This window comes from Bos grunniens, chromosome 14 (assembly GCF_055505025.1).
Source record: "Bos grunniens cultivar Pamir isolate PY7600 chromosome 14, Bosgru_T2T1.0, whole genome shotgun sequence".
Taxonomy (NCBI): domain Eukaryota; kingdom Metazoa; phylum Chordata; class Mammalia; order Artiodactyla; family Bovidae; genus Bos; species Bos grunniens.
In genome coordinates, this window is record NC_141178.1 from 58,985,214 (window position 1) to 59,129,392 (window position 144,179).

At 42.5% G+C, this 144,179-nt stretch overlaps 4 protein-coding genes and 2 non-coding genes across 20 annotated transcripts; 4 read left to right on the top strand and 2 right to left on the bottom strand.

The window, feature by feature from the left end:
- Window positions 1-23,073: 23,073 nt before the first annotated feature.
- CHCHD7 (coiled-coil-helix-coiled-coil-helix domain containing 7) lies at window positions 23,074-28,968 on the bottom strand. 9 transcript variants are annotated; one of them, XM_086336916.1, is made up of 6 exons: window positions 28,920-28,968; window positions 27,598-27,779; window positions 25,775-25,844; window positions 24,117-24,215; window positions 23,908-23,973; window positions 23,074-23,209 (listed from the first exon to the last, which is right to left on the bottom strand). In XM_086336916.1, exons 2-6 carry the CDS (start codon window positions 27,744-27,746, stop codon window positions 23,105-23,107), a joined length of 489 nt encoding a protein of 162 aa, XP_086193042.1. In that variant the 5' UTR covers window positions 27,747-27,779; window positions 28,920-28,968; the 3' UTR covers window positions 23,074-23,104. The 9 variants fall into 9 exon arrangements, with proteins under 9 accessions (XP_086193042.1, XP_086193047.1, XP_086193043.1 ...); XM_086336921.1 differs by lacking the exon at window positions 27,598-27,779 and adding an exon at window positions 27,831-27,925; XM_086336917.1 differs by having other exon boundaries at window positions 27,598-27,925.
- Window positions 28,969-29,394: 426 nt separating this feature from the next.
- PLAG1 (PLAG1 zinc finger) lies at window positions 29,395-79,643 on the top strand. 7 transcript variants are annotated; one of them, XM_086336928.1, is made up of 5 exons: window positions 29,412-29,644; window positions 69,365-69,463; window positions 72,396-72,754; window positions 73,261-74,548; window positions 77,647-79,643. In XM_086336928.1, exons 3-4 carry the CDS (start codon window positions 72,513-72,515, stop codon window positions 74,516-74,518), a joined length of 1,500 nt encoding a protein of 499 aa, XP_086193054.1. In that variant the 5' UTR covers window positions 29,412-29,644; window positions 69,365-69,463; window positions 72,396-72,512; the 3' UTR covers window positions 74,519-74,548; window positions 77,647-79,643. The 7 variants fall into 7 exon arrangements, with proteins under 7 accessions (XP_086193053.1, XP_086193054.1, XP_086193058.1 ...); XM_086336930.1 differs by lacking the exon at window positions 29,412-29,644 and adding an exon at window positions 61,382-61,486; XM_086336927.1 differs by having other exon boundaries at window positions 29,395-29,644; window positions 73,261-79,643.
- Window positions 79,644-104,669: 25,026 nt separating this feature from the next.
- Window positions 104,670-105,821, top strand: MOS (MOS proto-oncogene, serine/threonine kinase). The gene has a single exon (XM_086335462.1). The coding sequence runs from the start codon at window positions 104,798-104,800 to the stop codon at window positions 105,818-105,820; it is 1,023 nt and encodes a 340-aa protein (XP_086191588.1). The 5' UTR covers window positions 104,670-104,797; the 3' UTR covers window position 105,821.
- Window positions 105,822-111,027: 5,206 nt separating this feature from the next.
- Window positions 111,028-111,191, bottom strand: LOC147359487 (U1 spliceosomal RNA). Its single transcript, XR_015141401.1, has one exon. It is a non-coding gene; the product is annotated as a U1 spliceosomal RNA (small nuclear RNA).
- A 14,068-nt stretch (window positions 111,192-125,259) lies between these two features.
- Window positions 125,260-126,549, top strand: RPS20 (ribosomal protein S20). The gene is made up of 4 exons (XM_086336935.1): window positions 125,260-125,382; window positions 125,567-125,666; window positions 125,927-126,000; window positions 126,330-126,549. The coding sequence occupies exons 1-4, from the start codon at window positions 125,380-125,382 to the stop codon at window positions 126,510-126,512; spliced, it is 360 nt and encodes a 119-aa protein (XP_086193061.1). The 5' UTR covers window positions 125,260-125,379; the 3' UTR covers window positions 126,513-126,549.
- LOC147359489 (small nucleolar RNA U54) lies at window positions 125,790-125,856 on the top strand. Its single transcript, XR_015141374.1, has one exon. It is a non-coding gene; the product is annotated as a small nucleolar RNA U54 (small nucleolar RNA).
- Window positions 126,550-144,179: the final 17,630 nt, after the last annotated feature.

Consider the following 144,179-nt stretch of genomic DNA (forward strand, 5'->3'; position numbering starts at 1 on the left):
CATTGGTTTCAGCAAAAATCCCCCTAGTCAAAATTTAAGAGCTCTAGGAGGTAAAGAACTCTGTTTAAACTGGCTTATCCAAGGCTTCCTGATGAATTTTTCTTGCACCTCTTCGAACATCCCAGTGAAAACCAGTTAGAAAGCACCAGTGAGGAATGGCCTGGTTGTAAGCAGGGCATGATGTGTGACATTTATGTTTTTAAATAGGATCTGGCAGTGGGGTTGGAAGAGGCTGATTAGGAAATGCAGCCAAAACCTGAAATAGGATATTTGGTAGGGGAATTAGGATGGAGAGAGAAAGACAAAAATGGAGAAATATTTAGGAAGTAAAATGAATAGGACTTGAAGATGTATTAGACACCAAAGGGAAATAAATGATAATAATACATTATATATTCTAATATTAAATAATTATTACATGATGTTTTCGAACTGTGGTGCTGGAGAAGATTCTTAAGAGTCCCTTGGACAGCAAGGAGATCAAACCAGTCAATCCTAAAGGAAATCAACCCTAAATATTCATTGGAAGGACTGATGCTGAAGCTGAAGCTCCAGTCCTTTGGCCACCTGATGCAAAGAGCTGACTCTCTGGAAAAGACCCTGATGCTGGGAAAGATTAAAGGCAGAAGGAGAAGAGGGTGACAGAGGATGAGGTAATTGGATAGCATCACCAATTCAATGGACATGAAGTTGGGCAAACTTCGGGAGATGGTGAAGGACAGGGAGGGCTGGTGTGCTGCAGTCCATCGGGTCTCAAGGAGTCAGACACGACAACTGCAGATTATCAATCTGCAGATTTCTAGTTGTTTGGGTAACTGGATAAAGAGACAGAGAAACTGGCTTAACTTTTTAAATTCAGTGCGTTCTAAATGTATTTACCCCTACGCTGCTTTTCTTTTTTCCCCCTTGGAGATTTCCAAAAGAACTGGTGGCCTGCAGGACTTGCTTTCAGAAATGTTGCCATGTGGAGTGCCATGTGTTAGAAAAGAACTGGCCCGGAGAATCTGCTCAACATCAGCCAACTTCTGCGTGGAAAATCCTGAGAAAATTGTTATGGAGACAAATGCATTTTACTGTTGAAATGAATAGCAGGGCCACCATTCCTGTGAAATAACCTGGAAAGAGGAGTAGGTGAGCCACAGCCTGTGTAGAGGAAGGGAAAGAATCTGGGAATGGCATTAAGTAAGTGAAGTCATTTTTGTCGTGTCCGACTCTTTGCGACCCCATGGACTGTAGCCCACCAGGCTCCTCTGTCCATGGGATTCTCCAGGCAAGAATACTGGAGTGGGTAGCCATTTCCTTCTCCAGGGAATCTTCCTGACCCAGGGACTGAACCCACATCTTTTAAGTCTCCTGCACCGGCAGGCAGGTTCTCCACCACTAACGCCACCTGGGAGTGGTATTGGGAGCAGTCGAACTGCAGTATCCGACCCAGAGGTTGTGCCCCACTCACTCCCCAAAGCGCTCTCTCCATGATCTGTCTGGGTGAAAACAATGCCACCATCTTGCTGGTGCCCCACCTGGAAGTGTCTCCACAGGCCCCTTTGGCCTTGCTTGGTGTGTGTGTCACAACTTCCTTGCTCAAAATGTAACGGAGCAGGACCCCATGGATTCTTCCCGGGACAAGCCTTCCCCCATATCCTCTGTTGCAGCTCTTCCCTGAAGAATGAAGAGAACAGTACTGGACACACATTTCCCGAGTTGCTTTGCAGATGTGGAAACCCTCCATCAAATGGAAGATGTTAACTATTTGAGGACCATGAACACACAACCCCAGGCCTCCTGGAGCCTAAGGACCAATAGAGTGAACTCACCATCAGCCAAGCAGAGAATTGTGCTCAAGCTGATCACAAACTCTGCAACCACACCCTCGCCCCACCTGGCTTTTAAAAATGCTTTGCTGAAACCCTCCAGGGACCTCAGAGCTTTTTAGGGCACGAATCACCTGTGTCCTTGAAGGGCCCTGCAACAAACCTGTCTCTGCTCCACACTCCAGTGTTTCAGCGTGTTTGGATTCACGGTGCATCAGGCACATGAACCTGCACTCACAGTAACCCTGGAGACGATACACTGTGGAACAGCCAGCGACACCACCTCTCTCCACTGAGCTTCCCATGGTCCCTTTCATTCTTACTCTGAAGCTTGAAAAGAAGCAGGCTTCTTCCAGAAACTCTATCCAATGTCCTCTCCAGCATCTCAGGAGAGCTGCTCTCTGGGGGTCCTTCCAGAAACCTCCAGACGTGCCTGAACCTCCACGTGGGTACAGCTCAGGATCCAATTCTGGGATCCTCGTAAATCAAAAGGGCAGAGCCAGACGGTGGATGGAAACAGGGTTTCAGGAACATAGTGCTACAGACAGAGGATTTATTGAATACCTAACACTTGCCACAGGGTTCCCCTTGTAGCTCAGTCAGTAAAGAATCTGCCTGCAATGCAGGAGATCTGGGTTCAATTCCTGGATCAGGAAGGTCGCCTGGAGAAGGAATGGCAACCCATTCCAGTACTCTTGCCTAGAGAATCCCATGGACAGAGGAGCCTGGCAGGCTACAGTCCAAGGCGTTGCAACAGTCAGACATGACTTAGTGACTAAACCACCACCACTTGCCACAAACAAAGTCCATATTTTAATTATATGATATTAAATACATTCAATAAAATATTAAAGTCTATATTTTAATTTTAAACATTTGTCTATTAAAAAACCAGACCAGAAAGAAATTCTTGAAAATATGGTAACTAGTACAGCATCAGGGTCATTAAGTTTAATAAGAATCTTTATTTGGATGGTTGGATGAACAGTTGGTTGGTTGGTTATTATTTTTGGTTAAAGTTTATGATAAAAAAAAATCAAATATAATATTTATTAAATACTGCATTAAAATCAGAGTTTTTATTCTCCAAGTTAAAAAATTGTAATTGATGCAAATGAATCACAAAATGAGTATTCACCCCTTCGGTCATGTGTGAACATGACCATTATTACAGTGTTGTTGTTTATCCACTAAGTCGTGACCAACTCTCTTGAGACCCCATGACTGCAGCCCACCAGGCTTCCCTGTCCTTCAGTATCTCCTAGAGTTTGCTCAAATGCATGTTCATGGAGTTGGTGATGCCATTCAACCATCTCATCCTCGGCCACCCTCTCCTTTTGCCTTCAATCTTAACCAGCCTCAGGGTCTTTTCCAGTATACTGATGGAAAAGAGGAGACAGTAAGAAGGGCACCAAGTTATCTGAGGAGAGGCGAGACGTTGTCCACAGAGAATAAAAGAAAACTAAAAGAACTAAGGAGTTCCTATGGTGCAGAGTTATCTGGTTATCTAGTGAGCCCGCTGAGGGTGGGTGAGTCACTCACTGGGGAGGCAGTGCAGCGGTTCACCACCAGATGGCAGCATAGAGCTACTGCCATTTTCACCCTTGGCCCGCATTGCTGCTTCATGATATTGAACTTTATTTTTTGTTTTTTAGTTGTTCAGTCGAGTCCAACTCTTTGAGACCCCATGGACTGTAGCCCGCAAGGCTCCTCTGTCCATGGGATTTCCCAGTCAAGAATACTGGAGTGCCGTCCCCCCACACACCCTCTCCCCTCTCTCCTGCACTGCAGGTGGATTCTTTACCACTGAGCCACCAGGGAAGACCCACTGAACTATATACAACGTTTCAAAGAAGGACTGGACTCACAGCTATGGAAACATGAATTATTCTAGCCAGACTCCTTTTATTTCACTACCCAAGACCTGAGCACTGATGCTCCTGAATCCCACTTCTGTTCACTTTCCCTCGTTCCCCCTCTTTCTTCTTGCTGTCACTGGCAATGTAGAATAACTAGTAAATCTGATTTATCCCAAAAAAAGAATCATTCTACTTCCAAATTAAAGAATTGCTGAGTCCATTCTGCGTAAAGCATTTTTGCTGTTCTTTCTAAACCCACAGTGGTTCAGCTATGGCTAAAACTTTTATTAAAACAAAACACCATTTGCCATGTTTAACAGTATCAACAGTAAGAGGCAAACCACATTTTAACAAGAGTAGTTCAAAAATAAAGGCGCCACAGAAATCCAATTGCTTTTCTGCAGAAAAGTAAAGCTTTCTGCCATCAACATCCTCTAAGATTAATTTCCCCACACTTAATAGCTTCTAAATGTGTTCAGTCATGTCCGACTCTTTGTCACCCCATGGACTGCAGCCCACCAGGCTCCTCTGTCCATGAAATTTTCCAGGTAAGAATATTGAATGGGTTGCCATTTCCTACTCCAGGGCATCTTTCCCACCCAGGGATTGAACACGAGTCTCTTACTTCTGCTTCTAAATGGATTCATACAAATAAAGTATATTGCATCCTCAAACCCAAGGTATTTATGAATTTTCATTGTTGAACTATGCAAACAAATCATTTTCCTTTATAGCCACCAATAGGAATAGCATTGCAGTGATCTATCCAAGATTAAAATACTGTTAGGACCATCAGTCAACCCATTCATTTTAAATTCGGGCCAAGTCATTCAAGGAGAATTTCACACATAAACATGATGTCCCCCAAATGCTATAATTTACATTTGGTGCTTAGATTTTGTCAGCAGATGTGACATAAATAGGTATCCAAATGGTTCTCTAGGAACTACACATTATACAGAAGTTGAAGACACATTATTCTTGCTTATGTCAATGTTTACTTTTACTCGAAAGTTTCCTCTCATTTGCCTTTCTGTTGTGATAGAACCTGGCCTGGTATCATAGTCATGCTCTCATCCCTTGTTTCTGTGCTGTTGTTCTTGTCCAGTAAGTCATGTCCCACTCTTTGCGACCCCATGGACTGTAGCCCACCAGACTCCTCTGTCGATGGAATATCCCAGACCAGAACACGAGAGTAGGTTGCTGTTTCCTTCTCCACTGGATCTGCCCATCCCAGGGATCGAACCTGTGTCTGCTGCATTGGCAGGCAGATTCTTTACCACTGAGCCACCGGGGAAGCTTTGAGCCTAAACCTAATGTGGATTAATTGTAAGTCTACATTAATTTTTAGCATATTTCCAAAACTATCTATTAATAATGACACTACATTGAGCTGAAGGTAACTAAAACATCGACTCTTTGAAATATGTAGGCTTAACCTAGAGTTAATATTACCAGTAATTAACCTTATCGGTGACAGTAACAAATCATATCATGTGTCTCCTAGTATCAGGCACTGGAAAAGCCACAATAGCTCTTAGATAGGACTCTGTCCAAAAAAACCTACAACTTGAACCTAATCATGAGGAAATCGAACATCAGCCAAACTGGGGAACATTCTACAAACAAATGGCTTGTACTCTTTGAAAATGTCAGTCATGAAAGACAAAAGGAGAAACTGATCCCAATTAAAGAAACTGGAAGAGATGTGAAAACCCAATGCAATGTGTAATCCAGGAATCCAGCTTGAACTGGGGGGCGGGGGGGGAATTGCTAATTAAGACATTACTGGGAAAATTGGTGAAATTTGCATAAGGTCTATAGATTAGATGGAGAAGGCAATGGCACCCCACTCCAGTACTCTTGCCTGGAAAATCACATGGACGGAGGAGCCTGGTGGGCTGCAATCCATGGGGTCGCTAAGAGTCGGACATGACTGAGTGACTTCACTTTCACTTTTCACTTTCATGCATTGGAGAAGGAAATGGCAACCCACTCCAGTGTTCTTGCCTGGAGAATCCCAGGGACGGCGGAGCCTGGTGGGCTGCTGTCTATGGGGTCGCACAGAGTCGGACACGACTGAAGTGACTAAGCAGCAGCATAGATTAGATGGGCTTCTCAGGTGACTCAGTAGTAAAGAATCTGCTACCAATGCAAGGGATGAGGGTTCAATCCCTGGGTCGGGAAGATCCTCTGAAGAAGGAAGTGGCTACCCACTCCGGTATTCTTGCCTGGAAAATCCCATGGACAGAGGAACCTGGTGGGCAACAGCCCATGAGATGGCAAAAGAGTCAGACAGGACTGAGCGACTGAGCACAGCACAGCACATAGATTAGATAATGATACAACGATGTGAAGTTTCCTGATTTTAATCATTGTGCACGTTTGAGTCAGTGGATGTCCTTGTTCTTAGGAATATGCACTTAACGTGTTAGGGATAAAGGGCAATGTACTCTCAAGAGACTCAGAGAGAACACATAATTCTCACGTGTAGGGGAAAGAGTGTGCAAACACAGAAAATGTTAACAACCGGTGGGTCTGAGTGAAGAATAGGTCAGAATCGTTTGGACCATTCTTGAAATTTTTCTATTAGTTTGAAATTTTTCAAAATTAAAAGTAACTCGTTTAGAAAAACATGACAGCTGGAAAGTCGTTCCAGACTAAGATCCAGCAAGGCAATTTTTGTTGCTGCTATTTAGTTGCTAAGTTGTGTCTGACTCTTTGCAGACCCCATGGACTGTAGCCCGCCAGCTTCCTCTGTCCATGGGATTTCCCAGGCAAGAATACTGAAGTGGGTAGCTATTTCCTTCTCCAGGGGATCTTCCCATCCCAGGGATGGAACCCACATCTCCTGTGTCTCTTGCATTGCAGGTGGATACTTTACCACTAAGTCACCAGGGAAGCCCAAGACAATTTTTACTTTATTATTTTTTAATGAATAACATATACCAAGGTGAGAAAATAGAATATTTACAAAGAAAGTAAAATCACCCTAAATCCACCTCCCTAACCTGAAGGTGTCCCCACGACTACAGATTTCCTCCTGTCCTTACCACCTACACCTCTTGTCCCCTCTCTGTTCCCATCACCTGTTTACAACTTCCCCTTGGAGGTTGGACCCCCGCCTCTACCTGGCCCCTCCCCACCTAATCTTACCGGAGCAGCTAAGGTGTGTCCTTTTGTGTTTGGTACTTTCCACAAAGTTGTGCACATTCACCAAAAGCCAAAATACATTATGTATTAGGGCACATAATGAGGCGAGTGGCTAAATATGTTTGCATTTGAAGACATTTGAGCGTTGTTTAATCCTAGTAAAATCCCTTCTCCTCTCACTCATCCCGAGTTCATCTTCTACCCAGTTGAAAAGGAGACCAAACACCCCCAACTCCACTTTTGTTCTTCCTCCCCGCTGTCTTTATCTCACACTATATGCATGCAAGCATGAGCTTTCCAGGTGCTTGATGGTAAAGAATCTGCCTGCCAATGCAAGAGGTGTGGGTTTGATCCCTGGGTCAGGAAGATCCCCTGGAGAAGCAATGGCAACCCACTCCAGTATTCTTGCCTGGGAAATCCCATGGAAAGAGGAGCCTGGGGTGAAGGGGGCGGGGGGCGGGGCAGGGTATGGCAAGGAGTGAGATACGTATGGCTTAGTGACTGAGCACACACACTTACATGCATGACTCTCCACCAGGGCATTGCTCAGGCCAGGCAGCGATGTTCACACCTCTCAGTTGAGATCAGACTGGGCTCTGCCCTCCAAGTGAGCCAGAGCCTCCCCAGTCTCACCAAAATCAGCAGGTCAAATGTTAGGCATCTGCCACTAGCCAGCTGTAAGGCCTTTGGCAAACTATAATCTTTCCTGTTTTCAATTTTCAACTAAGTCAACCGAAGGCAGGATTAAATAATTTCTAAAAATCACTTCTAGTTCTGAAAGACTATGATCCATGATTCGATAGCCTGGAAATGTAGAAATAATCAGAAAACCAGAAGTGGAAAAATTTTGAAACAGCATAATAAAAGATGATTATGAACAATGTGGGTTTGTTCTAGGACTTAGATGCAGAGGATAGAAGAATCAGACTCTCCTCACACATACTGGTGGAACAGAATTAGCTAATTAGAGACTGGGGGTTTCACAGTGAGACAGTTAATGACTTAATAAAACAATTGACCATGACTTACCACTATGGATGAATGACACATCTCCAATGCCGTAATTAAATAGATTGGAAACTGAATTCTAGCTATGAGTAAGCTTTTCTTCCTTTATACTTTCAGCAGCTTGGGAAGAAAAGTAGAGTCAGTTTTTTAGGTTATTAAATCCATGGTTCTACAAGTTTAGACCAGAGATAAGAGCATTTCAGACGAGAAGGGAAGGATCGATGACAACAAGCCCAACGTTCAGTCAGTGCACAGGGCAAGTAAAGACCAGGCTGGTTGAGGGACTTGTCGAAGGTCACACAGCATAGAGGTTCACCCCCAAAATGTCTGCTGGGCAGGTACCCCACCGCTAGGCATCCTCGTCCATCAGACACTTCTCACCAGCTAGTATTGTACTGGTCTCTGGGCTCTTACTGAAACCGTCACCTTTGACACTGATTTACAAGCTTCACCCCCTGTACACACTTCACCCCTAAGGCTGTCAGCTTAGGTAGGCTGTGTACAAGGAGACCTTTTGTAGTGTTGGGAGTCATTCCAGCCCTCTGGGATGGAGTCCAAGATGCACACCTTCTACCTCCCTGCTGTGGGTCCCTCTGGCAACCATCCAGGTGTTTCCAACTCTTGCAACAGCAGTAGGTAAAGGGCTCCACTTGGCTCCAAGGGTGTATATATCCATCAGCGTGCCGTCTAGAAATCTGCAAAACTTGAAAGCCCAGTACATGAGCTTCCCTGGTGGCTCAGACGGTAAAGAATTCGTCTGCAAGGGACTTCCCTGGTGGTCCAGTGGTTAAGACTTTGCCTTCCATTGCAGGCGTTGCAGGTTCAACCCTGGGTCAGGGAGCTAAGATCTCACATGCCTTCTGGCCAAAATATATATATATATATATATATATATATATATATATATATAAAACAGAAGCAGTATTCTAACAAAGCCAATAAAGACTTTTAAAAAAGGTCCCATCAAAAAAAAAAAGAAAAATCTGCCTGCAATGCGGGAGACCCAGGTTCAATCCCTGGGTCAGGAAGATATCCTGGAGAATGGAATGGAAACCCAATCCAATATTCTTGCCTGGAGAATCTCATAGACCAAGGAGCCTGGTGGGCAATGGTCCACAGGATTGCAAAGAGTCAGACACGACTAAAATGACTTAGCATGCTTGCACATTATTTAACCACTCAAGTCAAAGGTTTTCTTCTCTGTGGATGAAGGCTGCTATGAAGAATGAATGAGTAAAGAACATGGGGAGGACCATGCTGCTTCCTGCTCACCAGGCAGTTATACGATGACTATATTGAAGAGTTTGACTGTCCCGTTTTAGATGAAGAGAGAACAGTTGATAAGTTAGAAAATCAAACGAGTGAAGGTGGAGGTCTTGTTGACTACTATGGTTGTGATTTCTTCTCTGAACTCTGGTTACATATAGTATTTGTCCTGAAAACAGGCAAGTGTTTTGTACAAGAGACTTGAAACTAGGGGTTATAATGAGAAGAAGCTAAGAGACAATATTCAGTGAGAAAGTTTTCTAGTCCTTGATAAAGAAGCCTTAGCATCCTACAAGGAAGAAATAATGCATTAGCTGCCAAGAAATAAACCAGAAGATCTAGAGGGTAATACCAATCATATACTGAAATGGATTGAGCAGTGAGTCAAAGTTTCTAGTTCTTGACTTAACAAGAATGCTATTTTACAATCACTCTTGATATCTCTCTGCCATCATCATACATATTGTTCAATTATCAGCAAGACTTTCTTACTGAAATTGTGCTGTTGGACTAGGAGGTAGATAGTATAAAGGTTTATGCTTGAGGTTTTTTTTTCCTCCATGAGAAAGCCAAACTCAAATGTAATGAATAATACTATTATTAAAAGTTGAGAGTTAAAACTGTAATTGCTTAATGGTTCAGTTGCTAAAGAAAAAATGTGTTAGTCGCTCAGTCATGTCCAACTCTTTGCGACCCTATGGACTGTAGCCCACCAGGCTCCTCTGTCCATGGGATTCTCCAGGCAAGAATACTGGAGTGGGTTGCCATTCTCTTCTCCAGGGGATCTTCCCGACCCAGGGATTGAACCTGCCTCCCGCATTGCAGGCAGATTCTTTACCATATGAGCCACCAGGGAAGCAAGTAAATAAATAAATCTGACCAACGGTGTAGAAAAGAAAAGAATAAATGAGGAGAAAATGCAAGATATTCACAAAAGTACCCGGCACAGCACTTGGTGCATAGTAAACATTTTAAAAATATTAGTTATTGCTATTAGTGGAAATGCAGTGGCAGCAACATGGCAGGAGTAGCAGCAATATCGCTTTATTTGGGAGACCACTTGTAATTAATAACAGTGGAATATCTCTGAAAAATGTTCTTGGCAGAATTCATGTTTCCATCTTTGGAGCTCATTACAAATTACCATCTTCTCTGAACAGAGCAAGAACCTTTGAAAGAATGTCCTGGATGAATTAGGAAGGCACACCATCCAGTAATGTGTAGACAGAGAAATATTTTTTTCCCTCCTGAACTGTTCCACTGGACTTATTAAAAAACCTTTCTTCAGCTGCTTTAATCGTTGGGATACTAATAAAAACAATAAAAATTCCTGCCAATATTTATAATATAAAAATATTTACTGGCCTCATATTTGGGGCATCTTAAGCATTTACCTGAAGTCAATTTATTCTCTTGAGGTACCATTATATAAGAGATGTACACTGGATTTTATGTGCTTGTGCTTGGTTGCTCAGTGGTATCCGACTCTTTGCAACCCCAACGACTGTAACCTGCCAGGCCCCTCTGTCCATGGAATTCTCCAGGCAGGAATACTGGCGTGGGTTGCTGTTTTGTTCTCCAGGGGATCTTCCAGACCCAGGAATCGAACCTGGGTCCCCTGCATTGGCAGGCAGATTCTTAATTGTCTGAGCCACCACAGAAGCCCAAGTTGAAACAAAACCAAACATGTTATATGCAAAATACTCCTCCATCTACTGGCTTGGATAGAATATCATGACCCTGGGCCATCCCTTATTATTTCTTCATTTCTTCATCCGTCTCCTCATCCATGAAAATAGGAGCCTTAGTGGCTGCCCTGCTGGTCTTCCAAGGTTGTTATTGGAGATGAGATGAGGAAAAACTTGGATCCAATAATTGCAATTGAAGTGGTACAAATTTAAAAGTTGTTCGTATTTCAAAATGTGAGCTCACTGCCCTACACAAACACTGGTTCTCAGATTCTATTTGTGCTAACTGAAAAACAAATTCCGTGGTTGGTACATCTGCCCCACCATTGGGGCCTGAAGTTGACTCTCGGGAAGGGAGACGGGCCGACTCAGAACTTGCTGGAAAGTGTTTGGATGCTCACCTATCTGTGCTGCAGACAGGGAGGCCACGACAGCAGGAGCCTTTCCCAGACTGCTTGAAGGAATGTAACCAGGCTGTCTCAGAGCTGTGTGCAAGCCAGAATATATATTGACATGATAGACCACAATGGATTTAAGTGTTTAAAGTCAAAAATACACTTTTAAAAATAAGTGCTTGAGTTGGCTGCTTGAGCAATACCTGGGTGCCGGAGCAAATTTGTTTAGAATAAACCACGGAGTATACAGTGGCTCAGATGAAGAATCTTCCTGCAATGCAGGAGACCCAGGTTCGATCCCTGGGTCGAGAAGATTTCCTGGAGAAGGAAATGGCAACCCACTCCCGTATTTTTGCCTGGAGAATCCCATGGACAGAGGAGCCTGACAGGCTACAGTCCATGGGGTCACAGAGTCGAACATGACTGAGTGACTAACACACACACATTCTTTTTGTTAACTTTTTTTGCACGGGGCCAAGGACAATCAAAGGGGAGAAGCACAGTTCCGTGGACCACTTTCACATTTCTGCATTATGGGATAACTGCTGCTGGTGGCAGATTGTATCACAAGGCCAGCAAATCCTGCTGCCCTCTGTAAAACAAGGTTTAGCTTCAGATAAGCGTGCTTCTATTACCCTGCTCCGTGTCCTTCTTTCGAACACTTCACACACGTCCCTTACGCTTCCTGTAGCCCTCTTTTTGATGGGCAGAAACTCTGCTGCAAAAGAATCTCCCGATTTGGGAAAAAACTGCAAAAATGTCGGCCGCCTCTTTTGCCCTGATGTGCCTGGGGGCTGTGTCCCAGGTGGCTCAGCAGTAAAGACCTCACCTGCCCATGCAGGAAACGCAGGAGAAGAGGGTTCCATCCGAGTCAGGAAGATCCCCTGGAGGAGGGAATGGCAACCCACTCCAGTATTCTTGCCTGGGGAATCCCAGGGACAGAGGAGCCTGGAGGGCTACAGTCATGGGGTCGCAAAATCAGGCACGACTGAGCACGCACGCGCATTCTGAGGGCACACAAACTGCTCTCTCTTCCTCTGGTAATGCACAGCTCCTGTGACCCTTCCAGGTTGTCTCCACTGCTTCAATTCAGGTGTTACACTGTGAAATATTTTCTCTTGAGTGACATCTTGTGTGGGTGGGATAGCCAAGGGTTCTGAAGCACGGAGATGAGTTTATCTCATTCACTTGGCTCATTTAGGGAGACACCACTGCCTCTAGCATATTCTAAGAAGTGATAGGTTATTTCATTATTTGGTGAGATTCCAAGCGCCAGCTTGAAGCATAAGGGGAAAAACCCTGTTGAACCAGGCAGGTGGTCAGAGCACTCTTGGTCCTGTCATGTCCTCAGATATGCAGACACTCGGCCATCACGTAGTGACAGGAGAGGTAAGGGGGTGGCCCTGGAAAGGTCTCGGAATTTGCCACAGGGGCCTCGCTCCTCCACTTCTGACCTGGTTCTGCATCCCAGGGGTGGGAATTGGGGAGCAGGACCCCACTCTCCAACACAAATGTAGAGCAGTAGGTCAGAGGCGGTTGATTCTCCCTTTGGCCTAGAGGGGCCCTCCGTAATTAAGAGAGACTTATCAGGTTTGCCTGCCTGTGTCAGAGGTGAAGTTCCAATAAATAGTTAGCTCACTCCCAGCAGCAGGTAAACAATCTACCTGCGATGCAGGAGACATAGGAGACACAGGTTCTATCTCCGGGCCTGGAAGATCCTCTGGAGGAGGAAATGACAACCCACTCCAGTATTCTTGTCTGAAGAATCCCATGGACAGAGGAGCCTGGCAGGCTACAATTCATGAAGTCACAGAGTCAGACATGACTGAGCGACTGAGTATGCACATCAGTGGCCAAGACAGCCTGTTTCCTCCAAAGGAAGGAAGGCTTTCTTCCCTCTACCTTCCATCTATGGGTGACATTCCTCCGACCTCAAGTGAGTGTCCTGCTCATCCTTCACCAGCTCTTGGCCACACCTCCGAGCTTGACCACAGGTGTACAGGGCCACGTCCTGGAGGAAAGAGAGAAACTAAGGCAGTCATGCAGGTGCTGGGGGCGGGGGGGGGGGGGGGGCCTCACGTCAGCGGGCAGTTAACTGCATTCCTCACTTCGGTCTTAGAATCCCCGCTGTGGGGAGAGATCTCTTCAAAGGCGTTAGCCCAGTCAGAAGTGTTTCTGAATCCTAAACCTTCCTGCAGAGCCTCTGTGTATTCCACAAGGGCACTCACTCCTCACTGCCCATGGTTTACAAGTTCATGGTGCCCTGTGGGCTTTGGCTGCCTGGGCCCTGGGGAGCTTCGACACTGCTTTTCCCTGTGTGTTTCCATCACCTCCATTACCTATGATTTCCAGGTTCTTAAATGCTTATTCCTGCTCTCCCTGGGACATTCATATGACCTATTTTACTCCCACATCCTAAACCAGGAGATGATCACTAGAAAAACGAGGTCAGAACAGCAAGAAGGAAAGTCATCCATTTGGGTGGTGGCCCCAACTGCTGTCAGAGAAATGAGCTGTTTCCCCTGAATCAGTACATCCATACCCCTTTCCCATCCCACATCCACTACTCCTCGCCCCTCTTCTCTTGCCTTTATGGTCCTTTTATTCACAACACTTACAACTTTCTAACAAGCTATCTAATAATAGTTTATTTATTGTGTTTATTGCTTACTCATTCTCTTTCCAATCATATAAGTCCCATGAGGGCACAGGTGTTTGCCTATCTTGTTCAGTAATCAATCTTAAGTTCCAAGGACAGTATAAGGCATAGTAAATACTAAATAGTTACTGGAAAATAAAAAAGAAATATTTGCTGTACAAATGAATGAATGCCAAAAGATAGATACCTCTCTGATGCTCAGATCATAAAGCATACCCTTCAGAGTGCTAAATCTTTTCCTTGCTTAATTTCCTCATCTCTACATACAAAGCTTCAGCAAAATTTTAAAACTTGGCCATTCTTTCTTCTACTCTCTTTACCTCCTCTCACAACTGTAAACTAGAAATTTTATTTAATCTAAACACAACCAATTCCTTGGTCAAGTCTGACTCTATTCTCCAAAGAACCCCATGCTTCAGTAAGAAATGCATTCTCAGTTGCTCATCCTCTTCTAATTAAATCCATCCCATTATTTGTTTTATTGTTCAGAGAAGTACTCAAAATTTCAGAATCATAAACATTTCTGGAAAAAAGAACTCTTCAAGTTAATATAATTGTCTATCTTTGCAAATATGCTACTGTCTTCTGGAGGATTACTAGTGCCAAATCATACAATCTTGCGCAGCTGGCCCTCTCCCTTAGAGATACCCAGATAGTAGAATTACTGTAATTAGTTTTGCAATCACTCAGCACCAAGCAACTCTTACTCAAGATCGGGATACTGTTTTTGTGATGGTAAGTTCAACAACATGGAAGGAAGTGGTACTGATCTAAAGCCTAGTCTAGTGAAGAAAAAACAAAGTCTAAGATCTCTGATTTTCAAAATGTCATCTCCTGGAATGGAGAGTTCATGGGTATGTTTTGCTTTTCCTTCTCCTCAAAAGGGAGGGACACAGAATAAAAACAAGTGAGATTTATCAGTGCTTCTTATGGTCCAGTTACCGCGCTAAGCTTTTGGTAGCCATCATCTGATTCCTGGCCCACGTTAACTGTAAAATGTTGGCATTTCAAAGTTGCAGAACTGAGACTTCTACATTGAAGCAATTATCCAGAGCCCACTGCTGGGACAGCTAGGAAGTAGGGCTGCCCCTACCCTCCATCACCAGCCACACCTCTCCCGTTCTGTCCCTCATTTCCTCCGTTTTCCACATCTTCTCCCCACACCCATCCCGAAAGGATAAAGGGGCTTCTGAAGAGATACAGGTAAGTGACCCAGACACTGCTCTGAGCCCTCGTGTCATGAGGGGCTGGAGTCATGCCCCCACCAGGAACAAAACTCAGGAGCGGTGACCATGTAGGGTGTGCTGCTGTTTGCATTGTTGTTTGGTCTTGTTTTCCCAAGAAATGTAGTCCACAGAGCTTGTGAAAGACATTCTTCAAAAGTGGGAATTACATACAGAAGCTATCAAGGGTCTGGAATGCGGTTCTACAGGATATCATCCATGTTTCAAGGGCGACAAGATGACAGCTCCAGCTGCCAAGCCCATGAACCGCAAAGTGGAAACACCCCCATCCTGGCCATGAGTTCCCAAGTCTCCAAGAAGCCTGGGTGTGTGTCAGGAAGCACTTCAGCACACCAGATTGATAAAGTCCACCTTTTTATCCAGGAGAGCCTCTTCTCCCTGCAGATGACCCAGACCTCGGCCTTCCTCTTCCTTGCTCTTCACGGCAAAGAGCATGGTCATCACATCAATGTCATGTTCCTCTGGCATCTCTGGAGCAGAAGACACAGGCATGGTGACGGGGCACCCAGGACCGAGCATTTGGGGGAGATTTCTTAGAGGTTTAGTGAAGAGTCAGTCACACGGTCACACACACTAATTAACTTGTAAATTTACTCATATAAATCCATATTCATGTTTACATCCCATATGGAAGCCTTTTATTTGTGTAAACTCAGTATTAAATGATGAAATAACTAGTAACTGGGAACACTAGGCAGAGTCAGGAGCTGCGAAGAAAATGGAAAATGCTGTGAGGCCATGTCGATGCGGGGTGAGGAATGTGAGGGTCAGAGGCCCACAGCATCTGTGTGGATCACAGCTTATAGGGCCCAAGTTTTGCTTCTGTATCTGTGACCCAGGAAGACGCCTGGCTTCCCACGGGGTGGGCTGTGAGATTAATAGGACGTTTCTGGCACTGCCTTAAAAACTGCAAGGTGCCACACAAACAGAAGTGTCAGAACAGCCTCTGCTTCTGCAGTTTTGCACAAGATGTAATGGGGACAACCTAGGTCTACAGCTGGGCACAACATGACAGAACACGCATCTAGTTAGAGTGGGCCAGTGCTGCATGGGGAGCTCAGGCACTGGGAGGGTACAGATGGCACACGGTTACTTCTGGAACAGGGCAAGGACTGGTGTGACATAGAGCTGAGCCACCACGAGTCTGCTCCTCAACGGAGCAGAGGATGGCTTTGTAAAAGGAGCAGGAGAATGCTCCCAGCCGTGGGCAGGACCAGTCAGCTCGGTTTATGCAGCTCAGGCCCTAAGCACCGAGGCACAGTAAACTTCTGACTGATGTGGTAAATAGCTTGTTCTTATAATCTGCCCCCACCCCAAAATGAAGTTTACTTGTTCTTGCTTATCAGAGGTTTCGGGTATACATGAAGCAACTAGGATGGGGGCGTAGAGTGCAGAGTTGAAGCTCCAGTACTCCGACCACTCTGACTCACTGGAGAAGACCCTCATGCTGGGAAAGATGGAGGGCAGGAGGAGAAGGGGACAGCAGAGGCTGAGATGGTTGGATGGCATCACTAACTCGAAGGACGTGAATCTGAGCAAACACCAGGAAATGCTGAAGGACAGGGAAGACTGGCGTGCTGCAGTCCATGGTGTCAGAGTTGGACACGACTGAGTGACTGAACAGAGTGTGAGAAGAAATCTATAAGGACAACATTCTGGGCCAAATTATATAATAAAACTATAAAAGTAAAGGAGTAAATGAAACAAACAGTTTGACTTTTTGTAATCTTCTCCAGCAGAGATGTTTTTAGGGGGTCAAGTAAGAAGATTGTCGTAGTTTATATCATAGTTTTCAGAGTAGACCAAGAATTAGCCAGGCTTTCACGGATTACCTATAAATCCACTATCTTTTTATCAATGCATTTGAAATATTAATAATACCTATTTGCATGCCACACATGAAACCTGCTGTGGGACAACCTACAGGAAGTTATGGCATTTTTTAAAGACGTATTCCCAGGGGCGAAAGGCTTTGAGTCAGTGGTTTGCTCAGGTTGTAATGGCAGCAAGTGGCAGAGCCTGAACTCAATCCTGGGAACCGACTCCAAATGCAGTGCCGTTTCACACCAAGTTTGGGTCTGGCTTCTGGGTATTACGTGGATTTCTGCTGTTGGAAGCTTTATTTTCACTGTGAACGACCTTTTTCCTCAGTGTTCACCACACTGGGCAGGTCACCCTCTCCTCCCCCACGATCCCCACCCCCCCACTCCCGTCTCAACACCCTGTACTTGCCCCTCCTTCACCCCACCCACCCTGAAGACAGGTAGAGCCCACCAATTCTCTTCTTTCTCCAGGGCGACAATCAGGACTGGTAGAGAAGTCTGAGTTGGTATCAAGCTAATCTGTGGTCTCTAAACACAGTAATAAGGGGACTTCCCTGGTGATCCAGTGGTTAAGAATCTACCTCCTAATGTAGGGGGACCCAGGTTCAATCTCTGGTTGGGGAACTAGATCTCACATGCCACAACTTAAGATCCCACATGCTGCATGGTGTGGCCAAAATAAATTTTGAGAAGAGAAAAAATAAACAGTGAGGAAACACAGTGAATCTGAGCACACAGCCCAAGGGAATGTTTGTGAGTGGGGCTGGTCCTATAGGCCAGCAGGTTTGCAGAATGTAAGCCAGGAGGCCTCCTAGAAGCAAGCAGGTGTTCTGACGTGGATTTACATTTGGTTGTGCAACAGCTCCATCCAGGGCAGAGGCAGAGCCTGGTGGCCCTGAGAGAGTCACCTGCCTGGGGCCAGGGGGCAGCACCGGCCACCCTGCCATCTCAGGCATCAGGCACACTCGCTTCTGATGCAGGTGCCTGTCCATGAAAGCTGTTTCTGGGGTTATAACTGCAGACCAGAACCAGTTCACCTCATTCAATCTCCTTTTCAGAATAGAGCATTTCACACTTCTACAAAATACAAAACCAAAAAGGTGAAGTTAAAAAGTTGGTTCAGGTGGCACTGGTGGTTAAGAATCTCCCTGCCAATGCAGGAGATGCAAGGGACTTGGGTTTGATCCCTAGATCAGGAAGATCCCCTGGAGAAGGAAATGGCAACCCACTCCAGTATTCTTGTCTGAAAATTTCCATGGGCAGAGGAGCCTGGTAGGCTTCAGTCCATGGGGCTGCAAAGGGTCAGACACAACTGAGCATGCACAGGTGACTTTATTTTCCAGGTTCTACCACATCTGACTATGTGAACTCACAAAGCGAGAGCCACCATGGAGTTGGGGGGTGGGGAGGGAGATGGGCTCTGATGAGGTGGTATGGAGACTGCACAGCCAGCCAGGGGCTGAAGGTCAGGGGAGATCTGACTGCAGCCCAGGAGGCCGGGGCGCTCAGCTTGAAGGACTAGGTCGCTCAGGGAGCTGCGTGGGTGCAGGAGACCCCACGTCCGGAAGGAGGCAGCCGTGTACCTGTCTGTCTCCCTCCCTGAAGACTAGGGCCCTTGAGGACAGAGCCTGGGTCTTGTGTGTCCAAAAACACACCCTCCCCACTCTGCTCTAGCCTGCACCCTTTACATGGCGCTGGATGGCCAGGACCGTGTAAACAAGAGGAGGGAATGTGGATGTTTATCCTAAGGTGATGGCAGGTCTCGGGAAGTTCAAGGAGGTGGGTCGCTGGGTTTCTGTTTGGGGAAGGTTCTCTGGGCTACAGTACCAAGGAGGGCCTGAAGCGGACCAGGATTCCAGCGGGAGACAGTGTAGATGGTAGAAGGGATCCCGGACCATCTCCATAACCTCTGACTCAGCATCTCCACAATTACCCTTCTCAACACACAAGTCAAGTGTGTTGACTTGACCTTCTTTATCTCAGAACCCTGCAGAGCTTCCCTTTCTGTACAGAGTCAAGTTTAAGTCCTTGTAACAGCCTTCAAGGCCACACACAATGTGATCCTAAGCCACGTGTCCACAGCCCCTGCCACTGCCTTCATCTACTCTTTCAGCCAATAAGAGGATGTGTCTGTCAAGGCCACTTACCCTCTGGGAAGCTTGCTTCTGCCCCTCCCAGGAGCCCATCCTCCAGGGAGCATCTCAAAGTCTCCTGAGGCCAGTGGTGCCTTGCTCCTCCTGATGGTTACCCCAGCACTCTGCACACTGTCGGCACTTTGCTAAGGCTTGTGAAGTAGAACCAAACTGCAGTGCTTGCAGCCGGATTCATTTAATACTTACTGAGCAGCAGAAACCATAAGCAAAAAGACTGATTCATTTAATTACCTTAAAATATAAAATACTGCTCCGAAATGAAAATACAAAGTTAAAAGACAAACTGGGAAAAATACATAGAATACATATGATGAAGAGGTATTAAACTTACCAAACCAAGCATTCCCCAACTGGTTCACAGCAACAATCTAAGAAGAAAAAAAAAAGGGGGCGGGGGGCAAGGGAAATAAATACACCCATTCCATTTTTCACTCATCAATGATAAGGATGGAAGTTTTAAAGTGCCCAGCGGGAATGAGGGCCTGAGGAACAAGGAAGGACTCGCAGGCTTTTCATCCAGGACTGTGAAGGTGTGCTTCCTGGGGGAAGGAGTAACAACAAAATTCACACTACTGAAAACTTCAGCCTAGAAATTACATTCTTAGAAATGCAGCATATAGATAAAGATAGAATAAGCAAAGCACCACAGCTGACATTATTTCTAAGAGGGAAGGAATCCATCTGTGGGAAATGGGTCCATGACCTAGTATCTCACAGGGAAAGACCTACAGTGGACCTGTAACTGGCCATGCAGAACTATTCCAAACTACACTTCTCAGCGGAAAAGGCCAAGCGCCTCCACTCACGCACTACCACGCTCCTTTTTTGCAAACCAAATATACAGCTACATCTGCTGTTTAGTCGCTAAGTTGTGTTCAACTCTTTTGCGACCCCACAGACTGTAGGCCTGCCAGGTTCCTCTGTCCATGGGACTTCCCAGGCAAGAATACTGGAGTGGGTTGCCATTTCCTTCTCCAGGGGATCTTCCTGACGCAGGGATCGAACCTGTTCCACTGAGTCACCTGGGAAGCACCGGATGTGCCTGTACTTGCATGCAAGACCTTGAAAACCCCTAACATTGGCTGCTTCTGGGCAGATTAATCTACACTGTATACCTGTTCGCATCCTTTGAATCAGCCGTGTTTTCCAATGTGTTCAATTTTAAAAGCCTGCTCTCCTGCTCTCTCCAATCACATACACAGCTGTTGATCATTTATTATATACTAGAAGCTTCCTAAGGAAGTGTTATGGACAGAGCTGCTTCTTGGAGTAGTTGACATTGCTATGTCCATTACAGTGGATGACACTGCTTCCATCCTTCAAGAGCTTCTGGATAACTACAAATATGCAGCTCTTAGAAGAAACACACAAAGGCAATGGCACCCCACTCCAGTACTCTTGCCTGGAAAATCCCATGGATGGAGGAGCCTGGTGGGCTGCAGTCCATGGAGTTGCTAAGAGTCGGACACGACTGAGCAACTTCACTTTCACTTTCATGCATGGAGAAGGAAATGGCAACCCACTCCAGTGTTCTTGCCTGGAGAATCTCAGGGATGGCGAAGCCTGGTGGGCTGCCATCTATGGGGTCGCACAGAGTCCGACACGACTGAAGCGACTTAGCAGCAGCAGAAGAAACACAGATGTTAACCTTTGGACTTTTTTGTAGACATGACACCAAAAGCTACAACCACCACCACAAAATGGACTACATCAAAATGAAAAGCTTCTGTGTTTCACAAGACACCATGAAGTGCAAACACAACATACTCAGAATGGAAGATAAAATTCAGAAACCATGTATTTTATCAGGGACATGTATCTAGTGTATGTAAAGGACTCTGGCAGTGATAAAAATATACAACCCAATTTAAAAATGGGCAAAGGATCTGAGCAAACATTTCTCCAAAGAAGATCTCTAAGTGGCCAATATGCATGTGAAAAGATGCTCAGCATCATCAGCCATCAGGGAAATTCAAATCAAAATCACAATGAGATACCAACTAGGATACCTCTAGGACGGCTGTCATCAAAGGCAGGTATTACAATAAATGTTAATGAGCATGTGAACAAATTGGAACTCATACACTGTAAAGTGGTGCTGCCACTCTGGAAAACATGTTGGCTCCTCAAAAGACTAAATGTACTCACCATATGACCCAGTATGGTCACACCAGTTCAACTGCTGGGCATATATCCAAAAAGATGCTGTCTATGCAAAAGCTTGTACACACAAGTTTCAAGAAGCAACACACCTCATAAAATAGCCAACACCACAAACAACCAAATACCTGTCAACTGATGAATGTATAAATAAAATGTGGTGTATTCACACAATGGAAGCTTTGTCAGCAACAAAAGCAACGAAGCACTGATCCAAGCAATGGGACTGAACCTTGAGAACATGATGGTGAGTGAAGGAAACCAGTCACCAAAGATCACAAGGTACATGATTCCATTTATGGAAATGTCCAGAGGAGGCAATTCTAGAGACAGAAAGTAGGTGAGTAGCTGCTGAGTGTTGGGGGTGTGAAGTGGAGACGAAGGGTGGTGTGTGTTAGGAGCAGGCCAAGAGTGCTACCGGCACAGGCTTGCTTTCTGGGGTGACGGCTCCTAAAGTCAGTGGTGGGGATGGATGACAACTTTGTCAGTATACTATTAATAACAACCACTGCATTGTACACTTTGAACAAATGGTTTACATGGTATACAGACTGCATGTTGATAAACCTGCTATTTAAAAATAAAAAGAGCTAGGCCAGGACAAATAAATGTGGATATTGGTATGTACATTTAAAAAGGTGACATTAAAATTCCACTTTTAAATAAGCCTAGAAGTACTGAAATGTTTCTTACACAATATTCATTGCTTGTCAGCTCCTATCTAAATCCATCATTTTTACAGCAATCAATACAAATCAAAGAATTTCTGAAACAGTTCTACCTTTTATTCAAAGAGAATCACATTTGAAAATAAAGGTTGCATAGTTTAAAAACCTCTGACCTGGATTTTGGACTAGGACCAACGAGCTGGACAGTTTGTGTCAGCAGCCGTCGTAATACTCCTGCACCAGGACCAGATGAAGAGAAGGGACACAAACTATCTGTTTTCACTTTCTATACACATGAAATTTGATCAAATAATGTGTCTTTTACAAAGCAATCCTGTAAATGAAAGACCCTGGATTTTAAAAGGCATGGGTTTGAGAGCTGCTTTACAACCCCACCCCAGTCATGATACTGAATATTCTCTTTTATATCATAAAATGAAGCTCAGCTCCAGCCTCATCCTGTGTTGCCATCACCTGATGAACCCCAGCCCCCCCTGTCCATCTCCTCCTGCAGGTGAAACCCCACCTCTGAAAGCACCACCTTTTCTTTAGAAGGCTGTCCAGTAACCACAGACTTCAGTCTCAGAATCCTTTGACTAAGCCCATCATTAAGGAAACATAAAGAAAACCAGTTCTCTGTATTTCATTTAAAGACACCCGTGCCTCCCCAAGGCTTTTTAAACCAAGGTAAAGGAGTGAGATAAGGGCAGAGACCTTAGTAACATGCCTGAGACTGAGGCCCATCGGGTATCCACCCTGGACTTGCTGTCCAGTCTTCTCCCCACCACTCAGTCCCCACCTCCCCTCCAGGACAGTCCACACACTGCTCTCCACGTGGCTCCAGCCTGCCCTCGTCGTGCTGTCACGCACATCACTTCTTCCTTGGAGACACTGCCTCCCTTTCACCCCCTTAATCCCTCCCTTGTTCGCATCTTTCTTCTTTCTCTCGAGACCCGGCAGAAAAGCTCAACTCTCCACTGAGCTGTTCCTAAGGCCCCCTTGCATTCAGCAAGTCTTCTGAAGTCGGGGACGTGGCAGAGCCGGGGTGGCCCGCTCTCATTGCGGCACTGACAGCAGAAGTGGAGGACACGGGGCTTTCCCTGAGGAATCCGAGATCTGTCTGGGTAAGGCCTGAAAAGTCTTATGAAGACGCAGTAACCACTTATTAAAAATATTTATCTGTTCCTAAGTTAAATAAATAATTTTAATGCAAACACTCAATAGGGCATCTTCCCCAATCCTCCCAAGATCTCGTCTCTCTCTGCTGCCGTAGGCATGGGCGGCTTCACTCCGTTTTGTCTTCTCTGGATCATGACAGAGTTCTGTGTGTATGTACAAAAGAGAAGAAACCAGAATCAGTCATATACTAAATGCCAATCAACTGCCAGTAATCGGGTATTGCGTCTTCTAAAAGGAAACATAAAAGAGCAGGTTAAAAAAAAAACAGAAAATAAATTCTAGGACTCCAGATAATGTTTTGAGATTATCATCCATTAAAAAGAAGTGATTATTCCCATGGTGGTGGTGGTAGTTTAGATGCCAAGTCCTGTCTGACTGCTTTGCAACCCCATGGATTGTAGCCCTCCAAGCTCCTCTGTCCATGGGATTTCCTAGGCAAGAATACTGGAGTGGGTTGTCATTTCCTTCTCTAGGGTATGTTCCTGACCCAGGGAAGCCCCATTATTCCCACAGGAATAATATGACCCCTGTTACTAGGATGGGTATACAGTGTTGAACTACCAGCCCAGGAGCACAGCCCACCAATTCAGAACAACTGCCCAAAGGAGCCAACAGGTGACCACAACAAGTGAGTGAGCAGAGGGAAAGGAAGCCATTGGAGCCGGTGCTCAGAGAAGCAGAAATTACAATATATATGAGAAAATGGGGACCATGGGCAGCAGTGGGGGAGGAGGCAGAAAAAGAAGTTGGATACGCGTGGTGACAGGGCAAGCCCGCCATTCCATCCACCTCTAGAAAACTAACATGATGGTGAGATACTGATCCACGTAGGAAGACCCACCTCAGTTGGAGCTGAATCCTCACACGTGGGAAGGGTTGAGGCACCCAACGAGAGTGCCCAAGGGTCCTGAGGGCACACGGGGGATGTGGTCAGAAAGATGGGCTTCCCACAGCCATCACTAAGGAAGGGTGGTGGGTTCTGACAAACCTCAGGCTTCAGACTCATGCATAACAGATGAGTTCTGACAGAGGTGACCAAGCCAAGCTTACCCAGAACTTCCGGCAGTTCTTGTACTTCAAGAAGTGAGAAGAACAGCTCTCCTTGTCATAGTTGTTTTCAGCCATGCATCTGGTAGACGCGTCCGATTCCTTAAACATGTAAGACAGGCAGCATTTAGGAGGCAGAGTGGCATCTAAAAAACAAGGTACACACACTTCTGAAGCTGCGTCCCCCGAGCAGATAACTGGAGATAGTTTCAAAACGGACTTAGCTTTCCAACTATCCCAGCATCCGTTATGCTCAAGGCCAACACCTGCCTCTTCATAGTTGGGGTCAGTTTTTTCTGTATCTGATTCACAGGAATTTGAGTCAAAGCACTGAATGAGATCAGTCAGTAACCATTTATCGAGGCGGCTAAGGCAACTTCGATGTGCTCAGTCATGACTGCAGGGAGCTTTCTGCGGGTCCAGGGTTAGGGCTCAGCACTTTCACTCCCAGGGGCCTGGATTTAATCCCTGGTTGGGGAACTAAGACTGCACAGCAGGGCCAAAAGAAAAAAGAAATTCACTGCTGCACAGCAGAAGCCAAACGCCATCTCCTGACTCAGAGGGCAGCTCTCCACTCCTCCAAGTTCTCACCTGGACTTGAACGTTTGATGTTAAGGTGGTTTCCAGACCCTAAGTAAATAGCTAATGACTGGTCTACAACAAGTAAATTAATGACATTCATCTCAACGTATGTTTGGCTATCATTCACTCCATTACGCAAGTAAATACACTATTATGTCAGTAATTTTAATAGGTATCATTAATATCACTTCAAAACTGAAGTAAGCTACACAGGGCTACAAGTTCAAAGGAGGGTAGCTGCCATTTGGGAATTAAAGTTTAGCTGTCTGAACTGGAAGCAGACTGGACAACAAACTTCAGAGTAAAAGGCATGATTCTGAGAAGTCATCTGAAGGAAAACTTTAAATTAAGGGCAAGTAATTTGCTTCACAGATCTGAGAAACTTGGTTCATCTAAAGCAACTTAGGAAAGCTGCTGAAAACAGATTTCAAGTAGAGAACAAAGCCAATACTCCACGCCAAATATTTAACAAGTGTGTATATTTGGAAAATGCATATGAGTCAGGAAATACAATTTTCATAGCACCAGTCCGATGGCTGCCTTATTGAAGGATGACAATGCCACAAGAACTGCTAATTGTACCAAATAAATGCCACAAAAGCTTATTATAACAACAAAACATTTTGTTTACATGATACCCTTGTGAAAACCTTCAGGCTTTAAATACTCTAATTCAGTTATCAGCCCTTCACTCTCAGCGAGGTGGTCTCAGGGACATGATGAAATCATCGTTATCAAAACAAATTTCAGTAACCATTTAAAAATACCTACTTTTTCCAACTTTGCAAGTTCGGACTCAAGAATTTCCTCAGTGTTGCACATGCTTGTCTAGGGTTAAGAGTGACAACTAAAATCTTGTATGCTCTACCAATTAGGGAAACTTAAAAGAGATGAGTCTTTGTCAGCTAAATGATGAATATCTAAAAATGCTCTGGTGAAATAAGGATACACAGGCCATGAATGTTTCTTGTACAGGAATAACTTTATTCAAGAATTGAAGAAAACTGATGCCCACAAAATCAGAAGATGCTTCTTTTTCCAACGTAATACTTGTGACAATTCAAAGCCAACCAGCTTACCGACAAGCAAGGGTTTACGTCAGGATCCCTCAGCCTCCGTGTCACCATGGGCATCCTAAGTGTCTTCTCCCTGCAGGCAGAGGTTGGGAAGGGGAACACGGGGGACGGGGGATGATGCAGGAGTCAGTTAAGCCTCATCAACTCCACAAGTACAGTACCTGAAAAGTTAACTCTGGCCTAAAGATTTTCTAGTGAGGAACTCAAGTGCTCTCTGTATTTTCAGAATGAAGACTTGGATGTGATTCTCCTCTGCACTGACTCATGCCTCAGCACAAACACCTTGTTTAAACTGTTTAAGTGCCTCTACTGAAATCTAACTACAATGTTCAGAGAAAAATACAGTTCTGCTAAAATTCAGTTTTAGTTTACTCCTATTTCTAAAGTGGTGAAGAATCCGCCTGCCAATGCAGCAGACGAGAGTTCTATCCCTGGGCTGGGAAGATCCCCTGGAGGTGGTACTGACAACCCACTCCAGTATTCTTGCCTGGAGAATTCCATGGACAGAGGAGCCTGGCAGATTATAGTCTATGAGGTCGCAGAGTCAGACTGACTTTCAGGGACTAAAAGACAACAATATCTATAGACTAAGCAATTAAATGTATTAACAAGACAAAAATACAGCATGCACTCTAATGATTACTTCCTTATTATACACTGATTAGCACACAAAATAAGGGTGGAATAATTTAGTACAACCCAACTTTAGCAAGTCAACTAAAGTATCTGAATGTCTACTCTGTGGCCTGTCCTGTGTTGACCAATGTACCAAAAAAAAAAAAAAAAAAAAACCACACACCAAAGTTATTGCTCAGTGGACATTTTGAAAAGTTTAAAAAAAAAGAAATCTGAAATTTAACTTCCCCAAAGCATCTTCTATTTAACTGATACTTCCAGGGATAAAGGAAGTGAGGGAACACCACTGCGGCACATTCATCTTCTGGCTAAAGCCCTATAGGCATACAGCTTGGAGGAGCCTTTATCAATTAAAGATGATCACAGTTCTTAAGAGCCAATTAGGGATTCCAAGTCAAATCATATACTCTTATAACAAGTACGTCACCCATACTCCCAGGACAAATGCCCTCTCTAATGAATCTAACTGAAATTGGTATGCCTGTTATCTTCAAAGACACCATCATAGAAATGAACTAAAAGAGAATTTTTTTAAAAAAACTCAATTACTTGTTAATTAAACGCAATTCTTTATTTCAACACGTTGGCATATTATCAACGAGCCACCCACAAATATTTTTAAATGCTCTGCGCTAACTTTATGGAACTTACTCCTGAATCCTGCTCTAGCTTAACTGTCTTTTACCTAAAGATCAAAGAAGACAGCAAATAATGTAGGATTACCTACCTGAAACACCAATGAATAAAAAACTGAGTCAGTTATAACTAGACAGAGCTCTGAACTTTTGCGCAAAGTGGTTTCTACTTTCCCTCCCCAAGATGGGACCATCAAAAAATATGAGCCATGTTAAAAGAAATAAAAGTACATTCAGGAAAAACAATCAGACTCCCATAAGCTCCTGAAAAGTGGAGGTATTCTAGGATCATGAGTCAACTAGTTCCCTTTCTCTTTTACAAGCTCAGTATGTCCAAGCTAAAGGGGATAACCTTTGCAAAGAAGGATAGAAAAAAGTCTAATCATTCCGGGTCCTTTCAGTAAGCAATCCTTCTATTTTATGATCTTCATTGACCAATACATGAGTACACCTAGCTAACAGAAATCTCTTGACAGGAAGAAAATTTCAAGATGCTGTTCAACTGTACCTAGAAGCTTCTTCCTCTCCCGCACAGAGGCCACAAAATGAACTCACGGTTTTCTTGTCTGCATGTGTCCTGTGTTCTGAGCACAGAGCTCTGCTCCACTGTTCACACTCCTTGGATGTAATCTCAACAATGATCTGACGCAGACTGAACTCAGGTTGCCCCCCTTCCGTGAAAGTGTTCTACTTTTTATCACCATCGTCGGTTAGAAATTCTTTAAAAACCACACCACCTAGGTAACATCACATATACTGAATCAAGTTTGCTGTAGGAGTATATTCACCTTTCCTTTCCTTTCCCTTCCGGGTTCTAAATACCAGTCAATCTAAGTTTGGATTTCCGACTGTCACCTGCTCTGCACGAATCCACATGTAATAACTGGAAATGAAGAGGAAATGTCAGTTTACAGTGAGGACCCGAGCTGAAAGCGGGTGTTCCGCTAGGGAGGCCTTATCTACTTGCTCTCCAAAGGTAACAAACAAACGTGCCTAAGCTCTGTCCGCAGAGGATAGTGGGAGAGAAACCAACGATTTGAGGGAGGGGGCGCAAAAAAGCACAGCACGTTTGAGGAAGAGCGCTCAACTCTTTTTGCAAAGGGCAAAATGCTTTAAAAAGTATTTCTCGACTTTCCATCCAGTGGTTCCACGTCCCCACTTGGAGCAGCTTTGCAAGGGAGCTTTGCAAGCTCCTGACCCGTCCAAGGCCCCCTGCCGCCGCCACCGCCCGCGCTCCAGGCTATCCGAGCCCAGGCAGGGCTGCGGGCCTCCCCACCGCAGGAGCAGCCGTCGGGAATCCGCAACGCGTCCCGCGAGGCATTCGAGCCTTCAACATATGTCTAGGAGCAAGCGGCGGATCAGGAAGTCGGGGTGGCCTTGCGGAGGGGGCGGGGAAGGCGAGAGGAGATCCCGGAGCGAGGCGAGCCCTAGGCCCGCGGCCTCCCGACAGCTGCCCGTCCAACCTCGTGAGCGGTGGGCGCAGGTGAACACACCTTGCTCTCACTTTCGACGGCACCCAAGAAGGCAGGGGGCGAAGAAAACGCAGGGAACTGGGGGCGCGGGCAGGGGGTTGGGAGGGCGATTACGCTCCAAAGGCTGAGAAGTAAGGGTGAAGGAAGGGCTGGGGGTGCCCAGGCAGGGGGCACCTCCCTCGCCCCCGGCCCGAGGAGACCCGCGTTGCCACGAGGAAGCGCAACGGCAAGAGGCCCGCGCTTAGGCGAGGCCTGGTGGAGGCGGCTTCACGCCGGAGACGCGACTGCGGGTCCCGCGGCGGCCGAGACGCGCCAGTCTCTTCCCGCAGCTCTGCAGCCGCGGCTGAGGGCAAGGCGGAGGGGCGGGGGGGGAGAGTGGGGGGGGGGGGCGGGGAAACCACTCACCTCGGGCGGCCGCTCCGCCAGCGTCCAGGCCGTCTCCAGCTCCAAACACGTCAATGGCTCACGCAGCTGGGCCTTAAGTAGCGCGCATCCCAACGTGCTGCCCCCGCTCCTCGGCGGCCGCCGACCCAATGAGCGCGCCCCGCCGCCTGACTGACAGCCGAACGGGGCCCGGCTCGGTGGGGGCGGGCGGGCCTCGCCCCGCCCCCAGCCGGCGGGAGGAGGGCCGAGACGAGAGGAGTGGGCGGGTCGGTGCTCGCGACCCCGCCTCCGCCCCCGCCCCGCCGCGCCCCCCGCGCCGCGGCCCGCCTCTTAACACTTCGGCTTGACGGGCGGCGCGGCGGGCCAATCGGAGCGCGAGGCTGCGGCGGCGGTGGCACCCAGTGGCCGGCCCCGGGGAGGAGCGCGCGGGGAAGGGCGGGGAGGGCGGGCGCAGCGGCGGGCGGGGGCAGGGGGCGGGCCGGCGGGAGGCGGGGGCGGTGGCCGAGCGGGCCGGGGGAGGCGGCGGTGGGCGCGACGTCGGCGGCGGCGGCGGCGGCGGCGGCGGCAGCTGCAAGTTGGGCTGCAGGGGCAGCGCATACACTACAATGGCTGCTGGAAAGAGGCGTAAGGAAACAATTTCCAGGCCCGCCGCGTCCAGCCCGAAATATGAGAAAAAAATTATTAGAAATTCCGCGGGCGGTGTAAAGGCGGCGGACGGGCCGGAGGGAGGATGTTAAAGCCCCGCGGTGAGTTCTCCCGGGGTCCGGGGCGGCGGAGAGGCGTTTAGCGGGAGAAATATCAGGGTTATTTAAATTATGGGACTCGCTGAGGGGGCAGAGGAGCCGCGGCGGCGAAAGGAGGAGGAAAAAGTTTGTGCTGCTCTCAGCCCCTGCTCAGGACCCCAGAGAGAAAAATAATAATAAAAAATAAAATAAAAATAATCGGGCGGGGGTGCGGGGACTCCCGAAGTCGCTTCTGACAGGGCAGGGGGCGATGCGGCTGGAGACCCGAAGGTGAGGTCGGTGGGAAAAAAAAAAACCCCTTTATTCAGGGTCTGGAAAGTTTGAAAAGTTTTCCTCCTCCTCCGCCTCCTCTCTGGTGCTGCGAATATTGTGACAGCGGCAGCGGCAGCAGCGAGAGCGGAAGACATTAGAGACCCGAAAAATAAGGGAAAAATTAATATAAATTCGGTTTTGAGAGTAAACTCTCCGCATTTTCTACCAAAACATCCCGGGGGAAGGTGGGTCCCCAAAGGGCCTGGCGGAAACCCGCAGTCGGCAATATTTGGGGGGCACTTGGAGTGACTTGGGGGGAACTTTGCCCCTTTTTTCAAAAGAGGTTTTTCTTTTTTGGAGAAATGCATTTGTTTTCGCCCTTTCCTCAGGTGGGCGAGTCGGGGTCGGGGTGCGGGGTCTGCGAGGAGGTGTGAGCCCCGGGTGTGTGGCTGCGGGGGGGGAGGGGGGTGCTAAATGAAAGCAGGAGATCTGCACAGACCAGGGACAGCTTGTTGTCAGTATCATAAACAACCAAAATGGAGGGAGAACTCAGGCATATAACCAAATAAAAATTTTTTAAAAATCGCAAAAAAATCCCAAAAAATCCGGGATGCTCCCCCTTTTCTCGCTCAAGGTAAAAGGATGAACCGCCTTTCCCCTGAAGTCCATTTTGACTTTGCAGGGACCAAGGAGTTAATATTTATTTATTTTTTCAAAACTTTCGAAGGGCAAAAGCCTTTTATAACTCAACCGACAATGAGAAAACGTGAAAATCCGATGCTCGAGAAGGAGGGGGAGGGGGGGGGAGGTGGTAGTGCAGAAACTGCTAAACTTATTGGTAATGTGGGCTGATCTGACATAAGATAAACACTATATTTGCTATTTTATAACTCTGTTTTAATGATCGTTGCGGGTTTTTTTTTCTCCCCCCCCGGTGGAAAAAAAAAAGTGATGCCATTTTCTTAATAGAGTTAATATGTGTGATTGGAAGAATAAACCCTTTCGGCTTTGATTTGCATTTTCGTCGCATTTATGCTTCAGGTTTTGTTGGTGGCTCCCTCCTTTCTTTAAACTAGGCTCTACAGAGGAGGGGTAGAGAGGTGGTGGTGCACACAGAGGCTGGTGTGCAAGACTGGAGCACCTTTTGGGGTGGGGTGCGGAGTTACTGAGCTACTCGCCTCCTGACACGTTTGCTTCACCTGCTCATCCTCAGGATAGAATGTCCAGCCGAGGTTTTCTGGTTTTATGTATAGAAAAGGATGGTGCCTCTTGCATCACAGTGAAGTTAATGGGAAAGTGCTGCTGATGTTGGTTTCCACGTGGGATGTGGGACAGAGCAGGGCATTTTAAAGGGACAGCTTCTCTTTTCTTATGATTTTTCATCACCTACACAGAAGCCCTGCGTGAGGACCAGCAGCAGAGGTGCTGGGAGGGTGTGGTGATGGAAGAGCCTCCTCTTTCCATGACTCAAACGCACCCACCTTTAGCAGTGATGGAGGGAAAGGAGGGCTAAAGCAGGCTCAACAGAAGATGGATATTGTGTAGATCAGTTTGTTTCCAAGCTGTTCTTTTGTGTAACAAGCCCTCCCAGGAACTTTGCATGTTACATTGCTGTGCTCTGGAAGCTGATTTTGGAAGGAATTGTGGAAAAATGAAAATAGTTTAAGGTGTGTGGTGTAATGGTATAGCATTATTGAACAGTTATGAATTCTGTGCAGTGAGATCAAAGAGCTGTGTATGCCCATAACATGATTTTACAGCCATTTTGTAAAAGCTGTAAAATACCTAATATTCAATTTGGCTTAAGGTACACTGAGAACTTCTGGTTGAAAACTGCAGACAGAGTGGTGGAGATTCTTTTACTCTGTAAGCAGTAGGCATTTCTTTAAGGGAAAAAAAAAAGCACATACACCAACACCATGGAAAAGTTTACACATACCCATTTTAAAGCCCCATCCTATACATGTGCAGTAACTCTGTGCCTCTGAAATGAAAAGGTTTTAAAGTCCTGTGACCTACCGGTTTGCATCTTTTAAGTTGAATTTATTTGTGTTATTTAACAGGAAATGTTTACTGATCATAAACTACTGTTGACTCTGATGGCTTAGATTTTCACAATATTTTCAAAATTGAAAATATGTAAGTTATGTGCTGTACTCTGTTGGACATTAAGGTTCACCTTGAATAGAATTTACTTATGTTCCGTTTTCCACAGGTATATGAAGTTTCTGGAATAGATGCCTATTTTCCTTTGTTTTTATGATTTATAGAAATGGATTAATATAAGGACTGGATTTTTAGACTTCTTATATAGAATATTTTTTCTGGCCATACTGTACAAATTATTATTTTGAAGTCTGGTGTACGTTAACCTGTGTTCACATCTGAACTCTTACCTGCACCTTTCTGTAAAGACCTCCATAGTAGCAGTTACATCAGTGTAGTGTGGTTTCTGATTTTGGAAGCAATTGCAACTTTCTAAGAACTCATTAAAAAAATTAATCCCATGAACCACTGTTAAATCAAAATTGGTTGGAAAGTGATTAAACTGTCAGTGGAGAAGGGAAACTCCCCCCCCCCAAATAATCTTCGCAGAGATTTCATGGTGCCATTAATACTTATAAAACCTTTGAAATTTATCTTACATGTTGATTGTAGTTTGGCTGGAGGAAGTTACATTGACTATAAGTAGTCAAATTCAGTATGGATTTAAAATAAGTGAGACTTTTAGATCTTGAATAGTTGCCACTTTGACAAACCCGTTACTAACATCAATAAATTCAGTTTCTGTAAATGTGAAGGAGAAGTATTTCTTCCAGTTACATGTGACCATGGAGTTATTCAGTTTGCTTGGACACTTCACATTATGATTAATTTATTGTCATCCTAAATAAAAGTGCTGGTATTGTGATTTTTTTTTTTTCTATATCACAAAAGGTGGTATGAAACCTTCTTCATGTTTGGGTTTTACACACCTGGCTACTTGTCTGAATCAGAAAATACACTCAGAGCACACAAGTATAAAACCTGTAATTCCTTGGAGAGTCTTACTTAGCTGGGACATAGCATAATTACTCATTTGAATTTGATTGTACTGAGCTTTTGTAATGCCTAAGAAATACTACCTGTTGAACATCCTTTTCCTGAAGCTTCTGTTAAATTGTACCAATTAACAGAAATAAGTTAAGGCTGTTGTATACTCATAATCTTTATTTCAGGTAGAATTAGAGAAGCCTCATAGCTGGAGATGCTTATTTGAAATTTATATGTCTAATTTTGCTATTGGACATTCTATAAGGAATTTAGCTGCTGTGGAAGATGATTTATAAATATGGGCTAATTCTGATAAAATTCAACATCTGCATATTTATTACAATCTAAATATTTTAATAAACAGACATCTTATAGCTAAATAAATTAGTGAATATGTTTTTATCAGTATATTTTCAAAGTTGTAAGTGTACTCTTGGTGTTTTAAAATCATCCAAAGGTGTTCTTTTTTTTCCTTTGTTTTTAATATAATACTGGTTGTCACTATATACATTTTGGTTTGGTATTCTGGAAATTTTCCTTTCTAAGGATTAAATTGTTATTTGCTGAATGAAATATAATGCTGCTGTCTTTGAGATTTGAAAAGCTTGAGAACTAAAACGTGTATCTATAGCTGTCTTTGAAGATTTGTTTTGATAATCATTTGCCCCTTGAGCTGTGTAATCAAAATATTGGTTCCTTCCAGGAATGTTTTAATGTTTTTTATGTAGAATCTTGTTCTTTGGAAAATTAATGTCTGAAAAGTTACCTGTTACACATATATGCACACAGACACACACCCAAGAAAAAAGTTTTACTGAGTAACTTTACTTACACAATCTGGAATACTTGTTCTTTTTGATGTGTTTCCAAATGTATAGGAAATAAATAGAAATTTTCTTCTTTATATTGATAACATCTTAGATTCTTTAGATAAGTTATTTGAGTAAAGGAAGAGTTTCAGAAGAAGGCAAGAACAACTGAATGTGTTCAACAAAGTCCAGGATAGTGAATGTGTTCAAGGTAAAAAGGCTAACAGTTGTCCCTTGAGCCATTTTTTAACTGTTTTAAAAACCTGATGAACACCTTATCTGAAACATCAAATACTTTGAAAATATATCAGACACTGCAGAGGAGCAAAAATTGACCCTTAATTTCTTTAATTGTAACAGGAATTAATGTAGGCAGCATATTTAACCAATTAGTAAGTGTTTAGGTAGCCTTGGAAAAGTATTTACAAATAAGTTAAATGTGAGGGCAGGGTACAGTGAATTGATGAACTGAAAGTTAACTATGATTTTAGAATTCATGCAGGGGAAGTCTTTTCCATTTTATAATAAGACCACTTGGAGGTAACTAATTTTTACTTTTGTGTGTATTTCAGTACCTAATTTTTGTCTTTTTTTGAAAAAGCCTGAACCTGACATCTACTGTGTTACATTTCTTTTATAACAGGGCAACTTTTATATCTCATTAGCAAATTTAATTTGAGAAATTAAATGCACAATTTTACATTGTAACATTTTCTGGAAGTATTGATGTGTAGTTATTAACATTTGGAGTTGTGAGAAATACTCATGTATGAAAGCCTAGTAGCCGTTATTGCAGGGGCATAATTTGATTTTTAGTTTTGAGTCGCTTGGCCTAGTGCCCAGTAGCTTACATTCTACCCTGGGTGTCCACCTGTCTCTGCCTCCTCCCTCCAGGGTGGTATTGACAAGGATATGGTGATGAGGAACTACCAAGGGTGCTTTGGTATTTTTGCTTTCTGATTTTGTGTGTGCACTGGTGTGTGTTGTTCAAGTGTTAAGGTTTTTGTTCTTTTTTTTTTAAATGCTTATCAGAGAACAAAATCCCAGTTTTAGAAAACAATATCTCATTTTTAAAAAGTGAAGTGGCGTGATACTGCATTAAAATTGTTGGTATTGAAAAGTCCCTGGATGTCTTGTAAACAGAGTTACTGCAGGGACATGGCATTAAAACTAACCACAGTGTGTGGGGGGAATTTGAGATGGCAACCCAAGAAATGGGTATGCCTATGTAGAAGGAATGAATTTAGGCAGTTGTATCCTAGGTTAATAGGAGGAGCAATTTGCTTGAAGTGTTTCCCTGTGTTTTTTTTAAGTGAAAACTTTTTCCTAATCTAAATACATAGAAAACCTAGAAATATGAATGTGTTAGAAAGCAAAAATGTTCTTTTAGATGTTTTTTTTTTCTTAAAAAAAATTGTAAGGAAAAGTGTATTATAAGAACCTAAGTGTCCAAATTTAATGGGGAAATGTCCAAAATTAATGGGGAAAGAACCAGGTATATGAGAATATCAGATGTAATTGTGGTAAATTTAAAATTTTGACTTCTGTGAATACAGAATAACTAACTATAAAGCAAATAATAGTAAATTTACTCCCCCAAAATGAGAGTGATAACTGGGGAAGTCTGTAAGAGAGTATTTTTAATACAAATTGCTGGTTTATGGTAACCTTTTAAAAATAGATGCCTCCCCAATTTTTCCTCCATATCTTTAGACTTGTAGTAAACTAAATTAAACTCTAAGAATAATGTGTAGAGATTATTTGGAATACTCTATTTTTAAATAAGGAAAAATGATTTTTTGTTATTTTTTTAAAAGAGTAAAGATTATTTCAAATGTGTACCTAAGTGAAGTGTTCTGAAAAATTTTAGAAACTGTTGAAAATTATTTTCTTAATTCTTCATCAGAAACTTTAAAACTTCCCATTAAGTTAATGAAATAAAATTTAAAACCTTGGTTTAAGAACAGTGTACTTTGTGGACTTTTTTTTAGGACAATTTAAGTCATTTCTTCCAGACTCAGTAACATTTTAAAAGCTTTTCACAAGGTAAAGATAAGAACACTCACAAACTTTTTGACTTCTGAAGTGTTTTTAGGGGTAAGCTGACAGTTAAAGAAATTTTCTTCCCCATTTATTAATTAGCAATTGATTTTCTGAAGGAGAATCTAGATCTATTACAGTATTGTGTTCAAGAGTGGAATTTTCTTTTAATATTAGAAAATATTTTGAGGGTAAAGGAGGCATCGTTTCTTCAAGGGTCTCAGCAGACTGTGGTTATCTGTTATTGCAGAGCCTTGAGCCCTACCTTTTTTTGAGAATCAGAGACTCATTTTAGGCTTTCAGATATTAAATATTTGAGTTATTGTGTCAAACCAATGTTGGAATTGCACATTGTTTATTGATTATTTATGGTATCCTATCTTTTATTTCTGAATATGGAAATGTTAATTGTCAGATGAAATGCTACAACTACAAGGCTGCCATCTGATTTTTTGAAAAATTTTATCTTTTAAATCAATAGTTTGACATTAGAGCCTTGAGTTTTGAGATATATTTTTGGAGACTGTTCAGCTAGAAGTCGGAGAATGAGGAATTTAGTCCCTTTGACTAATAGGCAGAATTAGAAAAATGTTTTAATCAGTTTTTTTCTACTTGAAGATATTTTAGTAAAAAGTTGACTGAATTGTTCTTAATCAGAAGAATTTTAAGAAATTGAACCTGAAAGTTTGAGGTAGTTCAAATGTGCAGGTTCAAAATGGCATCAGTTGAATTTTAGACTAGTAGATTTTCTCAATAACTTGATTTTATTTCCTTGTATTGCCTTAATGCTGGAATTACATAGAGCCCACATCAGTTTTCATCATATTCTAAAACAGTTACACTAATAGGTCTTATTTTTATCAACTTTAGACAATGAAATGAAAATACTATTTTATATAAGGGTACATTACCTTTTTAAAACTATTATGTGCATTTCCTAAATTTAATTTCTTTAACTGTTCCATTCCAAGGAAGAGAAACTAGCTCCTTTACTTTAAAACTAAATTTGCTCTAAATTTGCAGTTTATGGGAGAGTTGTCACTTTATATGTTTAGATAAGATCTATTATAACCTTAAATGTAAATGTTAATATGATTATCATATCTGATTATAAACTATATCTCAAACATGAATTTGCTCCCCTTCTTCTAAAATTGTTTTCTGAATAAAACTGAGAAAATATTTTTCATGTGTTTTTCTCATTTGTTATTGTCTAAAGTAATTTAATTGGGTAAGTTTTCAATGTCAATTATATTCCTCTTCTAATATTAATAGAATTTTGCCTAAAATTACTATTCAAATACACAGTGTCTCAGCAGTAAAATAGAACTAGATATATAATAAAAAGTTAATTATACTATGAGTGGTAGAAGCAGTCTTAGTAGTTCTTATTTGGAATAGTTTAAAATGGCTCAAACAAACTGCCCATGGGTATAAGGCATACCTCTAACAGCAGTTAGTGATATTTTATAGTTTTCTTTTTCTGCTTCATAAAGTTTGAGCATTCTCAGAGCTACTGTCATGCAATAAATAACTGATTTAACTATGCCCTGTGTAGAGTACACATATCAGGTTTAGCTTTTAATATAAGTTGCTTTAGCTTTCTTATAAGAAAACTGAATAAGACAGGTATCCCTTAGTTATAATTTGGTGGACATCACATCTTAAAAGATATTACAGGTAAAATATATTATCATAATCACTTACCCAAATCAAAATGAAAATAAACTATCAAGTAATTGTTTTAATTAGACATAGAATGATGGTTTAAAATATTTAACTAGATAATTTGATGTGCTGCTGAAATATAGGGAATTTTAATTGAAAGTTGTTATTGTACCTGAATCTGTTTCTGTATGCCTCAAAAGTTTGTGAGTAAAAGTGAACACATGTGAAAGTCTGGTAGTTTACAGACGTTCCTAAACATCTATCCTTTGATAGTAATGAAAATGTATTTTTTAAATATGTGGGCAAAATTATTTCAATAATTATAACATTCAATTATTATACTTATTTTTCAAAGAAAAGTGGAGATGAATGGTTTAGTGTTGCTTATATCTCTTATCAGTTGCATATTCATTGCATTTGAAATTTTACTCATTAAAGCATTTGATACTTTAGGGATATTTTAGGCTTTTTTATTTTTTTTATTAGTATAACAGTGTTTTCCTTAAAACCCCTTTTTTTTTGGACATTATAATCTATTTAAGATAGTTATTTTAAAACTTTAGCTGCTTCTATTTAATAAGAATTTCTGTTCCCTAGATCATGTTATTCTTAAAAGAAGTTCCTATCATGAAATACTCTTAATCATAGCTAAAAGGTTATCTTTTTAAATATATGCTAGAAGCTTTTCTTCTTTCTGGAGTTAGGCTTTATCGCTATGAACTTACCTCTCAGAACTGCTTTTGCTGCATCCCATCAATTTTGATATGTTCCATTTTCATTTTCATTTATCTCAAGGGTTTTTGTTTTTTAATTTCTCTTTGGATGTCTTCTTTGACCCTGTGGTTGTTCAGTAGCATTTTGTTTTATCTCCACATGTTTGGAAGTTTTCTGGTTTTCTTCATGTAATTGTCTGCTAGTTTCATACCTTTGTGGTTCAGGAAAGATACTTGAGGTGATTTCAGTTCTCTTAAATTTACTGGGACTTGTTTTGTGACCTAACATATGGTCTGTCTTGGAAAAATGCTTCATGTGCACTTGAGAAGAATGTGTATTCTGTTGCTTTTGGGTAGAATGTTCTGCAAATATGCATTAAGTGTACCTGATCTAATGTGTCATTTAAGGCTGATATTTCCTTATTTTCTTTCTGGATTATCTAACCATTGGTGTAAGTTGGGTTTTAAAGTTCTGTTCTATTATTGTATTGCTGTGTATTTCTCCCTGTGTTTGCCTTATATATTTAGGGGCTCCTATGTTGGGTACATGAATATTCATAGATGTTATATCTTCATGTTCAAAGAAACAACCTAACTTTTAGAGATATTTTAGGAACTAGAAAAAGAGCTCAAGGAACTAGAAAAAGAAAGGAAGAGAACATGAAAGATTAGAGAAAAAAGTGAAATAGAGACTAAAAAGATGATAGAAAAAATCAGTGAAGCTGGTTCTTTGAAAAGGTAAATAAATTGACAACCTTAAGCTAGACTCATCCCTCCAAAAAAGAGGACTAAAATAAAATAAATGAAAGAGATAGTACAGCTAATACCACAAAAATACAAAGCATCCTAAGAGACAGCTATGAGCAGCTACACACTGACAAATTGGCAACCTAAAAATGGACAAATTTCTAGAAACATAGCAACCTACCAAGACCGAATCATGACAAAATAGAAGATCGGAACAAATGAGTTACTGGTAAGGAGATTGAATCAGTAATCAAGACTTCCCAACAATCAAAAGTCTGGGATCAACCAGATGCCTTCACTGGTGAATGCTACCAAACATTAAAGACTTACAGGCATGCCTCATCTTGTTGCGCTCTATAGGTATTGTGTTTCTCACAAATTAAAGGTTTGTGACAATCCTGAATCAGGCAAGTCTGTTGTTGCCATTTTTTCCAACAGCATTGTGTTCACTTCCTTGTCACATTTTGGTAGTTCTCAGAATATTTCAAACTTTTTCATCATTACTGTATTTGTTACGGTGATCTGTCATCAATGATCTTTGATGTTACTATTGCAAAAAAAATTACAACTCATTGAAGGCTTAGATAATGATCAGTATTGTTTAGCAATAAAGTATTTTTTAATTACATTGTTTTTTAAGACATTCTGTTGCACACTTAATAGACTACAGGATAGTGTGAACGTAAATTTTATATGTACTGGGAAAACAAAAAAAAATCATATGACTTGCTTTTTGCAATATTTGCTATATTGCAGTGGTCTGGAACCAATCCTGCAATATCTTTGAGGTATGCTTGCAATTTCAATCCTTCTCAAACTCTTCCAAAAAATAGAAGAGGAGGGAACTCTTCCAAACTTATTTTACAAGGCCAGCATTACCCTGATACCAGAACCAGACAGGATGCCGCAAGTAAAGAACCTCATAGGCCAGTATCTTTGATGAATGGGCTTCCCAGGTGGCTCAGCGGTAAAGAATCCACCTACCGATGTGGGAGACTCAGGAGACATGTGTTTGATCCCTGGGTTGGGAAGATCCCCTGGAGTAGGAAACAGCAACCCACTCCAGTATTCTTGCCTGGAAAATTCCATGGAGAGAGGAGCCTGGTGGGCTACAGTACATGGGGTCACAAAAGAGTCAGACACAACTGAGCAACTGAATAAGCAGGCGTGCCTCTTTCATGAACATAGATGCAAAAATGCTCAAAAAAGCATTAGCCAACCGAATTCAATAATACATTAAAAGGACTGTACACCATGATTAAATGGTATTTATTCCAGGGATGCAAGGATGGTTCAACATCCACAAATCAGTGTGATATGTCACGTTAACAGATTGAAGGATAAAAATTATATGATCATTTCAATAGATATAGAATAGGCATTTAACAAGATTTAATATTTATGATAAAAAGAAAACTTTCAACAAATCAAGTAAAGAGGGAATGTACCTGAACATAGTTATGACCGTATGGGGAAGCTCAGAGCTAACATCATACTCAGTGGTGAGAACCTTTTCTCACTCAAAGGTGAGAACCTTTTCCTTGATAGTCAGGAGGAAAGAGGGATACCTACTTTGACCACTTTTATTCAACACAGTATTGGAAGTCCTGGCCAGCCCAGTTAGGCAACAAAAAGAAATAGAAGACATCCAAATGGGAAAGGAAGAAATGAAATTGTCACTATTTGCAGATGGCATGATACTTTATATAGAAAACCCTAAAGACTCCCCTGACCCCCCCAAAAAAAACACCTGTTAGAACTAGTAAATGAATTCAGTAAAGTTGCAAGATACAAAATCAATATAAAAAAATCTATACGTTACATTTCTATATGTTAATAATAAACTATCCAAAAGAGAAATTAAGGAAACCATCCCACTTAAAATTGTTGAAGACCGTATTCTGAAAATTGTTAAGACATTCATGAAAGAAATTAAAGAAGTCACAAATAAATTGAAAGATATCCTGTGCTCATGGATTAGAAGAGTTAACGTTGTTTAAATGTCCATATTTCCCAAAGCAACCTACAGATTCATTGCAATCACTATCAAAATTCCAAAGGCATTTCTCAGAGAAAGAGAACAAACAATCTTAAAATTTATATGAAACGATAAAAGACTTGGAGTACCCAAAGGAATCTTGTGAAAGAAAACCAAGTTGGAGGCTTCACACTTCCTTAGTTTCAAACTATACAAAGCTATAGTAAGAGAATAGTATGGTATCAGAATAAAAACAAACACACAGATCAATGGGCCAGAATAGAGAACTCAGAAATAAACCTATGCATTTTCGGTCAATTAATGCATGACAAGGGAGCCAAGAGTATACAGTGGGGAAAGGACAGTCTCTTCAATAATTCATGTTGAGAAAACTGGAAGCCATATGCAAGAGAATGGAACTAGACCACAATCTTAAACTATACACAAAAGTTAACTCAAAATGGATTAAAGACTTGAACATAAGACCTGAAAACATAAAACTCCTAGAAGCAAACATAGGCAATAAGCTCCTTGACACATGTCTTGGCAATAATTATTTTTAATCTGACATCAAAAGCAAAAGCAATAAAGGCAAAAATCAAAAAGTGACATTACATCAAACTAAAACTTTCTCCGTGGCAAAAGAAATCATCAACAAAATTAACAGACAACCTACTGAATGGGAGAAAATATTTGCACATCATATATCTGATTAGGGACTAATATTCAAAGTATATAAGGAAGTCATATAACTCAAGAGCAAAGAAAAAAAAATCCAATTAAAAATGGACAGATCTGAGTAAACATTTTTCCCAAGAAAACATGCAGATGGCAAACAGGTTCATGAAAAGACACTCAACATAATTAATCGTTAGGGAAATGCAAATCAAAACTACAGTGAGATAATACCTCACAGCTGTTAGGATGGCTGTTTAAAAAAAAAAAAAAGCTAGAAATAACAAGTGTTGGTGAGGATATGGAGAAAAGGGAACCCTTGTGAACTGTTGGTGGTGTAAACTGGTGCAGCCGCTATAGAAAAAACAGTATAGAGTTTCCTCAAAATATTAAAAATAGAAATATTGTATGATCCAACAATTCTACTTCTGGGTATTTATCCAAAGAAAACAAAAACAGTGACTTGAAAAGGTATATGGATCCCCATGTTCATTGCAGCATTATTTGTGATTGGCAGGATATGGAAACAATTTAAATGTCCATCAGTGAATGAAGGGATAAGGAAGATGTGGCATACATGTGCATGCGTGAGATATATATTAATTCATCCATAAAAGAGAATGAAATCTTGCCATTGATGACAAAATGGATGGACCTCAGAGGTCTGTGTGAAATAAGTCAGAGATAGGTGCACACCATATGATCTCTCCTATGTGGGATCTAATAAATAAACTAATTTTTAAAAAACCCACGCTCACAGATACATAGAGCAGATTGGTGGTTACCAGACGCAAGGAGTGGGAGATAGGAGAAATGGATGAACTGCTTTTGGTTTTGATATTTAGTTTAAATAAATGGGAAGCAAAAACAGCAAAAAATATATACTAGAGATCGAATCGGTGTGCTTAAGCGTTGATCCTGACGTGGTGCTTCAGTTTCATCATACTCATCTCACCTACCATCAGCCAGTGCAGGAAGAGGAAGAGAAAGCAATTTCTTTTCAGAGAAGGGCAGTTGATCATATTCAGGGGCTGACTCATAAGAGCTTTTCTAAAAGGCATGATACCTCTGCCAGAATTAAAAGGAATTTCTTAATTAAAACCATAATGCCCGTGTGTCTAAGAAGTGTTTTCATAATCAGGTTTCAGGCACACTTGTGTGCCTGCACTGGCCCTTCCAAGTGTTCTGCTGTTTGCACGTATTTGCTCTCAGTGCTGCCACCCTGTGTATGGCAGTGCCTCTGTCCTGTCTGCACTAATTTTCTGTGTGTGTGTGTGTGTGTGTGTGTGTGTGTGTGTGTGTTTTATGAAGCAATAGTGTCCAAAACTACTTCGGGAGAATGAACATGCATATTACAATAAATTTAAAAGATATTTTCATATACTCTGCCCTGTGTTCAGTGGCTGTACTAAATCTAGACTTTTAAAGGTTACACAATTTAGAAATATGGTATTCAGTTGCCAAAAATGAAATTTGGGGGATTTTTAAAAAGACAAATACCTTTATCTGTTTCATCCGTCACTTCACTAAACAAGCTATTCAAAATAGCTTGAAATAGTGAAATATGAAAGCAGAGGGTTTGATCCTTTATAAAGTTGAGAAATATTATAAGATGTTTTTTGTTTTAGCCAAGTTTTAGTTAAAAGTTCTTCCTAGTAAAAGCAAAACCAAAAATGAGCACAAAAGAGACTGTTTCTGTTTAAAAGAAAAAGAAACTAAATTTGATTGGTTAAATTATTCCCTGAATCATTAGCCAACATGACTTTTAAATTATATCACCCCAAATATTTTGAGTATTAATACTTTGCATCAGTGATAAAGTAGTTCGCCTGGATAGCAATCTCTGTTTTCACCTATATTATCTCATTTAATTTTTACTGCAGTCTTGTGAGATAGGAAGTGCAAGCGTAATATGTATGCAAGGAACAGTAATGACTTCAGAAACAAATTATGTTACTTTTTATGAACAAGTCTCTAGACTGTACAGGTCATAGAAGCTCAATACATTAATTTGCTAGAGAGTAAACCTGAATTATCTCCATATTGAGGATTTATTTTAAAAATCAATTTGTCTTAAAGCTAAAATTTTCAGTCATGAAGTTGATAGTAACTCCAGTTAGAAAGTACTGCTTGTCTAGGTATTTTTAAAAGTTATAGATAAGGGGGAAATTTTTTTATGAATTTACTAAGTTAAAGGAGATTTTTAAAGATGTACGCCTAAACTTTGCTTTTTAATGACCTTAAATTGGTACAGTTTTACTAATCTTCGCTTCAAATCACATTTATAACAAAGCCTTCTGATATCAGAATAATGAACATCTCTTTTTAAATGTTTGTCTAGTTTTAGTTCAGTAAATAATGTAATCATATATCATAATTGAACATACTGTTTAGTTTGGTTAATTTCAGATGTTAAGCTTCCTTCATAGAAACGTCACTGACGATTTTACCACTCAGGAGAATTGAAAAAACGTTATGCAACATGTGGTGTCATTCCAACTACTGCAAACTTCCAAGTCAAGTTCAAAATCTTTTTTTAATTTTTGCTGGGAAAGATTGAGGGCAAAGAGAGAAGGGGTTGACAGAGGACAAGTTGGTTGGATGGCATCACTGACTTAGTCGACATGAATTTGAGCAAATTCCGGGAGATAGTGAAGGACAGGGAAGCCTTGCGTGCTGCAGTCCATGGGGGCACAAAACCGGTTGAAATTTAGTTGATTAACAGTGTGATTCAGTGATTCAGGTGTGCAGCAAAGTGATTCAGTTATATACATTCTCTTTCCAGTTCTCGTTCATTATAGGTTATTACAGGATACTGAGTATAGTTCCCTGTGCTGTACACTCAGTCCTTGCTGTTTACCCATCTTACATACGGTAGTCTATGTCTGTTAATTCCAAATTCCAGATCCTGTTAGCATGTGCTTATCTCCGCAAGTTTAGGGAATTAGAGACACACGCCAACTTTGATGGTGGCCATTTCTTGACTTTGTCCAGTCTCCATGCAACAATGTTTTTCTCATATACCTGTCTACCTCTTAGCTGTCCTGATGTTAAGTCCCATCTCAGACCATCTGTTTTTTTTTTTTTGAAGTTTCTTTATTCTTTCTCCAAATGAGAGCAAGAAGTGGGGACAGTAGCTCCTGCCCCTCTTAGGGTACTGATGTTGGCCTTTCCTTTTTCCTTGTCTTTTTTTTTTTAAGTACCTTTCAGATAATAGGTTGATATATGAAAGAGATACTACCAAGCAGAATATTTTAAAATACCAAGTGAATGATGGACAGTAAAAGCTAGATCTTCAAGGGAAGGCAGAGGTGGCTCTGGAGGTGGGCTTTGCACAAGGTGTGATCTGGGACTAGACAGAAGGAGGGAGAGCATTACGATGCAGCGGATGGTTTCAGCAGGCTTTAGGAGGAGGCAGAAGTGTGCTTGTTGTCAGCAGTCTCCAAGAGGACCAGTCCGCCTGGAGGAGGTGCCGTGGTTGGGAGCAGGGCCAGGTGGAACTGCAGCGGGGTGCTGGGGCCTGCGGTGAACCACCTCACCCGCAGTCTGAGGAACCTGCAGTCTGCGCTGTAGATGGCACTGCAGGTTCTTGAGCAATGGAGGGTATTCGGAAAACGAAGTTCATTCAGAATCCAGAATGAACTGAGCCTACAGGTATGAGACTAGAGTCACAAAAATGTTAATATGACCCAGATTTGGAGTGGTGATCCACTGCTGCTCAGATCTCCATCACCAAGCCCATTCTCACTAGCAAGTTCCAGACCTTCATTCTCAGGGCCGCTTGGATGTAGCCACCAGGCATCTCAGACTCAGCATCTGTATAACTAGCAACTCAGACCTCAGTCATCTTATTTACGGCCCCACTGTTCTTTCAGGCCCCTGATCAGGAAACTGTCTTTTCTGCGTTGAGTTGGAATTTCGGTTGTAAGTTTTAGGACTTCTGTTGTAGAGATACCAAACCAAGTGGAAACATAAGGGGAGTAGGAGGATTCAAGTGGTCCTGGAGCAGGGAATTTTTTTTGGGGGAGTGGGGCGGGGAGTGCATCCAGCCAAGAACAAGGGAATGATGAGGGCCTCGTCCTGCAGTGCCCACTGGGTGCTGTCCTGGAACTGGGGCCTAGGGCGTGGTGAGTGAGCGGAACACTGGTCGGTGAGGCTGGGAGGGAAGACTCAGGATGGGACCGGTCCTCACCATTATGGAGCAACCCCATGGTTCAGAGCTGGGACTGCAGTGGCGTGATGCCCCCCTTCCCTGGGTCTCCTTCTCACCCCTCTGCTCCGTCCTCTCATCGTGAACCCCCAGCATCTGGCCTGCTCCGAGCCCCCTTCCTCCATCCTCTCCCCAGGTCACAGAGAAGCTCCCTGCCCAGGGCCTGCCCTGCAGCCTGGTGGGGACGGCCTCAAGTCTCCTGCCCACCCGGGACTCCAGGCCTCAGCCATCTCCACATCCACATCCTTGTACAGGACAATTGTCTCCTGTTCAGTTCGCAGATTGATAGAGGGCCCGCCATAGGCCAGGGATCCTGCCAGACTCAGCTGGGTGGGAGGCAGGAGACGGTAAGCAGCCATCTCCCCTTTGGGCGCCCCGCCCACCCCGCCTCATGCCTGGGCCCTCCTATCGTGTGCAGACAGACGGCTGCCCGCCGCCAGCAGGCCAGCCTTGTAGCCAGGCTGCAGAGACAAGCGCACGCACCCCAGAGAAGGACTGGCACAGATGACAGGCTTGGGGAGGATGTACATACACACCCGGAACCGGGGGAACCCAGAGTCCCAGGGAGACAGACCCCCACAGCGGGCCAGGGGAGACACGTACCCTGGGTGTGTGTCTACACATACCCTACTATCGTCTGTAGTTCTACAGACAGACAGCAGGGGAGAGGCAGAGGGATGAGAGCGCACCCGGCTCAGGCCAGAGAGAGATACACGCTCCCACGGGGTGGGGGTGGGTGACATAGTGACACACGTCCAGAAGACAGGTGTGGGGGACAGAGACAGACACCCAGAAATGGTGGGGTACAGACCAGGATGGCATGGGTCACTCACTTGTGGGGACAGAAGGAGACCCACACAGGAGGTGGGGGAGTCACACCCGCGGCAGGGTGTGAAGGAGACACCCACACTGGGGCATGGGGACAGAGAGGCCCCTCCGCACCCAGGAGAAGCTGGACGCCCGCCCAGGCATCCAGAGCCCGGGAGAGACGTGCACTGCAGGCGACGGACACCCAGAGCGGGGAGAGGAACAGACACACACCAGGAGTGGGAGACAGGTGGCTGCACCCCCGACTGGGAGAGGAAGACAAGCAACGGAGAAGGGAGTTGGCACAGGACACACATGTCCACACACTGCGTGCACGTGCAGAGGTGTGGTGGGGAGACGTGTGCGCACACCAGAAGGGGAGAGGCAGACATGAGCAGGGGCACACACAGCCTCCCGAACCATGCACACAGAGCTCACCTGCACCTTCTCTGTCTGTGCCCCCCTCCAGGGTTGGGGTGATGTGTCCTGATGCCCCATGGGTTTGTCCAGAGAGAATCGGAAGTTATCTCGACTGCTCAGGGGACCTGACCCTCCAGGCCACCCTCAGGTCACAGCTCCACGCAGAAGGCCAGACCTCAGTCCTGTTATTCTCATTAAAGGATCAAACCGCCGTATAGCCCCATCCAAATTGTTTTTCTCTGAGCATAATGTCCGTGTCATCATACCCATCTCCCGGGTCTTGAGAGTAGAATACAGAGTCTTGGGTGTGCCTAGACTCTAACCCATGAGTCTCGGCCTCTCCTCCTGGCCCCAGCACACAGTGGGCTTGGACTTGAATGGGGGCATCCATGTCGCCCATTCGTGGACCTGGGTCTTACTTGTCATGAAATCTACCCTCACCCTTGCCCAGTGTAGCTCTCGGAAGATGAGCACACCTGAGCTGAAACCATCAAAGCTGGGTCTTGGTCCAGCTTCCCACCCATCCAGTACTCCTCCGGGGTCTCCCCTCCCAGCTGGATGCCTGCCCCCACCACAAGCCAGACCCCCTCACTTCCTGGTGTCAGGTCGAGGGACCTCCTACACCCGGAGCACCTGCCTGCACTGCTCCCTCCTCACCACGTGGTCCGGGGGTGGGAAGGTTCGTGGGGAGCACATCACCTGCTGTTACTTTTACCAGGCGCTCACTGCGCTCTCCCTGCTGGCACGCTCCCACCTGGCAACTCGTTTAAGCCTCATCACAGCCCTGTAGATGGTTTCTGAGCTCATCTGAGTTCCAGGTGGGAGAGGAGGAGGAGGCTAGAAGTTAAGTAATCAAGGATTAAATGAGACAGTGCCTGAAAAAGTCTCCACGTGGCACCTAGTTCACACACATGCTCCAGTGGCTCTCATTGTCTGACAGCCCTGTGGACTCTGGTCTGTGGAATTCTCCCTGGCACTGGTGATGGTGTTAATAGTTCTATCATAGAACCAGGACCTCAGAGAGTCTGCTGCTGCTAAGTTGCTTCAGTTTTGTCCAACTCTTTGCGACCCCGTAGACTCTAGCCCACCAGGCTCTTCTGTCCTTGGGATTTTCCAGGCAAGACTACTGGAGTGGCTTGCCATTTGCTCCTTCAGAGGGTCTTCCTGACCCAGGGATTGAAGCTGTGTCTCTTGTGTCTCCTAAATTGGCAGGCAGGTTCTCACCACTAGTGCCACCTACTTCTAAGAGTCTAGTAGTCTATTAATAGACTGATGCTAATTTATTAAGTGATTAATATTTTCTTTTTATTTATACTCAATATTTGATAGAGTAGGAATATCTATTTTATGTTCTAATTAATACTAATCTATTAGTAGCTCATACTCTAATAGAGATTCCTATTAGAACTTATAGTAGACATTAGGTAACTTTACCCGAAGATCACTGGGAAGACTGGTTTGTCAGGCTTGCCCTGTTCCCCTACCACCAACCTTATAGTATGGGGCTTTCCAGGTGACGCTAGTGGTAAAGAACCTGCCTCCCAAAGCAGGGGACGTAAGAGCCTTGGGTTTGATCCCTGGGTTGGGAAGATTCCCTGGAGGGAGGGCACAGCAACCCTCTGCAGTATTCTTGCCTGGAGAATCCCATGGACAGAGGAGCCTGGCGGGCTACAGTCCATAGGTGGGCCATAGTCTGTAGTCGCAAGGAGTCAGACACAACTGAAGCAACTTAGCCAGCATGCAACCTTATGGTATGGGCTTCCCAGGTGGCGCTAGTGATAAAGAATCCCCCAACATTATCTGCCCCCAAATCCCTTCTTCTCTTGGCTGCTGGGCAGCTCTGCTCTCCTGCCCAAGGCTCACCATCTCTTTCCCTGCCCCACTGAAGATGGATATATGTTTACCCGACTGGTTCTGTTTCTCTGACAGTGGAGATGTTCAGAACTCTCTAAGCCAGGCTGTTGGAAGCTGGACTCTGCCACCTCCTTCCATCCAACTGTCCTTTTTCCCTTCAGACCTTCCTGGCCTCACCTCCTTTCTCAAACCTCACCACTTCAGGCTCCCATGTGTGTGACCAAGTGCGTGCATACGCCCCGCACACAGGCCCACCCCACTGCCAAGCCTGGCAGGTGCTCATCACCCCCCTCCCCTGTGTGATGCTCCCCTGGATGCTGGTCCATCAACTCGCTCCGCAACTCGGGGCCCATCTCCTGTGGGGTGCCCACCACCTCCATCCCTCTGTGTTCAGCCCCTTCCCAGCCAGACACGGTTCTCTGATCTTGCTAGACTGATTTAGCCTTCAGTCTTATTACAGTTAAAAATGACCCAGCCATTGTATGCTAAATGATTGTTTGAAAGCCTGAATCATGAAAACCCTCTCTCAGAATATTTATTTGTGGAAAATAATGTACACAGTTCAAAGGCCGTGACTAATAAAGGTATTTGTTTCTATTACTTTTACATCCTCTCATGCTTCAAGTGGTAATTGCCTGGCTTCAGCAGAGCATGTAGAGTGACTGGTTGGCCTGTGACTCTGTGTCCGGGTTTCAGATACGATCCTGTGAATTCCTTCCTTCACAGAAGTTGTGAGTCAGAAACTGCACATGTATATTATCTTTTCTGACTTCATCATCGTCACCTAGGTTTTATTGAGCATCCATGGGAGTTTGTACACAAGAGATGCTGGTTTGATCCCCGGGTCATGAAGATCCCCTGGAGAAGGACATGGCAACCCACTCCAGTGTTCTTGCCTGGAGAATCCCAGGGACAGAGGAGCCTGGTAGGCTGAAGTCCATGGGGTCACAAAAAGTCAGGCATGACTGAAACGACTGAGCACACACACAGCACGTGGAATTTATAGTACATCCCATACAGATTTATTGTGGAGGTTAAGTTTAGCGCTGCATCTAGAGACGTTTTGTAAAACTCATTATTGAGTATGTCAAAAATGCTGAAAAATCAAAAGTGGAGAGAACAGTAGAATGCATCCTTATCTACCCATGACCAGTTTCAGCAGTAACCACCTCTGTGGGGGACAGCGTGGTCCTCCTACCCACGCCCACCCTTTCTCCTGCCCACTAATTTAATACAGAATTATTTCCCATCACTCATATAGTTTTGGTAAGTATTTCCAAAACGTACACTCTTTTTAAAGATATAGTCACAATACAACTGTCACACCCCAAAAGAACAGTAATGCCTTAATGTCATCAAATATAGTGTTTCATTCTTCCCAGTTCTCGTTTTTTTTTTTTTTTTAAACCAATTTGCATGATTCAAATCCAATAAGACCTAATTGATGCTTTTGAACTGTGGTGTTGGAGAAGACTCTTGAGAGTCCCTTGGACTGCAAGGAGATCCAACCAGTCCATTCTAAAGGAGATCAGCCCTGGGTGTTCTTTGGAAGGAATGATGCTAAAGCTGAAACTCCAGTACTTTGGCCACCTTATGCGAAGAGTTGACTCATTGGAAAAGACTCTGAGGCTGGGAGGGATTGGGGGCAGGAGGAGAAGGGGATGACAGAAGATGAGATGGCTTGATGGTATCACTGACTCGATGGACGTGAGTCGGGGTGAACTCTGGGAGTTGGTGATGGACAGGGAGGCCCGGCGTGCTGCGATTCATGGGGTTGCAAAGAGTTGGACATGACTGAGCCACTGAACTGACTGACTGACTGATATAGTCAGTTGACATATCTCTCAAGTCTATTTTGATCTGTAGGTTACCTCTTCTTTTTTTTCCCCTTAAAATTTTCTTGAAGAATTGATTTTTTGGGTTTTTTTGGGGTTTGATTTTGTCCTGTAGAGTTTCCCACAAGTCTGTAATTTGTTAACTGCATCTCTGTTGGATATTACTTTACTTGCCTCATTATATGTGAGAATCAGGTTCTGCTTTCTGCCTCCAAACATGTTAAAGTCTCCTAGAAAGAAAAGTGGAAAAGGTGGAATGTGGAAGAAGTAAATTTTGAATGAAGTGCTATAAGCAATAAGAATGACATTGATATACATATAATAAATCTAGATATGTGATATCTTATTTCTGGTGGAATGTTGATATTCACATCATCAAAAATGATGTTCAGCACTAACAGGTATTTCCTTCTAGTATAATTTTTCTTTGAACCTGTGCAATACTTTTGTAAATTGGGACCTTCTTCATCGTGTATGCTAACCCCGTTTAAAGGTTATTTCCTGCATACTTTTGTTGCTTCTACATACATCTCAGAAGCTAGGCTCCTTTGAAGGAGCATCTTTGAATTCAGAGCATCCTTTGAATGGGCACCACGTGTACTTAGCCTTCCCTGTGGTCGGCCAGGTAGCTTATGTCTAGTCTTCACTTGATGCTAGTGAGGGGTGGTCTTGTGCTTAAATCGTTATGTGTGTCTCATGTTGTTTTCTTCAGGTAAACTCTCAGGTGTGAAATGAGTGGAGAAAATGGTAAATGCCTTCTTTTACTTGGCCATTGTGTGGCCAGTTTGACTTCTGCAAGTTGCCTGTAGTACCTGTGAGTGGTCATTTCCTTAGCTCTCCCCAGTGTGGCCATGACCATAGTCTATGCTTTTTGTTTCCGTCGTGTATATTTAAGTTTCATATCTTGCCCCTGCTTAGCAGTCCCCCCACTGCAGCCGTCATTAATTTGTCTTTGACACCCGAGGCTTCTAGTCTTCTCTGCACCAAAAATCGCAGCAACCCAACCTGTTGGGGTTTTGCCTGAGAGGTTGGCCCTGAGTATGGGAAGGCACAGCACCCACCTCCACAGTGTGGTGTGTGATGTGCGTGGGTGTGGGACACTTTGTTGGGCTGTTCAGGACTTGTGTTCCTCCTTTCTGTCCTCTCCCTTTGTTTTAGATCATTGATGTTTTGGTTTAAATAAAAGATCACTGTGTATTAATACTTCAAGCTCATGGTAGGATGAGGTGGGAGAAACTCACCTGCCAAATTCTGAATTAGAATTTGCAAAGCACATAAATTAAGGGAGTAATTACTCACATTACCCCGAATTCCTTTTTTAAAAAAATAAGGATTCAGATGGGCACCTCTTTTGGTGTCTTGCATTATAACTATGGAAGGGATGTCAGTTAGAAATCTCAAGTATTAGAAATATTCAAACATCATAATCAGGATACTCTGAAATAACAATACATCCTGAAAATACCTCCTATTTGCATAATGCTTTGCCACGTGTCATCATTCCTTGAACTGCTCGCCTCTGCGACCAGGTGACTCCGTGGCCACATATGTAGTGTTAAAGTAACAGCTGAGCCCCAGGCCTGCCCCCACCATGACTTGGTGACATGGTGTGGCCGCTCCTGGCCCTGCCTTGGCCATGTTCCTCCCTCCTGGGTCCCCTCACAGCCCTAAACTGCTGAAATTCCCCAGGCACAGCCGTCTGGTCTCCTGTGCCCATTCTCAGGTTGGCAGGTTTTTCTCACTGCCATAAAGGAATCGGTCAGGTTGAGGCTGATGCGAGTTATGTGGAGATCTTCTGGAAATGAATCTGAGCAAACTCTGGGAGATCATGAAGGACAGGGGAGCCTGGCGTGCTGCAGTCCATGGGCTCACTAAGAGTCGGACACGACTTAGTGACTGAACAACAACAGCAGCTTCCCTGGCAGAAGGCTTGATCGGTGGAGAGAGGTCCTTCCACCCTGAGGCAGAACTACACGGGGAAGACTGAGGGCCAGGCATAACCACAACATTTAACAAAACCCTCGCTGCAATGATGTGAGATGCCACATCCTCCTCGGGGATATTCTCCCCTCTGCCCGTGTGACCAGTGTCCGCCCTTCCTCACAACCTGTGCTGGCCTCACTGCTCCAGGGTACCCATAGGGAAAGGGAAGCAGGAGGGGCCATACAGGGGTAGGGGATTAAGGGGTACAAACTGTCATGTATAAAATAAGCTACATGTGTGCATGCGGACTCAGTTACCTCTGACTCTTTGCGACCCAGTGGACTGTAGCCCTCCAGGCTTCTCTGTCTATGAAATTATCCAGGCAAGAATACTGGAGTGGGTTGCCATTTCATCCTCCAAGAGATCTTCCCGACCCAGGGATCAAGCCCACATCTCTTATGTCTCCTGCATTGGCAGACGGGTTCTTTACCACCAGCACCTAGGAAGCCCCATGTTAGTTTCTGCTATACAGCAAAGGGACTCAGTTACACATATACATGTATCCACTCTTTTTTAGATTCTTTCCCCATAAAGGTCACTGCAGAGTACTGAGTGGAGTTCCCTGTGCCATCCAGGGGGTCCTTACTAGTGATCTGTTGCAGATGTAGTCGGGTGTGTTTATCCGGAAGTGTGTTTGGACAGCACCTTCCAGGTCCTGTGCAGGTGGGGGCGGCTCTCCTCAGTTGAGGAGGACGAACGTTCTCGGCATGGCCACCAGGTGGCACAGTGACTGCAGCGTCCCAGTGTCTGGTGAGGGTGGGCCCAGCCAGGAACCACGGCAAGGTGCTCCTGACTGCTGGGCCCCAAGGGAACCCAAGGGAGTTTCATTTAAATGCTCAGCCAGTTTCTCATTGCTCACAAAGGGAAATAAGTAGGGTGGGCAGCTGTACCCCTCCACAGGTCCACGTGGCCAACAGGAGGACAGCTTCCCCCCGCCCCCTTCTCTTCCTCCTCCTGTGCCATCAGCACATGTGTGAGCACCTCGATGCACCCCCCCATTCTAGGTAGCGGGGATGCGGAAACAAATGAGAAAAGGCAGGATCTTGGCTCTGAGGGAACTTTCTCTGCGGCCTCGCCAGGGACCCCACTGGAGGCAGACCCAAGAGTCTCTCTGCTGTCTTTTGTCACCCCCGAAGGCTCCTTTCCCCCTCGCCCCCAGCATGGATTGACTTTTTGTTATCTAAGTGGGCTTCAGTTTAGAAAGCAGAAGGGTCACCCATCAATGCACTGCTGTGACACGTTTTGTCTTCACCATGATTTTCTGTGGCCACTTTCACCTTACGTCCTGGTTAGCCCACTTAATCTGCAACTGACTGTGCTCTCTTTACAGTTAAGGATATTTAGGTCTAGAAAGGCCATGAGGCATGTTAATATGGCGTCGGTCAATACACGGAGAAATCCGTGCTCAGGTCTCTGGGTCATCAGTCCATTAATGATATAATCAGTGCCAGTAAAGTTTTTTAATAACTTATTTTTAAAATTTATTTTATTGAAGTATAGTTGATTTACAGTGTTGTGTTAGTTTCTGCTGTACAGCAAAGTGATTCCATTATTTATGTGTATATATATTCTTTTTCACATTCTTTTCCATTATGTCTTATCCTAGAATGTTGACGAGTTCCCTGTGCTCTGCAGTGGGGCCTGGTTGTTTGTCCATCCTGTATATAATAGTTTGCATCTGCTAATCCCAAACTCCCAATTCATCAATACCAGTAAAGTTTTTGAAAAAAAAAACAAGCAAGTCCAGGATTGTGGCAGGTGCCTGTAGATAAATTTGGCAAACACTGCGTTTGCTGGAGAGAGCTGTTTGACAAGGTCAGCCCAATGTAAATACATTTAGTTAAAATTACATCTAAACACCAGGGCTTCCCTGGTGACTCAGACAGTAAAGAATCTGCCTGCAGTGCAGGAGACCTGGGTTCAATCCCCAGGTGGGGAAGATCCCCTGGAGAAGAGAATGGCAACCCACTCCAATATTCTCGCCCAGAGAATCCCATGAACAGAAAAGCCCGGTGGGCTATTGTCCATGGAGTCGCAAAGATGTTTAGAAACATTTCCTCTGCAAAGGGTGAGCAGGAGTGTGAGAATAATGCAAATATCATGTAGAAACCTCAGAAAACACACGTTGTTTGTTTGAGACCATGGGAAGTTACTGTCCAAGACTGCAGCCATCTTCATTGTGTCAGACTTAGCCGAGAACATATAGGAATGCTGTCTCCTTCCCTCTGTCCCTAATCCCTCCACCAGCCTGGCTGTGCAAGATGCCATTCAGTTCACAAACCCTTGCCAAGCCCGCTTCAGTTTCAGGAGACTGTGGGGAGGGGACAAATTCAAGATGCTGTGTGAACAAGGCGTTTCCATGTCACAGCATTCACAGTGAGGAATTTGGGTTTAGTGTGTACCTGGATAAAGTAGGTGTTTTCTCTGGTTTGTAGTAATCTTACTGTTTTCACAGGTGTGTTATAATCTTTTACCACAGTTAGAAGAGACGATCAAAAGTAAGTTGTTTCAACAGGTATCAGTTTTCATATGCATCTCACACCACATGTGACCAAACACTTCTTCACACATAGTTCTGCCCTACCTGTCCTTCAGAGATTCTGTTAGCTCTGATTCTATATAGGAGCCTGTGCCAGTAAAGAGGGAGAAAAAAAATGAACCCTTTTCTTTAAGCGCACATCCAGCCATTTGGGGTCAGCACTTAATCCTGAGTCACCCACCGAATAGGGGACTTTGGGACCTTGAGCCCTGAGAAATCCCACTAGAGATCTAGGTATGTCCCCAGATAATGCTCACAGGCCTGCATGGTCCCTTCCTGCCCTTAGAAAAGGGTCCAGCAGGATCAGGCCCAGTTCTGACTCTCAGAAATTGGGGCCTGTGCCTCTGGTCCCCACTCTCTTGGCCCTGAACCCGGGTAAGAGTCTGTGTTTTGAGGCCCTCTCCAAGTCAGAGTTCCGAAGGAGCATCGTGAAGACGATGGATCGTCAGACTGCACTGGTCACGGTGACGGAAACACACAGCCCTGGTCACTCAGTCCTTATCAGAGTGTGGGGGGCCGGGTGTGTGGAAGAAGCCCCCCAAGTCCTGACTGGGGCTTCAGGGGAGAGGACCCTCAGGCTTCATACTGATGGGTGTAAACCCCTTTTTGTTAATTATTGATACCTATCAGCAAACACTGCAATGGCCTGAGTTTCTAAGTGAGGAAGATCACATTTCTTTAAAAGAAAACATGCTAACCTAAAACAACTGATAGGAAAATTCTGTTTCAGACAAGCACACAGAGGTCGGCTGTTTGTTGAATGATTTAAAACTGTGTGTGGGGATGGAAGTGGGATGGGAGGGAACATGTTATACAGACACCCACATTTAGGATAATTTTAAATTAGAATAATTTAAAATGTCCAGCCCTCATACAGGACTCCTCCACCATCTCCAGCTTCCTCCTGTCTTTCTCTCTTGGCTACGAAAAACAAATTGCCTGAAGTCACCCAGACCTACCATGCAGTTCCTGACCCCCTACCTGCCTGTGCTTGACTGATAACCTACTCGTTCTTTGATTGTCTTGGCTCAACTGTTACTTTATTATTTTTTTAGTTAATCAAAGGCAGGCCTCCCAGTCAGCATGACACTTCTTTCTTTTTAAGGTTACTGCTAATTAATATATTTAGAAGGTCTGTCCCCAGGCTGAATCGTGGCTCTCCACTGAGTGCTTCTTTGGTATTTGATAAATAGAACCTGCCCCAGACTATTTATTGTGTGTCGGTCTCAGTTCCAGGCAGAGTGTATTCCCGGAGCCTCTAAATCACCGAGTATGATGTGCCAGCCAGTGTGCAAGAAACAGGTGAACCTCGCTGGCTTCCTCCAAGGGCGACAGCTGAGAATGTTGCTCTGAAAACGGCCCGGACATCTTATCCTTTCTAGTAAGGACTGAATGTGACTCTAACAGTTAGCCCAGGATCCCACTCATCTTTTTTTTTTTCTTTTACCCTCTCTGAATGGGAAGGAAGGATTTTAGTCATCTTGAGTCATAACCCTTATGAAGAATTTAGTTGATGAGTTTATCATTTCACAGAAAAGTAGAGGGGTTTTTTTGTGCAGACTCCAGCAAATTCATATGATGATTTGTTTCTGAGACTCATCAATTTTAAGTTTCTCTCAGTATGAAAACTTACCTTCTTTTATTAGCTTTAGATGGCAGTAGTGGTAAAGAATCTACCTGCTGATGCAGGAGATGCAAGAGACATAGGTTCCATCCCTGGGTCGGGAAGATCCCCTGGAGGAGGAAATGGCAACCCACTCCAGTATTCTTGCTTGGAGAATCCCATGGACAGAGGAGCCTGGTGGGCTGCAGTCCACGGGGTCACAGAGTCGGACATGACTGAGTGACTGAGCAGCAGCAGCAGCGCTGAAGCATAATCGGTGTCTAGTAACAGCACGCACTGAAGGTGCACGGTTTGCCAGGCAGGGACATCGGGGATGCGGCCATGAAACCAGCAGCGCAGACACCGCAGTGAGAACGCCTGTCATTCCCAAAGCTTTGCTCATGTCCTTTTCTGAATGCTGCTGCCCCATCCCGTCCCAGTAACCGCCGAGCTGTTTCCTGTCACTGTAGATGGCCTTGCATTTCCTAGAATGGTGTGTAAATGGAATCATGTAACATGCCCCTGTTTTTCTGCCTGACTTCTTTGACTCAGCCTGATTATGTTGTGGTTCATCCTGTTATTGTGTATATCAGTACTCTATTCCTTCTCATTGCTGGTGATTAGTTCATTGTTTGAACCTACTACAGCTTGTTTACCCATTCACACACTGATGGGCATTTGGGTTTTATCTAGTTTTTCACTTTGACAAACAGGACTGCTCTGAATATCCACTTTCAAATTTTCATACAGACATATGTTTTCTTGTCTCTTGGGTATACACATAGGTGTGAAATGGCTGTGTCACATGATGGGCACATATTTAACTTTTTAAGAAACTGCCAAACTTGTTAAAAGTGACTGTACATTTCTACCTTCCGGCCAGTGGTGTGAGTCCTACCAGCACTTGATGCAGTCAGATGGTCAGTTGTTTTTTTTTTAATTGTAGTCATTCTAGTGTGTAGACAGCAGTGTGTCCTTGTGGTGTGATTTGCATTTCCCTTATGATCCAGTCGGAGAAGGCGATGGCACCCCACTCCAGTACTCTTGCCTGGAAAATCCCATGGACGGAGGACCCTGGTAGGCTGCAGTCCATGGGGTTGCTAGGAGTTGGACTGAGCGACTTCACTTTCACTTTTCTTCACTTTCATGCATTGGAGAAGGAAATGGCAACCCACTGCAGTGTTCTTGCTTGGAGGATCCCAGGGATGGGGGAGCCTGGTGGGCTGCCGTCTGGGGGTCTGGGGGTCGCACGGAGTCGGACACGACTGAAAGTGACTTAGCAGCATGATCCAGTGATGGTGTGCATGTTTTAATGTGCCTATTTGTCACCCATATGTCTTCATTGCTAAAACGTCTGTTCAAACATTGCCCGTTTTTTTATTGGCTTTTTGTTATTGTTGAGTTTCAGAAGTTCTCTGTATATCCTGAATGCAGGTTCTTTATCACAGACATTCTTTGCAGCGTTCTTCCAGTCTTCTTGTGGCCTGTCTTTTCATTCTCTTCACATTGTCTTTTGGAAGAGCAGTTTTAAGGTTTGAGTCTAATTGATAAATTTGTTGCTTTATGGGTTGTGCTTCTTGTGTTGTAGCCAAAAAATTTTTGACTTACTGAATGTCACAAAATCTTTATCCTGTTTGCTCACAGAATTTTTATAGGTTTAGGTTTTACGTTTGTGTCCATGGTCTACTTGTATATGGAATGAGGTATGGATACAAGTTCTTTTTTTTCCCAGCATTATTATCTGAAAAAGCTTTTTATGGTGGGGAGGTAAAATTATTTTTTCCTAATTGTAAAAGTAAAACATTTGTAAAATACAGAAGAATATAAAGTCTATATCTTGCTAATTTTTTAAAATAACTTAGCAAGGGACATTTAAGGGTATTGTGAGGTGAGTGGGGAGGAGTAGTTCCAAGTGTGTACTTTAGAAAATTGGAATCACAGTGTATTCTGTGTCCTGCTTTTAAAAATTATTAGCATTATATTGGTGCTTAATCATGTGATTCATTGCTTTTAATGGCTGACTATTTTATCGCATAGACATATCCTACTTCACCCCTTTTATTAGACATTATCAATTTATTCTTTTTTTAAACTTTTATGCTTAAAATATGCTTCGAACATGCTTATATTTAAATCTTTATTTCTTGGTTTTTCTCCTTACATTTTTAGAAATTATTTATCAGATCAGCATAAATGGACACTTAAAAGGCTCTGAGTACCTATTTCTACAACATATTCCAGAAAAGCTTCAACAATTTACACTCCCAACAGTAATAGCTAAGAAACTTAATTTTTTAAATTGATCTTTAAATTCTTTTTTGAAGTATAGTTGATTTACAATGTTATGTTAAGGAATACAATTTGTGATTCAATATTTTTATAGATTATAATCCATTTCAGATTATTATAAAATATTGGTTATACTGCTTATGCTGTCCATCACGTCCTTATATCTTATTTAAGAAATTTTTAATTTTTATGGCAGGTTTTGTTTGTTTATATTAAAGCCTCAGGGATGCCTCTAGACACCCCCTTCTTGTCCGCCACAGCATCACTCTAACCTTGGCCACTGTCCCCAGGCTGGGCACCTTGCTCCTCCCCCATCCTAAACATCCACACCACCCTCTTGCTTGGCTCTGCTGACACTGACCAAGTTAAGCCAGCTCCTCACACCCCTTACCCCTTTTACCAACAACTTGCAGGACTAGTGTGTGTCTCTCCCACATCTGTAATCACCGTAGATGAAAACCTCTCTGTTTTCTTGGGCACAGTTTTGCCTTGTCTTCTGCCCCTGCCCTCCCGCCTCTCTATCCTCAGTACCCCAGCTCGCTCCTTCTCTCCTGCCAGGCACCTGACTGCCACCAGCCACCGCCCTACCATTTTTCTCCTCTTCCAGTACAAAGCTCTGAAAAGAAGTCTGTCTTCTCTGGAGGTCACTTCCTGTCCCTCTGCTGGCACCCAGATTGAGGGGAGCCCACTCCTGGCCCCAGTCTCCTCACTGCCTGGTCCACCCTCTTTCTTGCTGAAGTTTGATGCCATCATTCCTAAGTGGTGAACTCTGCACATGAGTGCAGGGTGGTTCTGGAACTCTTCGCAGTCCTGTCTTTTTGTGGGTTTTGCCACCTTTTCCTTCTCGAAGCTCTGCCTGATCGCCCCTACCCACCACAGAAGGCCGGTTTCATCCTATCATTGTGTCAGGAGGCTGTCTGTCCACCTTCCCTTCACCTCCTGTGTGGATACTGTCGGGCACACCGGTGGCCTCTCTCTGGAAAGGCTTCTTCTTGCTGGTTTTCAGCTCTGTGCTCGTCCAGCACAGTCCTCCGCAGCCCATGGGACAAGCACTCCATGCCCCTTGTCCTCCCCCCACTGCTTTTGCTCCCCACATCCACCCCATCTCCCCGGTACTTGTTCTCAGAGCCGTGGATCCCTTACCTGTCTCACACTTTGTTCTCGTCACAGTACATGGGTGTAAGAGCCCCCAGCCTCGGACATCACTGCACTTTTCTCATCTGGACGCTTATGATGTCCATGACTACACCCCACTGCAGCCAGGGGTCACCTTGGCCTGCATGTAACCTGCACTGGTGCCCTGAGTCCTGGCTTATCAGTGTGCTCCCCACACCCCTTTTCTTCTTCTTTATTGTACATTCTTCAAGCACAAGCCTGTAGTGGTCTTCTCCTTTTCTGACCCTCTGTGTTCCTAGTTTACACCATATAATGTCTCTGCTGTCGATCTGTCATGCTAATATGGCCTTATGTATGGTTGCGCGCTGACCCCTGGTCCAGGGGAGTGAAGCAGATGGTTTCTGCATGGAGCTCGTGGTGCCTCTTTCCCGGTAGTCAGCACCACAGACATAGGTCTCCATCACCTGCACGGTATAACGAAGCTGAGGACAAGATTCCCAGTAGAGGCTTCAGAGTTCGCTTGGGGTTTTCTTTTTGCTGGCGATGAACTCTCCACCTGCGAATTCACCTTAGAACCAGTGGCGGCCTTATCTGAAGACCAGCTCAGCGGCTGGGTGCCAGTTGTCCTTGTTCCGCCTCCACTTCGGGGTGCTCTAGGTTTGCACGCCGTCCTCAACCCACACACCTCCCCTCCCCGAGAACACACAGCCCACAAGGAAACACTCATCTGTCGGGATTTCTCTCTCACCTGTTGTTCGGAACAAAATACACAACCCTAAAGGTTTTTCTCAAAAACGTGTTACAGCAAAAATAGTGCATGTGTTTAAAATGTAAATGAAGAAAACAAGCAGCAATTCTGAGAAACAGCAGTAAACGCGGACTCTTTTACTGAATTAAAAACATGAACAACCTAGATAATTTCATGGTGGTTCAAGGGGAAAGTGCATGAGTCAAGGCATATTGATTGGTTTACTTTTCAGTTTTCCATGTACTGTAAATATTTTTCTTTGATTCACATTTGTTCCTAACAGATTCTGAGCTAGATTTCCCACTAAAGTATCAAGATATGAATAAGTGGTAATGAATAAGAACAGCACTGTGGTTCATGTGCCATTAGCCAAGCTGGTGTGACTTTTGGAACTTGAGACTAACTCTTCTTTTCTTTTTAGGTCGCCTCTTGGTGGTGTGTTGGCCGTATCTGGCACCCAGAATGCCTCACTCTGTGACGGTCTATTAATAAGGTTGCCTTGCTAGACTTGGGAGCAGAGCCCCCGGTAGGTGGCTTTTATCATTATATGGCACGGCTTTCCAAGTGATTACTTATTTCAGTTTCTTCATAATAGAAGATACGACATTAAAAGCTTTGGAAAGCCTGCCACATAATAAGCATGCCACTTACTATTCTTAGGTCCATCAAAATGTATCGTGCTCATCAGGACCTCATTAATAGTTACGGTCTCACAGAAGGATCGGAATCCTGGCAACGAGCAATTTTTCCCCTGTCTCGTGCACGAAACGCAGAGCTGCTGTAAAAGCTTATTTGTCCACATTCCCCAAACAGCCCGCAGATGAACTCTTCCTCCTCCAAGTCTTACCCAGAGTTTCCACTGTATCTCTTTCTATCCACTGGGAAGGGTCCGGGTACCTCCGAGCAGGTGGGGAGAGGGCTGGCCCTGCCAGGTGGGATGCAGCAGATGCTAGAATAAGGATCCCGGTGGAACAGCAACAGTTCGCTGACCTTGGAAAGAGGACACAGTCAGGCTGCTAGAGTCTGCAGCCTGTAGGGGCAGCTCAGTGGCTCAGATCACAGTATAGCCATACTTGGAAATCCAGGCACATGTGGATTTGGTACCAGGTAAGTCTTGTCAGCAAGACCTTGAATACAGGATGGAGGTTTAGGGGCCTGGACCCTCAGCCCTGGGATGGGAAGGACATGGATGGCCATGCCGAGTGCCAGAGGATGGGCTCGAGTCACCCGAACTGCACCAACAGCAGGCGGGCCGTGCCTGGGAAAGGGGGACACGGCCAGAGGCCGAGGGCCAGGCAGGGTCTCACAGTTCACAGGGAAGGAGCTCTGATCAGATGAAAGGCCCACAAACTGATCTGGCTGAAATGCCCCAATCTCAGCACAAAAATCAAGTCAGAATAAACTTATAGCTGTTCCTATGTTGTAAATATTTTTAGTTATATATAAAGATGTTAATGGTTTTCTAGTGTTACGGGTTATGGATTTTTATTTTTCCTCTATTTCATTGTAACTTTTACACTTGCTTTGAATGAAGCTGTTTTGGAGCAGTTAGAAAAAGAAAATTTTTTTCATTTCTTTTACTTAGCCAACTCTGTTCACACAGATTCTCTCCCTTCTCATCTCTTTTAATCTGTAACTGGTCAAAAATTACCTCTGACATTTTCAACATCATCCCCCCCCCCGTTGAAGATCACATGAAGAACATCCTCTGTTAAGGTTTTTAAATTTTACCTGGTTCCTTTTTCTTTCCCATAAAACCATTCATTTCCCAGCAGTAAATCACAGTGGAGACAGGTTGCATGTGCTCACAGAGCTATGGAGCTGAACATTCAACAGCAGAAATGTTCTAAAAGTCCAGGCCAACCAAGTGCCGCCCAGGGGTGCCTCCCTGCCCGTTGGGTCACCCACAGGGTGACCTCGAGGGGATGTGCCCACATCTCCACAGCTTTCCACATCCATGGCTTCCCAACGGCTGCAAATGCTCACTAGGTCTCCACCCCAGCGCGGAACTAACATCTTCCTCCTGTGGGGCTTGTCTTCTCAGCTTGCTTTGAAACTCACTTGAAATTTCAGGAGCCCCACAACATGTTCACCTGCTTGCTTTGATTCCTGAAGTTCCTCAAAGGGACTCAAGTGTGGTCCATGCATGTTCATCCAGCATCTGGCATTGTGCCAGGGACGTGGAGGGGGTGACCTGTGGTCTCTCCCTGCAGATGAATTTACAGTCCCAGGGGAGAAACAGGTCACTTCAACAAGGACTTGACCCTCTATGTTAGACATAAGAATCTCAGAGACATAGTGTTCTGAAAAGCTTCATTCTGAAAAAAGTTCACCCTGTCTCAAGTAAAACTGGTCGAGGAATCGAATTATCAGGTCTCTTCTAATTGTGACAGCTGGGGGAGGGCAGGGGTCCTCTGGTGGCGGGGGCAGTGGCCGCCCCTGGCTTAACAGGCTTGCCTGGAACAAATCCCATTCACCTTCAACTTGGTAGGAATCAATCGAAGTGTTTTTGCCCCCAGACAGTCACACAGACACAGGGAGGACAGGGTGAGGGCACAGGTGGAAACTTCCTGGGTGTGGGTTCCTTTGTGTTTTTGCTGTTTGGTCACACTTCACAACATCTGTGCCTTACTATGTACCACAACATAAGCTGACATCCACAGCGCACCCGACTTTGAGATGGCTTAAAACTAATTCTCTGCATGAGCTTTTGTAACTTGGTGAAACTGTGTTTCCTTACCCCTTTTGTTCTAATGTGTACTCTTTCTGAACATATAGACAGATTCAGTGTGCGTGCTTGGGGAGGTCAGACTCGAAGCTTGGGTGATGCTGTATTTGTCATTTTAATAGCATTGGCTGTTAACCATCTATGCACGGAGGCAGCCCTCCAAATGTTCAGGGTCCTTCAGTGTGAACACTTTTATAGTTGGTGTCCAGCATTTTTCTTGTTGCCCTAGGAATTTAAGGGGTCAGTGGTAAGAAAAACAGAGAAACAAGTCATCCCAATTTGAGACATGTGCAGTTTTCAAATTGAGCTGACCTGTGACACCTGCTTTATAATCCTAGCCTGAGCACCACTATTTTGGGAATGCTTTATGCAAAAAAAAAAAAAAAGAAAACCTCTAGAAATAAAATTGTGATTAAGCAATCTTAACTCTGTATTCAGGTGTACTTGAGATTTTTTGCTCTCTCGCTCTTTCTCTGGCATCTTTGCTTCTCTTTTGCATCATACTGTGCTCATTTCCTGTTTGCAAATACTAATTGTCTAGATGAAGAAAGTGAAAATGCTCTAACATAGCACCCATCTGTAGTTTTTAGTTTTTTGTTTTTTGTTTTTAATTTTTGATGTGAATATACAACCATTAAAAAAAAGGGCTTCCCTGGTGGCCAAATGGTGAAGAATCTGCCTGCAGTGCAGGAGACCCAAGTTCAATCCCTGAGTGGGGAAGATCCCCTGGAGGAGGGAACGGCCACCCACTCCAGTATTCTTGCCTGGGAAAGCCCATGGATAGAGGAGCCTGGTGGGCTACAGTCCACAGGGGTCGCAAAGAGTCGGACACGACTGAGCAACTAAGCACACATACACACAACAACCAAATAAATTAACCGAGGAAGACATTTCTGAATTGAAAGATAAAGTTTATTTGGATAAGTTTGTTTTATTCATCCAGCCATCTATTCTTTCTTCTGGGGACTCTAGAAAATGAAATATCCCACACCCAAGTTCAAGGTGGCCCCAAAAGGAACATCCTCATTGTGCAGAGGAGAGAACTGACATCGGAGTTTGTTGATGCCACTTTGGAATCCGTTGACTTTTTCCTCTTGGTTCTTAAGCACAAATAGGTCTGCAATTCCTTTCACTTCTCTGTCGGCTTTCAGTATTTGTATATTAAATGTTAAAGTCTTTCAAAATACTGTAGGGCTACATCGTGTGGTAAATTTCAGAAGGGCTGTCCTAGAACCGTTTTTTTTTAATGAATTGCTCAAAAGATGAAAATACCACATAAAGCAATTCCAAAAAGGCGTCCTGATAGTTGAAGGATTTTCATTAACGACATCAAAGATAGGAAGATTAGTTCTGTGATTATCAGTATTCCGGGTGTAAAATGAGACATTTGGGTACCTGGTTACAACTTGGCAGGCCAGGTCAGGCGCAGCCCTGCTCACTGCTGTGTCTCCTGCTTCTGGGCATGTGCCCTGCTCCATCCTGTCCTGTGGCATTGCAGATTCTCTAACTGCCTAACCATGTAGCCATCCTTCCTGCTCCATGCTAGGCATGGACACAGGCTCCAGGCATGTCTTCACTTTAAAAATTTGCTTTAGGAATGAATGGGGACCAAACTGATATTATACACTCATACTAATAGACTCCTTAACAGTAAAGTCAGTCAGAGAATGCTTGTTCTATGAAACAAAATTAGTATTTCAGACAGGTTTTAACTGCAGTTACTGGGTTCAATCCCTGGGTTGGGAAGATCCCCTGGAAAAGGGAAAGGCTACCCACTCCAGTATTCTGGCCTGGAGAATTCCGCAAAGAGTCGGACACAACTGAGCAACTTTCACTTCACTTCACTGTTGTTTTAATCTAAGGCCTTACAAATAGCTGTTTAGGAAGTCCCTTTCTAGTGGCTTACGTTTAGTTTATTGGACCAAATTATATCCACACTGTATTATTTTTTACTTGAATTTAGATACATGCATTCTGTCCTGTGTCTACTATGGGGGTTGAGCCTGTAAGTTCACTTCCTTGCTGGAAAGCACTTGTCTTGCTTTAATTATTTTCATTCACTCAGCAAAAATTTTACTTCCTTTTATGGGAAACAACACTGAATACAACTAATACAGCTCCTGCCCCAATGCTGCCTACAGTCTATTTTTACTTCTGTTTTAGGTTTTTATACATACAAGATAAGTTGTTATTCTTAATAAGGGATTTTACAGACCTCCAAAAACCAAATGCTGTAAAAATTTGCACATTATCATACCGTATCAAAGAAGTATTCTAAGTATGCTGTTGCCCCTCAGAATTGACTTCAATTATGTTATCATGTTAGTAATTTCTTTCACATTATTCAAAGCTTTATCGTGTTTTATACATATAAATTATTAGTAGTAAATTTCCTTTTCCAACCCACCTGTTTACTATACATAAAAAACATGTTTTAAGCAAATGTTGACATTTTCTTAATTGTTTACTAATGAGTTTTATGATTAGCATAAAGGAGACTGAAACTTTGATTATGATAGCTTTTGCCCTTAATTAGCAAAGTATATGCTTGACTTCTAGCTTAAATATGAAAGAGTTATCGATGCAGGTAAGTACTGTCAAAATTCACAGCTCTCAGAGAAACAACTGTCAGAACTGTGAAACTTAAAGTACAAAGTACAGAAATAGTTTTAATTCAAGCTTTTTCTTTTGTCAGCATCCTCATAGGAATTCATCTTAGTAGACCCTCTGATGTATGATTCATTGCGCTTGTTATTTTTCTGCATGAGTCACCATTTCAGAATGTAAAACACAGGGAGATAATAAACCTGTGTGTGTGCACGCACACACTATATTCTCTTTAATTATTGTTTGTGTGTATGCAAAGTCGCCCTAGGAAAAATAACATCTGTTCTGGTACCAGCAAAAACTGGGCAGGGATTCTGAAGAGTGTTACTTCATCTTAGGGTAATTTAAAATAGGTATATGTATGTTTTCTACCTTGCTCTATGATTCTTTAGATCAAGACAAAGAACTTTGTGATTATTTGGAAAAGCATGGTAACCTATCTTTGATATGTAAAAAAGAAAAACTGGAGTGCGAATTTCATTGCAGACTTTTCAGTCATAATGCTTTTTTAAAGACTTTCTTAACAGTATAAAAGAGAATACACAGGTAATTTTAGTTGACATTTTAGTTAGGAATCCATGAATGGAAACTATATATTTATGTTTATTATGCCAAGCCAAATAGTTATAAACTCTAAACAGCTTCTGGTTTCCTTTGTTTGAGGAAATAATTAGCCTGTCATAAGAACTCAAAATAATTAGGCTGAATTCAGGGAAATTAACCATGACTTTGGAATTATGTTTTGTGATAAAATGAATGAAAATGATGTCTGTTATTTTATTTCAGGGTGTAAAATATGTAAGTGGAGTAATTTGTAGACTATTGTAACATTTCAAATCAAAATAGATGTAATTTTAAACTGTACTGAATTATTTTGACTCTAAAGGATTTTTTCTTTATTACAAATGCCATTGAACAGTAAGCATAAATAAAAATTTTATGGATGTATTTGAGATGCAGTAAAATTTATATTGGTTGGGGAAAAAAGGAAGAAAAAGTGTTGTTCACTAGGCTACTTTAGTTTTAGATTTTTGTTTCTACCTATAAATCATTATCCACTGAGACAGATATGCTACTTGTTACTTTAACTGCTATTTAAATTACCTTAAATTTACTTTACAAACTGTCATTATTTAAAACAAGCTTTTTAAATCTTAAAGGTGTGTCTGTTTGGGGGTCATATTGGCAGCTCTGATAGAGAAAAGAGGACCATCTCCTATTTCTTCATGCCTTTTAAGTGTAATGAGAGGATTTATCCACTTGCACATTGGTTTGCCAGCCTGCCCGTCTACAAAGCAGTAGAATAAGACCGACATAGGACACTGGCCCCTTCTTGACCACATACATGCTGTCAAGATGTTCAGCTTCTCTGGGCCTCTCACTTTAAAATGGACATAGTGATAAAAGCATCTGCTTCTCAGACCCATTGAGTTCCAGGGAGGTAATAGAGATGAAAACACCCTCCACTGTGTAAGGTATTTATATTATGAACTAGCATAACGTGCAACACAGGCTTTCATATTCTTAATTGCCCTACCAAAAACCCAGTATGTGCCCTGGGCAAGTAAGTATTCACCAAGTTTATTTATCATTTTGCAGTTTTGAAGTGCAGAGTTCAGTTCTTCCGTTTATGCATGTTCTGTGCTTTACCAAAAAATGGAGCCTTTGCTTTAACTTTGTTGAGCATCCTTTATTAGTCTAAATTTTTGTTTTCTCTTGTCTTTTAAACTATGAGAATAATGCTTTCACATATACCTGTAGTATTTTTGTATTGATGCTTGAATGCCCTCTGTTAAATATTGTATCTACAGATCATCAAATTCTTAAAGTATTCGAAAATTTGATTTCAGGGGAAATTAATTAAATGTGTGTTTAGAATCTTAGGGCTTCCCTCATAACTCAGTCGGTAAAGAATCTGCCTGCAATGCAGGAGACTCAGGTTCAATTCCTGGGTCAGGAAGATCCCCTGGAGAAGGAAATGGCAACCCACTCCAGTATTCTTGCCTGGAGAATCCCATGGACAGAGGAACCTGTCAGGCTACAGTCAGTGGGGTCGCAGAGTTGGACACAACTGAGTGACTTTCACTTCACTTCACTTCAAATGTTAAGTAAAGTTATTGTCATTTAACCTGTCATCGGAGAAGCTTATTTTGTTTCAAGTATTGGATTTATATTCTCCTCAGATTCTCATAATCATGATTCCTGAATTGTTATCTTTAAACCGTTTAGGATTTACTTATTTCTCTGTGCCCTGTACTCTCTACTTTTTTCCCCTTCTCTTTGACCATTTCTGCTATTTGTTCTTTTCACATTTACTTGTACAATCAGGAATTATTAGCAGATTTTTTTTAATGTGTCTTCTTAGTCTACTAAGGATCTTGCTACTAATAGGCATTTTTAAGATATTTTAAGGTTTTTCAACATCGATCTCTTAAAATACCCCTTCTCCTGTAGGAAACCTATATTTAACTTCCCTTGCATGCTTTTGAAATCTAAGATATTGCCACATGTCAGCAGCGCTTGCAGCATCCTGGGAAATAAAGTGGGGGCTATTGCAGGTAACACACATATAGCGTAGAAGCCTGTGTTGCACAAGCATGGGCAGTGTGAGCTTGGGAGGTGCTCTCCTCAGGGAGCCCGCTGTTCTGAGCTCAGGCTGCTGGTGCGCTGTCCCCAAGAGAGAACCGAGCTTGTCTGTTCTTGAGTAGTGTTTAGCTTCGTGAAAATTTGATCCATTTGGTTTACAGTCACCCTAACAGGCATTTCTCTGAATAGGCGAGTTAGGATTAAAAAATTGAATTTGGGGAAAAGTGTGGGGTCATTCAGCATCACGAGATGCCATTTATCTAGGTAATACTGTCTTTTCATTTCTGCCTTAATTTGGTCATGTAAATGTGCTCAGAACTAATAAAGATTTGCAACTGGTAAAAATTAATGCATGACTCTTCAGCCGAGTACTGAATGAAAAAGCATGTGTCATGAAATCGCCATTCTCTGATCCCGTGTTTTCCATCACTTACGGACTGGTTCCGTTTAGAGTGTAGTCCATGCTTATTTTTTGTTTCATAGGTTGGCCAAAATGGGAAGGACTGGATTCCGCTCTCTTCCACGAAGAGTCAATGGGACTGGCTAAGATCAAGGTCTGAGGCTTCGTCCATCCATCATCAGGTATGCATTGAACAAAAATCACTACAGTTCTATGCATGTATCTTTGAAGTATTTGGTTGATATGCATATTATAAATTTGGGTTTTTATACAATGTTGAGTCACAACTTTATCCTATAGTTTTTAAATGCACTGTAAGTAATTTAAATTTTGCAGTATATTGAGTTAAATGATATTGTTAGCCATGAAAAAATTTCAGCTGGTCTTAGAAAAGTGTAATATTTGAAATATGCAATTCTTCATTGCTCAGTCTGTACATCCAAAGATAACAGAATTCTTGTGTTACTCCATATTGAGTGTCACCAATTTTCATAGGATCAATTGTTTGCTGCATCATGATGCAGTTTTAGTACATTCTTTTCAATAATTTAAAAACTGTTTTTCTCAACTGGAATTCTCGGCCCAATTATAGTTGGGTTCTTCTAACATGATAATGGCAAAATATGACCAGTCTATGAAATATTTTCAGATATTACTTATACATGGGGGTTTAGATACTTTGTATTCCATGTTGACTTAACAGTTGCAAAATTTAACAGCTTGTTTCCCACACCATTCTAAATAGATGCACAAAAGCATCATGTTAGAAAGTCAACATTACTCTTTTTTCCTGCTTTGGCAGAATGCTTTATACCAACTTACATTGTCTTTACTGGTTACAGCAGAATAGCTGTTTAGATATTTCTGAGAGAGGCAGAGAAGCTGTGTCTTGAATGAAAATATAACAGGGAAAGAACAAGCCGTTGAGATTCAGAAAAATCTAAAACCAGAGGGAACACATTGTGTTCGCAATAGTGATGTCAGTTGCATTAATTGTGTTAATGTCACTTAAAAAAATTTTTTTTATTTTTTAAATTATGAAAAGTATGATAACACATATGCAGGAGACTTGGAAAATACAGAACAGAGTTACATGTAGTTCTAATACATATTATAATTTTTAAGTAGATAAGATAATTTTTAGTTGAAGTTTCTCAAAATAGCAAACTCTTAAAAATTAATAGAATTAATACATAGAAAAGTAGAAGGATATAGTCTACCCAAAAAGTACTGTGCACTAATTCAATGTAATTAAGATTTATCCAGTTTTCACATAATAGCTGGGTACAAATGCTCTCTTCTCTGCAGTAACCCTCTGTGTTTTTTCAGTCTTTTTACCTTCTTGAGGCTTTTGATGACCAAGTCTAAGGTCTTTCTGGGTAACAGTCACATTGTACTTGAAAATACGTGGGTTATTTTCCAATATCTTTTGATATTTATTTCTCACATAATTCCACAGTATGTGAGGACTTGAATTTGTACGCTGCTGTTGTGTGAAAAAAAGTGTTAATGTCACTTTTAAACTGCAGAGGAAACTTAGGCGTGAAAGAAAGCCTTGATGTGTCTACCTACTGAAGAAGAAAGGCTGTGTGACTCAGACACCGATTAACTCAACGTCCATGCTTTACTCTTTAGTCACACGAGCAAATGATTGCTGTATTTTGCCTGTTTAGGGACAGTCTTTACATTAAAAATACAACAGGGTCAATTGCAATGTACACTTAATTTTACAAAAATATAGGTTAAATCCATCCACTTTTCGTGAGGGCAAGCGTCAGTCTGATGCCAAAACACAAGTGATAGAAACTGGTTTTCATTGCTTTTTGAATATATAATAGGGTGAGAAATCCAATTGATCAGTAGTTGGTAACATTTAGCCACCTGCCAATTTTCAATTTAAAGTCAGATCTTTTTGAAAGAGGTTGCTGGTATTATCAGTTCTGTGTCTCTTAGAAATATAGTACCCTGCTAAAAACTAGCATTCATGAACTTGAGGAATCGTTTACCTTTTTAATATCAAATGGATCTTTGAGGAGCTGGTTTCTTCCTCTGAGAAATACAGTTGATAATATTTACTATCTCTTGTCCACAAGTTTTCAAAGTTTTCAATCAATGTAAGTTTTTAAGTAGACATGCTCTTTGCCATACACAATATACATTTCATTCTTTCTTTCTCAAAGCACTGATAATGATTTGAAACTCTGACCCACCTTTTTCAAACTGACTCCTCCACACTGATGTACCCCTGCACAAGTATTGTGCTTACCACTCTCACAGGTCACAGGTGTGTCAGAGACTAGCCCCCTATATCTGGTCATCCGCTCTCCCTGGGTGCCCCATGAACAGCATCTTCTTCTATGACGTGAAAGACAGTGGGGAAAATTACTTCAGCCAAATCATTGCTTCCACCCAAGAGACAGGGAGCCGTGACCCTCACCTAACATAACACCAAAACGTTTCACCACCTCAAGAATGCATATTTGTCCTGAAGACAAGTCATTTCTACTCTTGAGTCAGAAACCCCTCTTCGTGTGATGACACTGATGTAAAGAATTGATTTTCACCTTGGGCAATGAGTTCAACTCTTTCAGGCCTCTGGTGTCTCTTGTCTTAAGAACTCCTTCCCTGGACTGAATGGTTCACAAGGTGCCTAAAAGAGTTTTTGGCTGATTATCTATATTCTTCTACAACACAAATTGTGGCTAGAGCTGCCTCGCACAAATTAAGAGGATTTTTAGACATTAAAACATATGTGGAAACATTTTTATGTTCTCAGCGAGATTTATGTTCTCTGGGTCCTTGTAAAAAGTGAAGCTTTAATGATGCTACTTTCAGTGTCACGTCTTGATGATTCCCAAGGGTTCCCTGCTGCTCTCCCTGAGTACGACGTTTGTCAGGTGGGATCTCAGGGGATCTGTGAACTGTTCATTCTGAGCAATGCCTTAATATGTATTTTGACAAATATAAAAGAAGCCTAAAGATATTACATTAGACCAGCTGAATCCATTTTATGGTTTCTTCTTTCTTTTTTAATTCAAAAGCGTCACATAGCAAGTAAAACTTTTAAAAATTAAATCTAGTTACAAACTAGTTGTTTCTTATTTTTTTTTCCAGTCCCTTTTTGCTTTCTTTTACGACCACATGAAACTTGAGAAGCCACCTAAAGCTAAATCATTTAGTGGAGTTGGGCAGTTCCCAAGTGTCCAACAAGAAGGCCTGCTTTAGGCTGCGATGGCCACTGTCATTCCTGGTGATTTGTCAGAAGTAAGAGATACCCAGAAAGTCCCTTCAGGGAAACGTAAGCGTGGTGAAACCAAACCAAGAAAAAACTTTCCTTGCCAACTGTGTGACAAGGCCTTTAACAGTGTTGAGAAATTAAAGGTGCACTCCTACTCTCACACAGGAGAGAGGCCCTACAAGTGCATACAACAAGACTGCACGAAAGCCTTTGTTTCTAAGTACAAATTACAAAGGTATTAAACTCTATTTGTCTTTCAGATTCTATTTTCTATTATGTTGGCTATTTGAAGCCATTGTTAACGTATATATTTGTATCCACCTCTTTCCGCTGACTTGCAGAGAGAAATGTTTAAGTAGATTAGACGTTTTAGCATTCTAAGTCACAGACTTTTATGTGTTAGTGCTTTTGGATCTTTTTTAATGCAATGCTTAAACGAGCGTAGAATGTCCGTTTGTACAAAGAAATTGCAAGAGAAGGGTATGGACGTTAACGTGAGTATATTCTGTCTTGCTCAGTTGCATTTGCAGTCACTAAAAACCAGAGAGAACTAAAGTGGCGACTTAGATGGTTCCAGGTCTGCGGTGTTTAGGTGTGTACCCTTTGTAGCAGATGTGTAGTGAGTTAGAGAGTGTCGGTGAGTAGGACAGGTCTGTGTTAGCCTAGCAGCTTAGCTTCCGTTTGAACAGGGAGGCCAGGCCGTTCTTACCATGATGCTGACAGAATATGTCTGTGTTCAAGGCACATGGCTACGCACTCTCCCGAGAAAACCCACAAGTGTAACTATTGCGAGAAAATGTTTCACCGGAAGGACCACCTGAAGAACCACCTGCACACGCACGACCCCAACAAAGAGACGTTCAAGTGCGAAGAGTGCGGCAAGAGCTACAACACCAAGCTGGGCTTCAAGCGGCACCTGGCCCTGCACGCGGCCACGAGCGGCGACCTCACCTGCAAAGTGTGCCTGCAGACGTTCGAGAGCACCGGCGTGCTGCTAGAGCACCTGAAGTCGCACGCGGGCAAGTCGGCAGGCGGCGTGAAGGAGAAGAAGCACCCATGTGAGCACTGCGACCGCCGCTTCTACACGCGCAAGGACGTCCGCCGACACATGGTGGTGCACACGGGAAGGAAGGACTTCCTCTGCCAGTACTGCGCTCAGAGGTTTGGGCGCAAGGACCACCTGACGCGGCACATGAAGAAGAGCCACAACCAGGAGCTCCTGAAGGTCAAGACGGAGCCCGTGGACTTCCTGGATCCCTTCACCTGCAACGTGTCGGTGCCCATCAAGGACGAGCTCCTCCCGGTGATGTCGCTGCCCTCCAGCGAGCTGCTGTCCAAGCCGTTCCCCAGCACGCTGCAGCTGAACCTCTACAACACTCCGTTCCAGTCTGTGCAGAGCTCGGGCTCTGCCCACCAGATGATCACCACCCTGCCTTTGGGCATGACGTGCCCCATCGACATGGATGCTGTCCACCCCTCCCACCACCTTTCCTTCAAGTACCCGTTCAGTTCTACCTCATATGCCATCTCTATTCCCGAAAAAGAACAGCCCTTGAAGGGGGAGATTGAGAGCTACCTGATGGAGCTGCAGGGCGGCGTGCCCTCCTCCTCCCAGGACTCTCCAGCATCCTCGTCCAAACTGGGGTTGGAGCCGCAGCTCGGGTCCCTGGAGGACAGCACGGGGGACCTCTCCCTGTCCAAAAGCTCCATCTCCATCAGTGACCCCCTGAACACACCAGCATTGGATTTCTCTCAGCTGTTCAATTTCATACCATTAAACGGCCCTCCCTATAACCCGATCTCGGTGGGGAGCCTGGGGATGAGCTACTCCCAGGAGGAGGCACACTCTTCGGTGTCTCAGCTCCCCCCGCAGAGCCAGGACCTGCCGGATCCTGCCAGCACCATAGGGCTGGGCTCTCTGCACTCGCTGTCCGCAGCCTTCACCAGTAGTCTGAGCACGAGCACAACCCTGCCCCGTTTCCACCAGGCTTTCCAGTAGAGTCCCACCGTGCGCATCGATGGCCGAAACGTACGTGCAGCCCTGCCTTAGCTGACCGTTCTGGTTGTAGTGCCTACTTTAAGACAGTATCACAGTTTCTGCTTCTGTATAGTACCAATTTTCATTAAGCCAGTATAAAATAGAAACTAGCTTTTTAAATGAGCTACAGAACCATTTGTGTTCAGCTATGTTTACCTGGGTATTTTGTCCTGATTCACTGCCAACTGTCATATTTTAAGACGATTTCTCACATAGGAAAGCCATTATTAGCAGTCAAGTCTTACAAATCCCATGTTCTGACTTACTGTTAGATCTTAAACTTTGCATTTTTGTCCGAGATCAATGGCTCTACCTTTTGACATTTGGCTCCTTAAAAATTTTTGCTACAGAATGTAAGTTTTCTAAAACGTACATGAACGACCTGAGAGTTTAAAAAAATTTTACTAGCCTCTAAATGGATTAATAAGGAAATGCTTCAAATGAATTTAGAATCCAGTCTGGGGACATAGCATATGTTTCTTAGATATAACCATAATTTCAGGTCAGTATATTTTGAAGACTTGCTATTGTCTGGCTCAAATGTTTGCTGTCTTTTTTATGCACATATAAGAAAAACAAGTCTAGACACAAAGCGCACCAGTATTTGTAGCAAACACACCCCCTAGGAAGGTGACACGGCAGTCCATGTTACTTAAGAGTTGGCCTTAAATTAGTACACAGGATGTTTGCCACGTTTTATCCTTGTTGCTGTCTTTCTTGCATTCATGCTAATAGTTTATGGCGTCAAGAGTATTCAGCGTCAGTCTTTAGGTGCATCTCTTTCATCTTCTCCATCTTTCATGGCCAGAGGGTAGGTCGAGGACAGCCAGCCACTTCCCTTGGCTTCTCACTGCACAATTGGTCCAGAGTCCACAGCTGTTGGGGAACACAGGTGTGCTTATCCCAGGGGTGGGGCTGTCCCATCTTCTAGGGTGAGAGACCCCAGGTAGAGAGACCAGTGCGAGGCCTGCCACTCTGCTAGGGACTTGTCTGGGGACCACGTCCCCTGTTGCCAGGGTGGAAATGAGGGGTCAAGTCACAGCATATCACTTACATCACTCTTGCTCCCTTTGATTCAGTTTTCTCTCCCTGAGCACCAAAAGCAGAAAACAGAACAACCCGGCTCGCCAACCACCACCACCCCCCGCACTGTGGTATCTTTCTCATTCAGTGTTTTTTTTTTTTTCCATTCAGTGTTAATTCATTTTTCCCTGCTGTTTTTGGACAGAGACTTTAAAGTTAAATGCATTCAAAAACTATTTGAGGAAAGATCACAAAATTTAAGTGACTAAAAGTATATACAGTAAACCCCACTTCTACAAGTCCCTGGGAAAGTGGGAGGAACGTCACAAAGAAGCTGAATTTGCAGACGGAGGGAGAAGAGCATAGTAAAACAAGCACTGTCTTAGGTGATGTGAAAAATAACAAGAGCGTGGTGTTCAGTGAATACAGTAGTTATTACAGGCTTTCCTCACTTCAGACAACCAGCACATTTTCTCAAAGGTCAAACTATTATTCTATTTTTCTAATAATCGGTTGGGGCGTCAGCCTAAGAAACATATCTTATTAAGCACTTGTTAACACCTTATTTGGGGACCCTGTCTGTCGGGGTGGGTTTGAGGAGGGAGGGTTTATAGAAGAGTATATATCTCTTTAAAAAAAAAAAATATTTCTGAGCACTCATGAGCCCTGTGTGGAAGGTTCTCTTCCCTTTGACAGGGCCAGCTATCACTGCGGATTTCCATGTTTACCAAGAAGTTCTAAAGATGAGTGCAGATTACTGAATATAATACATTATTTAAACTATTTGGGAGTAGTATAATTTGTGGAGAGATGTAAATTGTAATAATGTAAATGGGGTTTCACTATATATTATATATATGTACACACACGTGTATCGCACTTCATAGAATCAGAGTTGCTCTCGTACGGAGCTTTGGCTCCAGTATTTTTATCATGCTCCTATTTGTTTTTGTTTTTTTAAATCCCAGGAGCAGTAGTTTTTATACGTATGTATTTAAATTTTATTATTAAAAGTTACATTTTATTAAAAAAGTGTGTTCCAAAGGCATTAAAATTATATATGTTAATAAGGAAATACATTTAAAAATTTTTCAAACTGCTCCTGAGCGTTTGCCTAGGAGACTGTTTGCTCTCAAAGTAGGCTTTTAGCTCTGCTGTGTTGCTGCCCGCTTTAGTTTCTATGAAACAGATTGCTTACTTAAATCATTAGTTGAATGATTAGTGTTCAATATTGCTTTAATCACCGTCGAGAGGAAAAGCAAAAAGAAAAAAATCTTGGTGACAGAGCACAAATAAATAGAAAACCTGTTTTTAAATAGAAATCACAAATCACAAGTATGGAAGCACTACTTTATTTTTGTCTAAAATTTGCTTAAAGAGAAGTCAGATGAACGAACTGAGATGTTGGCCTTTTCGTGGGCTGTATTTCACTGCTAATAAAAAAGTAAAAAGGGAGTACCAGGATTTATTAAATAAAGCATTTTGGAAATGGGGAATGGCGCCATGTAGGTGTATATATATATATTTTTAGCCTAATTCTCGCCCAGCATACCTTCCAGGGCACCAGGGCTGAAATTGTGGACTCTATTTTCACGTGTACACACCCCTTTGCCTGTTGCTTTCCCACAGACTTGAAATCACACTTCGAAGTAAGAGGGAATTCTGCTCATTCATTTTTTAAACTGACTATAGTGGTCACTAAACCCCCTTTGAGAGAATCTCTATTAAACATGAGGTAGACTCATTTTATTTTAATTGCACAATGGTCTGACAAGGCTGTAACACCGAACTGGCTCTTTTTTTTTTTTTCCTTAAAAAGAAAATTGACACTTTTGATGTCAACTGGATGTGATTAAAAATAATGATTGCCAATTCTGTTTTCATTCTCCAGTGGCCAGAATAATCATCCTCAAAATTTCTAGTAGTGCCTTTGCTTGGGGTTTGTTTTTTTTTTTTTCCATAAAGGGATTGTTACTAAGTAAAAATATTTCAGTTTAGAATTTGGACCTCAGACAAGATATTGAACCTCATTCGGTTTGACCTTCCATGTGTTTGTACAAATTAAGGTCACCAGATACCGAAGCACGAGCACGGAAGGATACTGACACTATAAGCAATATTCTCCGCGGATGGACCCGAACATCACCTTGATAGCTACTGGTCACTGCTACAACGTGCATCTTAAACCCCTGTTACCGAGTTCCGTTGTTCATGTCCTGACTGATACGTGCTACTCCTTGTGCAGCTTAATTTCATGTAGGTGTTTCTTCCAAACTATGTATTTTTGCCGATGTGTTGCTTGTGTTTCATTCTTCTTAGTCACTTGTGCAACATAGTGATATATTGTGTTGATTTGGACAGTAGCGGTTTTTAAAAACCATATACTGACTGAAAACATGAGCCAGAGCTGACTGCTTTATTAAGCTAATAATGAATGTTAAAGAGTACATATTTTCAGGATTATTCATCTAGTAAGCAATACACATATATAGGCCAATATTTTTTTAAAAAATAGAGCTTGGTCAACCTCTATACTACACATATTACAAGATATAGCACTTTCAAAACGAATCTAAACCTTTACAGAAAAACTTTCTTATAGGTTATGCCTTTTATTTTAAGACTTATTATAATTTGTTTCAAGTGCCATTAGAGGATAGATATATAGGCCTTTGATGTATAATGCTTTGTGTTCAAGAATGGTAGACGGTATTTTAAACAGGTACAGTTTTACAGTGTTTTCTTATCAATTTGCTATATTGCACAGAATCAGTGTGTCTTTTCATAAGGTTTTACAATGGTTTATTTTTTTTACAAGGTTTACGTGTCTCAAAACACACTGTCTTCCCAGTATGTAAGTTAAAATACAAAAAAAAATATTCACCCAAGTTGCTTCCAGCCTACTGAGATCCAGGCGACATTGGAGGAGATCTTTTAGACGTCATGTATTCTTCATTAGCAATGGCAGACTGTTACCTCTGAGAAGTGAGTGCCTACGTTGAGCCCTTGTCTTATTTTTCTCACGCTGTGTCAGCAGCCACATCAATCACACAGATGGTCTGTGGTGATCCCATAGATCCACGTTAGGCTGTGTTGTGTAGCTCTGTGCTGAGAACCCATGCAGAGCTCCCTTCTGATTCATCCAAATGGATCCTTTCTTACACATCCAAATGATACGACCCACAACGGGCAAGGCACGTTCCTATCACCCCCCGGCCCTTCTGCAATATTGTCAACCTCTGAGGTTGGAAGGCAGTGTCTTTTGATAAGTTACCTAGCTTAGAAAGGACAGAACTATTGCTAATGTGTAAAACACTTCATTGTATAAGCTTCAGTGGTACAGATGACCCAGAATGAATGTGTATCTTCTCAGAAACACTCCTTCAATATTCTGTCGGATCATGCTGCTAATGTAACTTGGGATACAACTCTTCATGGTGCTACAGACTTCTCTGTCTCGTTCAGTCGTATTTTTTTTTTATCCATAGGAAAAAAAAGGACTACATTAGGTGTAAAGGTGTACAATATATTTTTATACTGTGACTTCATTTGTCTTTAACAAGACTTTTACACCACCCACCACAATGTATTCATGTGCACTTGCAAAAGGAAACCTTGGACGTGCAAATGTTATACCAGAACAAACCCAGCTTTGTCCACAAAGGTGACCGTGACTCGGAAAGAAACATGGGCTTTATAATATGGTGTGGAGTGAAGAACATGCTGTACGTTACTAACAGCCCTTTGAATTTAACAAAAACTGGGCATCCATTCGGAAATGGATTGCATCATGCCTGAACATAAGCTGGACTGCTGAAATTGTATTTTTAGCTGACGAAAAAGTGTTTGGACTAGTACTCTAAAAATGTTCTGATGATAAAGTTTTGAGTCAAAATAGAAAAGAGAAACTGCATTCCAGGCTGCATTTTGTATATTTTTATTGCATTTAAAATTCGCTCTTCTGTGATACCGGGAAATCAAGTGGCTTATCCTGTATATCATGTACTTAAAATGTATTCACAAACTACTGTTGTGTTTGTATAAAATATAGACAAAGATCATATTTTCTGTGTGTGTATAAGCTCTGTAAAATAGCAATCACATTATGAAGCTGCAGCAAGACTACATTTTAAACATCCACATCCAAAGAAGCAGGCTATTTATTGTCCAGTTACCCAGTTATAAAATATTCATTTGCTGCTAATTAAACAATAGTACTGCAGCTTCTCATGGCCTACAGTGTTATGTTTGCTGTAAGAAAAAGATATGTGAACTCCACAAAAATATATGAATAAAAATTATAGAATGGCTTTAGATAATGTAGATCTTCCTGAAATTATAACAGATGATAAATTTCTATTTGGTATAACATTTTTTTCCCTTTGAATTTGAAATATTTTCTCATTTGATAAATATAAGATTCTAATAGCTGCCTCTAGGACAATACTTGGTTGTTGAAATGTAAAGTTCTAGGGTTTCTTTTGTTTTGTCTTAACTTTTGTACCTTGAAAGGAAGGATAGAAATTGTAAATAAAAAAGTCAAAATGTTGTGCATCAAAACTTTAATCCAGGTGAAAATTCAAACAAAGAATCTCCCAAAGGCTGTTAGAATGTATAGAGCAATCATGTTTTTATTCATATGAGATAAAATGGGCATTAAGTATTTCTTTGGCACTTACTGTCCATCAGTCCTGTAAATTATCTTTTTAGACATTCTCTTTGGGCTATTTGTCTAAAACTTGGCTGAAAATCCTCCCTTGACCATTTACCTGGACCAGAGTAATGAGCTCACAGATGTCATTTCGTTTCAAATTCATCAGTTAAACAGTGATGCATCTTTGAAAGAAAGAGATTAATTCTGAAAATCCAGTTAATAATCTGGCCAGGAACCAGTGGCAGGAAAAAAAATTTTTTTGGATTTCTCATAGCACCTCTTTCATTATGATAGGAAAAATTGCTTCTTAACCTTTGACTTTCCTGTCCTAAGGTTCTCTACCTTCAGAAAGGTAAAGAAAATGCACAGTGACTCCCCATTTGGCAGTTCCTCTTTTCACATACCTAATTCCAGCAAATCTAAAAGCATTTCTTTGTTGATTCTTAGCATTAACACTACATACATTTTTATTTAAATTCACGCATATGAAATATTTTAAGGACTATTTATAGAAGGGAAAATGCTATTGCTTTTTATAGTCAGAATACTCTGAAAAAGGATGTTTGGGGTTAATTCACTTAAGGTGTATTCTCCCTTATGGAAAAGCAATTAGAAGTGCAGTTTAAGCAAAGCATTAAGCATAAGCATTGCACCATAGATCCAATGGGACTAAAAGACTTCTTCATGCAGGTTTTTGTTAGATGAAAAGTTAGTACTGATGATTTATCATTAAGGGGAGGAAAACTTCAGTCTGACTAAAGACAGCCTGAGTTTTTGCTGCCACTTTTCCTTAAATGAGCATTTCTTAAGCAGAAGGTACCTTTTCATTGCAAAGTCCTGGGCTGTTCCCAAGGAGTCAGCTTTACAGAAAGAGGCTGGTTTCCTGATGAACCGTTGGAATGAAGATGACACCATCATTACAACAGTGGGAAGGTGTAAATGCTGTATTGAGTTGTACCCAGTTACCCTTTTTTGTAGATCAAAAATGATCAAATATTGGCGGTTTCAGACTAAAACTAAAAACAACCAAGCCCAGAATGTCGCAACTTCACCTGCTTTCTATTCAACACAGAGGTCAATAATAAATCTGTCTACTGAAGATGTTTGACTCCTGACTAGCGTGATGGTTAATTTTCTGTGTCCACTCGGCTTGGCTTGGCCCAGACTGGATGCCTGGTCTAGTCAAGCACTGGTCTAGCTGTTGCTGTGGAGGTTCTTTGTTAGACGTGATTAACATTTATAGTCAGCTGACTTTAAATAAAACAGACTGCCCTCCATAATGTGGGTGGGCCTCATCTCATCAGTTGGAGGCCATAAGAGAAAAAACCCATTCTCCCAGGAAAAGGGAGGTCTGCCTTCAGATGGCTTCAGATTCAACCTGCAGCATCAGCTCTCCACGGGTCCCCAGCCTCCCTGAGTCTCCAACCTGCTGGCTTGCCCTGCAGATTTCAGACTTGTCAGCCTCCACAGTCGTGTGAGTCTATTTCTTATAGTAAATCTATTGTATGCAGTATTCTGTGGCTTCAGTTTCTCTGGAAAACACTAGTTCAGCTGCTGTTCTTCAGAGGTTCTGGTTCTAAGAAGTGGCAACATCTTTCTGTCTGATACACTGTAATAGCAAAGAATGCAAATTCCCAGGTTCTCAGAGAAAAGTATTGTATATTAATGCATATAGGCGGAATCTAGAAAAATGGTACAGATGAACCTATTTGCAAGGTGGGAACAGAGACGCAGACATAAAGAACAGACATGGACACAGCGGGAAGGGGAGGGTGGGATGAACTGAGAGATTGGATTGACATATATACACGTGTAAAACAGTGAGTGGGAAGCCACTATATACCACATGGAGCTAGAAGGAGTGGGGGGGGATGGGGCTGGGTGGGATGGAAGGAGGTCCAAGAGGGAGGGGACAGATGTATACTTACAGCTGATGCCCTTTGCTGTACAGCAGAAACTAACACAACATTGTAAGGCAATTACACTAAGAAAGAAAAAAAAAACTGGTTAAAAAAAGTTCCCAAGTTCTGACTGCTTTAGAAAAGAGATAAACAGCACAGTGCCTAATGGAGATTGTACCTATAAAGGAGTCCTTGGGCTCTCCTTTTGCATACTAGTATTTTGACTGCCGTGATTTTTTAAAACTTTATTTATTGAAGTACAGTTGATTTGACAATGTGCTCATTTCTGCTGTGTAGCAAAATGACTCAGATACACACACATACATATACATTCTTCATATTCTTTTCCATTATGGCTTATCACAGGGTACTGAGTATAGCTCCCTGTGCTCTACAGTAGGACTGCATTATTAATAACTGCAGTTATTGCAGATGAAAATGGTTTTCTCCTAATGAACCAGTTTTCTTTTAAAAAGCATGTCAGCAGGCTAATCTTGCTTTACCCTGTAGAGACATACTTGACATGTAAACCAATGTTTATCCTAATGCACACATGGAAATGTTCATAAATTGAATCCTTTTGAAAACATGGTCCATTTCTAGTAATACCTCAGTCCATTTCTAGTAATACCTCAGTCAAGGTCTTGAGATTCTGGGAGAGATGAGAGTTGGAAATGTAATGGTGCCTCACATAAGTTGCAGAAGTTTCCTGTTTGAAGGCGGCAGCATTTTTGCAAAGGTTTAACTTTTGGTTTAGTCTGTAATTAGTGAACTCTCATCTTTTTCTTGGAGCCCCTTTCAATGTGTTGTTCATGCTGTTTCTAAAAACATAATTGATCTGCTATTTGTATCTACACACACCTGGTGACATTTCTAAGATCACTCCTGTAACCAGATTTTCATGTCCTAGGAATGTGCGTTATGTAAGTAGGTTAACAGCCTAAACTGCCCTATTTCAGATTTTAAGCTATGTCAGCTTCTCCCACCCCAGAATTACATAGTGGTGATCAGTGGCTGTAATAAATACACACCCTTAGAAACATCTTCAAGACCATTTTGTTTACAAAATGCAGACAGACCGGTTCAACTATTCCCAGTTTCCTAAGTTACATTAACTTTCACAGGAGTGAAGTGCACCTGCTTTTGTATTTTCTGTCCTGAATCCTTTCATACGCTATTTCTGTAGTTATTCCTAACCTCAACATTTACTAAAAGAGCTTCAGGTTATTACCAGTCAGTGCTTTAAGGGACCCTGAAATTCTTTCCCACTCTTGACAGCGGTCCTCCTGTTTCCTCCTCTTACTTTTTCTGTCATTTTCATGTGAAGTCACTCACCATTCTTGTGCTTATCCCTCCCTTGCATGCCTGCTTTCCCTGCTCCTGCCTCTGAATTCCAGGGCTTCCCAGGTGGCGCAGTTGGTAAAGAATCTGCCTGCAATGCGGGAGATCCAGGTTCCTTCCCTGGGTCAGGAAGATCCCCTGGAGGAGGAAATGGCAACTCACTCCAGTATTCTTGCCCAGGGAATGTCAGAGACAGAGGAGCCTGGCAGGCTACAATCCATGGGGTCACAAAGAGTGGGACACGACTGAGCATGAGCATGCCTGTGAATTCCACATGTCAAAATCTCACCATCCTCTGCAGATGGGGACTGCAGCCATGCAATTAAAAGATGCCTGCTCCTTGGAAGAAAAGGACTTGGCTGTGACAAGAAAACTATGACAAACCTAGACAGTATATTGAAAAACAGAGACATTACTTTGCCAACAAAGTCAAAGCTATGGTTTTTCCAGTAGTCATGTATGGATGTGAGAGTTGGACCATAAAGAAAACTGAGCACCAAAGAACTGATGCTTTTGAACCGTGGTGTTGAAGAAGACTCTTGAGAGTCCTTTGGACTGCAAGGAGATCCAACCAGTCCATCCTAAAGGAAATCAGTCCGAAATATTCATTGGAAGGACTGATGCTAAGGCTGAAGCTCCAATACTTTGGCCACCTGCTGCGGAGAACTGACTCCTTAGAAAAGACTCTAATGCTCGGAAAGATTGAAGGAAGGAGGAGAACGAGATGACAGAGGATGATATGGTTGGATGGCATCACTGACTCAATGGACATGAGTTTGAGCAAGCTCTGAGAGTTGGTGATGGACAGGGAAGCCTGGTGTGTTGCAGTCCATGGAGTCACAAAAAGTGGGACATGACTGAGCATCTCAACTGAACTGAGCCCTTTCTTCTTCTTCTTTTTTTTTTTTTTTGACAGCACCATGAAGCATATGGGATCTTAGTTCCTCGACCAGAGATCCAACCCACGTCCCCTGCACTGAAAGCACAGAGTCTTAACCACTGGGCCACTAGGGAAGCCCTCCCTCTAGCTGTTTCTTGATGATCACTCTTCCATTCACAATACCTTTTCAGCTTTCACCCACTGAAAAGTATCTTATTTTCCCTATGAAATTTTATTAGATCTTCTGAGGGCTGTGTCTGTTTTTTTTTAATTCCTTTAAGTCCCTAGCTTAACAGAAGTACTCTTTTAAAAGTTGACCCTAGAAAAAATTTTATATGACAGTCGTAATGCTCGGGTTATCTTTGTTCTATAGAAAGGCTTATTTGATACACTGAAGACTGTGTGATCATACTTAAACCTCACATTTTGTTCTGCCCTCCTACATTGAAATAAGCAACTTCTGTAATAGTGTACCCTTTCTTCAGAAATAAACCACTCTAAACACGTTCACTACAATGGACCAAAATTAGGGAAGAACCTTTGATGATTCCAATTCTTATAACTGTACTTCAAAAGCTCTGTGGAATTGTTAGCTCTGTTTAAACTTTCTGGAAGTTGAGTGACTATCTAGAGATAAGTAGGTAGGGTTCTTAAGATGTTATTTCACCAAGTACTATGATAAGTTCTCATAACAGAAATTATCATTTGGAAATCTCCTTAGATCTTATTCAAATTTTAGTTTGCATTTACCCTCAGCAGTTAGGCCAGTGAGTAAAAAACCACTGAAGGAGAGCCTTTTTGTTTGCTTATTCTACACACAGAGTCAATTTGTGTTCAGTTGTGTCTGACTTTTTGTGACCCCATGGACTGTAGCCCACCAGGCTCCTATGTCCATGGGATTCTCCAGGCAAGAATACTAGAGTGAATTGCCATTTCCTACTCCAGGCGATCTTCCTGACCCAGAAATTGAACCTGTGTCTCCTGTGTCTCCTGCATTGGCGGGCAGATTCTTTACCACTGGGCTACCTGGAAATGAGAGAGATTGGTAATCCTTTCAGATCGAGATGGAAAAAAATAAGAAAGGACATAAAATTAAATAATACAATCAAACTTGATGCATGTAGTAAATAAAATTTTGTCATTTGAAGGAATATATCAACACTCATATTTATGTCCAGGTATTACAAAATCTTTTATGTGTGTGATCATAAATAAGGTAAACACATTTTCAAAAGGGTAAGTGTTAAGGCCACGTCCTATTAATAAAATTAGAAATCAATTAGTCATATTCTTATATGACTTCAGGAACTTCCCTGGCGGTCCAGTGGCTAAGACTCCGCTCTCCCAGTGCAGGGGACCTGGGTTCAATCCTTGGTCAGGGAAGTAGATCCCACATGCTGCAACTAAGAGCTTACATGCCACAACTAAAGACTTTGAATGCCGAAACTAAAACCTAGTGCAGCCAAATAAGTAAGCAAATAAAATACATACATATATATTACAGAAGCACCAATTCCAGAGACTTCCCTGGTGGTCCAGTGGTTAAGACTGTGCTTCTACTGCAAGAGGCATGGGTTCGATCCCTGGTCAGGGAACTAGATCCAATGGGCCACAACTAAGATCCTGAAACTAAGACCAACCTGGCATAGCCAAAAATATAATATATATATATTATTATATATATAATATATAAATTATAATAATATATAATAAATATAATAAAGTATATATTATATAAATTTATATTATTTATATAAATATTTATATATATTATTTTTTTAAGGCTATGACTTTAAAAAATAGGTAACTACTGGGAAACTAAGAAACATCATCCTAAATATTCCTTGGATGAACAAATAAATTCCAAACTGAAATTACATGGAAAAAAAGGCCATGAAAAGAAAAATGTGTCATAATAAACCTCCAAAGTCAATGTTTAAGTTATACTGGGAAAATATTAGGACTTGAAAATTCTTCATTATTGAAAGAGAAAGACAGAAGATAAAAGAATGCTCTCTTTAGCTATGGGGAGACTGGTAGCTAGCCTCCAAATCCACTCCTTTACCACTGTGAAAGAACAGTAGCTGGGCTCATGGCATGTCTGCTGCTGCTGCTGCTGCATCGCTTCAGTCGTGTCCGACTCTGGGCGACCCCATAGACGGCAGCCCACCAGGCTTCTCCGTCCCTGGGATTCTCCAGGCAAGAACACTGGAGTGGGTTGCCACTTCCTTCTCCAGTGCATGAAAGTGGAAAGGGAAAGTGAAGTGGGGCCAATTATATTGCACCCCAAAGACCCCCTTGCAGCTCAACTGGCCGTGGAACTACATTGTCACCAATAAAACATAAGTGACAGTGTTACATGCTGCAGGGGACCGACATCACATTTCCTATCCCCTCCCACCAGCTGGAATGAAGGCAGGGAAGTGACCCAGTTTTAAAGAAGCACATAGAACATTGCTTTAGAGCTCTGTCAACACACTTTCTGAAAAAGGTCAGAGAGGAAATAATTTAGGTTTTGTGGGTCAACTGATTGCTGTCATAACTACTCATTGCGGCTACTGCCACTCAAACGCAGTCATAGACAAAGTGTAAACCAATCAGCACTGTTGTGCTGCAGTTAAACTGTATTACAGAAGCAGGCAGCAGGCAGAGTTATCCCTCATGTAAGGACTTCTATGGCTTCCCAGGATGCTCAGTGGTAAAGAATCCGCCTGCCAGTGCAGGAGACGCAGGTTCAATCCCTGCGTGGGGAAGATCCCCTGAGGAGGAAATGGCAACCCACTCCAGTATTCTTGCCTGGGAATTCCCTTGGACAGAGGAGCCTGGTGGGTTACAGTCCATGGGGTCGTGAAGAGTTGGACAGGACTTGGGGACTAAAACAACAACAAAGAACTTAAATGTCCTTAGATATGCTGATGTGACTTCCTATTCAGTATGGTGGATTACATTGTTAGATTTTCAAATACTGAACTATATCTGCATGCCTTGAATCAACATCACTTTGGTCTTAATGTACAGTTTTTTGATATGTAGCTGAATTCTATTTATTAATATTTTGTGAAGGATTTTTTTCCATTAACTCTTGTGAGGAATATTGGTCTTATAGTTTGCTTTTCTTGTAGTGTCTTTGGTTTTCATATCAAAGTAATACTAACTTCATAAAATGAGTTGGAAGGTGTTCTCTCCTCTTCTATTTTCTGGAATAGACTTTGTAGAATCTGTGTTTTGTGTGTGTGTGTGTGTGTGCTAATTTTTCTTTAAGTCTTTGGGAGAATTCTCCAGTGAAACTATCTGGGCCTCAAGATTTCTTTGGGGAGAGGTTTTAAATTTAAATTCAATTTTCTTAATACTTAAAGAGCAATTCAAATTATGTACTTTTTATTGAGTGAATTATGGTCATTTATATTTTTTGAGGAATTGATCTATTTCATCTAGTTTTCCAAATTTATACATATATTAATAGAGTTGTTTGTAATATTTTTTTATGTTTGCAGTCTGTAGTAACACTCCTGATTTCAGTCTCAATATTGTGAACTTGTCTTTTCTCTTGATAAATGACAATGTTGCTAGAGGTTTGTCAATGTTGTTGATCTTTTAAAAGACCTAGATTTTGTTCCATTGATACTCTCCCTTGCTTACAATCACATTGTTTTTTATCTCTATTATTTCCTTCCTTAAGCTTCTTTTGAATTTATTTGCCCTTCTTTTTCTAAGTTCTTGAGGTGAGGGTATAGACTATTGATCTGAAACTTTTCTTTTTTCCTAACATGACAGTTTGGGGTTAAAATTTGCCTTCTTAGCACTGCGCTAGCTGTGTCTCACAAATTTTCATATGCTATTTGCATATCAGTTCTATGTTGTTGTTTTTAATTTCCTTTGAGATTTCCTATTTGACACATGGAATATTTTGAAAAGTGTAATTTAGCTTCCAAGTATTTGGAGATTTTTCCTGTTATCTTTCTGTTATTCATTTCTAGTTTAATCCCATTGTGATCAGAGAACACAGTCTGTTTGGTTTCAATTCTTTTACATTTGCTGGTTTTTTGTTTTTTGTTTTTTTAATGGAGGGGCTTCCCTGGTGGCTTAGATGGTAAAGAATCTGCCTACAACATAGGAAACCCAGTTTCGATCCATGAGTTGGGAAGATCCCCTGGAAAGGGGAATCGCTACTCACTCCAGTATTCTTGCCTGGAGAATTTCATGAACAGAGGAGCCTGGTGGGCTACACTTCATGGGGTCGAAATTTATGCAGGTTGTCTTGATAACGTTTCATGGACAATTGAAGAGAATGTGTTAGGTGGAATATTCTGTCAATGTCAATTTGATATGGTAAATAATGGAGAACAAGGAAACATGCTGAAATACACCCGTAAGTATTTGTTGTTGTTCAGTTGCTCAGTCGTGTCCGACTCTTTGCAACCCCATGGACTCATGCACACCAGCCTTCCCTGTCCTTCACTGTCTCCTGGAATTTGCTTAAACTCATGTCCATTGAGTCAGTATGCCATCCAACCATCTCATCCTCTGTTGCCCTCTTCTCCTCCTGCTCTCAATCTTTCCCAGCATCAGGGTCTTTTCCAATGAGTCAGCTCTTTGCATCAGGTGGTCAAAGTATTGGAGCTTCAGCTTTAGCATCAGTCCTTCCAATGAATATTCAGGATTGATTTCCTTTAGGATTCCTGTAAGTATACAATCAGTAAAAATCCAGATGGGGGAACGTCTACAAACAAAATGGTCCACATGTGTCAACAGATAAATTGTAAAGACAAAGAAGGGATGGAAAGTCAGCCTGTAGAATAAAGGCTTAAAATATACACCAGCATAAATAATGTATGATATTAACCATAGTGTCCAGGGATGGACACATGGGTGATAAAAAACACTAAAACACACACAAGGAAGTGATTACTGTCAAGTCAGGGTAGCAGTGACTTCTGGAGAGAGAGGACTGGGGTAGAAAATATGGAGGGGTTACCGAGGTGGCTGGAAAGGTTTTATTTATTAGCTTGTAGTTTTCTTTCTTCCCTTGGGTGGCAGTTACAAGAAGCAGTAGGCTGGTGTGTAACAGCTGACTCTCCAAGGGGGAAAGAAAGCCCTGACTTGTAGAGGTTCCTGATCTCCATCATGTAAATACTACTACAGTGGCCAATTTCAGGCTACCAACATGATGTCATTGTGGAGCTCGGAAGAGATTACACAAACAGCTCTTAGGGGCTGTGTGAGCCAGCGCCAGTGCAACACTGGAAGGGTGTGTTCCTTATAATAATTCACTCCACTGTACATTTATTTTTTGAATATTTTAAAGTTAAAAAGATTAAAAAAAATTTTGCACTGGCTAAATGGCCGATTCTAGGACTGGAACGGGAAATATATAAAAGGAGCCTAGAACATCTTTTTGTGTCAGAAAGTACAGAAGTGTTTAAAATGGAAATAAAAGCCCCATAACATTGAGGTATGTCAAAGGGAAACAGCAGCCAATTGAATGAATTTCCATGGCCAAAGCTGGATATAATTTTAGCAAGAAGATAAAGTACAACCCGAAGTATAATATGCATGACTACATATTGATATAAATAAATGGAGGAGAAATAGACATATCTCCTGGGCAGAAAAATCCAAATAATCTGTGTATCCATACAACCACATAATTCCCTACCCCTTAAGTTAGGACTGCACATAAGGACCCTTTTCTAATGAGGACAGTATGGAAAGGGGGTAAAAATAGAGATTTTATAGTACAGAAACCTGACAAACACAGCCTTAACCAGGTGAGCAAGTACAGCATGAATGAGGGTAAGCTGTGTTGATGTTACACACCCGCCACATGATGTGATGAGAACAGCAGTCAACTCTTGCTGTCTTCCTTCCAGAAAACCATCGTCCCCGGGTAAGTAGGAGAAAAACATCAGACAAACCCCGAATGGAAGACACTTTATAAAATACTTAACCCGGACTCCTCAGAACTGTCCAGGTCATCAAAAATAAGGACAGTCTGAGGATCTGCCCTAGGCAAGAGGAGCCTGAGAGCGTGACAACGTGCACTGTGTCTGTCCTATGAGGGATCCTGCGTGTTGGGCAGACATTGGTCTCAAAAGCTGAATGAATCAAGCCTGTCACGTCCAGAAAGAAACCACTGACAGCGTTTGTTGCTTCTGATAAAAATCTTGCTTTCCAGAGAAAAGTGAAATCTTGGAAACTTTTATCCACACCTTGATGTGGTGACTTCTCATTACTTTCTGATGAGATGAGTGGTAATATCAACGAATGTAATTTTTTGGTATTGTGTAATGAAATGTGTCAACATCTGGAAGGTTTGCTTAACTCAGGGAATTATTTTTTCTTCAAATGACCAATGTTACAAATTCATACCTCTGTAAAAGACCCATTCAGTGTTCAAGAGAGACCATTGGATTTTAATGTTATGGAGTACAAAAAGTACATTGTTACAGTTTCAAATTCTACATGGCAACTAACATTTAAGAAACTACCACTTGCCAAGTTTGGTTATAGTTTCAAAGTAGAATAGCCACAATTATTTGAAAACACTAATAAAAAAAATGCAGCTGTGCCTATCTCTGCGACACTAGTTTCCTTCAGATATTTCATCTACAACAACATATCACAACAGACTCAAACAGGTGTGAGGAGCTGGTTGTTTTCCATTAAGCCCCAACCTATAGTTAAAAGTACTTGCAAAAATGTTAAACAGTGTCACTCTTCTCACTAAACTGTTTTTCTTTGCAAAAGAGTTGGTTTTTTATGAAAAAAATAAAGGCTCTATTCCTGGAGTAGAGGCAAAAAAAACAACAACTATGGATCCATGGTGGCAGGAGGGAGGGGGTTGTTTTTTTTTTTTTTTTTTTTTTGAGGGGCGGATGTCTCCTTGCATGTAACAGTAGTCAGGCACTGCTGTTGGGGCACATTGAGAAGAGTGCAAGGATAATGGCTGAGCTCCTTCTAGGAAAACTCCTCCGTCCCTAGTGAAGTGCACAGACATGGCTGGCTCTTCCAGCATCTTGCCTGGGATGTAGCTGTGATGCTGAAGCTGGCACACCAACTCAACCTTAAGTCCTGTGACAGCTCCGACCATTTCCTTCTATATTTCATGTTACATGGAATAACCCTTCATCACTTAAACCGATCTTAATTAGCTATTCTGTGACCTGTGATAGAAACCATTCCACACTGATACGTGACCTCACACATCTGGGAACAGGGAGGTCACAATCCTCCAAAGGACAGGAATTCTTTTGTTTTTTGGTAGATCTAAATTTATTTCTCTTAGCTTTTATTTTGAAAAATTACAGACCTACAGAAAGTTTCCAAGTACAGTGAAGATCCATATAACCTTTACGGAGATTCCCAGTTATTTTGTCACGCGTTATTCCTCTCTCTGGAAAGGACAGGAGTTCTTTCGCCCAGTTCTAACTGGGTGAACTCCATTTCTCTTCCTTCTCCTTCCTCATCTTAAGACCCCTCAAAGCGATGGCCGTGGGGGTGATAAGGACTTACAGTGTCAGGAAAGCTAAATTCAGGATTTGCAACAGAACAGGGCCCTGAATGTCCTGTACATTCTCCCCCCACTGTCCCCCCGGCCGCAGGTCCAAGAGCAGAGGTGAGGTGTGCACCGCTGTGTGTGCAATGTCACCTCCTTCCTGCATTGGCTCAGTGAAGTTCTGAGTGGTTTAAAAGTTGGGGAATAATCCTTTTTAAACCGCTTATAATTGCTATTAAGTCCTATTAATTTCCTGTAATTAATAGGACTAAGGACCAGTTGATGGTGGTGGCGTTTTTTCAGGGTTAGTCAGTAGAGTAGCACTCACACCTCATGCATCACTTGGTGTGTGACAGAATCGGCGTTTGTCCAGGGACAGCCTCATACCTGCTGCACCCACCCTCAGGAACCTAGCTCCTCAATCTTTGTGCTTCTTGTGCTAAAACAGCAGCTCTAGATAATGGATAGCCCCAATTACTTTTCCATTAACTTCTAAATGTTGGCAGATACCCCAGAAATACCTTGGGACTTCATTCAAAATTTAAAACTATATATATATATATATATATATATACATACACACACATCAAGTATGAGTAATATTAGATATATATATATAGTTTATACTACATACATACATATTTATATTAGTATTACTAGTAATGTATACTAATATAAACATGTACATATTGAGTATTACTATTAATATAAACTATATATATGTATGTATCTAGTATTAGCCATATAATATATATATATTATATATTACTTAGCATTAAAAAAGGAACAGTGAAATTCTGCATTGGTAACAACATGGATGGACCTAGAGAATATTATGCTTAGGGATATGGCAGACAGAGAAAGACAAATACTCTATGATATCACTTATTTATGGAAGCTAAAAAAGAAAACAAACATATATGCAAAATAGAAACAGACTCACAGATACAGAACACAAACCAGTGGTTACCAAAGGGGGGAGGGAAGCAGAGAGCGGCACATTAAGGGCATAGGATTAAGACATATAAACTATTATATATAAGATAGATAAGAAACAAGGATACACGGTACAGCACAGGGAATTATAGTCATTGTCCCTTAATAACTTTTAATGGAGTATGTGCAATAAAAATACTGTATCACACTGCTGTATGCTTGAAATGATTATAATATTAAACATCAACTATACTTCAATTTTTTAAATGCCATAGTATTGAAACATCCTGGAAGGAGGAAAGCTACCTTTGAGAGCCTCCTGGACTTTCCCTAAATGAGAAATAAACTTTTTTTCTTAAAAAAAATGTTTCCAAACCACAGAGGACACCGAAGGCATCCTGGCGTTGCCCTCCTCAGCCTTACGTGTTAGTTACTACCTAGTCATCAAGTCTAATACTGAGGACTAACAACGAGGTACAATGGATTCACCTATTGTACTCCTTGGAAGGAAAGTTATGACCAACCTAGACAGCATATGCAAAAGCAGAGACATTACTTTGCCAACAAAGGTCTGTCTAGTCAAGGCTATGGTTTTTCCTGTGGTCATGTATGGATGTGAGAGTTGGACTGTGAAGAAGGCTGAGTGCCGAAGAATAGATGCTTTTGAACTGTGGTGTTGGAGAAGACTCTTGAGAGTCCCTTGGACTGCAAGGAGATCCAACTACTCCATCCTAAGGGAAATCAGTCCTGAATATTCATTGGAAGGACTGATGCTGAAGCTGAAGCTCCAATACTTTGGCCACCTGATGCAAAGAGCTGACTCATTTGAAAAGACCCTGATTCTGGGAAAGATTGAGGGCAGGAGGAGAAGGGGACGACAGAGGATAAGATGGTTGGATGTCATCACCAATTCAATGGACATGGGTTTGGGTGGACTCTGGGAGTTGGTGATGGACATGGAGGCCTGGCATGCTGTGGTTCATAGGGTCGCAAAGAGTTGGACACGACTGAGCGACTGAACTAACTAACTAACTAGGCTCCTATTCACTTGTCACTTTCTGATCCTTCCTCATCACCACTATGCAGGCCAAGGGGGATGGATAGTCTCTAAGTTTAACACTTCCTAGCATCAACTGATCACTCTCTAATGAGATCTCATGAGTCCTAGACTTAATCATCTTCCCTAAGTCAGTTCAGTTGCTCAGTTCTGTCTGACTGTTTGTGACTCCATAACTGCAGCACACCAGGCTTCCCTGTCCATCAACAACTACTGGAGCTTGCTCATACTCATGTCCATCAAGTCAGTGATGCCATTCAACCATTGCATGCTCTGTCATCCCCTTCGCCTCCTGCCTTCAATCTTTCCCAGCATCAGAGTCTTTTCCAATGAGTCAGCTCTTTGCATCAGGTGGCCAAAGTACTGGAGCTTCAGCTTCAGCATCAGTCTTTCCAATGAATATTCAGGACTGATTTCCTTTAGTATTGACTGGTTGGATCTCCTTGCAGTCCAAGGGACTCTCAAGAGTCTTCTCCAACACCACAGTTCAAAAGTATCAATTCTTTGGCACTCAATTTTCTTTATGGTCCAACTCTCACATCCATACATGACTACTGGAAAAGCCGTAGTTTTGACTAGAAGGCAAATTAATGTCTTTGTTGGCAAAGTAATGTCTCTGCTTTTTAATATGCTGTCTAGATTGGTCATAGCTTTTCTTCCAAGAAACAAGCATCTTTTAATTTATTGGCTGCAGTCACCATCTGCAGTGATTTGGGAGCCCAAGAAAATAAAGTCTGTCACTGTTTCCATTGTTTCCCCATCTATTTGCCATGAAGTGATGGGACCAGATGCCATGATCTTAGTTTTCTGAATGTTGATTTTTAAGCCAGGTTTTTCACTATCCTCTTTCACTTTCATCAAGAGGCTCCTTAGTTCTTCTTCACTTTCTGCCATAAGGGTGGAGTCTTCTGTGTATCTGAGGTTACTGATATTTCTCCCAGCAATCTTGATTCCAGTTTGTGCTTCATCCAGCCCAGCATTTCTCATGATGTCCTCTGCATATAAGTTAAATAAGCAGGGTGACAATATACAGCCTTGACATACTCCTTTCCCAATTTGGAACCAGTCTGTTGTTCTATGTCCAGTTCTAACTCTTGCTTCTTGATCTGCATACAGATTTGTCAGGAGGCAGGTAAGGTGGTCTAGTATTCATATCTCTTTCAGAATTTTCCACAGTTTGTTGTGATCCACACAGTCAAAGAATTTGGCATAGTCAGTAAAGCAGAAGTAGCTGTTTTTCTGGAACTCTCTTGCTTTTTCCATGATCCAACGGATGTTGGCAATTTGATCTCTGGTTCCTCTGCCTTTTCTAAATCCAGCTTGAACATCTGGAAGTTCATGTACTGTTGAAGCCTGGCTTGGAGAATCTTGAGCATTACTTTGCTAGAGTGTGAAATGAGTGCAATTATGCAGTAGTTTGAACATTCTTTGGCATTGCCCTTCTTTGGGATTGGAATGAAAACTGACCTTTTCCAGTACTGTGGCCACTACTGAGTTTTCCAAATTTGCTGGCATATTGAGTGCAGCACTATCACAGCATCATCTATTAGTATTTGAAATAGGTCAGCTGGAATTCCATCACCTCAACTAGCTTTGTTTGTAGTGATGCTTCGTAAGGCCCATTTGACTTCACATTCCAGGATGTCTGGCTCTAGGTGAGTGATCACACCATCGCGGCTATCTGGGTCATGAAGATCTTTTCTGTATAGATTTTCTGTGTATTCTTGCCACCTCTTCTTAATATCTTATGCTTCTGTTAGGTCCATACCATTTGTCCTTTATTGTACCATCTTTGCATGAATTTTCCCCTTGGTATCTCTAATTTTCTTGAAGAGATCTCCAGTCTTTCCCATTCTATTGTTTTCCTGTATTTCTTTGCATTGATCATAGAGGAACTTTTGACCACCGAGTACCTCTCTGTGTGTGCTGGAGACTCGATAAATGGATTTATATATTGATATTTAAAGGTTCATTTGCATTCACTTAGTGTTTTTAAAAATGTGTTTTTTTTTCAAAATTATAACTTAAAAGACCAAATTTTGAAGTTGACTGCATTGTTTTCGGATCCAGGGATAAAGGGCTATTGAAAAGAGTATTTATATTGAACTAGTCAGATGAGAACAAGACCCAGTTTCCCCCACAGTCAGTCTCTCCCATCAGGAAGCTTCCATAAGCCTCTTATCCTTATCTGTCAGATGGCAGACAGAATGAAAACCACAATCACAGAAAACTAATCAAACTGATCACATAGACCACAGCCTTGTTTAACTCAAAGAAACTATGAGTCATGCCATATAGGGCCACCCTGTCCAAGATGGACAGGTCATGGTGGAGAGTTCAACAAAACATGGTCCACTGGAGAAGGGAATGGCAAACCACTTCAGTATTCTTGCCTTGAGAACCCCATGAACAGTATGAAAAGGCAAAAAGATAGGACACTGAAAGATGACCAACTCCCCAGGTTGGTCAGTCAGTCAGTCAGTCAGTCAGTTGCTCCGTCGTGTCCGACTCTTTGTGACCCCATGAATCGCAGCACACCAGGCCTCCTTGTCCATCACCAACTCCCGGAGTTCACTCAGACTCATGTCCATCGAGTCGGTGATGCCATCCAGCCATCTCATCCTCTGTCGTCCCCTTCTCCTCCTGCCCGTAATCCCTCCCAGCATCAGGGTCTTTTCCAATGAGTCAAGTCTTCACATGAGGTGGCCAAAGTACTGGAGTTTCAGCTTTAGCATCATTCCTTGGTAGGTGCCCAATATGCTACTGGAGAAGAGTGGAGAAATAACTCCAGAAAGAATGTGGATATGACTGGTGACGAAAGTAAAGTTCAATGCTGTAAAGAACAATATTGCATAGGAACCTGGAATGTTAGGTCCATGAATCAAGGTAAATTGTAAGTGGTCAAACAGGAGATGGCAAGAGTGAACATCAACATTTTAGGAATCAGTGAAATAAAATGGACTTGGATGGGCGATTTTAATTCAGATGACTATCATATCTACTACTGTGGGCAAAAATCCCTTAGAAGAAATGGAGTAACACTCATAGTCAACAAAAGAGTCTGAAATGCAGTACTTGGGTGCAGTCTCAAAAACAGAATGATCTCTGTTTGTTTCCAAGGCAAATCATTCAATATTACAGTATTCTAAGTCTATGCCCCAACTATAATACTGAAGAAGCTGAAGTTGAACGCTTCTATGAAGACCTACAAGACCTTCTAGAACTAAAACCAAAAAAAGATGTCCTTTTCATCATAGGGGATTGGAATGCAAAAGTAGGAAATCAAGAGATACCTGGAATAACAGGCAAATTTGGCCGTGGAGTACAGAATGAAGCAGGGCAAAGGCTAACAGACTTTTGCCAAGAGAATGCACTGGTCATAGCAAACACACTCTTCCAACAACACAACAGACGACTCTACACATGGACATCACCAGATGGTCAACACCGAAATCAGATTGATTATATTCTTTGCAGCCAAAGATGGAGAAGCTCTATACAGTCAGTGAAAACAAGACTGGGAGCTGACTGTGGCTCAGATCATGAATTCCTTATTGCCAAATTCAGGCTCTGGGAAGATCCCACATGCTGTGAAGAAACTAAGCTCATGCTACAATTACTGAGCCTGTGCTCTAGAGGCTGGGAGCCACAGCTACTGAGCCCACATGCTGCAGCTCCTGAAGACTGCAAGCCCTAGAGCCTGTGCTCAGCAACAAGAGAAGCCACCACAGTGAGAAGCTCACACACTGCAACTAGAGTATAGCACCTGCTCACCACAGCTAGAGAAAGCCCACGTGCAGCAAGGAAGACCCAGTGCAGTCAATAAATAAATAAAAGCGTTTCCTTTACAGTCTCCTTCCATTCCTCAGAACCAGAGGTTTTCTGAAGTCAGAGTCCTGACTCTGGACTCCTGCTCAGCCTCTAAGGCCCCATGGGTATTTGCTTCCAGAACAGGAAGAGGCTGGACAGCCAGACCTCTAGCACTGTCCACTGGCCCCATTACCAGGTCACCAGTCTTCAAGAGTTGAGAATTGTTCCACTGGGTGCCAGCACTGTTGGGATGTCTCTTCCGCTGGGTGAGCAATTATGGCATCAGCTCCTCAGTGGTGTGCATGATCCCTTCAGGAAATTCCAATCTAAATATATAATCCAGCACTTAAGCCACTGAGACCCAACACTTCCAATCTCCATCATGAGAGATGCTGGGATGCTTCTTACAAAATGAATGCTGGGCTCTTAAGAACACCCTCTGTAACCGCCGAGTTTCAAATTTCCTCTGTTTTCCCCACTACCTCCACTGAGTCATCAGCAGCCACCATGAATGCAGGCATGCATGCTCAGTCATGTCCGAATCCTTTGCAACCCTGTGGACTGTAGCCCACCAGGCTCCTCTGTCCATGGGATTTCCCAGGCAAGAATACTGGAGTGGGTTGCCATTTCCTTCTCCAGGGGATATTTCTGACCCAGGGATTGAACCTGGGTCTCCTTCTTTGTGGGCAGATTCTTTGTTGTCTGAGCCAGCAGGGAAGTCAAAGTTCATGAGAATTTCTTACTTCATGCAGAATTAGTCCTAAGAGTCCAAACACTGGGGTCTTTAAAAAAAAAAAAAGTTTATTTTATTTATTTGGCTACACTTGGATGGAATCTTTAGTTGGAGCATGTGGGATTTAGTTCCCTGACCAGGGATTGAACCAGGCCCCCTACAGTGAAAACTTGGAGTCTTAGCCACTGGACCAGCAGGGAAGTCCCCACACATTGTTAACAGCTCCCCATCTCTCTTTTACCAGATCTTTGCTCTGCTTTATTCTGCACTAACTTCTCTCTCAGGTAAGCAGTCTCCTAAAGGTGCTGCTTCTTCACTGAACTAGAAAATTCCCTAAACTGAGGCTTATTGAACCAATCATTACGGCCAAGAGAAGGAAAATATGATGATTAGATAGACCTGGAGAACGTAATCAGTAAAAATATCCCCTTAACCACTGGAACTTATGGAGAAGTTAGTGTCCAAAATAATTAAACTGTGCTAACACCCCAAGTGGCTCAGACATGCCAGTGATTACCCTGTGATGGTTTTCCCCTTCCCAAGAGGGCCACAAGAATTGAGTCATCACAGTCCTGAAGAAGAAGGAAAGTACCGTGGAAACATCTGAATGAGTGCAGAGCACAATTGGGAAGGGCTGTTTTCGGGACATCCAGAGCAGTGTCTTCAGAATCCTCTTCCACAACCCAAAGTCTTCCTTGGTGGCTCAGTAGTAAAGAATCCACCTGAAAATACAGGAGATGTGGGTTTGATCTCTGGGTCAGGAAGATCCCCTGGAGGAGGCAATGGCAACCCACTCCAGTATTCTTGCCTGGGAAATCCCATAGACAGAAGACCCTGGCGGGCGACAGTTCATGGAGCCACAAAGAGTTGGACATGACTGAACACACATGACAAGCACAAGCCCACAGCCCAAACGATAATGAAACATCATGAGGGTGCAGGGGACAGGACATCATCACAGCTGGACTCAGGATGTAGACGCACTAGGGAAGTTTATATTCCAAGTCCCCCTTACTGCCCTGGCTTTGTCAGAGGCCAGTCCCCTGGTGAGTGTAGAGGACAACAGTCTCTCTCTGGCTGCATAATATCTAGCGCTTCCTAACAACGCCTTGGTTTTCTTTTCAGAAATTACTTCTCCCTACAATGTTTCGTGGTCTGGTTGAGATAGTATATCCAGGTGCCCACTTTCCACAAGGGGAACCAAAGCTTCACATACTGCCTTTCCCCATGCTGTGCCACCAGGAAGGGAGAACAGTGGACGAAATAGACCTGCGGGTCACTCCATCCTGAGACAAAAATAATGACTGTGGGACACTCAGTCCTGGCCATACTTTTCTGTCTGGATTGGTTCAGTGGTTCCTGTTTTCTGGTTTTGTAGAAACATCTCAGTTCTCAGGTAGCACTAGTGGTAAAGAATCCACCTGCCAATGCAAGAGACATAAGTGACATGGGTTTGATCACTGGCTCAGGGAGATCCCCTGGAGGAAGAAATGGCATTCCACTCCAGTATTCTTGCCTGGGAAATTCCCTGGACAGAAGAGCCTGGTGGGCTGCAGTCCATGGGGTCGCAAAGAGTTGGACATAACTGAAGTAACTTAACATGCATGCCTGCTCAGGTCTTGCCCACTTCTGAGTGTATTTCTTCAGGTTCCCAAGTCTGTGATCCTGCAAAATCTCTCCAATAAACTTCTCCTTGCTTAAGTTGGTTTCCACTACTTTGGGGGAACCTAAGAAGCCTAACTAATACAGTGGTTAACCATGGATTATAGTAAATTGAATGAGGCTGTCCCTGCTGTGTCAATGCTATGCCTCATTTTGTTTCTGTATTGAAAGATTACCCTAAATCCCCCTAATTTTTATAAGCTTTTATGAATCCAGCTAATGCAACTTCTCTCCCTGAGCACCACTGAAAGCAATGATAATCTGATGTATTCACTCCCTAGTTTATGTCATAACATGGTGCCATGGAATTTAAGCTTATGTCCTACAGTAGATCCAAGTATTATAATGAGCCATCACATTGATAATATATTGACGTGCTCATCTGTGCTCAGGTGTGTCCAACTCTTTTGCGACCCCATGGACTGGAGCCCACCAGGCTCCTCTGTCCATGGGATTTCCCAGGCAAGAATACTGGAGTGGGTTGCCATTTCCTTCTCCAGGGGATAGTCCCCAACTCAGGGACTGAATCCCCATCTCCTGCATTGGCAGGAGGATTCTTTACCACTAGCACCACCATGGGGTTGAACATACATGGAAAACAGAGTGTAGGTTAATTATGCAAGAAACAAACCAAATAATAGGAAAGTATAAGTTAAAAGTACTGGAAACATAGAATTGAACAGAGGACTACCTCAAACCTGAAGCCATTCAAAATGAAGGTTTATAGTAATTTCATATCTTCTACCATGCTTCCTGGACCCTGCTTCTTCTGACTTTAGCTGTGTTGTTCAAAGTTGGAGCCACGATTCCACTTCATCTGGATGAACAAGCTTGCTAATGTGCCAGCTCAACACCATTGTGGAAAATGACACAAGGTACAGGATGCCTGCTATCTCCTATGGGGTCATCTGGGGCAAATTACTGTGTGGCCACCTCCTTCCTTGGGTTGGGCTGAATGTGGGGACCAATACCAAGGCCAGTTATTAATAACATCTGGTCATATAATTGGACATTATCGCCTGCAGGCGAGAGCGAGGTCATATGGGATTACACTCAATAGTGGAAAAGACTGTGCTATTCTTTTCTGGTAATCTGTAAATTAATGGTCTTTGGAACGTGGTGATATTAATTGGGACATATAAATCCCAAATCAGCCTCCAGTCGATTGGTCCCCTGACACAGTTTATATAATATAATACTGTACTCCCCTGGTGGTACAGTAGTTAGAACCCACCTGCCAATGCAGGGGACATGGGTTCAATCCCTGGTTTGGGACGGTTCCACTGTGGAGCAACTATTCCACTAGCCTGGTGCTGCAACTACTGAAGCCTGTCTGCCCTGGAGCCTGTGCACTGAAGCAAGAGAAGCCACCACAATGAGCCCATGCACAGCAACTAGAGAAAGCCCACTCATAGCAACTAAGACCCACTGCAGCCAAAAATAAAAAAAGACACATAAATAATTTTTAAAAATTATACAATAGTGATCTGAGACATACAAAAGCCCGAAATCAAATGTTTCTGTGAATAAGGCAACATAGACATTTAACCCTTGGACCACATGGGGTCAGGGACACTGACCCCCAAGCAGTTCAAAATCCACATATAACTTTACAGTTGTCCCTCCATAACTGAGGTTTCACATCCTCAGATTCAACCGTGACTTGTATAGTATTGTAGAACGTACATACTGAAAAAAATCCACATATCCATTGATATTTTCGAATTGTGGTGCTGGAGAAGACTCTTGAGAGTCCTTTGGACTGCAAGGAGATCAAACCAGTCAATCCCAAGGGAAATCAACCCTGAATATTCATTGGAAGGACTAATACTGAAGCTGAAGATCCAATACTTTGGCCACCTGATGTGAAGAGCCGACTCATTGGAAAAGATCCTGATGCTAGGAAAAGGGAGAGAAAGCTCTGATATAAGCTACTGAGAAAGTGGCCCAAACCTCAGTAAACACAGGGAGGGAAATATTGAGAGGAAGCCCTCCAGAAGGTTCTTTCTCCATTTCCTGCCTAAACATGGCCCATTGAGACTGTACCCCAGCTTCCCCATCTCAACAAGCCCTAAAGACCTTCTAATAATTGGGGTCCTCCTCCAGACTGGAGGATTGGTGGGGGCATGGGTTTGATCCCTAGTTTGGGAACTAAGATCCCACATGCTGTGGGGCAACTAAGCCCACGTGGGGCAAGTAGAGAGTCTGTGTGCCACAACAAAAGATCATGAGCACCCGAGTAAATAAATACTAAAAAAAAAAAAACCAATCAAATAAAATCCACACTGTGGTATCATTTTTTAAAAAACAAACACAAAACCCCCCAGACCAATACTGTGTAATAGATCTTATTGGTATAATCCCATAATACATTTTATGAGTTTCATAAATAATAATTATCAGGCCCTGATCTAAGTAATTGGAACTCTCTTAATCTTCACATAAGAGATAGCTATATGATCCTGAGATAGGCATATGTTCTTCACTTTGCAGATGAGGAAACTTAGGGGCAAGAAATCCAGGCCATCTGGCCTGAGGGACTGAATATCCAGTTAAATACTCTTGGGCAGATTGGCAGATGATGGATCTAATGAACTTAGAGTTTGTGAATGGGTAGAGTACCATATTTTTATTATTACCTTATATTTTATGTAAGTAATACAGTCAAATTGTGAAGAATAAGTAGCTTATGCTATTTATTATCTTTAAAATAATAAAGATTACATTATAGAAAGTCACATCATTTTGCATTATGTGTAATGCTCAAGTTAAGGCACTCTACGGCTCTCATTTGGCCAATCTCCACAGCATTTCTGATATCATATAACAGTTTCAGAGCCCTAGAGTGTAATTCCTACTATGTGACAGCAATGAAATAGATTCTGCAATATATACTTATTATAGAATATAATTGTACTTTCTTACTCTATTCACTGTTATCCTCTTTATATTTCAGGTTTGACATATCTGCATTTTTACTATAATATTTAATAGTTTACATTTTTTAGATTTTTGTTGTTATTACTCCAGATAGTGTTAGTTGCTCAGTCTTTTCTGACTCTTTGTGACCCCATAGACTGTAGCCCACCAGGCTCCTCTGTCCATTTCTCCAGGCAAGAATACTGGAGTGGGTTGCCATTCCCTTCTGCAGGGGATCTTCCCTACCCAGGGATCAAATCCAGGTCTCTGGCATTGTAGGTAGATTCTTTATTGTCTCAGCCACCAGGGAAGCTCCATTACTCCAGATAGGGCTCCCCAAATTTTGTTCCAAAATTTAGAAGTTTATTTTAATGATTATCCTGATTTCTTAAATAAAAAGACTGAGGCTCAAACAGGTCAAATATTACACATGATATCACATGGTAAGTCACAGGGGTAATATAGAATAGAAATCTAATTCTAGGATTCAGAAGACTTCCAATAGCTTATGTAAATGGACTGTTTATTAACATATCTTCTTGGAACAAATATACTTCAGAAGCATAGACCCATCATCAGAAAAATGTGTTTACACATCACCTATGTGCTCTAAGTGCAGAAATAAAGTCAAGATAGAACTTTACCATTTGACTTTTCAAAAGGTAGATCCTAACATCTTCCTGTGTTTTTTCACGAACAGGGTGTTAATGTTGGTTTTTTCCCCAAAGGTATGAAATGAAAACTGTCTTTTTTTAAAAATAAAAATTAGAACAGAATAACTCACGGCTGAACAGCAAGACCCTGGATTTAATTTCAACATCTGATTTTCCACAGTATATGGAGGAACAGTATATGACTGTGACTCTTTTTATTTCTTCAGATTTTTCCTCTCCTAGGATTCTCTCCTATTTGTTATTATTTGACACTCTGGTTGTGGCTCTGAATCATTTTCATTCTTTTTCCTCCTCTAACTCTGCTTCAGAACTTCTGTAACTTATTTGCTGTGAAGTCTAGAATCTCTTCTGCAAGTGAGCTTACTGGGTGCGCCAGACAGCCATGGACCCCAAGGACTGCTAAGGACTCCGTATGTTGCTAAGCAGTCTTGCTAATCTGCTCTATCAGCTGAATGGGGTGTCAGAGAATTTTCTTTTCCCTTATGAACTCAGAGTATTTGTGCTGTGACCTGTATCAGCGATTCTGTTTGGATCGATCACTTTCAGCTTACCATTTTTCATCCCTCTGTGAACGTTGCACCTAATTTTCCCTGTAATCGGTTCAACAAGTGTCAGCTGTTCATGTTTCAACTCTTTCTGCCAATAACTGCTGGAAGTGATTTAATGCAGCTGGAGAATAAACCGACAATCATTATAGCCTGCAAAGTGTGAAAAAAATTTCATTGCACTATTGTGATCTGAGGACCGATGACGCCCAGCGGATGAGACTTGGAGGGGGAGGGGTGGGGGGAAGCCTACTTTATAATAATTAAAGAACTTGTAGAAGAGGGGTGATTCCTGGGGCAAGTCCAACTGTTTATCCGGTGAACCCTCTTCCAGGGCTTGTTTTATAAGAATTCACTGTAAGTGCCCAAGGGAAATGCCTTCATCTGAATGGGGTTGTGGTGCTGCCTGCGTTCAGATGGTTTCCCCAGCTGATAAAAGTCCTCGCTAAGGAATCGCACAGATGTGGCTCCTTTGGGGAAGATGAAGGCAGAGGAGACAAACAACGGGGTGGAGCGCAGGGGCAGTCTCCAGTGATGCCTGCAGGCCGGCGGGGTCCCCTGTTCCAGGCCGGCTCACCTGCGCCCCCGCGGGGTCCGCGCTGCAGGAGAGATGCCCTCGCCCCTCCCGCGGCGCCCTCACCTGCCCGGCGACCTCTCGCCGTCGTCGGGGGACTCGCGGCCCTGCAGCAGCCCCTGCGAACTCTTGGGTCGCATCCCGCCGCGGGCCCGGCGCCTCCGGCGCCGGCTGGCCTGGTGTTCCATCGACTGGGAGCAGGTGTGTCTGCTACGGAGGCTGGGCGCGGGTGGCTTTGGCTCGGTGTACGAGGCCACCTACCACGGCGTGCGCGTGGCCGTCAAGCAGGTGAGCCGGTGCTCCAAGAACCCGCGGGCGTCAAGGCGCAGTTTCTGGGCCGAGCTCAACGCGGCCCGGCTGCGCCATGCTAACATCGTGCGCGTGCTGGCGGCCAGCACGCACCCGCCCCCGGGTTTTGACAGCCTGGGGACTGTCATCATGGAGTTCGGGGGCAATATCACCTTGCACCAGGTCATCTACGGCCCCACCGGCTGCCCCGGGGACTCAGGCATGCAGCTGGGCTTGGAGAGGTGTCTAAAGTACTCCCTAGACGTGGTCAGCGGCCTGCTGTTCCTCCACGCGCAAAGCATTGTGCACTTGGACCTCAAGCCGGCCAACATCCTCATCAGTGAGCAGGACGTCTGCAAGATCGGGGACTTCGGCTGCTCCGCGAGGCTGGATGACCTGCGGAGCCCGCGAACGCCTCACCACCTGGGTGGCACCTACACTCACCGAGCCCCGGAGCTCCTCAAAGGAGAGCCTGTTACACCCAAGGCCGACATCTACTCCTTCGCCATCACCCTCTGGCAGATGAGCACGCGGGAGGCGCCCTTCTCGGGGGAGCGGCAGCACGTGCTCTACGCCGTGGTGGCCTACCACCTCCGGCCCGCCCTCCGGGCACCCATCTTCACCGACTCGGTCCCCAGGAAGACGCTGGCGGGCATTGTCCAGCGCTGCTGGGCGGCCCTTGCTCCCGAGAGGCCGAGCGCAGAACTTCTCTTGGGGGACCTCCACGCTTTGAAAGAGGAGCTGGGAGGACTCGAGACTGGATCCAGATAAGCGTCTGTCTTTGTTTCTGATCGTTTTTAACGAAGTGAAGATTTAGCGGGGGAAAAAATCATATAGGTAGGATGGATTTTTAGAAAATAAAGTCCCTAAAAAACTCCCTTTATCTCGAATGCTTTTTCTAAGACAAACCGCAGAGTGGTCGTGGTGCTCTTTGTCGTTATTTAGTCGCTAAGTCGTGTCCGACTCTTTTGCTACCTCATGGACTACAGCCGGCCAGGCTCCTCTGTCCATGGGCTTCTCCAGGCAAGAATACTGGAGTGGGTTGCCATGCCCTCCTCCAGGCAGTAACAGGTATTCCTGAATAAATTGTAAAAAAAAAAAAAAAAAAAAAAAGAAAAGAAAAATAGTTGTCTGCAACCCCAACAAAGAGGACAGCAGCTCATAACTCTTGTTTTCATTTAAATGGCTATTCTTTGTATTTGTTGTTGTTGTTGAGTCCCTAAGTAGTGTCTGACTCTTTGCTGACCCCATGGACTGTAGGCCACCAGGCTCCCCTATCCATGGGATTTCCTAGGCAAGAATACTGGAGTGGGTAGTCATTTCCTCCTCCAGGGGATCTTCCTGATCTTCCGGACCCAGGGATGGAATCAGGGTCTCCTGCATTGGCAGCCAGATTCTTTACCGCTGAGCCACCAGAGAAGCCCCCTGGTGGTTCTAGGACCTACCTTATCTCCTTACAGGGTTATGTTTTGCTTTCACAGCTACTGTGCTTACTGTAACAGTTCCATGGTACTATACTTTTTCAGATTTGTTATTTGTAAAACCAGGTTTTCCAAAACAGAACTGAATTAGAAAATGCCAAAATTTTTGATACTCAAATAACATGCTCCATACCCACCACCTAAATTTAAACTACTAACAGTTAATTTTGTTCCCATACTACATAAGTGAACACATTTTTTTTTAAAAGATTAATTTTCCTTCCTCCTCCAAAAACTTACTTGTTTCTAATGACCTTCACACATACAACTCTCAAACTGAGATAAATTTAGTTTTGTAGGAATAATATGTTAAATGATTTCTTGTGATATTTTGAACTTGTATAATTTTGCTAAAATACTTCTGAACTGGGTCCCAGTTATCTGCATGAGACAACAAGGAAAGATTACACGATGTGAGAAGAAATAATAACCTTGAGAAATAGTAAAATTTAACATTGGGATGGAGGAAAGCAGACAAGGAGAACCAGATTCCCATCCTAGAAATCAAGGCCATGGTTGCTGGTAGATGGATTTAGAACAATGAGGTGACTGAACCCGGTTTTTAGGGCAAAGTTGACTTCTGTTCAGCAACAACACTTTCAGCAAGGGCTTTAGGTAGGAGCTACTGCTGTTCAGTAGCTAAGTTGGGTTCAACACTTTGCGATCCCATGGACTGCAGCACGCCAGGCTTCCCTGTCCTTCACTGTCTCCCAGAGTTCACTCAAACTCATATCCATTGGGTCAGTGATGCTATCCAACCATCTCATCCTTTGCCACCCACTTCTCCTCTTGCCCTCAGTCTTTCCCAGCATCAGGGTCTTTTCCAATGAGTTGGCTCTTTGCATCAGATGGCCAACATATTGGAGCTTCAGCATAAGTCCTTCTAATGAATATTCAGAGTTGATTTCCTTTAGGATTGCCTGGTTTGAGCTCCTTGCAATCCAAAGGACTCTCAAGAGTCTTCTCCAACACCACAGTTCAAAAGCATCAATTCTTTGGCGCTTAGTGTTCTTTATGGTCCAACTCTTACACCCATACATGACTAATGGGAAAACCATAGCTGTAACTATATGGACCTTTGTCGGCAAAGTGATGTCTCTATGATGTAGGAGCTGTGCTTGGTCTTTAAAGAATGAAGTGACTGGATGAGGTCATTAGGACAAAGTTGACTTGCCTTTAACAACACCACTTTAACAACAGCTTGATATAGAAGCTATGCTTGGATTGTTGCGGCAGAAGGGAGAAGCAGAAACCTTAAGAGGGGGTGAGATGCACAGAAGTGTTTTGCGATTGCTGGTTTGGTTGAGTTTACTTTTAGGATAAAAGAAGTGAGTTTATCTGTAAAAGAAGCAAGAGGAGACAGTGATGACCGGTGAGGTTTTAAGAACTTGTGTAAGAAATGAAAAGGAATGCCAGAGGAAAGAGACTGTGGCCTTGGAGAGGAAGAATGTCTCTTTTTGGATGTGGGCAGAGGGCAGGACAACTGCCACCACAGATGAGACTTTAAGCAGGAGGAAGAGGGACTGGGGAGGTTCACATCTTTGGACTTCCACTTTCTTCTGTTAAGAGAGATTGAGAGTAGGGGGTCCACAGTGTGAGGTGATGGGTTAGAACCATTCTCCAGGGAAGCAAAAGGGAGCTGTCTATGACTGCATGGTATTGGTCCAGTGCTCTGGGCTCTGTCTACAAAGCTGGGGACAAACCAGCCACAGACCCATACCAACAAAAGCTTCCCTCTGTGCATGGTAGCAACAGGAGTTCATGGTTGGCATGTTTAAAATAAAATGGATTGAAGAAATTACAGAGGATCAGTTTGTTACACCAGATGCGTTAAAACAAGATTTGAACTATGCTGAGATACCTTATTTCAGACAGACAAGCCATGTAAAGATACCTGTTAAAAGCATTCTTAAATAAATTCTGGAATTCAGTTCCCCAAACGAACATGGCCACAGCTCAGATCCAAACATCTTCCCTGCTCCTGGGAACTGCATAGAGTGACATAGAGAAAAGGGGCTAGGGACCTTGTAAACCCCACGGTCAGGAACACTAAGAGACAGAAAATGTACAGACTCCAAATGTCAGCAGTGACACCTAATGACTGGAAGAGCTTGCCGGGAAAGAAAGCAGGGAGCCGTGGCAGGTGGCTCAGGGGAGGACCTTGTCATGGCAGATACCAGAAAGACTTTGCAAAAATACACGCTCTGAAGAGCAGGTGGCCGAGTAGAGGGCACAAGTTGAGGATGAAACTCCTGAGAACAGGGCTGAGATCATACAGAGCTAAGCTTACAAGAGTTATGAGGGAGCAAAAGAGAACAGAGTGTTGAGGAGGATCTACCCACTGCTGAGCTCGGAAAGCAGTTAACTGAGAGGGTCACTGGGTACGGGGTCCGGAAACACAAGACAGCCACAGAAGCCCCCTGATAAACACGGAGAAATGAAAAACTTTCCCAGGGTCACACAGCTAAGTGATTGGGCCAGAACCCATGTCCTTAACCATTCTACTTCACCACCCAGAATGGTGGTGATGTCAGGGAATACCCTACTCTTAGCTTCATGATTTCAAACGTTTAAATGTATTTTATCTAATTCACAAAAGTCAACCAAGAAAATTGCTGTTGGAGGCATTACTTGCTACAACATTAGGATAGTGTCATTGGGGATGGTTTTTAAAGGGAAACAGAAAGGTATCTGACAAAAATTGTATGGTGCCCAATGCTGATAGAAGGCGATAGATAAAGAGTATACTTGGGGCTTCCCTGGTGGCTCAGTGGTGAAGAATCCACCTGCCAGTGCAGGAGATGCAGGTTCACTCCTTGAGTTGGGAAGATACCCTGGAGAAGGAAATGGCAACCCACTCCAGTATTCTTGCCTGGAAAATTCTACAGTTAGAGGAGCCTGGTGGGCTACAGTTCATGGGGTTGCAAAGAGTTGAACACAACTTAGCAACTGAGCATGCATGCATTAAATGGGAGCAGACAGCTCAGTTTATTTCTTTTATAAAAAATCCTTTAATATGAAAAAGGAAAATAAAAAAAATTTATCCTTAGAGACCTATATAAAAGGCACTATTGGTTACTTGAAAAAAACAAGGTTTATTTTTTTTTAATCTAGAAAACAGTATAGAGAGCTTTGAAGTTAAAGCTATGGTAATAATATAAATTAAAATTCATTAGGAAAATTGATACATAAAGATAAATGAATTTCTCAGAAACCAGGAGAAAAGCAAAATACATTGAAAATAGCAAGACAAGGCAATGGGAGGCTCAGTCTGGGAAGACTAATATCCAAATTTTAGAAGTTCTAGGAAGAGAAAAACATGGAAAATAGGACAAAAGTATCAACAATTTAGAAACCAAAATCTTCCAGATTGAAAAGATGATTTCCCAGACAATGAATGAAAACACACTACCAGAAGGCATATCACCATAAGATTTTGGAACAGTAGGGACAATGAGAAAGTCCTGAAAACCTCTGGAATTTTATTAAAAATCCAGATCACTTACCAAAGATAAGAATCCTGAAAGATAATGGAGGCTACTACTTACAAAATTCTGAGGGAAAATCATTTCCAACATAGAATTCTATACCCAGCCAAACTATCAGCTGAATGAGCAAGCTGACTAAAGACCTCTCCACACATGCAAGGTCTCACAATTTTACTTCTGTGCACCTTTTCTCAGGGAACTACTTGAGGGTTTACTCCACCAAAAGCGAGTATATAAACCAAAGAAGAAGAAAAAGAAAACACAGGATCCAGGAAATCAGTACAATACAGAGACAAAGGGCAAAGCTGATGGGGAGTAAAGATCACAAGCAGACTGGAGCAGGTCTGAAGATCCAAAGACAATAAAGTAAATGAATATCTGTGTTTGAATGGACTGAAAGAATACTTCCATAATTTGAAGAGAGTCTGGATTTAACTTAATGATGAGTACAGAGAAAACAAAGCAAATAAAACAAAGTTTATTAGCCTTTAGGGGGCATGAAATATTGGGCAGCACAAGAAAAGCCAATTTTCATAAGAAATGATTCAGTTCAAAATAGCCTTGTAGAGTTCTAATGATGTAATACACTATGTTGATCTAATCAGAGCTATAACATAAAAATGATGAAGAGTAGAGAAAGAATTATGACTATAGAGAACAGAAACAGGAGTGATCCTAATTTTCCAAAGACAGAAGTCACTAAACAATAACTGAAACTAAACAAATCAAGAAGAGTCTACATAAGCACACTATTTAGAGGTGCAGACTTAGACAACAAAATTGATAGCAAAAAGTTAAAAGTGGCTGGGAGACTCTAAGACTTTGTGTGACATTCTAGAGGGATTTGGCGGGGGGGTGGGTGGTAATAATTCTAGTGCAACTATTTGACTCTTTGATGTGCATGTATAACTGATGAAAATCAAAACTAAATTCAAAAATAAAAAGAAATTGAGTGTGTGGCTAGGTCTTAGGAGAAGATGGACAATAGGGATATATATATATATTTTTTTAGGGGATAGCACGAACACAGTCCCCTACTACCACAAATTATGTGGTCGAGATTCCCACATTCGGGAAAGTCACAGAGGTCAGCACATCAGGAGTGCAATGGATGAGCCTCGCCCTGGGAAAACCACCTTCCTGATCATGGTATCTCTCCTGCCAGGTAAGCATGATAGGGACATATTTTAATGTGGTTTTTCTATAAAAAGAATTTTAAGAAACAAACAATATCAAAGTGATTGAACTAAATATTTTTTGATTATGCTGATACATGTGTATCAACTCACTATGAGTAATCCATACTTTCTTTATAATAGAGTAATAAAACAGTACAGTCTCCCCCAAAAGACTAAAAGAAAAACATAAGCCACCCATTCAGCTAAGGAAAGCAGAAGCAGCTGAGAAGGACTGAACTAAAGCAAGACAGCTTCCTGAACACTGCTGGATAGGGCATCAGATTACAAAAAGGGAAAACCTAAAGGTCTATGGAATAATAGAGTGCAGCCAGAAGAAATTTAAAGGGAAAGGAGAAAGAAAAAAGCCTTGACAGAATAATGGCAGCCAATGCCAGAAGCCAGTCCTCTTACAGAGGAGTCGAGTTACAGAATCTCCCTGGCTTCAGAACTGGAAGTAGACCTTGCCCCTTTTCGGAACGGTAAATCATATTAGAACACACTGTACTGTCCGTCTGACCAAATATTTGTCAAACAGTGAGTAATTGTGAAGTCCTTAAGAAATTCCAATTCTGACGCAAGATGGAGAATAAGAATCTTTTTTAAAGACAGAAAAAATAACCTGTTTTCTCCCCTATTTCTCAAGTGAATGTCATGACAAGGGTCACACTGGTCTACTCTGGGTAGATCACGTGACCATCACTCACTGTCTCCCGGAATGTTTCTTTCCACAATTATTTCTGAATTTCCTGCTATCGTGGATTTCCCTGGTGGCTCAGTGGTAAAGAATCTGCTTGTCAATGCAGGAGATGCGGCTTCCATCCCTGGGTCAGGAAGATCCCCTGGAGAAGGCAATGGCAACCCACTGCTGCATTTGCACCTGGATAATCCCATGGACAGAAGAGCCTGGCAGGCTATAGTCCATGGGGTCACAAAGAGTCGGACATGACTTAGCATCCAAACAACAACAGGTCCACTGTCCAGTATTGGTTTTAATTAGATTTGAGGACAACTTTTAGATTACATTTATCAGCATTCTTCCCGCTCTCCATATTTTACAGATTTCTCCTTAGGCAACAAAAATCTAATTTTAAAGTTTTTTTTTTTTCCTCCTAATTCTCTGAAGAGGGTCCCAGAGTCAGATCTCTATTTGGAACTCACAACAGGGCAGATACCTGATGAGTAGAGGGACCCCCATGATTGGTGTTTTATTTGTGAAACTGAAAGTGAAAGTCACTCAGTCGTGTGACTGAGTGGAGTATACTCTTTGTGACCCCGTGGAGTATACAGTCCATGGAATTCTCCAAGCCAGAATACTGGAGTGGGTAGCTGTTCCCAACCCAGGGATCAAATCCAAGTCTCCCACATTGCAGGCAGAGTCTTTACCAGCTGAGCCACCAGGGAAGCCCATACAGAGGCTCAAAGACCTCATGGAAAAGACTACTAAGAAGTTGGGGCTGTTATTAATAGTTGGCCCCCATCCACAATCCCTCTGCCTCTCCCCATCAAAAGGACACAACCGCAACCAGGAAAAAATGACTTCTCTTTAATTGGGGAGGAACTGTTCAAATGGAAAATAAATTTACCCTGAAGAAGATATCAGGATTGCTCTAGAGAAGGAAGGAGAAAGCTGTTTTGAGGCTCCTTCCAGGAATTTGCCCCTGGAGCCAATGGAGGCTTTAGGTGGAGTTGAAATGAGAATACTGGAAGGAAGGAGGCGCCAGGGGGCGCTGCTGGCTCACTGCTGGGGTGCGCTTCTCCCTGCCTGCAAAGTGGAAAGTCCTCAAAGGACAGAGGGCAGCAGCCTGGGGAGGTGTCAGGACACTCACAGGACAGGCAGGCAGTGTCCCCAGCAGAGGGAAGAGGGTACCCATCTCTCCTGACTGTAGCCGTGTTTAGTGATTGTACCATCTGGGAAAGCCGAGGAAACCAAAGAGTGAATCAATCATGCTTCTTGTTTTCAAGGACTTTTAGCCTACCACCAACTTTACTAAAACTATATATATATTTTTTTAAATAAATACTTTACATACCACATACCAAAATCATTTCCAGATGGATTAGAGAGCATCTGTAAAACTGGAGGAAAATAGAATCGAATAGTTAATACGAATTTGCAGGAGGAGGAGATTTCCAAGTTTTTATAAAAGCAGTGAAAAAAATGTATAAAGGAGATTGTCAGGTTTAATTATATAAAAATTATAACTTCTGGATATTAAAATGTGAATAAATAAAATATGAACAAGGGACTGAGAAAAATATTTAGCCAAAGTGTGACTGGGGAAAAAGGTTACTGTTTTTTTTTTTTTCTATAAAGAACACATAAAAATAAAACTAAAAAATTATCATGCTCTAATAGGGAAACATAAAAAAATCTTGAAAAGTCAATTCATAATAAAGAAAATACATTTAGGACACAAATATAAAAAAAGGAAAATATCTCACAATTACTGAAGAACTGCAAATTAAAAATACAGTGTCTTAAAAATACATACATGCACAAAATCCTTACTGCTAATGAAATTGTGGCAAACAGGATCTTCCATGCATTGCTGGTGCCAGCATAGGATACAATAATTTGGAAAGTACTTGCAGTTTGGCAACGTATATTAAGATTCTCTAAAACATTTATATTCACTGATTCAATAATTATGTCTCTGGAAATCCATCTTACCAAATATTAATTAAAACATAAAATAAGCATCTTAATGAACAGAATTGTTCACTCAGGGCCATTTATTCTGGAGAAAAATTCAAAACAAGGTAAATATCCAAAATGATTAAATAAATTACAGTACACAGTTGATTCAAAATGTTATGATGGTGGTGATGAAAATACTTGTACTACATGTATACTATGAAAATACTTGTACTACATCATTAAGTGAATGAAGAAGAGTCTAAAACTTTGTATTAGTTTGATTATTACCTTTTAAAAATCAATACATTTTTCATAAAATATACAGACAAAAAGACTGAAAGAAGTTTTGTTTGTTTGGGGCTGGTTGTCTGGGGAACTATGAATGTTTCTTTTCTTCCTTTTTTAAAACTTCTCTCTTTTTTCAAATTTCTAAAAATTCTTTATAACATAAACATTCATTTAAAAATGAAAAGTCACAAAAATCACTTGCATTTCTATACATTAACAATGAACAATCTGAAAAGAAAATCAAGAAAACTCCACTTGTAATACATCAAAAAGAATAAAATACTTAGGAATAAATCTAACCAACAACATAGAAGACTTATACCCTGATAACTACAAAACATTGCTGAAAGAAATTAAAGAAGATATAGATAAATAGAAAGACATCTCATGTTCATGGATTGGAAGACTTTAATATTGTTAAAAATGCCTAGACTACTCAAAGTGATCTACCTATTCAACATAATCCCTATCAAAACCTTGATGGAAATTTTTCAGAAATAGAAAAATTCATCCTTAAATGCATAGGGCATTTCAAGGGACCTCTGATAACCAAATCAATTTTGAAGAACAAATTTGAAAGCCTCACACTTCCTGTTTCAAAACATTACAAAGACCCAGTAAGCAAAAGAGCACGGTGCTAGCATAAAGACAGAGAAATAGACCAATGGAATACAATAAAAGCCCTTCTGAAATAAGCCCTCGCTTACATCATCAAATGACTTTTGATAAGGGTGCTGAGACCACTTAGTTGGGAAAGGACTGTCTCTTGACCAAATGGTTCTGGGAACTGGATATCCTCATGCAAAAGAATGACATGGGACCCTTATACTATATGCAAAAATTAACTCAAAATGGATTAAAATCTAAACATAAACCCTAAAACTATAAAATTCCCAGAAGAAAACGAGGAAACCTTCACGATATTGGACTTGGCAGTAATTTCTTGGATACGACACTAAAGGTATAGGCAACAAAAGCAAAAATGAACAAATGGGGCTACACCAAACTTCAGGACGTGAAAGGAAACAGAGAAAAGGCAACCTAGGGAATGCAAGGAGTTATTTGCAAGTCATGTATCTGATGACGGGTTATATTCAGGATATATGACAAACTCCTACAATTCAACAACTAAAATCAAATAACTTGAATTTCAAATGGGCAAAGGAATTCAGACACCCCCAGAGGAGATATACAAAGCATATGAAAAGATGCTCATTATCACTAATCGTCACAGAAATGCAAATCAAAACCAAAACAAAGTATCACCTAACATCCATTTGGGTGACTACTAGCAAAATATCCCAGAATATCAAGTGTTGAGGATGTGGAGAAATTGAAATGCTTGGGCACTGTGGCTGGGACTGTAAAATTGTGCAGCGGTCTCTATTGAGCATTCTTTTTAATATTTATTTATTTGACTGCCTCGGGTCTTAGTTGCAGCACTCAGGACACTCAGGATCTTCACTGAGGTGCAGATTCTTTAGCTGTTATGCATGGGCTTAACTGTCCCATAGCATGTGGGATCTTAGTTCCCCAACAAGGGATCGAACTTGCGTCCCGTGAATTGCAAGGCAGATTCCTAACTACTGGACCACCAGAGGAGTCCCGTCTATTGAGTATTGAAACAGTATTGAGGTTCCTAAAAAAAGTGTAAAAAGGAACTACTGTGATCCAGCAGTCCCACTTATAATATATATAAAAAGAATTGAAAGACAAACTGTGGTTATTCAGATTGGAGTATTTGGCAGACATTTCCTGGGGAATGAATGAAGTGAGCCCATCAACAAGGAAAACAATCAGTAGTCAATTATCAATAATAAAAACCCAGGCTTCAAGCAAAAATTCGCACTTTGGAAAACTTGTAGCTGCCACCATGAACTTCACAGCATCCCAATACATAACAACTTTACTGTAGTGATGTTAACAGATGTGACATTTTAATATTATATAATCAAACATTTAGAAGAGCTGCATAAGCCAGTGAATCAATATTTTCCAAAGGACTAATGCACAATGTTGCAAAAATATACATGAGTAACGATAAAAGATCCATTCAAGGTACCAGTGTGTGTGTGTGTTAGTTGCTCAGTCGTGTCTGACTCTTGGCCACTCCATGGACTGTAGTCTGCCAGGCTCCTCGGTCCATGGAATTCTCCAGGCAAGAATCCTGGAGTGGGTTGCCATTTCCTTCTCCAGCAAGGTACTAGAGACTGATTTTTTTTTAATGTAAGAGAGTACAAAAAGGTCAGGGATATGGTTTCAGATTCCGACTGTAACTAATCTTTAAGAAAATATCACTGGGACTTCCCTGGCAGTCCAGTGGTTAGGACTCTGCTCTTCCAATGCAGGGGGTGCGTGATCAATCCCTGGTCAGGGAACAAAGGTCCCACATGAACGAGGTGTGACCAAAAAGATAAAAATTAAAAAACTGAGGGACTGCAATAAAAATTGAGATAAAAGCAGAAATCAATGAATCAGAAGACAAAAATAAAATAAAACTTAAAAAAATGGAAGAAACTACCACTCATCCAGCTTTGGTATATCAAAGACTATCCTGAATATCTGAAAAGATAATTAAAGTTATCCTCCTTTTACCAGCTACATATCTGTGCCTCTACAAAAACAGAGTATTATGACAGACTGGATGCAGAAAGCAGATATGATATTTCTTCCTCTATTACACCAGACATTAAAGAGATTTGCAAAAATGTAAAAACAGTGCCACTCTTCTCACTAAACTTTTTTGTTATGGAAAATACCCTTATTTTTCCATAAAAATATGTGGTGCCAAAGAAGCAACTCTGGAAGTTTTTCCTGCATGCCCTAGAAAAGTTGATGGAGTAGTGTGGTAATGGGTGCCTTACAGATTTGGTAGAATGCATGCTTTTTTGAGAGTTAACTATAAACTTTAACTTTTTAACTATATACTTTCTTTCTATGGTAGTTGATTTGTCTCAGTCTCTCTTTTCTGGGGTCAGTTTTGGCAATTTAAATGTTCTAGAACAGTGATTCTCAAACTTTTTGGTCTTAGGAACTCTTTATATACTTAAAAATTATTGCGGATCCCCACGAGCTTTTGTTTACGTGGTTTATTTATATCTACAGATATTGGCTATGAAAAGTGAAAGTGAAAGTCGCTCAGTCGTGTCCAACTCCTTGTGACCCCATGAACTATACAGAATTCTCCCAGCCAGAATACTGGAGTGGGTAGCCTTTCCCTTCTCCAGGGAATCTTCCCAACTCAGGGATCAAACCCAGGTCTCCTGTATTGCAGGCGGATTCTTTACCAACTGAGCTATCAGGGAAGCCAGTATTTGTTATAATAGAGACTAAAAATTGGGAAATTTAAAAACATTTACTTATTTTAAAATGGTAACAGATTTAAAAATATAGCAATGAATAAATCTGTATATTCACAATGTTGCAGTTATCTGTTGCTGAACAGAAAAGCTGCCACACAGTGGGCAGATGAAAACAGCATGTGGTTAGATCTCACTTCCCGTGGATCGGGAATCCAGGCAGGCTCAGGCTCAGGGTCCCTTGTGAAGGCTGCACTCAAGCTGTAGGCTCCTGCAGGGGGAAGATGGCTCCCAACACCCAGGGTTACTGGCAGCATCTCAGTGCTTTGGGGCTATTGCAGCAGGAGCCTCAGTTCCTTGCTGGCCACAGGATGCCTTCATTTCCTGCACACGCGCCTCTCCATCCAGTGTCTCCTGTGGGGATAGCTGCTCCACCAAAGCTAGCGACTAGGGGCCAGCAGGCCAGGGATCAGCACCGTAGTTAATCTATTCGTGGAGGGTGACAGCCCAGCACTTTTCCCTGAAGAGGAGGGCATGATCACAGCGACAGGAATTGCAGGTGGGAGGGCGAGCATGGGGGTCTCATCAGAGGGCGTCCCCATACAGGAGCGATGGGGCAGAATTCACCCGTGGTGAGAGCCAGGGGCTCCAATCTTCTCACAAAGGAAGGCAAACTGTAGAAATCTTTTATAAAAATTGTGGGGACTTCCCTGGTGGTCCAGTGGCAGAGACTCTGCGGGCCTAATGGAGGGGGGCCAGATTAGATCCCTTGTCAGGGAACTAGATCCCACATGCTGCAACCAAGACCTGGCAAAGCCAAAGAAAAAAGTGTACGAATTCCACATAACATGAGAAGCACAAGCCCAGGAAAAAGTAACTGATAAGAGAAACACATCCCTGGCTCCCCTGCAGGACATCGGAATCACAAGGTCTGGCTGTGGATATCCTCTGCAGGTTACCTGTGAAAGCTAGAAAACGGCGCTGAGTAATTCTTCAGGTTGAAACAAGGGACAGTAGCATCTCTAGGCCTGCAAGCCTAGGAACAGGAGGATTAAAGGGAGGAGGGGCGTACTGAGGCCCAGGGGGCCTGGCATTCAGCCTCACCCCTACAGAGAATTCCCTGAGCTCAGCAGTTCAATATGATTGAAAATTACCAACCCTGAAGCAGGCTGCATATGAATCGTTGTCAGTGAAAAGACCTTCCTGTGTCCTTGGTTCTTTTCCACTGCTCACTTTGCGGACCAATGTTAATGAGCAAACAGAGTTAACTGACTGTGGCTGTCTATGGAATTTCAAACTAAAAATTGAAAGAGTTTTTTTAAAAAATGAGGATTCTTGGATAAAGAAGATGTGGTACATCATACAATGGAGTATCACTTGGCCATGAAAAGGAATGAAATGATGCCATTTGCAGCAACATGATGGACCTAGAGATTGTCATACTGAGTGAAGTAAGTCAGACAAGACACTTACCATGTTATTTCTTATATGTGTAATCTTAAAAAAGGTACAAATGAATCTATTTACGAAACAGAAATAGACTCACAGATGTAGAAAACAAAGTAGGTGGGAGGGATGAATTATGAGATTCTGCCATAGACACACTACATGTAAACTGCAGAGCTAAAAAGGACCTAGTGTACAGGACAGAGAACTCCACCCGATAATCTGTAATGACCAACACGGGAAAAGGACCTAAGAGAGTAGGTATATGTGAATGTATAATTCATTCACTTTGCTATACAGTGGAAACTAACATTGTAAATCAACTCTACTGCAACACAAAAATTTTTTTAATGTAGATTCTACCTTAAAATGGATCTCTACAAGGAGATCAAACCAGTAAATTTTCCTAAAGGAAATCAGTCCTGAATATTCATTTGAAGGATTGATGCTGAAACTCAAGCTGCAATACCAGGCCACCTGATTTGAAGAACTGACTCACTGGAAAAGACCCTGATGCTGGGAAAGATTGAAGGCAGGAGGAGAAGGAGACGACAAAGGATGTGATGGTTGGATGGCATCACCAAGGATCACCAACTCAATGGACATGAGTTTGAGGAAGCTCCGGGAGTTGGTGATGAACAGGGAAGCCTGGCGCACTGCAGTCCATGGGGTCGCAAAGAGTCGGTCACAACTGAGTGACTGAACTGAACTGAACTGATCTTAAAATGAACATATATTAGTAGCTCAGTGAAATTTCTGACCTCAACTAGAGTGAAATCTATGAAGCCCTTCTATGTCATTTTCTTTAACATAAGAGGATTTTAACCTCTCAGACATTCTAATGCTACTAGTGATGAAGATTAGACTAACGTACACTGAGAAACAGGGCTTCCCAGGTGCCTGCCAATGCAGGTTACACATGACAACACAGGTTTGATCCCTGGGTTGGGAAGGTCCGCTGGAGGAGAGCAAGGCAACCCACTCCAGTATTCTTGCCTGGGAAATCCCATGGACAGAGGAGCCTGGTGGGCTATAGTCCACGCAGTCGCACAGAATTGAACACGACTGAAGCTACTTGGCGCACATGCACGAAGAGAAGTAGCACAGGATAGTGGCCACGATGCAGCCTCTGAGTTCCAGCTAGACAGTGTGGGTTCAGACAATGGCTTTTCCTGTGACCTTGGGCAGGCCACCTAAGCTCAGCTTTCTCATGTATATAGAATATGAATCCAAGGTTGACGTGAGGATCAAACAAATGGATGAGCACACAGGTAGTCCCTTTCCAGCAGTGTCAGCTACTATCACGTAGGTGACAGTACACGTTAGGTGCTCGGATCCCCACCTGCAATCCCAGTAAAGCGGGAGCCTCCTTTCCACACAACAGAGGTGGACACGGGACCAAGTTTTTATTCTTTCTCTTTCTGGTTTCTATTCTGAAGTTTCAGAGTGAGAAGTCGTCACAGAAATTTTATTTAGATCAAAAATTAAATAAAATAGTGTCTAAGCAGAGTCATCCACATTCAACAATCTATTCTTATTATTTTCTTTCCACACGTACACATGGGTACCATGAAGTGAGTCGTTTTGAACTGTTGCTAATTTCCTTTTGAAGTCGTTTGATGACACTGTCATTGCAGCGAAAGACCAGCAGATGGCTGTCCACAAAAACACACAAATACCTGCAGGAAAAGGCTTTACAAGATAGTTTCCAAAGAACTGCAAAAATTAGTGCAAGAAAGCTATAGATGTCAATATTGAAAACACAGACTTTGTAACGATCTTAAGAGTACTTTTTAACAGACTTGGTTGCCAAGGGAGAAGGAGGGTGGGGAGGGATGGACTGGGAGTTTGGGATTAGCAAACTATGATATGTAGATGAATAAACAACGAGGTCCCATTATATAGCACAGCGAATTACAATCAATATCCTGTAATAAACCATAATGGAAAAGAATATGAAAAAGAATATACATGTATACAACTGAATCACTTTGCTCTACAGCAGAAATTAACACCACATTCTAAATCAACTATACTCCAATAAAAATTTTTTAAAGAATATCTTTACATTTGAGACAAAAATTTAATTCTATTCTTCACACAAAAATCTTTGTCACACTGCCAGAAGAAGTATCTATGGGAGTATAACCTTCCCAGAGGGCAATTTACTTAATGCCAAAGTATTTAAAATATGTTTTTCTTTGATGAAGCCATCAAAAAATAAATATACCTAGTCATTGATCTAAGATATTAAGCCTGAGCTAAAAAAATCTATCTACAGCAGTGGTTCTCATTTTGGGGTGGTTTTGTCCCGTGGGGGGACATTTGATGATATCTAGGGATGTGTTTGTCACAACTGGAGGGGAGGGGCTGGGACAGGCATCCAGTGGGCAGAGGCCAGGATACCCTAAACATCCTACAACACACAAGACAGCCCCCCTCAACAGAGACTCATGTGGCCCCAAATGTCAACTGTGCTGAGACTGAGACACCCTGGACTAGAAGCATGTGCCTCGTGTACTGTTTTTGTAAGAGTGAAGCAGTGAAAACAACTTAAGTGTCCAAAACAGAAGACTAGCTGAATAAATGATGAATGACTCATCCATACAAGACAGTTGTTAAAAGGAATGTTGCAGAAGTATAATTATTGTGACAAAACATTCTGTGGATAAAGCTTACTGAACTGTATATGCAGTACGAGCCCACATTTTAAAGGGCTACATACACAGCTGAGGGTGTAAATAGGTGGTTTATCTCTGAATGTAGCATTCTGTATTTTATTCTTCTTTGTGCTTATCATTAAACGTTACTTTTTCTCCAATGAACATCTTACTAATATTAGAATATTACAATTTTAATACAAATTTGGGTACCACAGCAGTTGATAACTTTTGAGAGAAAAATATAACAAAACGTTTGAAACTAAACCTTATAAACTTCAAAACACTGATTTTTTTCATTGCATTCATCTAATATTTCAACTAGCCATTTCCTTAGTACCAGTCACGTCAAATGATTTTCCCCATAAATGCTGGGCGATATTTTGCCTTTTCCTATACTGAAATTCTTTTTCTATAGTCAGGAAGTCTAAGAATGGATGTACCACAATCACAAATGTACTTCCCAAGTATTTCACCACTGAATTTCTGGCTGTCTTTTGAGCACTTGTTGTTCGTTCAATCTTCCTGTTGTGTCCAACCGTTCATGACCCCATGGACTGCAGCACACCAGGCTTCCCTGTCCTTCACCATCTCCTGGTGTTTGCTCAGACTCATGTCCCTTTTGAGCACTAGTAAAACCTAAATGCAGCTGTAAGCTTTCTCTGAAGATGTATACTCGGTACTAATGCAGTTGTGGTTGATCACTACCAGGGGAGTTTAGGCAATTGTATTTTTGTCTATTTATGGCTGTTAGCCATACCCAGGTGGTGCTAGTGGTAAAGAACCACCTGCCAATGCAGGAGACACAGGTGACTTTGGTTCAATCCCTGGATTGGGAAGATCCCCTGGGGAAGAAAATGGTAAGCCTGAAGAATTCCAGTATTCTTGCCTGGAGAATCCCATGGACAGAGGAATTTGGTGGGCTACAGTTCACAGGGTCACAAAGAGTCAGACATGACTGAGTGACTGAGCATGAGCCCTGCCAAGACATAAAAGCCCAAAGTTATGAAGTCTCATTTAGATTACAACTAGTAAAACAAGAAAGCAGGTTTTTGGATTTTCTGCTGCAAATTCTATTAATAAAGTCTTTACAGCCAATGGATGACATTTTAAAATAACTGAACTGAAAAATGTCCAAATTTTAACACTTAAATTACTTGTTAAATAGAAGCAAAATCTAGAACATATTCTTTGTGAGCCAAAGATAGCCAGGTATTAGCTGTGCCCCATTATCCAGGAAAAAGTCAATGAGATTATTTAATCTGTTTCAAGTATAATTTCCCTCCAAGGAACAGAAGAGAAAGGCTCAAGAAAGGCCCCGAACTGGAAGGATTAGATTTGAGTCTGAGCAAATCACTCTTATGCACTCAGGTTCACCTGCAAAATAATAGGAGGTTATTGACCCTCACTTCTGCCCTGTATCAAAACCCAGCTCACCCATTTCGGCCTGCATAACCACTCCGTCATCTGTAAGCACGTGTGTCCTCCTGGCCACCAGGTCAGCCGACCACTCTCCGGGTGTCCACTGTACTCTGTCCATATCTGACTATGAACAGACAGATGCTCAGTATTGGGGAGGTCCTCAGGGATCTCGGCCAACCTCACTTTATCCCGACAGAGGAGATTACACACTTTTGAGTTGAATCAGTTGGAGGGCCTGGGTGTCCAGGCGGGGGCCTTGGATGCACGACACGCCCCCAGATAAGCGGGCAGCGCGGGGAGCATTTGACCTTAGGTCCAGACGGAAGAACTTCACTCACGTACTTTCTAGAAACAGACTGCAGATGTTTCTGCCCGCCTGAGAAGCCAGAGGATGAAATACCACAAAAGGATGTTCCAGGCTATGAAAAATAACTGCTAATTTAAAAAAATAACATGACCAGTCATTTTTCCTGATATCCACGTGAGTTGTGCTCAGAAAAGCTACCGCTTCACAGAGTACCAGTGATTGGGTTTCTACGGGCAGTGGACTTTGCAGCGTAGAAGCTGCAAGCACGGAGGCCGGCGGTCTGCGCACCAAGCCGGGGAGTTTGTGGGGTTTTAGGTCAGGTCCTGGAAGATGATGCTCTGAAAGTGCTGCACTCTATATGCCAGCAAATTTGGAAAACTCAGCAGTGGCCACAGGACTGGTAAAGGTCAGTTTTCATTCCAATCTCAAAGAAAGGCAATGCCAAAGAATGCTCAAACTACCGCACAATTGCACTCATCTCACACGCTAGTAAAGTAATGCTCAAAATTCTCCAAGCCAGGCTTCAGCAATACGTGAACCGTGAACTTCCAGATGTTCAAGCTGGTTTTAGAAAAAGCAGAGGAACCAGAGATCAAATTGCCAGCATCTGCTGGATCATTGAAAAAGCAAGAGAATTCCAGAAAAACATCTATTTCTGCTTTATTGACTATGCCAAAGCCTTTGACTGTATGGATCACAATAAACTGTGGAAAATTTTGAAAGAGATGGGCATACCAGACCACCTGATCTGCCTCTTGAGAAACCTGTATGCAGGTCAGGAAGCAATAGTTAGAACTGGACATGGAACAACAGACTGGTTCCAAATAGGAAAAGGAGTACGTCAAGCAAGGCTGTATATTGTCACCCTGCTTATTTAACTTCTATGCAGAGTACATTATGAGAGACGCTGGGCTGGAAGAAGCACAAGCTGGAATCAAGATTGCTGGGAGAAATATCAATAACCTCAGGTATGCAGATGACACCACCCTTATGGCAGAAAGTGAAGAGGAACTAAAAAGCCTCTTGATGAAAGTGAAAGAGGAGAGTGAAAAAGTTGGCTTAAAGCTCAACATTCAGAAAACGAAGATCATGGCATCTGGTCCCATCACTTCATGGGAAACAGATGGGGAAACAGTGGAAACAGTGTCAGACTTTATTTTTTTGGGCTCCAAAATCCCTGCAGATGGTGACTGCAGCCGTGAAATTAAATCACGCTTACTTCTTGGAAGGAAAGTTATGACCAATCTAGACAGCATATCCAAAAGCAGAGACATTACTTGGCCAACATAGGTCCATCTAGTCAAGGCTATGGTTTTTCCTGTGGTCATGTATGGATGTGAGAGTTGGACTGTGAAGAAAGCTGAGCGCCGAAGAATTGATGCTTTTGAACTGTGTTGTTGGAGAAGACTGAGAGTCCCTTGGACTGCAAGGAGATCCAACCAGTCCATTCTGAAGGAGATCAGCCCTGGGTGTTCTTTGGAAGGACTGATGCTAAAGCTGAAACTCCAGTACTTTGGCCACCTCATGAGAAGAGATGACTCATTGGAAAAGACTCTGATGCTGGGAGGGATTGGGGGCAGGAGGAGAAGGGGACAACAGGGGATGAGATGGCTGGATGGCATCACCGACTCGATGGACATGAGTCTGGGTGAACTCCGGGAGTTGGTGATGGACAGGGAGGCCTGGTGTGCTGCAATTCGTGGGGTCACAAAGAGTCTGACACGACTGAACTGAACTGTAGTGTCCCCATCACCTCCGCCAGGTGCCCCCGAGGACGGCTCCGCCAGCACTCCACCTCCCGGCGCTCAGACTCCGCCTGGGCGACAGGGGGCGCGCGCAGCCACGCCTAGCCTGCCCCTTCGCGGGAGCCCCATCCCCGGTTCGCGCAGCCGCCTTAGAGCCCGCCGGACGATTCCTCTTCCGGGGCAGCGCGGAGAAGCGTGCGGGACCCGGATGCAAACGCGAGTGCGGCTATATAAGCGCCCCACAGGCCTCACGCCTTCCTCTTTGAGGAAGACGCGGTCGCGGCTGCAGCGGACTTGTGTGCCGCCCGCTCCTGCTCCTGACTCACCGCTGTTCGCTCTCGCCGAGGAACAAGTCGGTCAGGAAGCCACGCCGCAGCCATGGTGAGTCGGGGGCGTCCGGGTCGCGTCCTGGAGGAAGATTGGGCTGGAGGGAGGGAACGGGACTCGTTTGTCCAGGGAATGGGCTTATGAGATGCCGCTAGGAACTGTGAAGGGTCCGAGCGCGCTGGTCCCCGGACTTGATAAGCTACTTAAGGGTTTTTTATTCTCATTTGTGTGGTAACAGGCCTTTAAAGACACCGGCAAGACTCCCGTGGAGCCAGAGGTGGCCATTCACCGGATTAGGATCACCCTCACCAGCCGCAACGTGAAGTCTCTGGAGAAGGGTCAGTGCGGCGAATTCGGGGGTCTCGGGGCTTGTTCCTGAGCGAGGTCGGCTCTCGGGGGGGCCAGTGTCCTCTTTCAAAAGACAAGAATTAAGAGTGGTCCACACTTGGTGTGTGCCGTGTTGGCGGTGAGGAGAGAATTGCTGTGTTGACTTACGGTGATCGTCTTATACGCTATTCTGAGCCCGCGGCGGTTCGACTTTGAGCCGGCTCTTGTGCGTTAAGGGAACCAACTGAAGGATGCTTTTACTTCCCTGCAGTGTGTGCTGACCTGATCAGAGGCGCGAAGGAAAAGAATCTAAAAGTGAAAGGACCAGTTCGGATGCCTACCAAGGTGAGAGAGTGTGTCCTGGGCAGGAGGTGGAAGATGATAGTTGGAGAGAAGATGGAGAAATTAGAAAACATAAACTAAGTGAAATAGCACTGAACATGAAATAGAAAAAGTGAAGCAAACTAGGTAAAAGGTTCTGTTACAGTCCGGTTGCTTTTAAACATGGCTGCTCGATAGAAACATCTGGAGCTTTGGCGAAAAAAAGCAATACCTGGGCATTTATATGTTTAAAAAAATTCCAAGATAATTCTGATGTGCGTTTGGATATCAGAAGTGTCCTAGGGAAGCACAACAGACCATAAACGCTTGGTTTCCATTTTTTCTTGTTGCAGACTCTGAGAATAACTACGAGGAAAACTCCTTGTGGTGAAGGTTCTAAGACTTGGGATCGATTCCAAATGAGGATCCACAAGCGACTCATTGACCTGCACAGTCCTTCTGAAATTGTCAAGCAGATCACTTCCATCAGTATTGAGCCGGGAGTCGAGGTGGAAGTCACCATTGCCGATGCCTAAATCAACCTTTTTAATAAATCGATAATCAGTTGTTAAATTTTGTTGACTTATTTATAATACTGACAAGTCTTAGAAATAGAGTTGTGTTATGGAATTGATTCCACCTTTTAAGTAGAATAATCAGAATTAGATGGATAGCCTGTGGTTCTTGACCCTGTTTCCATTGTAAGCTAGTTTACACGTGACAGCATTTGAAAATGGAATTGTGTTAACTGCCACATGAGATCTTGCTATTGATGAATATTGGGGTTTTTGAACATGTGTGTGCGTTTAACTTTGGAACTGTCAGCAGTTTCTGGGATGATTCTAATGTGACCAGCTGTAGTTAGAAACCTAGTGTGATAAAAGGCAAGGAACTCAAAATCTAGGTCTTAATATCTGACCCTGCCATTTGTCATAACTCCTTTTAAATTTGGCAAATTTCAGTAAGTTGTGGAAACTTTTATAGATACTGGTGCCTTAATTTTAGATAAGAAAATATAATACAATAAAATATAAAACAATCCTAGTACTTAGGTTATATCTATAGAATGTGTTATACTCCTTGGAATCACTTTTCACTTTATGTATATAAGTCATTCCGTATGAAGCTAAGTTAAGCATTTATATGTTTAGGGCTGAAAAGCACATCTTAGGTCAAATCCAAACCTCTATTACTGGGTAACACTGGCTAACTCCAAGACCCTGCTTATACATTGTATTCCCATTGTGTAGACATAGAAATTGGTTTTTGCATTTTAATTTGCTCAGTGTTCTGAGCTTTAATAGCACAGCTGAAATTTTAGTGTGCCCATGGGTTGAGGATCCATCTTGATGTCCCATTGAAGGGTTGAAGTCTTTGCTATTTTTAATTGGGTGGCTATCCTAAACATGTATGTCTATTCTACAGAAGTATATGACAGGTATATAAGCATTTTACAACTGATAAAATTGGCCACTCTTAGGATTGCAGTAATGAAATTCCTGCCTTTCTTCCCAGGAACCCAGCCCACTTTGGGTTACCTTGTCCAGTGGCTTCAGTTAGCATACGTAAGCTGTTCAGGTTTCTCTATCCAATTATGTGCCAGATGCCAGAGCCTCACTGTAAGTTGACAAGCCCCCACACCTGGTTTTCAACCCATGTCCAACACATGCCACACAATCGTTCTGATACTGGAATTTTCATCCCAAAACACTTCTGCAACATCCAAGTCCTTTTGATTCTGTTTTTTTCCTCCTAGCAGGTCTCCAAAACACCAGATGTTGAAAAGGGATTTTTGTAGAGCGGAACCTGGAAAGGTGTTAATGCTAAGGTTTAGCAAAGATGCTATGCTAACCTATGCTAAGGTAACCTTCTGGTAAGTCACTTCACTCGTGTCCGACTCTGCAACCTCAGACGGCAGCCCACCAGGCTCCCCTGTCCCTGGGATTCTCCAGGCAAGAACACTGGAGTGGGTTGCCATTTCCTTCTCCAATGCATGAAAGTGAAGTCCTCAGTTGTGTCCGACCCTCAGCGACCCCATGGACTGCAGCCCTCCAGGCTCCTCCGTCTGTGGGATTTTGTAGGCAAGAGTACTGGAGTGGGGTGCCATTGCCTTCTCCAAAGTAACCTATATTAACCCATTTACAATAACATTGTGCCAGATCAACTTCTAATTAGCTTGGGGAAACAAGAAAATTTCGTTGCGTAAGAGTCTTACAGTTCTATTCCTGAGGCCAGCAGTGATTTAACCTTTCCTAGAGGAGCTGGTGTTCTCAGTTCAACTGAAGAAGTTGGTAGGAAATCAGCCAGGCAGTGAGCTACTGACTTGCCCTCTAGCCCAATTTTCAGCATTCTCTGCACTAGGAAGTTCTACAACTACAGTGGCAGTTAAGATCATTAATGGCTAAAGAGTAGGCTGTTAAGCAAAATGTGCCTTCCTAAATCAAAAGATGCACTTGAATACAGTTCTGAAATTTAACCAACACATGCCAGGGTGACTGATGGTTTAGCAATTGTCATCACACAAGGATAATTGCATTTAAGCCATAAGCAATTCATAGGGCCTGAAATACAGCTAAAACCTGGCACTTAAAGTTCAGGAACTGCTATTATCTTCAATTCCTTTGTTAAGTCACTAAGTTTTGTGGGGCTCTCTGGCCCCATGGACTGCAGCACACCAGGCTTCCCTATCCTAACTGTAGATAATGTAGTACAGGGGAGATAGCAGTGAACTAACTGGGTTTTTAGTCATAAGTTCCACAGCTGGTTAGTTAGGTGACCTTAAACTTGCTTACTTAAGCTCTTTGGTCATTAATTCTCATCTGTAAGAGGAGAAAGGCTACTCACTCCTGTGTTCTGGTCTGGAGAATTTCATGGACAGTATATAGTTCATGGGGTCACAGAGTTGGACGTGACTGAATGACTTTATTTCAGGTAAGATTTTTTTTCCCTCTTCTCCAAAGGAAACATTAACGTTTTCCCCCTAAAAATAAAGAGAAATTTTGAGACCTTCAGTAACTCACTTAACATGAATGAACTAAAGTGTAATAAACATCTGCCCACTACCTCAGAGGACTTTAAAAGGACAAATGAGAAAATATACATAAATGCATTTGTTGTGTTAAGTTAATCTGTCATGTCCATCTCTGTGACCCCATGGACTATACAGCACATCAGGTTTCCCTGTCTATCACCAACTCCAGAGCTTGCTCAAACTCATGTCCATTAAGTTGGTGATGCCATCCAACCATCTCATCCTCTGTCTTTCCCTTCTCCTGCCTTCAATCTTTCCCAGCATCGGAGTCTTTTCCAATGAGTCATTTCTTCACATCAGGTGGCCAAATTATTGGAGCTTCGGCTTCAGCATCAGTCCTTCCAGTGAATGTTCAGGACTGATTTCCTTTAGGATGGACTGGTTTGATCTCCTTGTTGTCCAAGGGACTCTCAAGAGTCTTCAACACCACAGTTCAAAAGCATCAGTTCTTCGACGCTCAGCCTTCTTTATGGTCCAACTCACACATCTGTACAGGACTACTGGAAAAACCATAGCTTTAACTATACGGATCTTTGTTGGCAAAGTGATGTCTCTACATGTTAATACACTCAAACATTCAAAAATAGCTACTTAAAATCCATACTGGGCCTTCAAATATTCGTAACAAAATAATGGTAGTTTACATAGTGGTATCGATATCAATGAGTCTGGGTTGTAGGCCAGCTCGTATGGATTAGGGAGGCAGAGTGTTAGTCCCTCAGTCATGTCCAGCTCTTTGGGATATCATGGACTGCAGCCTGCCAGGCTCCCCTGTTCATGGAATTCTCCAGGCAAGAATACTAGGGTAGCCATTCCCTTTCTCCAGGGGATCTTTCCTGTCCAGGGATCAAACTTGGGTCTCCCACATTGTAAGCAGATTATTTACCATTTGAGCCACAAATTAGCCCAAGGCAGAGGAAGGTTGAAAATGGGAGGCTCTCCAGTCCTTAACACATTCCCATTAGATTCACAGCTACTTTGTTTTAAACATGCAGCTAAACCGGAGACAACAGCTATGCATTGCTAGGTCAGATTTTTCCACCTGAGGCTCCTAAAGTATGTATTAAATAGGTTCAGGACCTGGGATGTAAGGTAAACGGGCAAGAGAGGAGAAATTCTCGGCTGGGCTGTCAAATCTGTTTCAAGCTTAATTACATGGATATGCAGGCTTAATAAAATACTTCTTGGAGCCTCAATTTTCATGTGCAAAATGAAGGTACTTGTGTCTATCTCAAGGTCATACTGGGGGTTCCTTTGTTTCTCTGGGAGACATTTTCTAACAAAATCAAGACTGGTTTGCTAAGTGCATAGATTTCTCCCACGGCAACCTTGATTCCCACAGGGTGTGGTGCACTGCTGACCAATGGTGTTAGGTGAGATTATTTACAGGGGCATTTGAGCCCAGGACATGGCTTTCCTACCTGCTTCCTCCTTCACCAAACTAGTGAGTACACAGGTCCAACTCCAAAGCAGAATGTGGCAAAGCCAAAGTTTAACCTCTAGAAAATAAGAAGAACTAATTCTCATTCTAGGTATACTACTTTTCACTTTCATAGCAAATTAGACTTCTAGAACAAGAGAACTTGATCTTTCTGTACGTTTTGTCCCATAAAGTGCTTTTTTTTTTTCTTTACATAAAACCCACCCACCCCAAAAGGTATTGTTAATATTGAAATCTTCAGAACTTTTCTTATAAATACAAGTATATGTGATTTTAAGCTATTCAATATCTTTTCTTTAGCCATATAAAATTTCTCTCTTTAAAAATACATGTGAGACAATACTAAACATATTGCTCTCTGTATATTCTGATATTAAGTGATTATCTGATATGTGATTTGCAAATTCCCCCATTCTGTAGGTTGCCTCTTCATGCCAATTCCTTTTGAGTACATTTTTGTGTATGGTATAAGGTGATGTTTGTAGACGGCTTCCTTTTGCAGTGTATCTCTGTATGTCTCCCAACACCATTGGCTGGAAGAGACTTCTTTTCCCGGTTGCTTGGTCTCGGCACCTTTGTTGTTCAGTCTAAGTCGTGTCCAAATCTTTTCGACCCTATGGACTACAGCACTTCCTGTCCATAGGGTTTCCCTGTCCTTCACTATCTCCCAGAGTTTGCTCAAACTCTTTTCTATTGAGTTGGTGATGCCACCCAACTGTCTCATCCCCTTCTCCTGCCCTCAGTATTTCCCAGCTTCAGGTTTTTTTCCAATGATTTGGCTCTTTGCATCAGGTGGCCAAACTATTGGAGCTTCAGTTTCAGCATCAGCCTTTCCAATGAATATTCAGGATTGATTTCCTTTAGGATTGACTGGCTTGATCTCCTTGCAGTTCAAGGGACTCTTGGGAGTCTTCTTCGGCCCCACAATTCAAAAGCATCAGTTGGCACCCTTACTGAAGATCACTTGACCTTCAGTCAGGGCTGAAGCATCCTTGTGTGCAGGAATAAATCCCACTTGGTCATAGTATATAATCCTTTGATCATGCTGTTGAATTTGACTTGCTAGTATTTTGTTGAGGAATGCTTCAGTGTATTGATCAGAGATAATGGTGTGAGTTTTTTTAATTGAGGGCTTCCTTGGTGGCTCAGGAGTAAAGAATCCGCCTGCAATGCAGGAGACTGCCTGAAATGTAGGAGACGTGGGTTCTGGCTGGGAAAGATTCCCTGGAGGAGAGCATGGGAATCCACTCCAGTATTCTTGTCTGGGAAATCCCATGGACACAAGAGCCTGGTGGGCTACAGTCCACGGGGTCCCCAGAGTTGGACATGACTTAGTGACTAAACCAAACCACCATAATTGACATATAGCATTATATTAGTTTCAGGTGTACCATGGACTGATTTTATATTTGTATATAATCAGTAGTTTTCTTGTAGTGTTTGGTTTTAGTATTAGAATAATGCTGCCCTCACAGAATGAATTATGAATTGTTCCCACCTCTTCAGTTTTTTGTAAGAGTTTGAAGAAGACTGGTGTTAGTTTTTCTTCCAATGTTTGGTAGAATTCCCCAGTGAAGCTGTCTGATCGTGGACTTTTCTTTGTTGTTCTTTGTTAAAGCTACTTCAATGTCCTTACTAGTTCAAATTTTTTATTTGTTCATGATTCAGTCTTAAGAGGTTCTGTATTTCTAGGAATGTATCCATTTCTTCTAGGTTATCCCATTTGTTGACATATAAGCATTTATAGTATTCTCTTATAATCCGTCTTATTTCTATGGCATTAGTTGTAATGTCTTATATTTCAATTCTGATTTTAGTTAAGTAGTTTTTTCCTAGTTAATCTAGCTAAGAATTTGTCATTTTTTTTTATCTTTTCAAAAATTGAGCTCTTAGTTTTATGAATTTCTCTGTTATTTCCCTATTCTCTATTTTATCTCTGCTCTAATCTTTATTATTTTCTTCATTCTGCTAACTTTGAGTTTAGTTTGTTCTTTTTTTAGTGCTTTGAGATGTAAAAATTTGAGTTTAGTTTGTTCTTTTCTTAGTTCTTTGAGATGTAAAATTAGATTATTTTTCAAGAGTGTATTGTTTAATTTCCACATATTTGTGAATATTCCCATTTTTCCTTTGCTATTGAGCCCTAGTTTCATTCCATTGCAGTCGTTTGGTATGTCCATTTCTTTCCTCAAATTTAGAAAAATTCTTTTTTTTGCTATTATTTCTTCAAGTAAGCTCTCTGCATACCCTACTCCTTCTCCTTCTGGAGCCCCTATAATTATTACACTGATCTGCCTGATTGTGTCCCAGAACCCCCAAACTGTTTCACTTTTCCGTTCTTTATCCTTTCTGCTCCTCTGACTTAGTAATTTCAAATTATCGTCTTCAGGTCATTTGCTGATTCTTCCTTCTGCTTGATTAAGTCTGCCGCTAAATCCTCCTATTGAATTTGTTAATTGAGTTATTGTGTTCTTCAGCTCCAGAATTTTTTTTTTAATAATTTCTGTCTCTTTGTTGATCTTCTCATTTTGTTTAACCACTGTTTTCCTGATTTTCTTTAGTTGTCTATCTGTGCTCTCTTTTAGCACATTGAGCACCTTTAAAGTGGTTATTTGAATTCTGTGTCTGGTAATTCATAGACCTCTTGTTTCTTTAGGGTTGGTTTCTGGAAATTTATTTTGATCAGTTGATTGAGCTGTTTGTTTCCCCCCTTTTAATTTCTTGTAAGCCATGTGATCCTTTGTTGAAATTTGGGCATGTGAAAAATGGCCATCCCTCCCAGTCTGTTGTTCATTCACCAATTTGTGCCTGACTCTTGCGACCCCATGGGCTGGACTGTAGCTTCAGGCTCCTCTGTCCATGGAATTCTTCAGGCAAGAATACCAGAGTGGATAGCCATTTCCTTCTCCAGAGGATCTTCCTGACTCAGGGATTGAACTCGCGTCTCCTAAATCGGTAGGCAGATTCTTTACCAGTGAGCCACCAGGGAAGCCCCAGTCTGTAGGGGAAGTCTAGTCTGTAGGGGAAGTCATCTTGGCTGGAGATTTGAGAACCTCTCACACTTTCTGGGGGTACGTCTCTCTGGGCTTGTGTGTATGATTTACTAGAGACAGAGACTTGCCTGTTTGCTTCTCAGGAGCCTGTAATCTCTTACTCCCTCTGGTGTCTGTCTATGGTACTGCATTCTCCATGGTATCGATTCAGTTCAGTTCAGTCGCACTCAGTCATGTCAGACTTTGCGACCCCATGAACTGCAGAGCACCAGGCTTCCCTGTCCATCACCAACTCCCGAAGCTTACTCAAACTCATGTCCATCGAGTCGGTGATGCCATCCAGCCATCCATCCTCTGTCGTCCCCTTCTCCCACCTTCAATCTTTCCCAGCATCAGGGTCTTTTCAAATGAGTCAGTCCTTCGCATCAGGTGGCCAAAGTATAACTCCAACTGAACATGACTTTGTTCTCAACTGGCCTCGAGTCCGGCAACCACACACAGTATACTGCTTTCCCATCAGTTCCCTGAGTTCCAGAGACTGAAATTAGTCCCTTAGGCAGTCCCGCAAAAAGCCAGGACATGGGACTCATGTTCCACTCTATTTTCTCTTCCAAGAGAGAAGCTGGGGGCTTTCTTCTGGTCTCATCCTGGACGGGGGTGTGGGTGGTCACCTGCTGTGACCCTTCTTGGCTTTGTGCTCACCTCATGCTGCAGCCTGTTGCCTGGTTCCTGGAGTTGTCACAAAGATACTGTGGTCTGTGTATCACTGTTAGGTTGGTATGTGTGTTAGAAGAAGGTCTGGGGCTTCCTATTTATCCCTCTGTCTTGCTGACATCACTCTAATGAATCTTTTTGAAATATAATCAAATATCATAAATAACAATAACCTCTTAATATTCTTAAATATCCAGTAGTATTCAAGTTTCTTTGAGTATTTTTACTGTTTATTTATTTGAATAAGGATCTGATTGATGTTTCTCAAATTTCTTTTAATCTAGTGGTTCCCCTTCCATCTAAGAAATTGTTTAGGTACAGACAAACCTCATCTTGAGCAGTAGCATGGGACCAGAGAAAGTAAACACGCAAGCTGAAAACTTGCAAAATGGTCCTAATAATCAACAGGAAAAATTATGATTGTTCTGTTACCTATAAAGTTTTACAAAAAATTAAGTCTTTGCTTTCAGTTATAAATGTAAAGGAAAATATAAAATGGTAGAACTGATATTCAGTATTTGTGTGCTGTGCTAAGTCACTTCAGTTGTGTCTGACTGTTTGCAACCCTGTGGACTGACGCCCGCCAGGCTCCCCTGTCCATGGGATTTTCCAGGCAAGAATACCGGAGTGGGTTGCCATGCCCTCCTCCAGGGGATCGTCCTGACCCAATGATCGAACCCATGTCTCATATCTCCTGCGTTGGCAGTCCAGTTCTTTACTACTAGTGCCACCTGGGAAGCTTGATATTTAGTGTACTATCATCTAAAACATTAGTAATATTAAGAAAATATTCTATGCCTTTGTTAAAAAAAAAAAAAGAACAAAAACCAAAAACCCAAGCTCATCAATAGTAGTATGAACAGTGCTTGTTTTCTCATTACATAACTTAAGGCATTTTTTTTTCCTATGCCTTGGTGAGCTGTCATATTTCTGACTTTGGTCATGAAATATTTCTAGTTTCTTTTTAACGTATAGCTTTTTAATGGTATCCCCCCTCTAGGACATCATCACCCTTTTCATCACAACCGCGCTCCTCCTTCATCTCAGTAAGTCTGTCTTCACTGAGCCTCTTTGGCTGTGTTTCTGAGTCTCTCAACATTGCACTGTCAACAGGCTCAGGGTCCACTGTTCGCTCCACCACCCTGTTCACGTTTGATTCAGACTTCACATCCAGCATTCTCATATTGCTTCTTCGCTGTTCTTTTGTCTTTGTGTGCCAAATTCCTGTTCTTAAGTCTCCATTTTTGTAAAACATCACATGGGTTTATGGCTCCATGCTTTGTTGTCTCTGCTGCCTCTCTGAGGACTGAATAACATGAGCCATCACCAGACTTTGAGAGAAGTGACGTTGTTATGTGTGTGTTAATGACTTGTAGACTGAAGTGCTTGCCACAGAGTTTATCTTCTCTGCAGCTTCTCACAATTGATGTACTGTGGTAACTGATATAGGAACTACATCAGAGGGGGCCTGGTGGTGTAGGCCTCTACTGTGATAACTGTGATAAAGCTCGTGCTTATCAGAACCTGGCAAAGCAAAGACCACCCACATTTGTCTTGGAATTATCTCTGATTTCTCAGGGGCAATTGTCTATTTTGATCTTTCCCCTTGAAGCTATGGGGAATCTTTGGTTTCTTTTATTTGTACTTAAGAATCGTAATTAAGCTTTTCTTTCTGGTACTGGTCTGGATCTTCCCTCTTAGGTAGACAGACCTGCATCTCTAATAGGCTCTTCTTTACCATTTGAAGGATTTTCAAGGCCTGGAATTCCCTGTAAGGTACACGTATAGGCAGCCGGCTGCTAGACTGGGGACCCTCACAACAGACACCATTTAAATGAAGAGCAACACTCGGTCACATTTGATGCTTTTATCTCTTCCCAGGGTTATTCAGGTTATAGACGGCTACAATCTCCCTCTTGTCCTTAGTGAGGCAGAAGCTTGTGGGGCAGGCTGACAGGTATAGGTGCTTCAACAACACACTCTCAGTTAAAAATTAAGCCCCCTGTTGGTAGCCTTCTTCTAATCCTGCACCCAGGGTTGCACCAACTCCTCCCTACCCAGAGCCCCAGGAAGGGCAGTTCCCACCACCAGCCCTACCAGGAACATATTCTAGGGCGGCCTCCTCCATTCTGTCTCTTCTCACACGTTCTGGATCCTAGAAAGCTGTTGAACTCAAAAGTCTGTTCCATTCTCTTTCTTGTTATTCTTTAATCCTTTGTTTTCCTCTACGATAGTTTCAATGAGGTCTCTAAACAGAGGTGAGGCAACTTCCTTGCTCAGTCTGCAATCCTGAGCTGATTTCTAGCTGATTCTTACCCATCCGGGACACGTCTCCTTAGGAAGAACAGTGGACTAGTGTAGTAAGGAGAGTAGGGGCTCCTAGCCAGGCTGTCTGTGCTCACAGTTTGACTCTGCTCTTTTCTAGCTGAGACTTTGAGTTATTTATCCTCTTGTATCTTGCTTTTCTCATCCAGGGCTTCCCTGGTGGCTCAGATGGTAAAAATAAATCTGCCTGCCATGCAGGAGACCTAGGTTCCATCTCTGATCTCTGGATCAGGAATATCCCCTGGAGAAGGGGATGGCAACCCACTCCAGTATTCTTGCCTGGAGAATCCCTGTGGACAGAGAAGCCTGGCGGGCTGCATTCCATAGGGTCACAAAGAGACAGACGTGACTGAACAACTAACACGTTCACTTTCTCATCAGTGGAATAAGATTTACTTATAAGTAAATAAGTACTTATAAGTACTTATTTATACTTATTTACTTATAAGTAAATCTTACTTATAAGTAAACTTACCTATTATATACTTATAATAAGATTTACTTATTTTCATCAGTAAAATAAGAAAGTGCCTCATGGAATTGTTTGAAAATGAAGTGAGTTAACATTTTTAATGTACTTAGGACAGTGGTTAGCACAGAATAAGAACTATTTATTTGAAAATGAACAGCTTTGAATTTCAAGAAATGAAAAATGAATCTGAAAATGTGGCCCCTTTAATTTCTTGTCTCCACATCTAGAACAGAGTTCCCTGAATACAAAGAGGCTTAAGAAAAATTTTTTTTCCTGCTTAAAAATCACTTAGGTTCAGTGGTGACTGCTTTTGCAGTTAAGTAGGCAGTTCATAAGAAGTAAATGTGTAAGTCTGAAGAACTAAGTGTATCCCAGACAGGACACACAGGCATCAGAGTAGCAACTGAAATGAATTCACCATACAAACAACTAACAGGGAAGAGACATAGCCTGACAAAGGAGGCTCAAAGACAGGATTCCAAACATCTGTTTGCTTCTATTTTTGGTAATCATCGCATCCTCACAATACTTCAGCCAAAGCTCGAGGAAAGCAAAAACGCTACCTATTGAAAGCCCAGCAAAAAGACCACAGTGAAATACTCAGCAAAAGATCAAGTTCTGACAAAACTGCAATTAAAAAAAAAAAGAACTGTGGACATTGTTTTCCTATGAACATTCAACAGGTGTTTTCAATCATTTATCATTTGTTCACTTATGACTGAGCACATTTGTACATTATCAAGTCTCAGATGTTTTCATTTCTAAAAGCGTCAACACTGAGCTGGAATCTTTTCCAAATACGAATCCCATTAAACTTTGGTTTAAGGAAAATGATGGAAAACCCACAAGAACAAGAAGTAAATTGTCTCAAAAAAAAAAAGTAAATTGTCTCTTTAAAACAGGAAGGAGAAATAAACCAGTTACACTATGAACAGGAAGCCTCATTGATCCCAATTCTTGTTGGGATCCCAAAACTTGTTGATCTCAAAACTTGTTGCTGCCATGTCAGAAAATAATGTTGACAAACATATGTTCCTTAAAGATTCTTTCTTTTATTTTTCCTTTGTAACCGCAAACTTACATAAAAGCTGTAAGAACAGTACAAAGAATATTTTGTCACCCATTTGGATAAAAATGATCAACATTACACCATCCTTCAAATACTTCCCTATGTGTATTTCAGCCCTGCCCCCCCACAACCGTAGTGCAGCCACCAAAATTAGACCAAGGATGCTCACCTTGGTCTAATCCTCGTGTCTCATTCAAGTTCTGTCACCAGTCCTAACTCAGCACCAGACTCAGTCAGGCATTGCACTGCATTAAAGTTCTGTTTTGCCTGATTTAGCCCACCCATTCCTCAGTCTTCCTTTAATCTTCATGACCTTGGCACTTTGGAGGGTTACAGGCATTGTAATTTGGATACTTGCCTTACCTGTGCAGGCTGCAGCCCCACTCAGGGCTCGCTCCTGCAATCTTGCCCTTCTTCTCCACTGAGCCCTTCCCTCTCGGGCGATGTCCTGGGCTGGGCTGAGCTGCTGGTCCCACCACCTCCCCCTGCTGGGTGCTGACACCCTGCAACGCAGCCACTGCCCTCCCACTCCCTCTGGGGGTGATCACACCCATGCTGAGATGCTCAGGGAGAGAGGGATAAAGGATAAAGGGGAAAGAAAAGAAAAGGAAGAGGCCTCTAACAGTCTAGAGAAATATGTTTTCATGTGGGTCTAACCGTGAACTGTAGCAGGTAAAACTTTGATCCAGTCGATGATCTGAAGTCATCCTAAGCAGAATCACAAATTTTAAACAAAATGCCTTTCCATTTACGTCATGAATCTCAGAGGAATATTTTGAGGGGTTAGGAAGTGGTCATACTTAACTATGATTATTTTAAAAATTCATACAGAGAATTCACGTGGTCTTAAACATTTATGTGTGTACCCCAGAATGATATTCAATCTATTTTGCCCACACTGAAAAATGAAATCAGTAAATTATTGTATAAAACATTTAAAGTAGTTAGAGGTTATTATGAAATGTGGGTTTATGTTCTGCAGTGATGTGTTAGGGTTCTCCAGAGAAACAGAATCAATAATATATATGTATATATGTTGTATGAAATTTATTGAAATGTATGAAATATATTATGAGTCATCTCACGTGATTATGAAGGTGAAGTGTTAGTCGCACAATCATGTCTGACTTTTTGCAATCCCAAACGACTGTTTGATGTCTGTGATGAATAATTTTATGAAATTTGTAAATTAATTTATAAATTTTATGGAATTTAATTAATTTCAGCTTGACTAGGGCATGAGATGCCCAGGTATTTGACCAAACATTTTTCTGGGGGTTTCTGTGAAGTGTTTTGGGATGAGATTAATATTTAAATCTGCAGACAGTAAATCAAGTTGCCCTCCCTAACATGAGCAGGCTTCAGCCAATCAGCTGAAGGCCTGAATAGAACACAGAGTCTAACTCTCCTGGGAGTAAGAGGGAACTCTTCCTACCTGGCTGCCTTTGGGCCTGGACACGGCTTTATCCTGCCTTCAGCCTTGAGCTGAAACACTGGCTCTTCCTGGTCTCTGGCCTGTTGACCTTCAGACTAAAATTATTCCATAGATTTCCCTGGTTCCCAGGCCTTTGCGCTCAGTCTGGACCTAAACCATCAGCACTCCTGATCTCCTGCTTGTTGCCTTGTCCTGTAGGCCTTGGGGTCTGCCGACATCCATAGGGGCTTTCCTGGTGGCTCAGATGGTAAAGAATGTGGCTGCAATGCAGGAGACCTGTTCAGTCTCTGGGTTAGGAAGATCCCCTGGAGAAGGGTATGGCTACCCACTCCAGTGTTCTTACCTGGAGAATCCCATGGACAGAGGAACCTGGTGGGCTACAGTCATGGGGTTGCAAAGAGTCAGACATGACTTAGTGAATAAACAACAGAAATTTAATCCTCTAATTTCCAAAGCTTTTCTATTATTCCCTCTCAGGGGAACTCTTCTAATATACGCTATGCTGTTCCCTGCTGTATTAAATAGAGTGTACCGGTTATCTAGGCCTTATCTGCTAGAGGGCCATCTGAACCTCAGGTGTTAGAAAACTGTCTGTCCTCAAGGCCATGGCACCATGAGGGGCTCTTGAGTTCACTTAAGGAGATGCTGCTCTAGTTGTTCTCCTTCTCTTCCAGGAAAGTTTCTCAAGGCTCTCTTTCCCGGTGGCATCATGCTTACTAGAAAAGCTGTCTTATGGAAAGAGTGAGAAGGTGCCAGAAGGCTGAGTGGAAATGGACTGGAACACAGCTAGGCCCCTGCTTGGTCCCACAGCCACGTGATTGCATCACTTGCCCTTCTGAGGCTCCAAGAGCCTGTGTGAGGCGCTTGTTGTTGTTCAGGCACTAAGTCGTGTCTGACTCTTTGTGACCCCATGGACTGTGGCTTGCCAGGCTCCTCTGTCCATGGTATTCGCCAGGCAAGAGTACTGGAGTGGGTTGCCATTTCCTACTCCAGGGGATCTTCCTGACCCAGGGGTCGAACTTGAGTCTCCTGCATTGGCAGGCTGATTCTTTACCGCTGAGCCACCTAAGAAGCCCAGTATGAGGTGACACACACCCACTGATACACACTCCAGAGAGCGTGCCCCTGCCCCCATCCAGGTCTGGCTATCATGCCTTTCTCAAATTCTGTGGTATCCTACGGTGAGCTCTTCTTTAACAAAGAGCTCTTTTCTTTTCTTAGGAGCTTTGGATTGCTGGACATTTGTGGATGGACTTCAGTGAATTCACTTTGAAATTACAGACGAAATTTTGCTTGGGCTTATGCCTGACCCTTCTGGAAAGAAGATCCAACAGTGTCATCAGATTCTCAAAAGGAATGAGATGGCTGAGATATTACTCCTAAGATGGGCTGAGATCTTACTCCTAAGAAGAGGAAGTGATGAAGCAGGTCATTAGTCTTCTGAACAGGTTTGGTCTGAGCTGAGCAGGTATAAGCAAACTGATAGAATAAATTGCCAGAGTAACCTTTGTGGAATGAGACTCCAAGGCGCCCAGGTGTGTACATGGAACTCAAATTACAGTGCTGTCTATACAAGGTCCTGGTTTCCTTCACTTACATATCACAAACATCATTTTATTTTTGTTTATAGAACTGTTCTAATATTTTAAAAATAATTACATAGGATTCCATTGCATGGCTATACTGCAATTTATTTATCCGGCACCTCATGGATAGATATTTATAATTTTTATTCTAGTCATTTTTGGTCGTAAACAGTGCTACCCTGCAGATCTTTGTACATATGATTTTACACAACATATAACAGTATCTTTCTGCTCATTCCCTTCCAGCACAGGACATTGTGATTATCTTTTGGGAATTTTCCTGAGTGAAAGGTGAAAACTATGTCTTGTACTTGTTATTTATTCTCTGGAAGATGTTTGTATATTTATGGATTATCCGTATTTCTTCTTACATGAGATGTATGTTCATATTTGCCCCATAAATACAATCTTTCTAGAGTATGAAGTGCTTTAAGTGAGAAGCCAGGGTGCTAGAGGAACAGCTTCCATTTCACCGATGGATATGTGATTTAACCCTGCTGCAGAACAAATTATTCATGTCTCTGTTTTCTCTTTTCAATGATTTTTTGCTAGATCTGTTAAGGTCAGCTGGAAATCTGATAGAAAAGTTAACTGCCAAAAGACTAACAATGCACTGATGCACTAAATAAAGATTTATTAATACCCAGTGATATTCCAGGAAATAATAGGAACAGAGCAGATTAAGAGGTCAAAAGTTCTATAACATGACCCCAACTTAAGTTGACTATGAACCTACTTAAGGAAATGCTCATAGCAATCATCATAGTTTTTTTTTTAAAGAATGCTTTGTTGTAACCATAGATCTCATTATTATCTATAGAAAAATAATTTAATGTCCTGTAGTGAAAACTATTATAAAACTTCAAACGGGTTGTGATTTTCAAATGCAGACTTTGAAGTTTTATTCCTTGAATAATCTCCCTGCAGGTTTTTAGAAGTTGGTCTATTTCTTTTAACATGTGCTTGATCCTTTAAGAGCTTATTAGGAATTTGGCTCCATAAGAGGTGAAGGGCTGAGCTCTGTGTTGAAGGCAAGCCTTGGTAAATCATATGTTTGTCTGTAAATTTCAACATGGTTATGATAAAAATCACAGTTTCAATTCCATACATATTTGTTTTATTATCTGCAAAGCTAGATGTTTCACCTAACTCAGATTTTGGAAATAAAGGTCAGAATAAACTAGATTGTGGATGGGCGCCAGAGCTGGAGGGGTCAGGGAAGTACTAAAGAGGATGAGAACAGGTGAAGGGACATTCCAGGAACAAGGACCAGCTCGCAGCTGAGAAAGAGCGTGGCATGGTAAAGGGGCTGAGAGAAGTCAGGTGTGGATGAAATGCCTAGTCTGGGTTCATGTGAGGAGAGACACAGGACTGGTGCCGTAAGAAGGGTTGGGTCATACTTTACCCTGTGCTAAGGAACGTAGCGTTTATTTTCCAGCAAAGGGGAGAACATCGGAGTGTTCAGTCAGAGGCGTAAGATGAGGGGATCTGCTGTTAAGAGTGGACTGCAGGGAGAGGGAAGCCTGGAGGCTGACCAGTGATTGAAAGGGTCCAGTTGAGGCAGGAACGCAGCTTGAACTAAAATAGAGGGACTGGGGATAGAGGAAGTTCTATCACTATGAGAGGTTTCAGAGGAAGATGCTACTGCAGTTGTGAGTAGGTCGAATAGGAGGAAGGGTAAATAAAGAGTGAGGCAGGATCTTAAGTGGTGAATGCTGACTGAGCGTTTACAGAGAACTCTGAAGAAGGGTTGTAGGGCTGGATCTGACATGTTTGAAGTGGCCGTGTTCCTTCCATGTGTAGAAACTGATAAATCGCTGGACAATGTGGATCTAAAGATTAGGAGAGGAATCTTGGGTGGGGAGGTGGACCTGGGAACCTCAGCATAAAGATGATAATCGCAACCATAGTCATAGGTGAGATGGCCCAGGGAGTGTGAGACTGGTGAGCTGAGCTGGATGGAGCCCTGAGCAGACAGATCCTGAGAGGAAGGGAACCTGTAAGTGGGATCAAGAAAACCAGCAGACCAGAATGAGGGGGACGCCAAAACAATATTTCTAGAATGAGGGTGGTGTTAATTGGTGCTGATTAGACACAAGTTGCATGAATCCATTCAGTCAGTTCAGTTCAGTCGCTCAGTTGTGTCTGACTCTTTGCGACCCCATGAATTGCAGCACGCCAGGCCTCCCTGTCGATCACCAACTCCTGGAGTTCACTCAAACTCACGTCCATCGAGTCAGTTATGCCATCCAGCCATCTCATCCTCTGTCGTCACCTCCTTCTCCTGCCTCCAATCCCTCCCAGCATCAGAGTCTTTTCCAATGAGTCAACTCTTCGCATGAAGTGGCAAAGTACTGGAGTTTCAGCTTTAGCATTATTCCTTCCGAAGAAATCCCAGGGCTGATCTCCTTCAGAATGGACTGGTTGGATCTCCTTGGAGTCCAAGGGACTCTCAAGAGTCTTCTCCAACACCACAGTTCAAAAGCATCAATTCTTCGGTGCTCAGCTTTCTTCATAGTTCAACTCTCACATCCATACATGACCACTGGAAAAACCATAGCCTCGACTAGATGGACCTTTGTTGGCAAAGTAATGTCTCTGCTTTTTAATATGCTGTCTAGGTTGGTCATAACTTTCCTTCCAAGGAGTAAGCGTCTTTTAATTTCATGGCTGCAGTCACCATCTGCACTGATTTTGGAGCCCCCAAAAATAAAGTTTGACACTGTTTCCACAGTTTCCCCATCATTTCCCATGAAGTGAGGGGATCAGATGCCATGATCTTCATTTTCTGAATGTTGAGCTTTAAGCCAACTTTTTCACTCTCCACTTTCACTTTCATCAAGAGGCTTTTTAGTTCCTCTTCACTTTCTGCCTTAAGGGTGGTGTCATCTGCATATCTGAGGTTATTGATATTTCTCCCAGCAATCTTGATTCCAGCTTGTGCTTCTTCCAGCCTAGCGTTTCTCATGATGTACTCTGCATGTAAGTTAAATAAGCAGGGTGACAATATACAACTTTGACATACTCCTTTTCCTATTTGGAACCAGTCTGTTGTTCATGTCCAGTTCTAACTGTTGCTTCCTGACCTGCATATAGGTTTCTCAAGAGGCAGGTCAGGTGGTCTGGTATGCCCATCTCTT

Coding starts and splice junctions, on each gene's coding strand:
- CHCHD7 (XM_086336916.1), bottom strand. CDS start 27,746: ATGGTGATAAAAAGTAGAACACTTTCACGGAAGGGGGGCAACCTGAGT. Junction 24,216..25,774: donor ACGTAAACCCTTGCTTGTCG/GTAAGCTGGTTG, acceptor TACATGTTTAAG/GAATCGGACGCGTCTACCAG. Junction 23,974..24,116: donor AGAACTGCCGGAAGTTCTGG/GTAAGCTTGGCT, acceptor GTGTGCCCTCAG/GACCCTTGGGCACTCTCGTT.
- PLAG1 (XM_086336927.1), top strand. CDS start 72,513: ATGGCCACTGTCATTCCTGGTGATTTGTCAGAAGTAAGAGATACCCAG. Junction 72,755..73,260: donor TCTAAGTACAAATTACAAAG/GTATTAAACTCT, acceptor TCTGTGTTCAAG/GCACATGGCTACGCACTCTC.
- MOS (XM_086335462.1), top strand. CDS start 104,798: ATGCCCTCGCCCCTCCCGCGGCGCCCTCACCTGCCCGGCGACCTCTCG.
- RPS20 (XM_086336935.1), top strand. Junction 125,667..125,926: donor CGTGAAGTCTCTGGAGAAGG/GTCAGTGCGGCG, acceptor ACTTCCCTGCAG/TGTGTGCTGACCTGATCAGA. Junction 126,001..126,329: donor CAGTTCGGATGCCTACCAAG/GTGAGAGAGTGT, acceptor TTCTTGTTGCAG/ACTCTGAGAATAACTACGAG.